Here is a 139063-nt window from a genome sequence, read left to right as displayed (position 1 = left end):
TCTCCTAGGGAAAGGACAGCATGATGTGCCTCAGTCAGAGCTTGGAATTCCTCCATTTTCTGAATAAATAAAGCCCTCATTTTCACCCTGCAGGAGAATGCGAGCTGCCAGACGTTCTGCCTTTCCCATATCTCTGATTCAGTGTGACAACAGTTTCATTTAATAGATGATATTCCAAATTTAGGTGGGAGGGGAGAATGAAACGTGTTTCATAATAAGACAAAAGAGTAAAGTTTCTACTCCACAACAGTAAATTGTTCAAAAGGAAACACCTCCCTTCTTTTGCTAGTCAATTTGTTAATGCTGATAAAGTCCCTGTGTCTCACTGATAGCCAACAGATACGTGGCTTACTAAACCCACTCCCCTTTAAAATCTTGGTTAACTGGTAACAATTAGTTTGTGCTAAAAGCATCCTCCTGTACCTGAAATGCACAGGGAATTTAATGGACATAATGGAGAAGATACTGAAATTCTGGTCACAGCATGAAGTCAAGAGGGGATTAATGAGGCTAATTTTCCTTCATATGTAAATGTAACTTTCCTTCTGATTCTGGAAGTGCAACATCACTGAGGCTTGTGACATTGCACCCACCTTGCACAGCCCTGAGGAGGGAACTGCCAGGGATGGAGATAAACCAGGTGCCCCCGTGAGCTCTGTCATTACTGTAGCTGTGCTGAAACTGGAAGGTTTGGAAAATGTTGATGAACAACAGCTCTGCAGATACTTCAGGATCCAGTGTCAAATGCTTCTTTTCCTGTCTTCCTTTATATCAGCATGATGCCAGTGGCCAGTGTACTTGCTCTTGATTTATGTTGGCTTGAAAGGAGGAAGATCTGTCTCCTGGTTCTCGGCTTACTTCTGCTTGTCCTCTACTGCATGACTTTCAGCAAATCAGTCTTTGACTTCTCTAAAACCACAACAATTACAATCAGTCAGGCCTATCACCTGGCCTCACAAGGCCTAACAAGTGTAGACAATGTGCAGGGGGAAAGGGAGATGGAGAGGGAGAGACATAGAGCTGAAGAGAGGACAGGGGCAGCCCGGCTGCGCAGGCTTTAAGAAATAGGCGAGCAAACACATTCCCTGATTTGAAAATAATGTAGGACTTTTCTACTCAGCAGTAGTTGGGTGTTCACATGTTCGTACTAGCCATGTAGTACGAGCCTAATGGTCTTAGGCTGATCTTCTCTTACTGCCTGTTATGTGACATTGATTTTTAATTTAAGACTCCTGTTCATGTGTCTTGAGGCTGAAATCACATAGATTGGAGCCCATTACGTCTACCAGACATTCACAAAAATGCTTCAAGATTCATTAGATGAAAGATTATTTTAAGAGGCTGAGGAAGAAAAAGCTTTTTCAGTCTTCCCAGCATATACAATTAAAGAGAAAGGAACATTTCAGATGCAATCAGTGAATACATTTTACTATAATCAGATAACTACACAGTGCCCTGCCAGAGTAACTAGGGCTGGGCTCCAGGAGTCTCTGCAGAGAATAAAAGGATTCACTCAGGCGCCAGCCTCCCTCCTCCCCCAGTTCTGAAGTCTCTCCAGACATTTCTTCAAGCTACTGCATGCTGCAAAGTCTTGCACGATCCTAATGAGTTGTTATCTCCTGGAGAAACCAGGAGACAGTACCAGCCTGTCAGCTCTTTTTTTTTTTTTTTTTTTTTGTAGCAAAGCCCTTGCCTCTTGTTTTGCTAGGTAAACATGACCACAGCCTCCCTTTGCCTTTTGCAGCATGGGGAGAGTTTAATTAAGGAGAGCAAAACAAATCTCAGAGGTTCATAAACGTTTTAAGTCTGTTAAAGCCCAGGAAATCTTGGTCTGGGTTATAATTCTGCATATAAAAAAGTTATTTTTGTAGTTCTGTGCAAAAACAGGTCAGACTTCTGTCCATTTTTCAAGGAGGAATTCTTCATGGCAAAATTAAAAGGAAAAGCTGAGATGAAGTAAAAAGAAGCAGTTGTTCCTTGAGATATCTCTGCTATGAAGCTGCACTGAATCATAGAGGTCCACTAAAATGCAACGTTGGAATCAGTCACTCCTCCCAGGTGCCTGATAACGTCATCATTCCCCCTTGCTCAGAGCTGTTGGAAAATCTCTCTGACTCAAAGCACTCACTTGCAGCCGTGGCTGCTCTCTGGTACCCAGCTGGCACAGCACAAAGAGGCTCAGGGCCATCACAGGTTGTGCTTGCATCAGTGCATCACAGTATCCCTGACCCTTCTGGCACATCCCGTCATATCCAGCACTGCTGCCAATTTATAATCTGGGTCTGGTTTCAAGCTGTATCAAAAGCAGCTCCTCCCTCCATGAGACACATAGGATTCACTCCCCCCTCATGCCCCATTTTTCTGAGCTCAGTTGCCCATGGGGTGTTTGTAACAGCATATTTGTGAAGGAAGTAGAAGCTGCTCTGAGGGAAGGACATAAATGTGGATTCTGGCTTCTTCTTGTAGTGGTGTGCATTTTGCACCCAGCTAGGGCCATCCCTGCTACTCACTGAAATGCTTACTCAATAATGTGGGATTCTGTATGTAGCTCAAAATATTTTTGGATTAAATGAAATGGAGAGGAGACTTCTACTGACTGTTTTATTTCTGTTGCAGCTTTAAGTGATGGATACTGTGATTCTGTGATACTGGACAGTATGAAAACATCTGTTTTAGTGGTTTGTGGTACCTAGGAGAGTGGTATAGGTCTATGTTTTGTTAGGAGTACCTCCATAATGCACGGTCCCTGATTACCACAGCAGGCTCACTTGGATTAAGTGATGCCTGGAGGAGTCTGATGTCAAAACCGAAAGTAGTGCAAAGCCTTATCCCATTCGCATCACAGAACATAAACCACACACACACACACAAAACAACTTGCACACAAGTCTCTGCCTTGTATCACAATGTTTCTGCTTTGTAATATCAGCTGTGACACCTGGCTCCCTGTGAATTTTTGTGATGTTATGGGTTCCCTCCTCACAATAAACCTACCATGTCCTTTTTATGGTTCCTCTGACCTTTGTTCTCTCCTTGGTCAGCTTCCCTTAGTGTAACTTAGTGCCCACCTTGCCCCAGGTTTCCTGCCGTGACCACCTCTCCAAGGTGGTGAGAGGCAGCCTACTCTGTGTTTTCCCCTAGGGCCAGAAATTCAGTAGTGGGCTCAAAACTTATGGGGAATGAACTGACCAGCAGCAAAGCAGGACTTGCAATAATAAATCTTGACTTGTTGAAATCAAACACAAGGCTAAAGCCCAGAGTTTGGGGCTATTTCAGATTATGACTCTCAGAGTTATGCATTAACTTCAGTTTTAACTTGGGTGAAGCTGCATTCAGACATCTCTCAGAACTGGGCCAAGGAGAGTATCTCATTATTATCAGACTTAGGTGAGTCCCAGCAGCTTGTGACAGGGAGCAGAGAGCTGTCTGCTGCACAGGGAGCCAAGTGTGAGCACAAGGCCCTCAGAGGCAGTGCCTTCTGCAACAAGGAGCCAGGACCTGGAGGGGCAAGCCAGGGTCAGGACTGGGCCCCAGGTTCAGGCACAGTCACTGATCACCTAGCACAGTGACGAGCAAGGCCTGAGGCCAAGCCAGGTCAAAATTAGAGGAATGAGCCCAGGGGCAGTCCTGGCTGCTGCCCTGCTGTGATGTAGCCCAGCTGGGACCAGAGGTAAAGCCTCAGCTGAAAAGCAGCTTCCAGGGGAGAGGAAGGGCAGGCCCCTGCTTTTAGCTTTCTTCTTGCTTTTATCAGCAAATAGCTGGCCTAGGAGTCATGCAGCTGAGCTCCTCGGCTTAGCCAGCAAAATGCCTGGAGGGCAGGACAGCTTGATTTGCTAAAGAGAAAGGGACAAACTTTAATATGCTCTTCAAGTTTAGGCAATGAATAGAAAAGCTAAAATCAACTATCTTCAGAGCTACCTCCACACAGATGCTGAAACTCAATCACATTTTCCAGAGGAAATTGGCTTCTGTTATGCCAGAGTAGATTCCAAGATATAGAGGAAGGTTAAAGTGACTGTTTAATCCAATTGTGTGATAATAAGACAAAGTGATTAATTACACCTCCATAATGAAAAAGAGATTGTGTGCAGGCCTGAATCAGCTTTAACGTATCACCTTGTAAGCTGACTGCGTGTTCACGTATAGCTTCTGGCATTTCTGCACTCTAATTACTAGTGTTCCCATGTTAGACCAAAGGGTAAAGCCTGTAATTAGGAAGGAGAAAGACCATTCTTGTCTTGACTTGGGCTTCTCCTTGGCCAAGGAGAGCCTGGCTGAGATTAACTAAAACTAGATGGGAGTAAAAAGAACATTCTCCTTTCAGTCGTCCTTCACACAGAGGATATTAGGATCAGTAAAAAGCAGCATAGTGAGCTGTATTAAACACCTTCCCAACCAGAGATGTGCAGTAACTCTATATCATACACAAGCAGCACCATTCTGAGAATGCTTCAACAGCCACTAGCATTCACTAAATGGCAGCCCACAGAAGGCCTTGTCTGCAAGGAGAATTTTTTCTAGTCACATCTGGTTAAAGCTTCTTTCTATCAAACAGATTCAGGATGTATCTAGCATTTACTAGAACTGATGGAAGTTTGCGTGTGACTTCCATCAGCACAACACCAAAGAAGTAGTAGAATTGCCATACCAGAAGTGTGAATACCTGTCCTAATGCAGCTGAAGATACTCAAGCTCTGTTCAGTTGGGGCTTATTTTTAGTGTCCTTCCTGCCATTCTGAGCTGTTTCCTGTCTTCTCACCAGCAATATTGCTTGTTTACAGCAGCTGGAAAATGTATATGAGAGAAAAAAAATGACATTGAAAACACTTTGGAGGACAAGATGCTGATGTCGTGGAGGAGAATAATGAAAGAAATGTAGAAGTTTCTGCAGTAACAAGAGCCAGCCAGGAAGTCAACTGCAGCTGAACCAAAATAAGAAGCCATTAAAATGTATGGAAATATGAAGCAACTTTAAAATGATCACGGGTTTGGAAACAATTATGCAAAGAATGAGGAATATCAGCAAATCCAAGCAGTCCATTACTGCATATTGCACTATGATGTTCCTTAATGACAGCTCCCTGAAACCATTCACCTGGTCTTCTATGGGATTGTAATAACTGGTACAACTTTGTAATTCATCAAGCACTGTACAACAGCTGGAGACAGTGCTGTCTCTGCCTGTTTATATTAACTGAGTTTGAAACCCCTCCTGACCAACATCCTGGATTTCCAAGACAGCTCATTGTATGAAGTATAGAATCATAGAATATCCTGATTTGGAAGGGGCCCTCAAGGATCATCACATCTAATTCCTGTCTCAGCACAGAACCACCCAAAATTCAAATGAGGGGTAGAGAATCTTGTCTCCTGGGTGTTACATTCACACCCTTTGAGACAAGGATTACAAGGAGTACAGAACTATATTACTGCTATAGGGACAATCCCTGCTTTCTTGTACAGCATTGGCATTTAAAAATTAACAATACTAAAAAGTAGGAAATGCAGAGAGGCTCCTGGAAGGTGAGTTATCCTCATTGCAGCAATTCTTGAAAAAAGCAGTAGAAAACTTGTCTGAAAATTAGAGACACTTTCAGTCATGTCCCCCCCCCTGGTAAACCAAGAACTGTCCCAAATACTTTCACCAGAAAAGCATATTTTTAAATAATCCAATGAATCTGTGTTAGTATGCTCTCTCTGAAGCTTTTCTACCACATTTTAATTGAGTCTTTGTAACAGTACGGTGAAGCTTCCATAGATAAAGGGCAATAATTTTATTTATTTTTTTTTTTTTTCTTTTCTTTCTCTTTTATTACTGTCACCAATTTTACTGGAATTTTGAAATTCAACTTTTGCTAGTTTGAATGAACTCATGAGGTCTGTCACCAGAAAATCATTGATCAATCACATTTGTGATTTCTGTTTGAGGAGTTTGATTTCTGTTTATGCTTGCTCTCAATACATTGAGTTACAGTATGAGTCAAATATCTATGTATATCTGTATGTGTTACAGTGGAGGTCATTTTTAAGCTCTCTATTTAATAGGTTCACTGTTCAGCCTTACCACAATCACTTCCTATTTTATGAGCCTTTTTCTTAACAGTATGATTTTGGTTTGCTGTAAAGGGACGGATTTTTCAGTGAATATCCTGTTGTGTAATGATGCAATTCCAAGAGATTTTAGGGATGAGTGAGTCACTCATATGGGACATCCATCACACCATATGCAGAGGAAAAAAAAATCCCACTTGAGACCTGGATTAAATCTCACTTAAGAGACACCAGTATATGTATTATGACATAATACAAGATAATTTGTTACACATAGCGCAAAGCTATAAAATGAGCTTCCTCTGACCTTTGCTTTTGGAGGCCTTCAATTCTGTGAGGCTATCACTCATATCACTGAGGGCATTCAAGTATCTGTGAGTGCTTAAGTCACTTAGTTGCATCAGGAGTCAATACAGCTCCTCTAAGAAGTGAGTTTAAAAGGATTTGACTTTGTACTTCTGAAGAAAAAGTAGAATGAAAGAGGAAAAAAGGAGTGATTTCTATAAACAGATTCAGAACAATGGATCTATCTGAAAATGCTGAGAAAATTAATGCCTAAGAAAAATATCTTGGTAACGTACCAGTTAAGCCAAGGTTTCTCATTTCAAGATTTTTGTAATGCCTGCAGCAAGGTTTTATGACAATGTATTTTTTTCACTTCCTTTATCACAGTGAAATTCTGTCCTATCAGTGGTTTGTTTCTAGAGCCAAGTATAACTCGAGGTATCTATATGTTCATACCCTCTGAATATAACTATCAGAATGCACATCTGGAATAGGAGCCATACACACAGAAAATATTTCAGTTGATATGAAACGAAGCAGCATATCTGCTTAACAACAAATTGCTGTGAACATATTGCTGCCATGCCCAAAGCCTTATCTGCTGCGGCCAGGGAAAATCACATTACTATCCATACTGAAAACATTGTACTAAAGAACTGAGAAAAGTGCTAAATTGACTTTCTAGCTAAAACAGACAGGCAAATTCCACTGCTTTATAAAACTACTATTTGACTACACAGGGGTTGATATTTCATAAGAAGAAGAGTAATATGTGGAGTTAGAAATGGTATGGTCTCCAGCAGCACAGCTAGTAGTGTTCCCATCATCCATTCAGCACTATCCTGTCACAGCTCTTAGTGCACATCCAGTTGGTTCAGATTCCAAATACTTCCTACAGACAAGACATTAAAAAAGGTTTGTTTTCAATATAAGATACAACAAAGAGTCCAGCCTCCATAATGGGAATCTCAGCAGACAGACAAGGCGAGCTACCTTCAGTCAAGAATTACTAACTTATTCAAGTTCTGCAAAGCTTTCTCCATATGAATATCTTGCTGATTTGTAACTAAATACTAAATTGCAAGGCTGAACACAGAACCTTTCTTGCTCAATTTCAGCCATCCACTCAGTTTTGTATCACCAAAAAAAAAAAAATTCTCACCAGGTGACGTCTGTTTGACGTTAGCCTTCAATATCAAAATCTGTCATGTTGCACTCTAGGCCCAAACATGCTTATGACTCAAATTTCCTTTAAACAAAATGTTTTTTTTTTACATGTGTTTGTGAGGTGCAGTCCCATGTGAAAGCTGTGTAGAAGGACCCCTCAAAAAGTCACTGCATTGGCCTGGGCTTCTAGAAATTGTCACCATTGCCCCATGCAGCATCTGCTCCCTGAAACACAGCACTGCTGCTATTAGCTCAGCTGCAAGAATGAAACAGGCCTCTGGGTCCAGCCAAACTGCTGGTGCCTGCCCTTAATTTCCCCCCATTATAGTTATACATATCTCTTCAGGCTTTCGTCTATGATGCGCCGCATCACATGAATACTGGACATTTATTTTACTGGATGGTGTGAACTCTGCTGCTGCTTTGTGAAAGGCTAACAACTACTAATCTGATTCAGTCTTTGGTATCAGAAGCTGTCAAAGATACTGCTGTCCCAAGGATAGTGCCAGTCTCTGCCATGCAAGACCCCAGCATTACAGAGCGAGTGAGCAATCCTGGCTTGCTATCCAGAAGCTATATCTATGCATGATAAAAGCACAGTCTTTTTTCCAGTATCTGGGAGATCAGCTTAAATAACATAGATGACACTGTCTTGGCATTTTGTTCAGATTTCCTTACATTTATTTTGGTTCTACAAAAATAGTAGTTTTCCAAGCAGTCACAAATTGTCTGAGAGTGGGAATATCTCAACAGCAGCGGAACACAGGCAATCATTTCTCTTTGTTCTATCGGTTTCCATCTTAGAAAGAAATATGCTATTCCTCATGTTTTCTGTACTATTTAAAAATCCCTTTTTATGTTTTTACAAAGTTTTAGCTTTCGGGAATTTCAAATGAGCAAATTCCTTAATAGCTGTTGACATTTTTTTCCAAAAAGCTTCAGCCTCCACGTGGCAGGCTAAATAGTGTCAGCGTGGGGAACATCATGCTTAAAAACTGCAGTTCCTGTAGCATCGTTCCATGAATATGCCTAGCTGACATCTGCTGAACCTGTAAATCACTGCTGGAAGCAAAACCATCCACTCAGTTATTTGCACAGAAAGAACTGGTGGTGTGAGTGAGAAAATGAAAATCTTACAAAGAGGACATAAAAAATCCAACTTTTCCTCCTCTGTTAGACGACGAGTTAAAAGGAATGAATAAAACATAGTGAACAGTGAATGAATGCTATTAATGTATGTTAGAATATAAACAAACATTTATAACACAGATGCTGGTGGTTTGGGAACTTTGGTATTTCCTGCTTTTGGTCACTTATCAGTAGCGTATAAATCCGTCACCCAATATTGGATTTTATTAAATCTGTACTAACTAAATCTGTGCTGGTTGGACAAACTGTCCTTTCCTGGGCAGTATCATATGCTCTTCACAAAAATAAACACACAACTCTGGCCCCCTTTAGTTAACTGCATTTACTGCTTGTATAAGTCATCCTGGGACCTTGTACAGACACATGTCTAAAAACACATTTCCTGACCTGAAAGTGTAATTCACGTTACCATGTACTCAGAGGATTACCAATGATATTCTACAGTTAAAAAGATTGTGCTAGCATGGACGTGCTCAATTCCAATCACTAGACCAGCTGTAAATTATCACAGAAAGTGCTTATAGGGCAGCGAGTGATTTAATATAGCAAGAAGCAATAAGTCAAAATAATAAAAAAGCAGGCACATAACTCTACCTTCTTTGAATCTGATTGAAACTTTGCTTTTAGAGGACAGATTTGGATTGCAAGTATGACCCCACCACTGCAAAAATATCCCCAATTCAACCAGCCTGGATTTGATGAGCATAAAACCTGACCATTCACTGAAGTTCCTAAGAGTTCCCAGTCCATGTGAACACATGCACTGAGGACACTTCAGAAAGACCACAATAATTATAAATCTACCAGTAGGTTGTTGGAAAAAAAATCAGTTTATTCTAATCTGTTTTTCAATCATAACAGTACTGCCAGAATAGTGTTGTCTGGATGGCGTAAATGCATGTTTCTGTAGCATGAGACATTTTTATTTTTACAAACTTAACTCTGTTTGATTAAATTTACGGGACTTAGAAAGACTACTTGGGTGATAATGACGACATGTTTTGAAAGGTATTTTGCTTTAAAGTGTAAATTATTCTCTTACCCTTTCTCGTGATACATTAATTTTACCTAAGCATACACAAATGTTTGTTTTCTTAATTACATACAGAGCTAACCATAAAGCTCTTCTAGGATGGAGCGGGATGTCACAGCCCACCAAAGAAGAGAACCATAGCTAGGGTGTGAATTAGTGGTACAGACAGGGCACATAAATCTGGAGTCAAAGCACAAATGCTTTTGGAATATCAAGTGGTTACTGAGGAGTATAAATCCTACTTTCCAGAATCCCTTATTTTTTGCCCTTTGGTCAAGGTACATCTTAAGACCACTAAATGTAAGACAAAAGGCAGCTGTGTCACCATGCTGCAAACACCATTTGAGCTCTTAGCTGAGTGTAGGGCTCACTGCTTCTGATATTCTTCAGACAAATGACCTTCACCAAAATGTGATGTCCAAGAGAAAAAAAAAAAAAAATTAAACCTTCTACTGTATTTAAAACAAACAAACACAATTTCAGTCTAACATGATCTTGCAGAAGAGGGGACTTGTTTTTGATTGTGAAATGAATACAATCAAACACCACTTCTGGGTAGATTTACAGTTATCTGTGTGATCTGTCTGCATATTCTTGTATCTTAACTCACCTCAGTTTCTTTTAAAACACAACTTTCAGCCTTTAGTTTGAGCACAACTATGACATCCTCATAATGAATTTTAGCCTCAAAGGCACATTTCAATAATTTCAACTCATGCTTTGTAGGTTTTTCCCTTCCCTTGAGAATATATGTGAGCTCAGTTACTCCTGAACATAAAGTATTTGTCTTTCTGTGAATGTCTAGCCTATGTTATGTTAGCAATTGAACTTTCCATCAGCAACAAAACCATAAATGTCCAGCTTCCAATGAACAAAAGAAAAGTCAGAGAAGAGTCTGCTTAGCTTCCTTTGCCTATGAACTAATGAACAGAGACCATAAATGACTGTCCATGAGATCTAGTTATCTATCTCTGTGAAAGGAACATACACTGCAGGAGAAAATGAGATTGCAAGCAAGTGGGAAGCTGGAGGATTAATGATTGCAGGAAAGAAAACTCATTTAGAAGCCTAACATGATCATTATACAACTAAGCTTTGTTCATGACCATTCAGATAATAAATTGAGTCTCAACTAATGAACTGCTTGGAGTGCTTTAGAAAGTAACATTTATTTATATGAACTCTGACCAAACCCAAATCAAGATGACTGTTATTATTTATATATTATTTTTAAATGTGTTCTATAGACACTTTCCAGGAAATCCAGGTCCTAGCATTAAAAAGACTAATAGATGTGAATTTTTCCCCAGAGAGGCACCTGCAGTAAGAGGGAACCTGTAGGAGTACTGGCTCATCTAATTCAGATCAAGGATGTACAAATGCATTCACTCTCCCTCATCTCACTGTACCTACATCTCACTATACCTCAAAAGACTACAGAGAAGAATCCTTAGGTAACACAAGTGATTGGCCAGGGCCATCAGTTGCCAAACCTCCACAGTGCAGCTGTGTCATGGCTACTCATGAGGACCATAACAGGAGTGAGAATGCTGTGTGGTGGGAAGAAGAGCTGGGGCTCTTTCTTGCTTAGAGATTTTGTCTTTAAAGGGTGTATTTGAATTATTTTCTGTCTCTTATCCGTTTCCATGCATTTCTTCCAACATAACTGGACTGTCATGGCAGCAGCAGCTTGACTCAAGTTTTAAGCAGTGTGAATGATTGTCAGCTTGAAGAAGTCTTTGCATGTTAAGGAAAGTAATCACAAGCAGCCTACTGACCGCTCTCCCAAAATCAAGCATCTTTTAACACCTAGCAAAACTCAGAGGCCACGTTATTCCCCACCTACTTAGGGAATCTGCTAGCTCCTCTGACCCTATGAGTGGGTGCTTGTTAGACTGTCTGTCTTCTGCTAGATGGCAGCAAAACCAAAAGACCTGTCTCTTCAGAGTTGGTCTTGCAACCAACAAATGATTTTCCTTGTTTTTCTTTCCAGTAATTCATCCTGGTGAAGGCAAGTAGCCACATCCAGTTCTTAGCCCATTTCATGCCATGCCAGAAACCTAGCAGTTCATTCTGGAAATTCTCATCCAACTTCTTAAGTATACAAAACAAACAAAACAGAAGACTGTAGTGAAATGAAGGCACAGACAAATTAAAATAGGGAAACTGTACATCAAGATATAAATTAAAGCAATGTTGAACAACTCCAAGATTTAGGACAACTCCTGCCTATTTCCATGGCTTTGCAGTTCCTTTTGCCAGAAAAACAAACAAACAAACAAAAAAAACCCAACCAACAAAACGAACAAGCAGAAGTTACCAGTCAGCTTGGGACAAAGTCTGATTTTATTTCCCTAGGTGGAAATCTGAGATTCAACAGTATGTAGGATTTCCATGAGCATTTACGCTTTTTCCACGACTCAAGATTTCTGTTGCTTCACTGTGCTTAAGAGATCTCCTCTAGGATACAACATACATAAGAAACAGAAGTACATCAGTACATCAGTGGGGTATATTAGTCTGCAAGCACAGAATAAAAACCAAACCAACAGTAGCTTTCAATGTCTTCTGGAGCTTAGATGTAAAATAAACTCATGTAATTCTTTTTTATGCCATTTTAATGGTGCTCCCAGGTCTGAACAGGATTCTGCTGTTTGTCTGAGAAATGATGAATTTCCAATTATATGAATCAATCATAACTGAAAAAATTACCCTGTAGCTGCTTGGAGTGACAAATACTAGTCCATGCAAAAATTGTTTATCTCCACTGTAAAATTTTTGTAAAAAAAAGGAATGTAAATTATTTCTTAATTGCCATAAAAAATTAGGCAATCACAGCCAGCAAACAGCCAGCACACGTAGATTTATGAAGAAATTTAGAAGTGAATAGCAGCTTGTATAAAGATTGATGTGAATGATGCATTTATTTGTGAAATGGCTACTGCCGTCCCTGATGGGTGAGTAGGATGTGAAGGATACGATGCCCTCTTAACATCATGAAGTTCAGAGTCATTAAAGTAATAGCAGTATTTATGACTTCAAAACACTTCATAAACATTGGCTAGTGCATCCTCAGGACATCTCTATGAGGAAGACACTATAAATGGGGATCTTACAAAGAGATGCAGTAATCTAAACAAGGTCACAAGTACAGTCAATATTAATAGAAATTAGTACACAGTGTTCATTAGTTTCTTAAATATTTAATTAAAAGTGTATTGCACACCACTCTCACCCAAACAGTTCTGCAGCTGTGACAAACGCTTTGTCCAGAAACAAAATGACCTTGTGCAGAATCATCAGCTCTACCTCTTGTCAAGTATGGCAGTCTGCTTGGTTTGATTTCCATAGCATATAAATCTGCAGAGAAATTATAGTATAGTACTATTACCTACACTGTCTTCCACAACTTGACTGATTATTAATAAGTACTTTATATGGTAAATAACAGAATTACTTGAGAAAACCTGCTCTCAAATATCTGTCTGCTTATTCATGTGACATAGCTAACTGTCCTAATGCAGTTCTAACTGAACAAGTTGGTAAAATCATTAAAGTTATATGCATGCTCTTCAAATTCATGATTGGAACCAGCTCCACTGTAACAGGGTGATAAATTCACTGGGCCAAATTCACGGGAGGACCTGATACTGAGGACAAGTAGAATGTGCCAGTCAAAGAGATTACTGCTGTCAGCTTGCTGCCAATCACTTGTCACCACTCTCCCCTGCTTATTTCCTCAGTCACTTCTGTTCCTTCAAACAATCCCAGTTGTAGGTATTAACTCATCTCACTTGGACTGATACAAGGAAAAAATGATCTTGAGTAGCCCAACTAACAGATCTGAGCAAAAAGAAACTTATGGTGGCCCAACAGGAATTAAAAAAAAAAAGAGAGAGAGAGATTGCAGGCATGATCTCTGAATACTCTCTTCCATTACTGTGCAGTCCTGGATGTACATAGATTAAGAGACAAGTGGCTGGAGAGCATTCTTGCGGAAAGAGGTCTGAGTGCTTTGACTGATGGTCAACTCCATATGAAGTCCCTAGCAGCCAAGCAGTCCAATGGTATCATGCAGTTGTTACTTGCATGCTGAGGCAACACATTTTTACACCTTCAGCCATCAGGTACAGAGGATGCTTCACAGAATCACAGAATGGCCAGGGTTGGAAGGAACCTCAAGGATCATGAAGCTCCAACCCCCCCCTGCCACATGCAGGGCCACCAACCTCCCCATTTAATACTAGACCAGGCTGCCCGGGGCCCCATCCAATCTGGCTTTGAACACCTCCAGGGACGGGGCATCCACAACCTCTTTGGGCAGCCTGTTCCAGCACCTCACCCCTCTCACAGTAAAGAACTTCCCCCTGACATCCAACCTAAATCTTCCCTCCCCCAACTTAAAACCATTTCCCCTTGTCCTGCTGTTATCTACCCTTTCAAAGAGTTGATTCCCCTCCTGTTTATAGGTTCCCTTTAGGTACTGAAATGCTGCAATGAGGTCACCCTGCAGCCTTCTTTTCTCCAGGCTGAACAAGCCCAGCTCCCCCAGCCTGTCTTTGTAGGGGAGGTGCTCCAGTCCCCTGATCATCCTCATGGCTCTCCTCTGGGCCCTATCCAACAGCTCTCTGTCTTTCTTGTACTGGGGGCTCCAGTCGTGGACACTGTACTCCAGATGGGGCCTCACAGGAGCAGAGTAGAGAGGGCGCTCAGTCCCACTACTACTTCAGCTCCATTATAGCATCAATCCCATTATTCCTATAATCCCACATCTGCTGTGCAAAAGGGAAAGCAAGAAATGCTACACAGGTTGGCATGTCAGAACACTGCAGTCACAACCATCACTCCCGTCTTTCAATTATTTCATTTTAAATCTAAATCCATCTCCTTGGAACTTTTTACTCCAGTTTCAATCCCTTGACAATTACAGATTAGGAAGTAGACAACAGCAATCTAGAGCTGACGTGGGTGTTTAACCCACACCTCTTCTCTGATCTGCAGACTCACAGCACTGCTCGTCTTTTATTTCCATCATTCAGTGTTTCCATCTGATTACTGACATTATTTGGTTCTCTTATCTCACTTTTGCTGCATACTAAGCTGTAACCTGTTTTCCTCCAACTGTAGTTTAGGTATATACATTCTCAAAGGGAGAAATAAGTTTGAGCATTGGTAAAATAGTACAGAGCTGTCTCTGAAAGAGAGCCATTTACATACCCACTGGAAACATCTGTAAATCATTAATATAGTTATAATAATTCTTTTCTCTTTTATCCTCCCAAGCTACGTTCCAACCTGTTCATTTTTTTGTGTGTGTGTTCATCTAATCATAACAGAAGTAAAACTGGCAATTTGATGCCTTTTCTTAGTAAAGCAACATGAGCTCATTTCTTACTAGACCAGACATCCTTTCCTTCCATTAACTTCTGCATGTTCTGCCTCAGGTGTATGATTAATAAAGGGCCAAGGTTGGATCCGTTTATTTATCCAAATAATCCTATTAAGAACAGTGGGAAGACCAGCTGCTGGTAAGAAAAATAATCCACCTGTTGAAATGTTTGGACCAAGTAAGAGAAAATGAGTCCCATCTGGTTTTTCCATCTTCTTAAGTCAAAATGACTGGCTATGCAGGAAAATACATTTCTGGTGTGTTTTAATATTGTTATAGTACAGTTAGAGACCATTTTCAGACAGAGAGAAAAAAATCTGGAAATGAGTACTATTCCAGCTGCTGAGATTGTAACAGCAGGGCATGGAGGTTTGGTTTGAGAGAACCAGCACTGAGCCACCACCGCTATCCTACATTTGGAAAAATGGAGTTCTGTTTTTTCGTGCCATTTTTAAGCACTTCCATTATTATAGATACCAGCAGCACGGCAGATTGCATCTCCTAAATGTGATTAATTATATTTAATAGTGTTTAATCTCAAACATTACACTCTGGAAATGAAGAAACTGCCAACATGTAAGAGAATTGCCAGACCTGGGGAAGGGAAAGCAAGATGAAACCAAGAAATATTTGTAATTCTGGAATTACTGCAGGATAGGGTCAGTCCCTAACTGATTAGGGGATTTTTGTCCAGTTTCTAATCAGTTCCATAAAATAGAATATTTTCTCCAATATATGCATTTCTACTAAAAATAAATAAATAAGTAAAGGGAGGGGGAAATGCCAGAGCAAGAAAAATACACAATTGCCAAACCATGCATCTGAACAACTGAAGCATAACAGATCCTATTACACTTTTCAGCAACTGGGATTAGAAAGGCCACTGAATACCTCCTGCTGTCCTTTTACTGACAACACTCTGCAAAGCAGAGGCTCCAGATTAGGCCCATAGCTCTAATTTCAAGGAGGCTTCTTTTAAGACCCAATCTTGACAGGTAAGTTTCAAAGTCCTTATCATCTTGGATGGGCCCTTTGGCACTGTAAATATTTTGGATCAACATCATTGTCTAATGGATAAGGAGGAGAAGAGAATCTGTTTCTTTTTAAATTCTGGTTTATTGCAGCCTAAGGTCCCATAAGTTTCCAAACCACATTTCGGAAACAGCTTGAACAGCTGGCATCATAACAGTGGTTTTGTGTTACATCTTTCTGGATTCTTTCTATTTTTCAAGCTGATAGCCTCTGAGCTATTCACCTGCTCCACCTTTCCAACAGCTATAAAGTGACTATATACCTTCCCCCACAGAATATTGCCTGCTAAAGCTGTTAACAGATAATGACAAGGAGGAATTGATCCTCCACTATCCCACAGATGCCCTAGTTATGCCAACATCTGGAAGATCAAAGAGGCTGGGAATGCACAGAGGTCCTGGACCCACCTTCATGCTATGTGGTGTGATAGTGTCTCACAATCTCACAATATGGGTCACAAAGAGTATCACACACAATGTGGGTGCCACTCAGATGAAGTGTTGATGCCTTCCAGGTGCCGCCACATCCCCTGGGACAGATCTGATTTCCAGACAGGCTGCAGGCCACCATTCAGGCTCAGTGCAGATGCAGCAATCACCCCTCCAATTAATGGGATCTGGCAGCTCATGTCCAGAAAGCAACAAGGAAAACAAGTGTAAGACCCCTGTCTTGAAATACTGCTGAGTGCCAGGATGTGAGCACACTGCTTACTTTCAATAAAACACTCAAGTGGCCTGCAGTAAGCTTCCACAAAGCAGTGAGGAACAAAAGCTCCCAGCCACTCCTGCTCACCTCCACAGATGTTTCCTTCCTTCCACATGGATGTTCTTGGGAAGAGAATCCATGCTCTGTTCTTCTTCAGGGAAACAAGATAGCTATCTATTTATAAAAATGGATAAATACACTTCAAAGTCATGCAGAAACTCTCGACTCTACAATCCATTGTTGCTGTAACCCTATGAAGCAGGATCCCCTATGCTTGCAAGGTCTGGCTCAGCCCTACACTAGCTGCTGGGAGCAGAACTACTCAGGTCTTCTTGTGTTGTATGGTTGAAAGGTGGGATGCTGCTGCAGGGAGCCCTACCTGGGGAAATACTGCCTTTCTGAGCACCCCTCAACCTGGCTAGCTACCCCAGCATATTGAGAGTCCATGCTCTGCAGAACAGCTCTTTTGAGTGCTGGAACACTTACCTACTTATGCACAAATTGTTTCTGTTTACATAAATTAAAAATTGCTCTGTTTTTGTTTGTATGCCTGTTTAACAATGTCCATCTCAAAGATAATTTCCTGGGAGCTGGAACCCACCTCCCTCTGTGGCTAGGCTTACATAGCACTAGCAGGCATCACTGATCAGTGTGATGCCTAGAGGCCCTCAGGGAGCTTGGGTACCTCAGAGACACAAAGAAAGTTTGGGAGCATTGCCCTTTGCAAAATAAAATCAACACAAACTCCAGAAAGGTAAAAAATGAGTTAATCCAGTGAAGCACTTGTTTTTCTCTACTTCTATAACATGAAGTTTGTGTTTACACAAATGGACTGCATGTCCAATTGGCGGACAATGAGAGGAAGAAGGCTTTCCTACACTTAAAGATACTTCTATACAGGAATGCAGCATACAGTCTGAAAAGAAGGAAACTAACACTCAGCATGTGCTTTCAACTTCAAACAAGTGGGTAACTGTGTGAAACAAAAGCTGAATGTGTATTTTGATATCTGAACAGGAAAGCCAACATCTTTTCTGGCTACAAACACCTTTATTTTGTAGGAACAACTCTTGAGGCTTGGGATGTGTCTTCCAGGCTCACAGCAGGAAAGAGGACTTCCAGCATGCAGACAATCTTTAGCACCTCAGGAATCACAGCATGGTCCACTCCTGGCCAAGGGAAGATGGACAGCAGAGAAAGATGGGCACTTTCTGGAGGTATGTGAAGCAAGCTGAAAAACAGCTGCAACCTAGAAGCAGGTTAGGCTCTTTAGTACCTTGTTTAAGTGTCTGACATGAAGAGGCAGGAATCCAGGCCACAGCTCTGAAAAACCTGTCATGATGTCACAGCTGAAACTTGTCTTTGTGGTGCCCCTTTCTATTTCCATCCATAAGCTGGCAATAGACATTTGCTTAAAGCACAGAACTAGCGTGTCCAGAAAAAGAAGAAATAATTTCTAAGAAATAACTGCTGAGAAATAACATGATTGAACCAGACTTTCTCAAACACTACAGCTGGATCCCAGATAGGTGCCTACTATGGAAATATATAACAGGAGGTGATCCAAAAATGACATGGAAAGGCTAAATACTCCCCACAACACAGCTATCTAACTTACAGTGGCATTTATATACGAAGTGATGCACTGAAGGATACCATACCTCTTCTCCAAGAACTCAGTTAATGGCAGCTTTAGACTCAGGGAACTCAGGGAATCAGTGAACCATCAGCTAACGCTTACCTCCCTCTCTAGTGGGATGGGATCTTCCAGGAAGAATGGAAGCAGGCATAGGTAAAAAAGAGAGGTGGGAAGACAGGAACACCAATGAATTGTTTTCAGACCTCAGTGGACAGGTCTCTTCCACCTAGTTTTACATTCCCAATTCTCAACTTGCAACAGAGTCAGAGTTATATATTCTGTTCTGTACCTGTACAAGGAAGCTCACAGAAATCTTGGATGTATATTTGCTATGAATGTACTGACCAACATGACAAATCGTATTATCCTCATTGCAATCCTGATGCCTCCAGAAAAAAAGAGAACCCATTTTGTCAGTATCTAGCTGCTGTGACGGCTCACTTGCCAAAAAAAAAAAAAAAAGGTCTTTGTGAAACAGCTTTTCAAGTTTAAACTTTACTCTTATCTTACTTCTCTTCTGTCTACAGTGGAGTCACTTAGGTTAATGGCTCTTTTGTTTTGTCTGTAGTGTCCTCTAGACTGTTTGGGCACTGTGTGTCAGCAGTGTGTCAGGCCAGAGCTGACGCACTCCAGTGAAGCAGCCAGCCAGCAGAATTAATCACAGCTTGTAAGCTCTACATAGCAAAAATAAATAAATAAATAAAATAAAAAATCCTGACTTCTGCACTAATAAACAAACAAACCAAAACAAAAATGCTCCAAGTGCCTACATTTGTCACCTGGAGCTTCCTTGAAGTCCAGAGATAGACAGGCACCCAGAGAAAGTAATTTAGATCATAGAAGGACTAAATTGCATTCTGGAGTTCCTTGTCTACAAGAATCAGAGAGCTTAAGACAATGAAACCCTTAATTTATGTGCCTCACTAACTGCCTAAAATGAGATGGGATGAATTTGGGCAAAACTGTTCATGGCACTGTAACATCAGAATTGAGTGAGGGCTGTTGCTGTGTTTCTACTTGGAGAAAAGCTAACTCATCATTTTCCCACGAGCCTTTGATCTCATCCCAGTGGCTCTGCTGAAGTCACTAATCCCCAAAAGCCCAGAGCATTCCATTTTCTTTTCAGTTTAGAAGGAGAGTGGGTGTATAGAATGTACCAAAAGAGTATGGGGAAACCAGAGGAAGATGGAGAATATAATTTCAAAACCTTCAGCAAGGGATGTACTTCTTTCTTCTCTTACGTGTTTCAGTCTTTCTGTTATTGCTCTAAAGGCTGAGTGTTTAAACAGACATACTGTCCTCTTGCCTGAGGACAGCTGCAATGCACAAAGCACATTTTAAGAAATCATCACTTTTATTAACAGCAATTATACAGAGCAGTAATGAAAACAAGAAAGGATTATTACCCAGTCCTTCCCACCTATCAAGATTCATAACAATAAGCATCACTTTATTGAGGTATAAAGCAAATAGTTTAAGACAGCCAGAAATAGCTAGTGTAGGATTACAACTGACACAACTCCCAGCTTTCACACACCACATTTCTGACCAGAATTCTGCCCACCCGATGATTTCATGGTAAGTGTTCTTGTCTGGGGAGGAAGGTGACTGCACAAGAATGTGAAGGATTGTCTCACTTTTACTCTTTTACCTTTCATCCACATATTCTGGGATAAATGAAACAAAACACAACAGTAACAAAAAAATATGAAGTTATTCAGAGACTAAGCTGCTATTGAGATTGAAGCTATAAGAACACAAAAATCTAGGTCGAAAGCCATAAGTTAATGGAAATGTAGATCAGAAGCCATAAGAAAATGGAAACATAGGTTGGAAGACAATGGAACATGGAGGTACAGGTAATCTACTCCCACTTTCCACTCAAAGCAGGACTGCTGCTATCCCAAGGATGGAGATTTGACAATGCTTCTTAGCACCCTGCTCCAGCACTGCACTACTCTCCTTGTGAAGAAGTTCTTGATGTCCAGCTCCAGGAATCTCCTGGACCTATTTGTACTGGTTCTGCAGTGCTTCCAGTCTGCCAAGTTGCAGTCACCCAAAAGGACAAGGGTGGCTGATTGAGGGGTGTATCTTAGTTCTTCAGTCCTGCTGCAATGTTCCTTGTAATACAGCCCAGTATGTTGGTTGCCTTCTTTGCAAGGAAGGTGTCCTGCCAGCATCATCCACCACAGAAATCCAGAGCTTTTTTAGCATGTCTGCTACTGCCAGGTACAAAACTTTGCATTTCTCCTTCTTAAACTTTTAAAGCTGTTTAAGTTGCCCTAGTCCTCATGAGTAGCAAAAATCCTTTGGATTGAAGCTTTACCTCTCATTTCATCAGCCACATATACTAATTAAATATTTTTAACAAATTTGCTGATGGTTTATTTCATTAGCAAGCAGGTTGTTAATGAAGGCATTAAACAATTCGTCTCATAAACGGCTGCCAACCAGATGGGAACCACACTTTGAACCCAGGGGTCCAGCTGCTTTTCAGTCCACCTAGCTATTCTTTTCTCCAGCCTTATTTCTTCAGCTTCCACATGGCAGTGCTGTGAGTGATGGCATCAAAGTCATTAACAAAGTCAAGGAGTATTACATTAGCAGGTCTCACCTTTCCCACACAGAGAATCACAATGTTGTGGAGGGCAAATCATGTTGAGTGTTTCTCATAACCTTCTTACCTGTTGTGTCTGCGAACAGATCTATCTCTGCTTCTATCTACACAAATGGTAACTTGTTCAGTAAGAATAAACTCTTTTTCTCCTGTTTATATCCTGCATCTCAGGTCAGGAAAATCAGAATCCTGTTACTCTGAGAAGCAGGGTCTCCTGCAGCCTTATCTTTTTTTAGGATCCTCTTCCCATTTCTTCAATCACACTGTGTGACTTAAACAGAACTGTGTTTGTTGGCCTCCTTTCTTATCTTACACATACACAAAGTTTATGTACTTCCTTTCAAACGGACTTTTGAGGTTTTCTCCAGCACTTTGGGTATCAAGTTATCCATTAACACAGTCTCTGCTGTCTGAGGTCCAAGTACCCGGTGGTTACACTTCACACTGATTTTCCAGTCTCTCTCACTAACCAGGATGTTTATTTTCTGTAAGACTCTTAGGAGTTTAATCTCCTCAACGGAATTTGTATTTGTCTCGTGAACATAAATTCCCTCCCCCTGGCACCTGGTGGCCTCTGACAAAGTAAGCTGTTGTTACAATGTTCCCAAGCAAAGCCAAAGTCTCATCTTCCTTGAGACCCCCTTGGCTTTTACACTGTGCTGGCCCCGGGAAGGTGTCAGCTCGGTGTATTTTGCAGTGCCTTGAGGGTGCTCAGCTTGAAGAAACTGTCAGTACCATTTAGACCTGTCTGCCTGAGCCAGCTGGTCATGAATTTTGCCAAGTGGCGTTTTAGTGAGATTTTCTGCTCTTAGCGGGATTTTTATAAGGACTTATCAATAATGGGGATTAGCCCTGATTTGAGCACTCGGAGACCAAGCTCTAGTTCAGACATACTGGTGCACACATGGAGCCAGCTCCTTGCGCACCCAAAGCTGATCCTCATTTGAAAGTGCAGTGTGCTCCACCAGTGAAAGCTGCCGATTTCTGCAGCTGCTCAGAATTCAGCTTCCTCTGGCAGGTGTGTTACACCTAGCCCAGGGCCACAGAGCAGCCGCTGAGCCTTCTGCTCCTCAGCTTGCACAGGAACAGCAGATGCTTCTCACAAAGATGCCAAGAGCTGGAAAGGGATTCTCTGTTGCAGTTGTACTTCGTGTGTGCTGTGCTGGCAGAGCACTTTATGTTAGCACAACTGCATCTCCGCTCTGGCTTCTGCTGGCACAGATGTTCCATGCTAAAACACATGCCTGTCCAGCAGCCAACATTCTTGTTGCTGCCAGCACTTTCGGAGCGAGCCTGGCTGGAGCTCGGCGGGCCACTGCTGCACACAGCCGGCTGCATGCTGCTGGGTGAATCCTCTCCTGGAGCACAGTGTTCAGAGTGGTGTCCTCAGCAACGCTTACCCAGGCATGGAAGTGTTTCTGAATGCATTTTGTCTTTCAGTCTAAATTAACTATATTTCAGAGGAGTGGCAGATTTACATTCATTCCATGATCCCCATTCCCATGATTCTTGCCTCACCAGTAATTGTTTTGGAACCTCGCATAGAACAGAAAATTTGGAAGACAGCTGTTTTTAAAGCAAAGGCACTCCAGAATACCCATCTTCAGCCAAACAATAGAGGCTTGGCAGCATCCATCGCAGTCTAGCCAGCTTCCAGCTCCCTGTGAGCATGCTCACCAGAAAGTCACGCTGACATGGCTGCTGTCACACCCAGAGAGGAAAATGAAACACAGGGAGAAGCCCTGCCTCCCACCCCCTGCTGCTTCCCCCACAATAAATTCTGCTAGAAGATTATTTAAGGTTCTTTGTGTCTCAAATCCTATATTTGGCAATAATTCTTCATGCTTACATTTTTTTAAGTGCCGCAGGGAAGAAAAATGTTATTAATTGTTACAGTTTTTGTTGAGGGAAAGCTTTCTTCCCGAGGCAAAAAATAAATAAATAGGCACACTTGAACTTGATCAGCTTATAGCCCAGGGCTTGCCTTAACAGAAAGCCATCCTGAACAGAAAGAAGCAGAATCAGTAAGGGGCAGAAACCTGAGCTAGCCAAAAGAAAATGCTTCCAGGAAACGTGTGGTGTAACCTCAGCCTGCTCCTCGGGGTGCTCCAGTTTGTGCAGGGTGCTGGTCCCCCCAGGTACCACACACTGCTCACCCCGCCCTGGGCTGTGGCCTGCCTATGGCCAGACAGCTCACCTGCTTGCTCTGGCTGCCCCTGCAGCGTGCTCCCCTGCCCTGTAGCTTTTATTCCATTGGTTTTTAAGGCTCCCACCTCAGTTTGGGTTGCACTAGCTTGCCTGCTACACAGTTGAAGAGAACTTTATTATGGAACTTTATACTGGCTCTATGTCCAGGTGGAGGCTGGTAACGAGCAGCCTGGTCTAGTATTAAAAGGGGACATTGGTGGCCCTGAATGTAGCAGGGGGGTTGGAGCTTCATGATCCTTGAGGTCCCTTCCAACCCTGGCCATTCTGTGATTCTGTGCAATTTTCTTCCTTTTATCTTTGTTTGCTAAAGCATCTCTCGGCTCATCAGCATAGGCAACTGCTGAGTGAGTACAGGTAAACAGTAATGTTTCAGGCTCAGCTTTTCTTCTGTTCCATATCAGAGAGGCACCTTGCATTTTCCCTGTGTCAATCCTGCATTTTGCAGGTATTTCTTTCATACCTACTGCACACAGTTCATCCTGCCCTCCCTGGCAGCACTGCCAGGCCCTAGGTCCAGACATCTGGGTCTTGCGTCTTGCCCAGCTGCCACCAGCATCTTGACCTTCCTTGTCCAGGAAACTGGTTTCAATGTGCCATAGTCCCAACAGGTTTGTACTCCCTTTTTTTTTCTTTCCGGTCAAGGGAGAATATTTTCCCCATCTGCAAAAAAATAAATGAACCTCGTTACTTGCACATTTAAATGAAATTAATTCCAGAAAAAAAAAAAAACCTCAGCTCAGAGGCTGAAAGTTTCAGCAGGTAATTATCACCTGAAAATAGAACTGCCAAACAGGAATGGTGTGGCTGTGATGGTCCGGCTTGGGTCTCCATGAACAACCAGGGAAAGGAGCACTCAGCTGACCCTGCTGGCTGGTCACCGCTGCTCTTGCCTGGCTGTAGACTCACACCCCACACAAAATCTGGCATTTGCCCCTCAAACCGCCCACTTTGTCCCCATGAACCCACAGAACTGTGGAAAGAACTGCACTACAGAGAAGGATTTCTTCTTCCCTCAGACTTTTACAATGATATGAATGTCTGAAGCTATCACCTAATGGTGTCCTAGTGGCAGCAGATTTGCAGAGACTTAGTTCAGGTGTATTGGAGCTGAGCCCTTCACAAATCTTCTTGAAACTCCACAGACTTACTGCTAATGGTGGCTGCTGAGAATCAAACCTTCCACCTCCAAAGCACAAAAATGTCTTTTTTGTTAGAGGATTTAGCTACTACTTAGATTCATTAGCAAAGGTAATTTTGGCCTAATTAGTCTTCTAATTTCTATGTTATCCCTTCTAGAAATATGCCCACAGAAATTAGTAAAATGGTTTATAATATATGCTAATCACCATAATCTGATTTGTCTTTAATTATAGATGTAACAGGGAAACTAATTGAAAGATGGAGGCTATTCTGAAGGGCCAAAATGTATAAATCAGGAAAAGAACAGAGTATTATCATTAAACAATGAAAAAATATGGAAGAATACTAGTTACCTACAGCGGGAATATCAGATGGCAGTATTTTTTTTTTTTTGGAGCTCTTTATTATAGAAAAACTGCTTCTTAAATGTAATGACAACTGATGCCTTGGTCTTACAACACCTGCTGGGGCGGAAACAGAATATTTAATATTGGGAAAAAATTATGGATAGGGTATGTGCAGAATAGAAGGCAAAGTATAAATAACGGTGGGAATTATAACAGTGGTTTCCAAATGAAATTTCCAAATGAAATTTTCTGCTTGAAGGAATCACGTCACCATCCAAAAAGCCATTTGGCCATTAAGCAACTTTTCAGTGTGTTTGTTCCCTTCCACAGATTTAATTGGCAGTGGCAGAAAAAAACAGTAATTTCCTGAGCATTTATTATTTCAGCTCTTGAGAAGTACACTTCATATTAAGCACTGTCGAGTTTTAGCCACGCTTGATCACATTGTTAGGAAAGCTCTTTCTGAGAAAATGACATCGGTACCTGACTATATTCAGCATTTCGGATCGGAGTGCATTTAAATTATGACAAAGAGATTCAAACACTCAAAATTTCCCCTTTGTACCTTCAGTCTGTGGCAATGGTGGCCACAACAGTGGCCACACAGGGCTGTGAGGCAGAGGATACATTCAAGAGCACAGAAGAGAAATCTTAACTGAGTTGTTAGCAAGTACAACTGAGGTGCAAAGACTTTCATTTGAGTTGTCCTGCAGTACTTAAGCACAAAGAGATAATGCCCTTGTTTGCTTTTGTGTTGACACAAGAAATCTTATAGTGAAGGCTTTTCCAGGTTGCCAGTTAGTTTTGTTTATACCATTTCTTTCGGAGGGTTTACATCAGCAGAGGGTTCAGCCTAATGAACATCATGCACTGACATCTCCTCATTTAGGCAACATAAAATACCAACACTTATACTTTCTAATGCCTTGTGCGTACATGAGGGAAGATCTCAGCCCAGCAGCTGAGATCCCAGCACAGCGGGGCAGCGATGCCATCGCATCCGCTCATCTTCTTAGGAGAACAAGTGGAGCACTGGGATGTGCCTTCAAGCTTGTTCTTAATTTTTTAATATATTTTATTAAATAGGGGATTTGGGAATCGGAGAACATTCATAAATTTGCTGTTTCCTCTGTCAATAGGACAAAACCAGGCCAGATACGCAGGATAAATTAAACATGAGACGGTTGAAATATTAATTTAAAAAAATACTCTTTATAGACCTAGACCTTTCATGATGACAAAACATTCAAAAGATTTTCTAATTGTCTGTGAATTTGCAATATTTGCTGAATAATTTGGACAAATAACTTTCCCATGAGGTACTACAAATTGTTTGTTTCAACTATCTGCCAAGTCTTCTTGTTTGGCTGCTAACTTGAGTCATCTGGTATTGATTACAGCTGTTGGAACATGAAGAAGCAGCAAATTTAAGCAAAAACAACCTGCCCCTTTTACAAGCACTCATGATAATTAAATGCCTTTGTTACAGTGGGGGAGCCTTCAGAACACCGTTGCCTTTCTGAACATTTACAGTTATTAAAACACACGAGCAGCCGAGCCAAGCACACAATGGTGATTTTTTTTCAATAAGCAAAGCATGTTGTTTAACATACTCATAAAGAATATAACTCAGACATCTCAGGAGTCACTTCCAGTGGGATTGATGAGGCTCTGCAATCCTCCCTGCCTGCCTGCAGTCCACAAGGCTGGGGCTCAGCCCTGGTCCTGCCATGCCCAGCACCCATTGAGGAAGCCGTGCACGCACACAGTGCTGCAGATGCTGCCACGAACCACCATCATGAGGTTCATGGTGTGATCCAAACTCTGTCACTGCTGGTGACCTTCTCCTTTCAAGGAAATACTTGCTGTGTGCATTTAAACCTTCCCATGTAAGGGGTTTTGTGAGATGCAGTCTGTCTGCAAATGAAGCTACAAGCTGAAAGGTAACTCTAAGGAAAAGCCAAATGGGGAAGGTAATCACCCCTCTCTGGTGGGCTTCGTTTGAACTTCATTGCATTTTTTCCCCCACACGTATTGCTGAGCGAGCCCACGTGTGGCCTCACACCATCCATTATGAACACACACACGCACAGAAGATGCAGCACAGTGAAGAACGGTTTGAACAAATCTGGATGACATTTAACATAGCAGTTAATGGTCATATTGTTCTTGGGTCTTATTGAAAATTGCCAGGCGGGCTCTGGAAAATATGTGTTGTTGGGAATCTGTTCAGAGTTTTTATCAAAGCTTCTTTGCAATTAGTGGCAAATTACCGTTCATTCCTTTGGAATTCTTTGAAATAAGATCACCCTGATTTCAGCCCGATGCTATTCACGGCCCCGCAACGCGTGGCTCTGTGGGAAACGAGCTTTAATAACAGACGTAATAGCAAGCATTAGCAAGCGGCAGCGATAAAATGCTAGTGCCCATCTTGGCGTTCTCCCCCTCAGGAGACTTGGCGCACCTTAATCCACACAGCTCCCTGTGCAGTGAGCTGTGAGCAGCTTATCTCTCTGGTAAGCGCCCACAGCACAGCTAATCCGGGGTGGGCAGGCCAGGCCCGATAAGCTCCGGCACAGCAGCAGGAGGCGCAGGCTGGGCAGGCCCACGATAGAAGAGGGAGCACAGACACCCAGTTGGCTCTCTTTAGATGTCCACAGGCTGCATCACTTGTCTTCACACTGCGGTGTGGTAGGAAATGAGAATTAAATGTTCCTCTGTTGGGCAGCCACAAAAAATCTTAATGCAGCAATGTCTACACTGTTTACAAATGCAGTGCTGGTGGGCCACCGGGCACAGAAAAATAGATGATTATTAGGTAGGGCACTGAGAAAAAAAAGAGCATTATAAGTATTACTGGTAGCTGGTTCAGTGCTATGGGGCAAAGAAGATTAACCACGATGGAAAGAGCTGGAGTGCTGTCAGTATGTTCATGGCTGTTCCTTGCACTATAATAATTGCCAGTAGCATGAACAATGGGAAAGCATTGTTAATTTAAACTGCAAAATATTTGCAAGTAATTTATGCAGCAAAAAAGCCCCTGACTTTTCCAACAGCCTGAGTGAAGGCATGTAATGATTTTAAAGGGAAAGATAATACTAAGAGCTCCTTTGAATTGATGAGACGCATAGTTTCTTTTCCTCAAATAACAAAAAATGTTACTAATTTGATTAATGGTGAATCTTCAGAGATTAAAAATGAAGCATGGAAATCTTGATTAGCAATCACTGCTACCCAAAGTTAATGATTGTTAATGATTAATTAACAATTGCTCAAATGAGTTCCTGCAGCAATTGGATGAAATTATATCGGAAATTACTGTGCCATGGTATGCTAGACAAATGATTCCCCTGGTGTATATTTATAGAAGTAAATTGCACAAAGAAAGCAGCAGAGCAATTATCCAAATGAATTACTTCTAGAACTTGGGATCTTGTTTACCTTTTATCTGGGGCTGTCAAATGGACAGCAAATACCCATGAAAAGCAGTATCATCAGTGGCAGAACAGCATCTGGTAATGGATACCGACCCAGACTACCAGACTTTCAGCAGCAACATATGCTTTTCATGCTCCCTCTTAACCTTCTAGTTTTAAAGGAAACATACAAAATTGCAAGGAGTCTGCATTTTTCAGTGATCAGAGTCAGGGATTGTAATGACAACTGCATTTCTCTTTTGGGGCCTTACTCAGCAGAGAAATGCCAACTGGCAGCTTTACGGGTCGATGTGTGACCGCTGGTTTGAAGGAAGCAATGCAGATCTATTTGCATTCATCTCACTGCAGGATCAGTTCTTGGTCATTTATTTTACTTCAGTGTGCTCGCAGCAAAGCGAAGGTGGAAACTGCTTGATATTATCTTGGAAAGGAAATGAGGGGAATAAGGAAAAATTATGCAGTCATCAGAAAATGATTTGAAACAGCAATAAATTTTTAATAGTCTAATGAAAAAGTGGAACACGGAACTGCAAAATTTGTCACATGGCTGCATTTTTTTAATAAAGGAATTTATTTTTTAAGTGAATGGGTGAGTCACATGGAAAAATATGTCCTCGGTGTTCATCATCTGTGGGAGAGTATTGTTACAACACTCATAATGTGGTTTCAGAGTTTGGCTGTGTGTTAAATATGTGGGCTTTAGCAGTAAGGGAAGTCTACATTACTTTAAAAATCAGTCAACGTTCTACAAATAAAACTTTATTTAATGGAAAAATATAGCATCGTTATTCCCAGCCAGCTATTATGGCTTGGTGTCATCATGCAGAGAAAACTACAGTTGGTTAACCATGCTACTGAACCATTTGATAGTCTCCTTGAAAGACACCATCCTATCCGCATTATAGCTTGGTGGTAACACAACCACGGTGTAATTATCTCTCCTTTCCCAATAAATGAGGGTCATAATGCTGCAGTGGGCAGAAATATCCATCTCCTTTCATTCTGGGCTATAAACCCCTCAGTTGTTATGCATACTTTCCCTTTCTTCTTGCATTAATTTATGCAACATAGAAATCTACCGTCAAGTGAGCTTCTTATTTAAGTTTTTGAAGCCAAAAGCTTGTTTAATGGATGGAAAGGAAAGCACAGGTTCTTTGGTTCCTCCATACCCAGTCCTGCCAGTGATTGCATCTGATGGGAACAGCTGGACTGGCGTTTGGTGACCACAGGGTGCTCATACACAGTGTGTGGGGAAGGTACACTTGCTCCTGGGCACAGGACAAGAGAAAATAACTAGTTTAATTCATTAAGAAACAAAGCAAAGATTAAGCATAATTTCTGCTCTTTGATCACGGTTTCCAGAGGCGTAATGTTTGTATCCAGCACACACAAAAAAGAAAATTTTCCGTATGCCTCTCATTCAATCTGAAAAAACATGCAGCACTTTTCATCCCCTCACAAAAATAAGATGGTAGAAAATTTTCCAGCAGGAGACTGCATCCATCAACGGGTACTACAGGGCAGTAGCTACATCCCGTCATCATTGCTTTCCTGCTACAATGCATAAAGGAAGTAGACTTGTACTTTGGCATGACTTTCACCCAGGTTCTATCTTTCTTCCATAAACATCACTGACCACACCAAATATATGTATGTAAAGCCATAAAGGCAATCCATTTAATGTGTATTTTTAAAGTAACATTTAGGGATGAAATAGGAAAGTAAAGAATTCCAGACCACTTGCAGCCACACTAAAGGAGAAAAATGAACCTTTGAATAATATTTATATTAGTAACTTGTATCAGCATCAGCAATCCTGATACAGACTGAAGTAACACTTCTGCAGCCAGCTCTCATACATGCTGCACACAGTCTGGAAAGATCAATATTTTGACACCTTTCTTTTGGTTAAACTTAAATTAAGACCCAAGTTGTATGTGTTACTGAATGCCCCCATGTGGGACACCGCTTGCCCCCTGCTCCCAGTAACTCAAAGCCATCTTTGTGCAGAAGTCTGTGAAGATCTATTCAAGATAAAAGGAACACAGGTTCCAGTTTCCTGGGAGTCTCCCTAAAGGCTGGGATGGCTTCACCAGATTTGTTGTGTCACCGGAGCACACAACAGAACCTTGTCCCTAATGATGAAGCTGAAGGAAATGGCCTTAATTGGTCTCTTTGGAAATGACAAAGAATTAAACAAAATTGGTGAGTCACCAGTGAACAAGGAAACAAGCCAGTACAGCTATGGAGCCAACAAACAAGCAAACAAATGAGCTGCCCAAAACTCTGAACTAAGAAGCAGCCGTGTCTTTCAGCCTCCTTGTACCCGCAATGCTCTTGTGTCAGAACCAACTCTAGCTACAGGGCAGGAGGGCTGCTTCCTGCCCACCCCTCGTATCCCTTTGGCCTTCAGATTGCTTTTTAAAGCATATTCTTTTGTAAAACTCTAGTATTCCCTTCTCCACCACAGGGCATCTGATGCTGCTGCTCTTACTCTGAGCATGCCTCCGCTTGATACAGACAGCCTCTCTGATGTTAACAGCCTATTTGAGCAAATAATAGAGTGAGCATTTCAAGATGTAGCCAGGAATAGTGTGCACATGTGCTTTTCAGACCCTCATGGGTATGCTGCTCGCCAGCCCACCCACACAAGCTGACTGCTGTGCTCTTTGTATGACCACTCTTATTCCCACATTGAGTGGAATGTACCAGCACTCCTTGTATTGCCACTTTCCCTGAACTATAAATAAACCAAAAGACATCTCAGAAATTCCAAAGTCTCGATCTCAGAATCAAGGAGCTATGTATAAGGAGGGCGGAGTGTGTTCTCCTTCTCAGATCCCCCAAAGGAGTGATGTGGGCCAGCAGCCCATGCCTATAGAGAACAGGCACCTGTAGGCAGCTGTGCTGCAGTTCTATCTGCTTCAGCTCGTTTAGCTGACTGGTCAGGAGGCTCAGGTGCCCAAACCCCAAGTAACAGCTGAATAAGGGCTACATAGCACAGTTCTACATCTTAAACAACTCTGCAAGCTGATATTCAGCTATCTCACTCCAAACAGACTGCCAGATGTTACCTTTTGCTGAAACATCATTGCTTTCACAGGGAATGTGGAGCTCTGTCTCTCACCCCTCTAGAAATCAATTAAATACTTGTTACCAGAGCACCTGCTGCACAGAGCTTTCCAACACCCGCTGACTGCTTACCTGCAGGCTGAGGAATGTCCCTGTGCTGCTGAGGTGACACTTCCCAACAAACACGCTCGGGCTGTTGTCAGGATTTTCAGCATCAGTTGTCTGCGTTCAGACTCTTCAAACACATGTTAATCCAGGAGGGATTGTACACAGTGTAGCTCTCCTGGGCCTTAAGGTAAATCTCTGCGTTTGTGTTTGCTGAGCTGGGCCTTTTGCAGCATAACGTGGTACTCAAGATGAATAAGAAACCATCTCCTGGGAAACCAGATTCCTGGAGGCATTTTCATTGGTCAGTGTTTAAAATACACACTTTGAGAAAATATGGAAGTGCTTTGGTTCCAAAGGATGAGGACTGCAGAGTACTTTATAAGCCTTAGGTGCATGAATACTGCAATTCTGCCACCCCTGCTGAGCTGCCCGGAACACATGGCAGGGCAGGCACCCAGAAAGGGAGCACATTGCAGTTTCTGCACTATACATCCACACCAGGGATCATTTTCCCCACAGAGAACCAAAGCCTAAGCCCCTCGTTTGACTCCAAGGCCTGACCACACTGTGGTGGCACCAGCCTCTTCCTCCCACTGACTCCTGTGCCTGAACAGAGAGCAAAGTCAGGTCCTGCAGTCACTGTCTGCTGCTGCAAAGCAACTGAGAGATACTCAGTGACCAACTCAAGCATCATTCAGGATCATAGAATCATAGAATCATCAATATCCCAAACAGAATGGGACCCATACAGATCCAACTTCTGGTTCCACACAGGACTACTCAAAAATCAGACCATAAGTCTTAGAACATCATCCAGCTCAGTGCCATGACCACTTCCCTAGGGAGCCCCTGGATGAAGGGACTTATGGTATGTCCTAACAAGTGTGTTTTGCCAGGGACCTTACTTCAGACTTCATTGGCTGAAAAATACCCACTGTATAAAGAGCTGCAACAGCCCGGGCATGAGGAAAAGCAGGGCAGGCAGCACCTTTTGCAGGACAGGTGGTTCTCCCCACTTGCTGCCCCCTCAGCCCCAGGCTGGCAGCCTGGCGAGGACAGCACGCTCATCCCATCCTCCTGGGAAGAGAATGAAATCTGGGTTTCCCAGACTTGTCCACTGCCCTAATTGCAAGGTTATCCTGCACAGAGCTGCCCCCAGGGCAGCTGGCAATAGCATTTCTATGAGAACAATCCTGCCTGTGTACAAAGCCCAGCAATGGAGGTGGGGCAGGAACATTTTGCACAGGATCCCAGCTGGCCTGGGGCATCCTCCACGCCCCAAGCTGGCATCTGTGCCAGGAACAGGGCAGCTCTGGGCCCCCTATTCCTGCAGCAAGGGCCAACCTTAAAACCAGGAACTTGAGGAGCTTTGCAGCCAGGTATAAACATACTTCTCTAACTGTCCAAGTCCTCTGTTGGATTTAACTTCAAGTTTATAATCTATAGACTGTACACAGTGTGCTAACACACTGAGGAAAAAAAAAAAAAAACACAAAACAAACACAAAGCACTCCAGGTGCTATGGTGTTATATAAATATCTTATCTGGCATCTAGTGAATAACAGCAGCAGTGAGAGCTGCTGGTCTTAGACAAAGCCATGAATGCTGACACCACAATGCACAAGTACAGTGTTGTACATTATCTGCAAGAGTCCCCCTCCCGCTCACCCCAAATTAAACCTTCTGGGAAGACATCCAAGAAAGAGTACACCTAATACTCAGGCCCAGGTCCCCCGTGACAAAACTCTATAGAATGGAGCAGAATTGAGAGCAACCGAAAACCCAAAGCAAAACAAAGAAACCCATTTTTAAGAGCTACACCAAGTGCCAGAAGGCTAAAGAAGACTTTATCTACTCCCAAAATAACAAATTGGTCCAGTGCCATGAGGAGTCTAGCAGCTCTGGAAAGCATGTGCCAACAATAATAGACACCTTCAGTCGAATGCGACCCCTTTACAGAGATTTACCATATATGACTAGTTCAGACAGACTGTAGTACATTAAATGTCTGTTCCTTATTTATGTATTGAATAATTTATAGCACAATGAAATTCTAACATTAATACATTGCCTAACAGTTTTATTTCATATTTATATTCCAAAATTTCTTCCCTGAAGTATAGTTGAGCAAGGAAAAAGAATCAAACCATAAAATACCTCATAAATTCAATAGTAAACATGCTGCTTAGACAAACTAAGATAATTTGATAGGAGCTATTTGCAAGGGCCAAGACAATAGATTTGTGCTCTCTAGTGAAAAAGAAGCTGTGGAAATGATGGAAAGATGTGCTGCCAGTGGAATGGAGTGTGCGCCTACTGCAAGGGCATGAACTAAAGGCAAAGAGCAACTCCAGCATGAGAATAAACTTCTTATGTGCAGAATATATTGACACATTGCTGAAAGAAAGGGAAGTGGTGGAGTCATCATCCTTGGAGGTGTTCAAGAAATGTGGAAAAGTGGCACTGCGGGACATGGTTAGTGGGCAAGGCAGTTGATGGTTGGGCAAGGTGATTTTAGAGGTCTTTTCCAGCCTTACTGATTCTGTCATTCCCAATGATTCAGTGTGCCGGCAGGGTTAACAAGCATGGTTTAGAAAATGCAGATGGGCATGCAGGCTTTGGGGTGGAGGCAGCAAAAAGACTGCCAGGCAAAGGGGAGAATGAAGAATAGAGCAACATGATGTGTCCTGCATTTTCCATGCAGAGAGAGCAAGAACAGGTGAGGCAATGACAACAGAATGAATAGCAGGAAGTGTTTGCATAAGCAAACGGGTAACCCCTAGAAACTACCTCCATACGCATTATGGAGGCAATTAGCTTAGAAAAAATCAGGAAAGGATTATGTTTATACAGGTCTGAACATCACATGAAGTCACGGTAGCTAAAATAAACACTTCCCAGGAGCACTGACTTTCCTCATTGGAGAAGGATTCTGCTTGGCAGTGCAGGCTGCAGCGGGAAGAGCAGTGCATGGTGTTACTGACCATGACCAACATGTCTCATTGCCAGGCTGGTGGAGAGCCCTGAGACCTCCACACCCAGGTGCTTGCAGCTAATTGGATGCAGTGCTGCATCTGATTTCACATCTAGTTGGTCTGCCTGCCACCTCTTGGAATGAGAGCTGCACTCCTCAATCACAGAAACACTCAAAAACCTCTTCTTGAGACATGAAATGGGTGAGAGCAGCCTGAGCACACTGAGAGAGCTGATGTGTGTGTGAGGTCTCCTGCTGCATGCCCTGAATTTGTCAAGCTCCCTGTGAACACTAAAACAGCACAGACTGATGGAAACCCGCAGTATTTGTTACCATGAATGTGTAATTACCAGCAGCTGTGTCACCACTGGTTAAACCATTGTCTTTCTGCTGATCTCCCTCTTGGTTTTGGTACCACAGTCTAAATATGCAGCAGAAAGTGGAGTTGTTCCATCTCCTTCTCTTCATTTTAGACCACAGAACGGACCATCAATCAGCAAAAATCGCACAAACCTGAAAAATAATCTTATTTTGCCTTGTTCCCTTTGCAATTAAAAAAAAATAAATAAATCTCCTCGTATGTTTTGCATAAGATGACTGCTTTTTGGAAGACCTGATTGCCATTGGTTTCTGTTAACCTTTCTGCTAGGAACACAATGCTACACTGAAAACAGGATCTGCTCGGATGAAAACGATTACACGGAAATAAAAGTTGTAGTTGTGAATTTCAGCCCCGTGTAATTATCCGTGGGACATTACAAGCTGGTTTCGGAAAAACATGAGCAGTGCCAAGAAGCATTCTTGAGGTCTGATTCCCACCAAACAACCACAGGCTGCAAACAAAGCTCTTTCAAGTAAGCAAACAGAAAGGTTAGATTTTGGAATGCAAAATTAATATGAAGGCTCTTTAATACTGCAGCATCTCACATGTTGGAAGCACACGGTTCTTGCTGCTCCTTTGTCCTGCTGTTGTTCCTGCGGGGAGCTGAGCATTATCTGTGAAACACAGGTGCTGCAGCAGCTGCAGGCACCAGGCTGGAAGCCCACACGGTGCAGGCAGAAGGCTGCTAGCTACATGACCGCTGCCATAGCAGGATCGGGTGCTACTTTATAAAAAAATTAAGGGCTGAAAGCCTGTTCAAGCCTCACTGAACTTCACAAGCCTCTTTTAGGCATTATTAGCAGGTTCTTGACTCAGCCCTGGCTGGACTGAGGGCAGCTCAGCAGCACCACTGGAGACCCACCAGATCCACACCTCAGCCACGGCTGTCCCAGGGTTCCGTGAGCCATACAGCAGCCACAAGACCCTTCTGAAAAGGGCTCTGCCTCCCACTGTTAGCCCCAGGACATGGCATTCACCACCTCTCCTCTCTGGGCAGCCTGCTCCAGTGCCTCACTACTCTTATGATAAAAAGACTTTTTCCTTATATCCAACCTAAATCTCTCCTCTTTTAGTTTGAAACCATTTCCCCTTGTCCTATCACCACAAACCCTGCTAAAGAGGTTGCTCCCCTTCAGATATTTATGTATACCTACATATATGTGACTATATACATTTCAAACTTGAAATCTGTTATCTTAAAAAAAAAAAAGGCACAAATTATTTTTGTGGTAAGGAAAAAAGAAAACCACCATTAGCTCATAAAATGTCAGCTACTTGTTTATTAAAGCTTTCAAACATCAGAAAAGGAGCACTTGTGGTCTTCTACTGTGAAGAAAAAGTCTTTGGACAGATACCACAAGTGCCATGACTTGCAAGAAATACAGAAAATAAACATATTTCTACTTCTAGAAGCCAGGCCAGAGTTAACACACTTCTGAACTGAGGGACAGGAGCATGACCTCTGTCCACAAACCTTGTTCAGCATTCATGTCTCAAACAACATTAGATGTTGGCTCTTTGTCCTCATCCAGAACACCTTATCCAATGGGGACGCTGCATGTTATCTACCCTGTTACCCCTGCTCCAGTTTCCCTTTTTCCTACTCATCTTTCTTCCCCATTTGCACGTTTCCCTTCTTTGCCCTCTTTTTCACCCCAGGCTTGGCGCTTCCTGTGCTGCTCATCATGCTTTCCCCAACCATGCCTATGAGCAATCTCCAGAAACCTTTCTTCAAGATTCCTTTTTAGTTCCTAACTTTCAGGCCTCTTCAGTTTCTGTTCGTATGTCTTTTCCCACTTTAACTTTTATGTTCAGCAAGTTCTCTTTCTGACATGCATACATGCATGCTATCTCTTGTTGGGTGCGATGCATCTTTTAATTAATGGAAGAATCTACATCCCAAGAAGGCTGGAAATAACCTTGTGATACACAATGACATTTTGCAGCTTTGAAGTTAGTGCTGATAGCCATCTCATCTGGGCTAGAAAATACAACAACAACAACAACAAGAGTTAATTGTTGACCAAAATCTAGAAAGATAAACTGGCTTTGAACACAAAGTGGAATCAATAAGAAACGTAACAGCCTTGTTTTATTGTGTTGCTCAGTGAAGGGTGAAAAACAAACTGACACTGAAAAACAAACTGAGCACAAGGAGAAAAGAATAATTGATTTTTAAGTGTGTTCCAAAAGTGACATTTGTAATCCACTTAAGGAAAATATTGTAACTTATTTGGGCTTTGACCTGATCACAGAATTTCCCTTTTGTTAAAGCTGGTCTTCTTTTCCAAGTGATAAAAGATCTGTAGAAATCTGCTAGGTTTTTTCATTGCCTTTTTATAACAGCAATGTGATCTGTATTTTCATGGTGCCCCTCTAGGTTAAAAGAATCATTTGTGCACTGTTACAGGATGAGCATTATGTGACCATAGCCTTTATAAAGTGAATGCTGTGTAAAAGATAATTAATAAGCCAAGTGTTGAAAGTTGACCATCAGCACCATCCAGAAGAGGCTCTGACACCCTGTAGCTTCCTAGTGCTTGTGTTTGTGCCAAGAAAAATGGACAGTTGCCAAGACTGCGTGATGTGCAAGAGCTAGCCAACGTGATCTCTTTAAGCACAGCTTGTTTTCACTCACTCTTTGTGGAAGGAGGTCATAAATTGTTATCCAAAGAAACCACAGAAGAGCACAGTGCCTTGCAATGATTTGTTGCTGAGGATGTAACTGTACGACTGGCCGGAGCCAGCCCTGCCATTATATGTGATTTCTGCACAGTCGGCAAGAGCTGGGATCCATTGGACACCTTGATCAGTGCTCCAGCCAGTGAGAGGGAGAGAGCATGGCCAGGGATGGGCACAGGGAGTAGCAGCAGTACCAAGGGACCCAGCAGCACCCAAATGTCTGTACAACCACACTGCATCTCCAAGTATTTGCTCTTGGCATCCTGCTGGAGCTCCTGTGCATGGAAAGGCACCAGCTGGAGGCAAGGCTGGGGCAGATGCTGGGTGTGGGATACCTGTCCTCTACTGTCCTACCACTGGACAAAGGACATCTCACATCACACTCATGCACCCTGTGGTGACATCTGTTTGTCATTCAGACATCACAGTCAGCCACAAAGCAGGCGTCTGGTGCTGATCTCTGTTTAAATGAGAAGTGGAAAAATACACAATCCCACGGAGCCCCTCCACAGGCAGGCGGTGCCATTAAACCTCTCAGTAATGTGAAGAGACCTGCTAGAAGCTGCACACCAACTACACACAATAGCTCATTCCCCTCGAGGCTGGGCAGGTTTCCTGCCAACATTTCTTTCCCTCCCTCCCCCCAGACCCAACATCCCCAGCCTGGAAAACATGAGGCATCTTCCAGGTCGTGCTCCAGAGGAGGAACACTAAAGATCTATTTTGTAGCACCAATGGGATCATCCTGGTTTCCAGCAGGCACCAGCATACTGCTCAGTCTGTACGCTGACCAACCTCTGGCTGCTTCTGGGGAGTCCGAAGTGCTTACCGTTTGGTTTGAGGATGCAGGAATCTCCACAGTGAGAGCGGGATGCTTGGAGAAGTGCCTGCTCACCCCCTTCCTCCTTGCAGCAGCTGGCAGGGCTGGGGATGGGCATGGCAGAGCCGTCCCACCTGCAGACTTGCCTGCGTAGGTGCCCATGTTAGGACACGACACGACACGCAGCAGCACTGGGCAGCTGGAGAAGGGTGTTGGGCCTCAACCTGCCCACAGGAAGGGGATGATGGGGAACATTGCCTGGTTTCTCGTCCCAGCCCAACCACTGCCTGTTTTTTGTTATGGACTGTGTGGCTGCCATCCGCTATTCAGGTAATAACATCAACCCAGCAAATCCCTCAGCAGCCCAATGGGGCTGAGGAGCTTTGCAACAGCAGCAAACCAGACTGTCTCACCTTGTTATCCCCTCTGTGTCTGCTGTCTAACACCGACCACATTTCTTTGCCCTTGTGGCATTATTGGAACGAGTCACATGGGTCCTCTTGTTCTGTCCTGCACTAATGAAACTGTCAGTCAGCAGCAGAGCTTGTACATCCCGGGGATTACCAAAACCCTCATCTGCAGGTTTTCTCCTGGCAAGATGTGAGAGTTAATCCAGCTGTGTGAGCGTACTGTGAATAAATCAAGCTTTATTAAAGAAATTGATACTTTCAACCTAGATTATGCCTCTTGCCAGGAAGGTGACATCATTACTGGTGCAGGTATTAGCGTTCTGCTGAGCTGCAACTGGAACGGAGCCTGTGCTTTGCTAGGCTTTTCAGGAGCCTCCATGCAAAACCTCAGCACCCAAACTTGGTAACTATAGTTCATAAAACAATGCTAGGTTGGATTGTGTTGTTTACTGGATGACCAAACTGCTGTTTCTTAAAACTTCTAGGCAAACAAGGCCAATAATAAGGAAAGCAGTGAGCTTTGATGGCACAGCCTTCTCATTCTGAATGTCTCTGAGGTCTCTATTTGGGATTTAAGCAGCTGATTTAAAAAGTCTCGGCTGCAGCAAACTCTAGAATTGTCTGCTGCATTTTCATTACTTCGTGCAAACTTCATCAAATTATCATTGTTGAACTTACAACAGAAAAAAAAAACAGTGTAGCACTACTGAGATACATGAATATTTAAACACAGAAATTAATTACATAGGTATGTCCTTCTAGAACAGGGCTATGGGCAACTGAGCAGGAATTTGCTTTTCACTAGCTGATGTTGCACAGAGCTCATTTCAAAATCCCTTTTAACTAAGGGTGCGTGTGGATGAGAAATTAGCCAAGGTAAAGCTCTGTCTGTAGTATGAACATTTTGTTAAAATGATGTCTGGAAAAAAAATGTAACAGAATATGACCAAACCCCCTGCAAAGTAAAATCAGAACCATCTCAAAGAAATGCATGTCACATAACAGCAAGGGTTAGCAGAGGAGCACCGGGGGGAGCAAGCAGATCACCTGAGCTGTAAACAGACTTGCGGGACCACACCAACAAGATCAAACAGGGATAAGATAATCCCAGGTGAGTGGAAAGTATTTAGTGGATGCAAAGGCCTGGGGCCAGTAATGTGTGACAGTGCAGTAAATAGGTCAGACAGTCTGCTCATCCACTCAGTGCCCAAAATATGGAGAACAACTTTCACATAAGATTACAGAACAGAGGACTAAAACAGAGGGCTTTGTTTCGAGGTGATAGCAGTGGGTAAACACACTTTGGGTCACCTGCACGAAGGAAGGGAGAACAGGTTTTCATACAGCAGCAGGCTGGCACATGGCCACCAAATCAAACAGAAACAAGCAGAAGCACGGCTCCCTGCTCACAGGCCCCATGTGCCAGAGCTGTCCAACCGATAGAAGAAGCGAGCGGGAGTTGTTGATAAACCTCAGTGCCCCAACCGATAGAAGAAGCGAGCGGGAGTTGTTGATAAACCTCAGTGCCGCTTCTCAGAACAAACTGACCTGATTACAGCCGTACTCAAAACAGCACAAATCAGGAAGAAGCTGGCAGGCACCAGGAGCCCAGCTGTGTGTGCACACCAGTGTGGGGCTGGGGGTAGAGGAGGGTTAGGGGGCAGCGGGGCTGGCCAGGGAGGAGGAGGAAGCTTGGGGTAACAGGGCCAAGGGGAGGAATGTGGAAGGGTTGGATGCATGTGTTATCTTTAAGTGGTTCTGAACAACGGCCTCGGGAAGAACAGAGACTGAAAAGAGATCTGCTGAGAGGATAAAGTATGTGTGTATACACAGATAGATCTTGGCGTATTTGGAGAATATAGACAAATAAATAAGCATGCATTCAGACATAATATTTATGCGTATTCATATATAAAGTGCATTGACAGAAACAGTCATTTTCAATAGAAATAAAACACGTGGTGGAAGTTTCCCCTCTCGTTTTTGGTTTTCTGCATGCCAAGGCGGGATCCCTGAGCGCTGCACCAAGGGGTTCCTTAACTCTGTGCTCACAGCAGTGGGCATAACAGTGTCTTTGTGTCCCTCCAAGCTGCTCTGACAGGCCGACTACTGGACACAAGAAAAGTAATCGTTGGATGTGGAGTGCCGAAGAGAGTTTCCTGATGTAGCAGCACTGTCCTTCAGTCACAGGGAGAATTTCCTTCTCATACACCCCATTTTCCTGAATTTGAGAGATCCTCTCCCGTAGCGTTACCTCCAGGCCACGACACAGCAGTCAGTATCGCTCCTGCTGCTCTCTGCACGCCCTCAAAACCTGCAGCAGAACGTTGGCTGACACGAGAGGTCGGTCAGCCTCTCGGCCTCGCTCACAGCCAGCACCATCTTACCCCACGGGAACCCACGCTGAGCGCTGAGCTCAAGCTGGGCACAAGTCCGTCGTTCACAGTCCACTGCAAATGGAAAAAAAAAAAAAAACATAATAATAAATGGGAAGGAGACGGCTGGGGCGGGGGCTGGGCCCGCGGAGGCTCCGCCCCGGTGCTTTAAGCGGCTGCGGGACCGCACCGTGCCGAGAGGTGCGGAGTGCAGCCCGTGGTAAGTAACCGTGTGGGGTCCGGTCCTGTCCGCCGCCCGCCCCAGCCTGGGGTGCTTGTACAGGGACACGAGAGAGGTCGGGGAGGGAGCCCTCATCTTTTCCTTCGCCCCCTCCTGCCGCTGACGGCCCCCGGCAGCACGCAGTCCGGCTTTCCAGCCTCGGTCTGATGCTTATTGCGGAGGGTGAGGCTGACCCGGGTGCCTGGGGAGCTAGCGGGGCGAAGCCGGGGGCACCGTGCTCTGCCGGGCAGCACTTGGCATGTCCTGCTGAATGAACGCAGCTTTGGGGCGTTCGGCTCCGGGACGGGTCGCTGGAAGTGCAATTTTGTTTGCTTTAAAGATAATCTTGCGGCTATTCTTGTGTGTAAGCTCTCTGCTAACAAACGCACTGGAAAGGACGGTGCAGCTGAAGTAAGTGGCTGCGTGCGGAGCACCGGCTGGGTACCGTGGCCTCCTCTTGGCTGGGCACGAGCACCGCAGAAGCCAGGGGCTTCTTATCTCAGGAAAGCGGCTGCCAACACGCCTGCACTCTTAAGTCAGAGCTGCTTGTGTTGGCAATGAGATCACCTGGCTGCTTAATTAGAGCTGCTGAGCTCCCTGGAGGCCTGCCTGGACTAGCCAAGAAGCCTTTGGCGAGCGGAGCTGCCTTTGGGCAGGGCGTGAGGCTGGGACCTGCTCCTTGTGGAGCCTGCTGTGCCCCATTAGCAGCAGCTGGTGGGCAGCCACGTGTGCGTGTGTGCTGTCCTACACCCGTAGTTCCCAGGCATCGCTGCCCCGGGGCAGTCCTTGCTGCTGGCTAACTGAAAAGGTACTGCTGTCCTTCCCATGTGAGCTGGCCTGGGAACGGCATGGGGAGGATAAGTGGTAGTCACTTCTGTGGAAGAGCGCAAGGTCATGGTGAAGTACTGACTTCAGTTCCTTTTCATTGTTTGTCTAACGAATTTGTAGCACCCTTATCAGGGTATTGGAGCCAGCTTCTGGGTGCCGGATCCTTCAATGCTCCGTCTTCCTGGGGAGGGGTAGAAGGGCTGCACCCCACATTGCCAGATATTGCAAGGGAAGTGTGGGGCGAAGCTGGAAACCCGAGCCAGGTCTTCAGATGTAGTGTGTGTGGAAACCAGATAATGGTTTGTTAGCGGAGTGATTAAAATAGTTTAAGCTGAAGTAAAAGCAGAAAGGGACGTGAGTGTGGGGATGGTGAGAGGAAAAGGCAGAAGTAGTTCTTGAGCCAAATTCCTACCACTTCTATTTTGGAGAGTGTACAAAGTGGAAAGGAGTCTCCTCTCTGCTTTTTTCCAGTTAACGGGCTCCTTTTGCGAAGCTTTGCGCAGCCCATATTCCCTCTAAGTGAGGACGCCGTCTGCCATGATTGATGTCAGCTGCTGTGCGGTAGCACGGCCAAACACTTGAATAAAAGAAATGGAATCTTAATTTTTAGACTGTACGATTGTGCCAAGAATGACAGAGGCAAAGTGGTAAACGTCATAAAACTAATTTTATGAGCTCGGTCAGAGTATTAGTGCTAAACCACAAGCGGTAATGGTGTTAATCCTGTGGAAGCATTGAACAAAGGAATATCTCAGTAATTAGTGTCAGTGCTGTAAAAGGCACTGCTCAGCCATTGATGAAGTTTCCTAAGCCTCTGGTTAGGAATGTACCATAGATGCCCCAATTCACTTTAATAAACTAATCTTATTTTCCCACATGCCATAAATGGCTGCTTGCATATCTGGGACAAAGCTCTTTTATCAGACACTTGGCACTGAGTCATGCCTGGGAACCGTGCGGCTCTCACTCATACCCAAAACTGCTGACCCGGTCAGGGTGCTTGGCTGGAGCATGGGTGAGGTGGGTCCCTTTGTTGTGGCTTAGCAGAGTTTGTATTGGAATTTATGAGTCCTAAGGAGGTGGGTGCCCACGAGAGCCAGGCTGTGCACCAGGAGGTAGCAGTGCCACCAGGGGAGTGTGGCAAATAACTCATAGCTTTGGTGGTGGCAGGGGGAGGAAGCCCTATAAAAGCTAAGGATACTCTGTGTTGGTGCTTCAGTCCAGGGCAGCTCACGAGACTTGCAGAAGAGGAGGGGGAGATCCCAGTTAAGCTAGGTGGAGAGAAAGCATGAGGACTGGGGAGTGTGGCAAGTTGGGATGGCACACTGTTGCTTCTGGCTTTGTGTGGGAGACTGCTGCTAGGGCTGCAGCTGGATGTGTCAGGGTGTCTGTCCCTCTTCACCAGCCTCCTGGGCCTGCTGCAGATCATGTGGGAGAGAGAACTCTGCTGCTGCTTACAGCAGCTGCAGGCCCTGGGACACTTGCTTTTGGCTCCTGTACCTGTTTGTTAAAGCCGGTTGATGTAACAGTGATGGCTCTGTGGGAATCAGTCCCCCTACACCCCCTTTGAAGCCCAGGCATGATCTCAGAGGAGTTCAGAATGCCCCTGCAGCCCCAGCGAGTGGTGCTCCAGTGTGCTGAGCTTTGGCTTGTGCTCCATCCCAAGTGATGGGCCCCGTAGTAAAACAAAATGCCGTTGTTGGCACAATTGGTTTGCTTCCACCAGTGACGAGCCTGGAGCTAATGAAGCATAGAAACTGAAATTACATCCATCTGGGGGGATGTTAGCTCAAAGTACGGTAAAGCCCTTGTGCATGAAAGTGTAATTTGTGCGTATGCAGTTTATGTAGCTTTGAAAGCCTTGAGCATGCACTGGGAATCATCTCATGGGCTCAGTGTCTGCTTTCCTCACTGCTGGGCCTGTCAGGTCCAGCTGAGAAGCTGCTCTGAGGAAGCACAGGTTTTTAAACACTTGGTGAAATCCTAGGCTCGTTCCTGACAGCTGGGTGCAGCAGGTTGTGTTTGAGGGAGCACCAAATCCCAGCATAGAGGCAGGGCCATGAAGGACGCTGTGTCAGCGTAACTAATGAAGCTCTCCTCCCCACAGCACCGCCATGCCGAACTGGGGAGGTGGCAACAAATGTGGTGCCTGTGGCCGGACGGTCTACCATGCTGAGGAGGTGCAGTGTGACGGACGGAGCTTCCACCGCTGCTGCTTCCTCTGCAGTAAGTACTGCCTTTGTGGCCCACCAGAACCACCCCAGCAGGGCTTAGGCCTGCAGCAGTGAGGTGGTGGGCTGTGGCGGCCATCTCGTGCTGGGCTGGACACCTGCAGGTGCAGAGTGCCCAAGGGGAGCCTGTGCCATGTGCCTGGAGGAGTGCTGTCCTACCTGCTCAGCACAGCATTGGTGAGACGTGCCAGGGCATTGCTGTACTGTCAAAGTTTTGGCATGGCTGAAAGCCAAGGCTCTCTTGGCACAGAGGCCTGTGGCTTATTTCAGATGAAAGGAGTCCAAAGCACTGTTCTCCAATCCAGCCAACGAGTCCACTGAGGCATTGAAAACAGCTTTCTCTGCTGAAAAGACTTCTGATTAGATGAAAGAAACAAAGGGTCACTTCATGGTTTTGAATGCTTTGCAAAGCAGCAGCCTGTTTGACCGAGTCAGAGAACTTTACCTTATTACAAACATGAAGTATTGTTTTGTCTTGTTTGCTGGTGCTCAGTGCCTGCAGACAGAACTTGGGTTTAGCCTTCTCTATGAGCTGCTGCTGCAGCTGGGCCTCTTGGTCTGATTTGCAATTAATCTGTATAAGGTCAGCATACTGGACTGGCATGGGAGCCTGGGCACACCTACGCTCCTTTTCCTTTGCTCTATAGCAGCCACAAAAAAAATCAGATGTCTCAGCTGCCTCATATTCAGCCTTTTATGGGAATTTCTATTAAAAGAAACCTGGAACTTACAGTCAGACAATGGCTCTAGTGTGTCTGACTCCGTGTTTGCTTTTGCCTAGTGGATAATTCTGCTGGGGTTAAAGTCTGCATACTCTAACAAATGTGCATGAGTTGATTTACTTATTGGATATTTGTGTCTTATAAAAAGAGCCTTGGAGCTAATGATCACTGTAAGCAAAGACCGCCATGTATTTTGAAGATCTTAAATTCTTTTTGAAGACAAAAATAATAAGGTTTTCTTTCTTTTACTCTTCCCCAGTCCACATTCTTCATTGCAGCAAACTGTTGTTGCAGACTGAGAGCGCATCAGTTGGGTTACAAAAGAAGGCTTAAGAAGAGCAGGAAATAGTTCAGCCTTTGACTGTAAGCTTGAGCAGGGTGCTTACATTGTGCTGAAGGCTGATTTATGACTGCCAGAAAAGACAGGCCCCTCTGGTGACAGCTGTGAAACAGTACCAACTGTGCCCCAACCCAGCACTGGGCAGGGAAACCCCACCCTAGGCAAGAGGGTGGGACGGGGACTCTCCTGCACAGATTTGCTCTGTACTATATGGCATCTGTCTGGGGAAACTGCTGACTGCTCTGCTGGTTTCTGAGGACGGCTATGGGAAGGTAGGAGGGAACAGAGCTCTTTATGAGGCTACGCATAATTCACTAATTCAAAAGACGACCCATGTCTAATCTCCAGTGGTCTCACAGCCTAATCAAAACATGGTGGACAAGGAAACCTCTGTCAGCACTTCTTGCTTGACTTCAGGCTTGCTGCATGTGCTGGTGGAAATGGGCGCTTAATGGCATTTAACTTTTTTCTCTCCAGTGGTCTGCCGGAAGAATTTGGACAGCACGACTGTCGCGATTCACGATGCTGAAGTTTACTGCAAATCTTGCTATGGAAAGAAGTATGGCCCAAAAGGTTACGGCTATGGGCAAGGGGCAGGCACCCTGAACATGGACAGGGGAGAGAGACTAGGCATCAAGCCTGAGAGGTGAGTTAACCAAGCCACAACGTGCATGAGCTGTGTTCTCCAGCAGCACTCACAGGAGTCTTTCAGGCTGGATTTTGTCTAATTCATGCTGCCTGGAACAGAAATACTGCAAAATTCCCCAGTGTAACCAAGTGCAGGGAAGTTAGCCAACAATGCACAAACCTTCTATCGCAGGGCCCTGGGTAGGCCCTGTAAGGGCAGGTGTTGGCACAGGTGAGGATGTGAGAAGTGAGCTGTGTGCAACGGGATGGGATTGCTGACCCACTGAATGTTCTGCAGGAGCCCTTGGCTGGTCGGCACCCTCATGGGTTTGGGGATGCTCTCTTAAATAAGCTGCAAATGCAGCTGCTCGGCAGGTTTGTCAGGGATGGAGTCAAGGAGTTGCAAATCTGGGGCTGTAATAACGAGTTTTTAATTGGTAAATGGAGAACTGTTTGGGCTTAATTATAGCCAAACCGAATGGCTTATTAAACAGTAAACATTCCTAATCTGATTAAGTTCTTGCTGTAAAGCAAAGCATGTGAAAAGCACCTGAGCTATGCCTCACAGATGATTTTATGCAAGCTCCCAAATTGTTGCTTGACTTTGTATAATGTCCTGCCAGAGCAAATCCAGAGATGCTAAGTAGCTCTGTACTTAGGGTCACTGATCAGTTCCAGATATGATCAGATGACAGGAATTTAACATAATTGTTTCTAGCTTGCTAAAGCTAAAATAAATCCATGTCCTAATAAAGGCCTGGGTATCAGCATGCTTCTAGCAGTGAAAAGGGGAGGGGCCGTTGGAAAACTAGCTTTTCCAGTAGCTCCTTAGGGTCTTTTAAAGCCTGGTAGGAAAAAAAGAGAAAGTCTTGCTTGGTAAGCATCTCTTCAGTTTTGAAAAAGTATGGTATTCTGTTCTGTGTGTTGCATGCTGCATGGTTAGTATTTTCAGGAAGAGCCAGAACCCTTGAACTACAAAAACAAAATGTCCTTTTTCAGCACACCCTCTCCTCACCGACCCACCACAAACCCAAATACTTCAAAATTTGCTCAGAAGTTTGGAGGTGCAGAGAAATGTTCTCGGTGTGGGGATTCTGTTTATGCGGCGGAGAAAGTCATAGGTGCCGGAAAGGTAAGGGAATGTGACTTTGGTATCTATCTGCTAAATGGGCTCCAAAGTGAGCGAAGTATGCTATGAAGGCTTCCTGGAGCGTACTGTCCAGAACTGACCGTGGCACATTCCTTAACACTGCATTTCTCAGAATTGGAAATTATCAGTCTAGTCTTCCATTTTTTTGAACTTGAAATGGAAATTCTGGGTAATGAGCTCTCACCTTGTTTTTCAGAAGTAAAGCTTCAGTACTTCCTTAAAGTACAGGAGCCCACCAGATGAGGGAATGGTGTTGTTTTTTTTTCTCATAGAGCTCACGAAGGGCTGAATGTTTCAGCAGAATGGGCATGTTCTCTGCAAGCACCACATAGCACTGTGTGATGCATTCTGCCAGCTGTCTGGCTTGCTACCCGATAGCTAAGATCAGAATTGATTAGGACAAGCTCAGACCTTTCAAAACACTTCTCTAAGCAGGAAGCAGTGTGGAATTCAGGCCTTTGTGCCATCCAAAAATACAGACACTCCTAACTGGTTACTGGTGCATGCACTCCGACTGGTTTTCATTGCACCAGTATAAGTAAACAGTTCTGATGCAGTCATCTTTAGTTAACGCTTTTTTAAAAACAAACAGGCATTCTGTGTATTTAAACTGTCTTTTCAATTTCCCCCTCAGCCATGGCACAAGAACTGCTTCCGATGTGCCAAGTGTGGGAAAAGTCTAGAATCTACAACCCTAACTGAAAAAGAGGGAGAAATCTACTGTAAAGGTGAGAAGAGAAACAAAGATGATTGATCAATCATAGAATGGTTTGGGTTAGAGGGGATCTTTATGATCACCTAGTTCCATCCCCCTGCTATAGGCAGGAACATCTCCCTCTAGACCAGGTTGCTCACAGCCCCATCCTTGAATGCTTCCAGGGAGGGGCATCCACAGCTTCACTGGGCAACTTGTTCCACTGTCTCACCACCCTCACTATAAAGAATTTCTTTCTGATATCTAGTCTATATCTACTCTCTTCCAGTGTAAAGCCATTTCCCTTCATCCTGTCCCTACCTGCCCTTATAAAAAGTCCCTCCCCAGCCTTCCTGTAGGCCCTCTTCAGGTATTTGGAAGGTCACTATAAGGCTTCCTTGGAGCCTTCTCCAGTCTGAAGAGCCTCAGGTCTCTCAGCTTGTCCTTGCAAGGGAGGTGCTCCAGCCCTCTGATCATGTTTGTGCCTCTCCTCTGGAACCACTCCAACAGCTTGACCTCCTTCTTGTGTTGGGGCCCCCAGAACTGGATGCTGTACTCCAAGTAGGGTCTCATGAGAGCTGAGTAGAGGGGCAGAATCATCTGCCTCGACTTGCTGCTCACACTTCTGGTAATGTAATGCAAGGACAGAGACAGAATTTATTCCTGTTTCAAGAAAGTTCTGGGCTTCTGTCAAGATGATAGAAATGGTCTCTGTGTCACAGCAGCAGAGCTGAGCACTGTGCTAGTTCTGAGTCTGCTGATGTTGCATACATATGGAAAACCTTGCTGGATCTGGACATACTGAGCTGTGTAGTAGCAGCCCATGCCCCTAGTCAGGTCAAGGAGCAAACCAGAGGGTGGGCACTGGTAACAGTCACCATGCCATACCTTTTGTGGTACCATGGGTGACCCACACCATGGCTGGGTGACATTGTGCTTTGATGGGTACACAGTCACAGAGCTGGTAGGTGGAAATCTTTGACTGAGCATCACCCAAATCAGGAGCTACCCTGATAGAAGAGATGTGGGTGTTTAGCCATGGCATTTACCCAGAAGAGGTTGTTAAGGGTTGGTTTGTATTCCAGTGTTCTGATGAAGAAAGTGGCCAAGTGGCTTAACCTTGAAAATGCTGCTCTTCATGAACAGCTCAGATGCCTCAGCTCTTACCAGCACCTCTCTCTTGCAGGCTGTTACGCAAAGAACTTTGGTCCTAAAGGATTTGGCTATGGTCAGGGAGCAGGAGCCCTCGTTCACGCCCAGTGAGAGAGCACAGCGCAACCTGCACAGCTCTGCACAGATTCAGCTGAAGGAAAGTTTCCAAAATGTTACTAACTACTGTGAGACAGATGCTAGTTGGCTGTAGTGTTTGGGCCATACTTTTAGATGATTTTTTTTGAAGCACTGCTTTCTTCCTTGCTTTATGTACCACACTTTTCATACTGCATATCAATTCAATAAAGCTTTGCTTGTTGACATATCTTAAAGTCAAATGTTATCTTGCTGTCAGCTGTGAAAAGGTTATTACAGATACTGTTACTGGACTGCCTTGGGGGGAAGCTGGGTAGAGAGACAATGGCTTCACTGACAGCCTAGCAGGACTGGAAGCTGCAGAGGTGAGTAACCACCTCACTACCACAGAGATGCAACAGCAGGACAGCACATTCATGTGCTGCTATGAGCAGTGGTGCGGAGGTGGGTGTGCTGGATTTAAGTGGCTATACATGTAAGTGAGCAGCTGTTTCCTGCCCTGGATTCCCTAGGGGGTGAAAAGCAATCCTTGCTCACTAGAACTTTCTGTGGGATTACACCTGCCTTGGTATTGAGGTTTTATTATTCACAGGGTTTGCATGGTTGCAGTGCCCTTAATAGAGGTGCAGATGAGTACCATCCCTACTCACAGCTGATGAAATGCTGGAGAAACATGTGAAACATAACATTAAGAGAAGCTTTTGACCTTTTTCCAGTAGGGTTACAGTCCTCAGTTCCCTCAAGCCAGGGGAGGATTGTTTGGGGTTTGCACCTGCAGTGCCAGAACAGAACAGTTCTGCCTTCAGGCATTGGGATAGATAGTGGGACATGGGGTCAAGCTGACTGGGCAAGGACCACAGGCAAATAAACTTGTCAAATGCAGCCTCGATTTAGTGTGATCACACCAGTTGTGTGAAGGCCCTCACAGTCAAATAGCATTTGCTGAAGGTTTACTGAAATTACTTTGTGCTGGTATCACATCTTCAGTGGAGAGCTCCCAGGAGAGATGGGCTTCTTCTAGGGACTGGAGCATCTCCCACTGACACTGCTAGGCTTGAGTCAACAGGACCTCAACTTTCACTTCTTGTAAAGCAAGTAGGGGTCACTTCCTCAACAGAAGTTCTGGGTCCAGCCCAACACATCAGCCTTATATGAGAATGAGGTACTAAAACTGAGGCAGAAGTCATTCAGGGTGAGGGAAGCTGCCTCCTTAGTAGAAATAGCTTTGCTGTTTTCTGTTTTTAAAAACATCTGAGTTCCTTGAGCACCAGAAACACATTCACTGGTGTGCTCAGGCTCCTCATCCAGGCTGCTACCATTACATCCTTTCACAAACTTTCTCCTATTGTAAAGAAGCACTGGGGATCTGGGAATCAGCTCCTTATCCCACACACTGTACCTCAGGAGCACACCTGAGCTGCGTCAGGTAACAGGTTGCAGGAGGAGCTTCTTCCCATCCCTTCCAGGGCAGGATAGACTCCTGCACAACAAGGAGGTCAGTCAGGCCAAGCTCCTAGAGCACGGCCACATTGCTGAGGCAGTGCAGACTCGGGTTACAGCACTTACTTACAGCCCTAGCAGTGGTTGGGGTGAAGGTGGGAGGTTGTTTCTCTTCTCATCCTGCCCAACAGAAGTTGTTACAGAAAAGATGAGAGCTGAAACCGTCTGGTTCTGGGAGCAGGCTGATACCTTTGGGGGAAAAAAAAGCCTTTACAGAGTGAGTTCATGCAGACATAAGCAAGACTAGGAATGCTGCAATAAAATGGTAATCGTGTGTGAGCGTGGGCTCAGGCAGAGGTTCAAGCAGCATCTACCGCCACAGTCTGAGGTAGTGCAGCAGCACCAGCCAACTGCCTGATTAGAAAAATATGTCCTAGTCAAAGTAATCCACAAAGAGAAATTTGTACGAGTTAGGGGAGAACAACGTGGATACGAGGAAGAGCAGACAGGCAGATCAAAATGTGAGCCAAGAGCTCGCACGGCTCACACACAGGGAAAGATTACAACTGAAAATGACATCAGTAGCATAGAGGCAGCACATGCTGAGATAGCAGTGAGACCACAAGCACCAGTGCAACCCTTTGGTCCTTCATAGTGAAGAATTTAATACTCTTCTGCTACAAAATGATTTCTTTCCTTTGCTGACTTGACACTTGTGCAGGAAGGCTCCTGCACCTCCAGCCCTCCCAACCACACCAAAGGCTCACACCTCCACCACCACCACCAGCCTACAGGGAGTCTGCCCTTGTGCTAAACACAGAGCTGAAAAGCTGGCCTCTGGGAAAAGGGAAAGAAGGCCATTACACAACAGAAAAAAAAGTTGAAATACATTTTCAGAGCGACTCAAAATGAATTCCTGTAGTTAAATAGTAACTTATCAAGAAGTTTTTAATATAAGCTCATATCAGACTTTTGCATTACTATATACAGTAGTCACAAGAAACTGCATTCAGTGCACAAACTGAGGGTCATTTAGGAAAGACATTCTTAAGCGTGTTAAATTCTTGCAAATGACAACCATTTGATAGCATAATATATGTATATGCTTATATAGAATATAAGCCATTGTTCCTAAATGAAATTCTACTTACTTCGGGTTTTGTCATTGTAACCATCATGATCAGATGCCACCATCTCAAACATGTAGTGTGTCTCACAACTGAGGACAGAGCTACTCTTCACATGCGAATTTAAGAGCTAACAACAAAATGAAAAGAAAAAAAGCATTTAATCAAACTTCCTAAATACATTTATGCACACACTTATACTGAAAAAAAAACCACCAATGTTTGGTCACCATGTGCACGCCAGAAATACAGCACAAAATCTGCTTATTTCAGAAATCTCTGCAAGCACTTCCAACTTAGCTCAATAAAGGGAATGCTGTGTGTTCTTTCTAAAATCATGCAGTACTGCTAAGAATTTTATTGTCTTTGTTCTCTTTATTTCTAACCAAGTGCAGGGAGGTATGCAGCAGCATCACTGCTTCAGCTGAAGTCTGTGTGCACATCCTGCTCTCCTGCTTTAGTGAGATGAGTTTGAAAAGGCCTCTCCTCCTCACCAGGCCCCAGTTTCAAAAGGTCATTTCACAGCTGAGGTTTTTTCAGAGTGACCAAACAGAACATCAAAATTATTTCAGAAAATACAGTGCACAAAGTACAGCAACTAAGATCAGACATATAATTGAAAAACACAGACAATATGCTGTCTGGCTTATTGATACTTAGGAAGAAAAGGCACTGAAGGGGAAATAATGAACTGAAGCTCTCTGCTTCAGTTCTAGACAGCAGCTCTGCCTGTCACTGACCAGCAACAAGCAGTCCATCCAGACACCTCTGATAGACGTGGCTCCCTTGCACACAGTTGCAAGAAGGAAGACTCATTCCAGATGCAGACTGCATCTCCCTCCTGCACCATGCGGAGGCTGAGGGAAAGGCAGAGCAGTGCTCAGTGCAGCCTTTGCAACCGAAAAAGCCTCTGCCAGGCACAAGGCTTCCTCCCACTGCAGAGTAACCTGGACAGGGCCAGCTCAAACTCAGGAGCTGAATCCTGGCCTGAACAGCTGAGGACACAAAGACAATGACAGTAACACTTTTCTGTAGCCTTGTTATATGATGGAAGTGCTTTCTCTTAGTGATATCTGTTTCCAGAAAGACTTTTGAGAATGGACAAAACCAGTGCTGTGCATAACCACATCAGAAGTCAAGACAAACACTGCATCTAAGAGTCAATATTTATTTGATTAATAACTTACAAAATTTAACAGATTTAATTTATGTAAGGAGAGCTAATTTATTAAACATTTTACAGATTTTATTGTTCACAATGTAATACATCAAGATCTTGACAGTATTAAAATAATACTTGGCACAGTTATAAATAAAGAATATACAAAAAAATCCATAGCTTAAAATGTAGTGATGCTGTTTTACACATTAATTAAAAAAAATAATCTGGTGGACATCAAAGAATACAGAAACCTGCAAAGGAACAGCACATGTTTAGGGCCAAGACAAAATTCCCATTTATTCTACCCAGATCAGATCAAGCTGGTCTGATCTGTTGTTGGTCTGGATGAGCTTCATTGAGTTTCAGAAGCAATGCAGTTTTGGTTCAACAAATGAGTTGCAAGTTTGATAACTTGACAGAAAAATGCTGCATAGTTGGCTCCCCCCGCTGCGCCATTTTATGACTTCTGATCCAAAAATTCAGTGTTACTCAAGACAAGTCACAGTCTGCACTGGAAACTTCACATCCCAAATCCACACACAGGTTAATATTAATAACAATCAATATTGCTCCAATTCTACAGGCCTTCACAAAACCGTCACCAGAGAGTTCTTACCAAGTGAAAAGTGCAGAATTCACCATATATTACCAAAGATCACCTTCTTTGCAAACTTTTTCTTAAAAGGACTGCATGACAATCCATGGCAGTTAATGCTACTGGACAATGAAAACCAAAACCTGTATCACGTGCTGAAGCGCCCTCCTGGTGCTGGGCGGCTTTTAATAAAGCAGACTTCAGTTCTTCAAGTCAACCAACCCCCAACAGAAATGTGAGAAGTGAACAAATATGCAGAACATTACCGAGAAATAAATAAATGACATTGCAAAGTCTTCATGCTTTGCTTTGAGATTACAAAAAAAAATGAGTAACTGATAGCAACTGTTTTCACTGAAATGGAATTGGGATTACAATTTTGTCTGACAAGAACAGCAAAGGCTTCTTGCCTCCCCTATACCCACACCTCTCCATCAAAACTGCGTCCAACATGATGTTGTTTTTTCCAGTATTAAACATTCAAGTACTTTAATGCTGCACTTCTGTAAATCCTGATATCTGGTACTTGCAAACTAAGCGTGTGTCTCGAGATCCACAAACAACTACAGAAAAAAAAAGGTTTACTTGCAAATACTGAACATCAACTATTTACAGTTTCACTGCTCCTCTCACTAAGGCAAGGGGCGGGAATACCACTAGATTGCTTTATTACCTGTAATCTGCATATTACAGAAAACGCTAATTTTGCCAAGCATCAAACATGCAGTGAATTTGCAGGGCGTAACGCCTATTAACAGCAATATTTAACATCACTAAAAGCTCATTAGATATCTTCCTATACTTTTTGGTTGAATAAAATGAAAATGAGCAGCTTTAAATATACTAAACACACACTCACAGAGAGAAAACTATTTGATAAATTATTTATGTACAGATACACATTCTTTACACTGGTCTCAGACATCGGCTTTCAGGTCCCCTCCCCAGACTCCCCTCACAGGATTCTCGAACCACTAGGTTGCTACAGCACTTAGAAAAGAACTAACCTGATTCTCAGTCTCTCTGTAAACAATAGTTAAGGAAGCAGTGAACAATTCACTATGAGTATATGAAAACACCATAACAAAAATCAGTGCATCACATTCAAGAAAAGCCCCCTTGGAATGCCATTTCAGTTGATTCCTTACCTTCCAAACATTTCTGTAGCATGAGAACTTAAAAACATTAAGGGTGATTCCCACTTGCCAATACACCACCTTCTTCAGAATGTTGCAATACATTTTCTATGTGCGTGTGCTATTTTGGAGATATGCTTTTTTCTTGGTTTTTTTTTTCTTTTTAAAGTTTGGTTTCCATTATTTTACGCCCGTACAAAATAAGCATTTCAGATGACTGTGGCTTCTTCTGCATTTGCAGCTGATTTAAAACTATTTTACTTTATATTTTTATAATTGAGATTTTCGTTTTCACATCTTTGGTTTCCCCCATGCAACTACTCTTTGAACACATTTGCAGCCACATTACACTGTGCTGTCTGGGGACCAAAGCCAGTACTGAAGCACTGCTAGTTTGTGAAATGTTTATACATTTACTTCAAAGATGATGATTTCTTTTCTACTTCTTTTTTTCCTGAACATTATATACTGTAACCTACTTCTGCAGGTGCATCGTGCGTTTAAGCACAGCTTCAACTTTGACAGAAGAGCTTTCCTTATTCGTGCAATCTTTTATTTCAGACTATACAATCTCAGAACAGGGCTTCCACAAGTATTTAGTTGTACCAGTAAGCGGTGACAATAACAATCACCAGAAAATGTGGGCAATGTGTTTTTTTCTTAGCATTACCAGATGTGCATTACTGCTATAACTGAACATTACAGGGGATCCCCGCCACGTGATGTTTATCACAGTATTGAAAAGCACATTTTTCAATGTACATAATACTACAGAAAATCTGTAATTTAAAAAAAAAAATCACATTACAGGAACTACACCAAAGCAATCAGTGAACTTTGCGTCATGAAATTTAACTTTATATTCTAGATTCTCATTTCAGTGGAATTATTCATATTGGGAAACGAATTTTTCTGCTCAGCACAACATAACTACTTATGTCAGTACTTCAATAATGTCATGCTCCATTGTGAAAGATCTTAAATAAAAAAACAGCAACAAATACTGTGAATATGCTGTTGCGAGTAATTCTCATGTTAAGAACTGTTAAAATCCCTTTTTGATCTTCCTCCTCTTCCTTATCAGGTTTGGCAGTTTATTCTGTCCATTTTAACTTTTGTTAATAAAATTCTGATGAAGAGAAGGTACCTTAAGATTCATCACCAGCCCTACACATAGCATGCTACTCTTCAAGGGATGTGGTTTCGAGAGAGAGAGAAAAAAAATTTCAGGCACCACTCAGATATGATATGCTCACAGGATGAAGGTGGTGCTACACCAGCTGGTAGCCTGATCCTGACGTTTGGTCGTATTCAATCGTATACTGCCTCGTCCAGTCCACGATAACAGGCCGAAAAAGACCACAGCATCTGAATTCAAAGAAGTCTATAATGTTCCTTATACAACCATGGCTAAAAACAGAACAGAAATACAGTTAGTAAGTAATAACAAAGCTCTTTTAACAAAATACTTTTTTTTTTTTTCTTTTACAGATTCAGTTTCTCAGTCTTTAAGTTCCCAGCTGCACAGAACCAATTCAGATAAGAATTGGCTTAGCACTTGCTGATGGAACAAGTTCTAAAATAAGTCATTATACTGATGAATTTTTGTCCTTGGACACAATCATGACACTAAATGTCCTTTGCTATCTGCTCTCTTATTCCTTCAGCTATCCAGTGTTCTTACCCAGAATCACTTCTATCTTTCCTAATACTTATTTCTGTCACACCTAGTGGTTCACAGCTGTAGGTCTAAGATCAATTAAGTTCCTAGACAACACAAAATTAAGGAAGCATTAAGTAGATGACATGTTCACAGGCTTTCTGCTGCTGAATTAGTTCACCATCATATGTTTAAGATGCTTGCATCAGAACTCCAAAGCTTTTTTTTTTTCTTAATAATTACACACAGGCTGAATACGTTCATGATTTTCTGGAAGACAAGCTTATGTAATAACACACCAGAAAAGGTCCAAGCAATAAGATGACTACTCCTTCTTTGACAGGTGATGCCAATCAGTTATTTTAGATACATGGTGTTAATTTTTCGAGTCCTTTTTATAATAGCAGCTGTTCCACCAAATATGGTTTGGATGAATTGGATATCAATATAGGGATAAAACCTGTAGTTTTTTTTCATATCCTGCCCACCACTCTGTGTTCTTTTTTCAGAAAATGTAATTACTGATTTTGCTACAACTTTTTTCTATAGGAAGATGTCAACCATAGAGAGATGCTTGTCTTTTTCTCAATAAAGGTTTTGTATGTAAAGATATTAAAAAAATCATACAAACTTTTATTCCAGCACAAAAATCAAACTACATACAACTAGGAATTCTATCTGCCCTTCCTTTGGGTACTCTCTGAAAGAGCAGCAGCTCCCACAGAAGTGACAGCATACACTGCAGGATGAGATGTGCTTCTGTCCTTTCTCTGCTCCTTCATAATATGCCCTCAATCCACCAATATTCCAGCCTCACGCCTTCGTTTATTTCCTGCTTTGACTCTACAAGCTTTTCCATTCTGCCTTATTCCCCTCCTACAAGTACTAACATCCCAGTGCTACACCATCCTGGAGCTCTCCTCTTTTAGCTTGCACTCTTCTCACTACAGAAACTAGAACCTCACCATATCCTACTCTTCATGATAACGAAAAGCCTGTATCTTACCTACACAACATCCACTTCAGCTCCTGGGACGTCCTGCACCCCCTCCCCATCATAGTATTTAGCTATGTTCAGATTCAAAAAGCTGCACAATTCAAACATGAGGAGCAACAAGTGAGAAATGCATGTTTACGCTTTAAGACTTACTTGAATGGGCTTTCAATAGATGTGGTTGTAACTTTAAAGTGCTTGTATCGTCTTGCATTCATTCTTTCATTTGTAGTGATTCCTAAGCAAGATATCTGAAGACAAAAAAATAAAGCAAGCCACTTAGCCAACATAAAAACAGGCAAACAAGCCCTACGTAAGACAGGCAGAAAAAGAATTTTTTTTTAATATTTGTTCTTTTGAAGAACAAATTTTGTCCTGCTGAACCTGTTGGCATAAAGTGCCATACAACTGCTGTACCAGATGGTACGAAATATTTAAGAGTGATCAGAAATAAATCATGATCACTGAACAAACTGTGCCTTGCTAGTTCATAGGGTAGAGGTGCCACTATTAATTACCAACTGAAGTGCACTGTAAATAACAGATTCAGGACTTTCTTTACACAGCATTTGAATCACTTTCTTTTTCTCCAGACATTCTAATAGCAGTATGGTTTTATGACAGTGCTATATTTCCCTCATTCAAAACTTTGTAGCACAACTTTTCTGTCAGACAAAAAGTTGACTAGAAAAAGGGTTTTTTTGTTTGTTTGTTTCAAACCACAGTCGTTTGGCTAAAAAGAATACAATTTTATGTAATAACTTTCCAACTACTTCAGCCTAACAGGGCACATATAAAACTGTAGTTTATTGCAATGTGATGTAATTGGAAACAGAACTGTGAGAAATCCCTTAATAGTCTACAGCAAGATAAAATCTTATAATTCCCAGTGGAATATCAAATCAACTCTGCTACATGTTACAAAAACATGAACACTGAGAAAATTAAACTTGGGCTTGCTTGCCTCATTTGGATTTACTTGTCTCAAGCATTTTCTCTCCCTCCATGAAACCCAGTGGAGTTTCATTTCTATGTATATAAATGAGGTGTTAATGGCCAACTTTTGAAGTTGGAAGTACAGTTTTTTAATTACTTTTCTTTCATACGCAGTACTTTGGCAAGAGTCTCAGCCAGTTCAATATAAAGGGCAAGTCAAAACTTGATGATGGAGGGAAAAAACAAGGAGCAATAGGAGACTGTGTAGCTGCACAGCCAAAGAAACAATCTGGAGAATAAGTTCATCAATTCCTATGTCAGACTGCACAGAAAGATTTATCAAACAAGATCTTAAGTTTTCTAAGTGCAACACTGCATTAATATAACTATGTTTTTTATTTTATTTTCCCAGGATTAATAAAAAAGTGCTAAGACTATGTTGCCTAATTATACTAATGATATAAAATACAATGCAGTTTGTTTTTCCAAGCATTGCATAATTCAAAAGATTCATCTGCACACAGATCATATTTACAGGGATTCTCAAAGTGGAGCCCAGTGGGTCATGACAAATATGACGTAAGGCTCTCTGCAAAGTTACACACATTTGCTAGAGAAGTCTCATGGTTCAAACTGGCTTGAAAGCCACATGAAATACACATGGTTACCTTTGCTCATCTGTTTTTCTAAAGGTCTTTGCTGGTCAAGACAAATGTCACATACGCAAGATTCTGAAATTGGCATATATTGTTAATAAACATTCTACAGAAAGGAGGAGAAAACTCCAATTTCCTAAGAAGTTGTACCTAAGTCTTAGAGCATGATTTTTATTTCCAGGATCTGTAGACAGATTAAATCAGTGTCTGGCTGCTCATTAATGATAAGTAATATTGAAAGGCTTCCAGCATGAATTGTCTTTCATTAAAAAGGATACAGAAAAAAATGGGTTTGGTCAGATTACAGTAAAGTCATGTGATGACAAATCACCCTGAAGCAGTTTAAGAAATTGTGTCCCATTTGAAGTTACCACCCAGCTAATGATATACTGCATTATTCCTACTTCTACCCACAGATTTTATCCTCTAGGCTTCTATTAGCCTTTATTGCCTTTCTCTGGTCTATTTTGCCTTTTTGTCATTCTGTCAAAATGGGAGGTAAGTATTTTAATCTCTTGCACAAAATAAAAGAAGTGCAAATGAATGAGAAGCGAATGATGCCTTCTATTATGCAGAGACAACAGATGCCTACCTCCTTCAGCTGTGGCTGGGACTGAACACTTGGTCTTGCATAATGAACATGAACATTTAAACAACAACTGTCCAATATTCCTATGCACTCCCAAATGAAGTGCTCTTCCATACCTGATACATCTGACACATGAGTAACACAGCCACCCACATGAAGTGAAAAACACTGTTTAGAAACATCCAAAACATCCAAGGAGAACAGGTAGCAATCTGTGTAATATAGGTCCAAAATCCATCCTTTGCATAACTTGTCTCACAGTGGAAACCCCAGTCTAAGGAAAAAAGAAAGCAAGAAACACCATACGGAAGATTTAAGATGTGTTTACTACACATCAACATAAACCTCACATCAGAACATGTTACATGAAATATGAAAACAGCAGTGTACCAAAAGAATTTTACTTGTTCTGGCTTCCCTTTCCAAGTCACTGAATATATGACATAGGCACACACATGGTCATGAGGAAGACAAAAAAACAGGACCAGAAAAACATTTAAGTTAAATAACCATGGGAAATGATTAATATGCAGTTCAACTCCAGAATAAAGAATATCAAAAATTCTAATAAGGCAAAACACTGTAAAAATCCATACCAGGAGATGAAGTATTTATAAGTAATTAAAAACAAAACAAACAAACAAACAAACCCCACACATCTACTCACAAGAGATACATCCATAAATCATCCAGCAGATCATAAATAGCAGGAAGAACAAGTATCCCATAAAATAGCGATGATTCCCCGCTCCTAAAGTTGCACAAGAACAACAGAGATCAAATTACTCCACTTTCAAAAGACAAAACACATCAGGAAGCTTGACTTCCTATTATAGGTAGCCTCTCTCATGAGTTAATACAATTATTAATATACAATATTTAGAACAATGTTGTTAACAGCTTTAAAGAACCCAGAACCATGAGGAATTACACATCAATATGTAATTTTTTTTTTAGAATGACAAAAAAAATCATCAGATTGCAGAATTCTTAAAATGAACAGGAATATGAAAAAATATACGATCTCTGATGAGAACAAATTAACTCAAAGCTTAGCTTCATTCAAGTGTGTTTAAGCCCAACCAAAACATGTAGCAGAAGTCAGATAAAAACTGCAGGCAAGGCCTAATTAACTGGCTCACATAATGAATGGCACAAAAACAAGTACAACATTTTAACTGGAGTTAAAAACAAGAAAAATCAGTTTTACAGAGAATGCTCTATTTTAAACATGAGTATAGCTAAGATGATGTCTCTTACACAAGCAGGCCCTAATTTTGAAGGACTCAACCTTCCATCTATAAAATATGTCCACTGTTTTAACCTTCTAACAGCACTAGGCTATAAGCTAAACCCACAGAGACTGTAATGGGCTACAAAGATTTGGCTGTCATCATCTACAAGCACAATATTTACTTCTTCATTATATCAGATGTTTTGCCTGCTAAACAAGAACATCCTCTGGAGGCAGAAAATAATCAAGTGCTTTTTGCAAGCAAACTGAATGACTACATAAAAAAGATGAGGAAAAACACCCATAAACACAAGCTAGACTGAGTACAAGACACTGCCTTGAAAATCAAACAAGTTCCTTTGGATGTAAAATATGCTGCAATGTTGCCTTCAATCAGCTAAGAGAATATAAGGAGGAGTGTTGGGAATGCCCCTAAGGTATTACTTCCCCTTCTGGAACTGTTTGGTTTCATAAAAACAAATTCAAAAACAGGAAGTTAAATAGTCAGACCATGAGGTTCAACTGATCGGTATTCAATGAAATGTTCCTTTCAGTAGCATCTCCAGCGATACCAAATCAAATTCTAGGAGGAATTCTGAGGAAGTTTTTACACAGAGGGTGGTGAGGCACTGGAACAGGTTGCCCAAGGAGGTTGTGGATGCCCCATCCCTGCAGGCATTCAAGGCCAGGCTGGATGTGGCTCTGGGCAGCCTGGTCTGGTGGTTGGTGACCCTGCACGTGGCAGGGGGTTGAAACTGGATGATCATTGTGGTCCTTTTCAACCCAGGCCATTCTATGATTCTACTTAACTGGAGAACCCATTATTTAGTGAAAATACGTCTAGACATGCACAGCCCTGGTCACTATTAAAAGACTTTGGAAAAGTGGAGAATCCACCTTTCTTTTGCATCTTAAATAAGACTGAGTAAAACACATCCTTATATTATACAGGTTCACCCTAAGGAAAGTAGTAAGTGACTTCATGGTTAAGACAATGCCCTAAGAACAACTGCTAATTTTTTTTTATATAGTTTTTTTGGTATTATACATAAGTAATAACACAGTAAAGACAACTGATTGTTATTTTATCCGATAGAGTTATATATTGAATGATTTGGACAGATAGCTCATTCCTTCACTTCCTCCTACTTTTGGAGAATCTTTTTTTGGAGTTGGGAAGAGATCATTATTCCAAACCATAAGTAATTTGTGAAATACACAAGACCCCTCTTCTTAGTCACTGCTCTGAGAACAATTCAGTTCTATGGCAGCACAACTCATGTCATAAAAGTAAATAAAAAAGTTTGGCTATCGCTTCCTTCTGTGCTGTTCTTTGAAAACTAGATTTCTGTTACAAGTCCACAGTTTACATTTGAAATGGCATTTGCTTAACTATAAGTTTAAAAGTGAGAAATACTTTTTTTTTTAGTAAATAACCACCTGTGAAATACGTAATACACTGTCATTCTGATATTCCATTAGAAAGACAGGTACAATCAATCACCTTCAGAGACCCGCTCACTGCAACATTAATGACATTTCTGCAGATATGATGAAGATAATTTGTCCTTATTGCCGAACTATTTTTAAGAAGCCTGTCCTTCTTTTAATCTGTTTGCATAGCAAATAATCCCAGAAGAATTTATTTTTAGAGTGTCTGTACACACTCTTTCCTCAATCTTATCTTTAGTAAAATTCTTGTTCTTTTAACACATTTCAAGACTATATGAAACATTTCCAAATTTAACCTTTCCATCATAATTCATGTTTCCCTATTTGGGAAACATGCCATGAATGCAGTTTTAAGAATGGGTTCTGTTTTGTAATCCTGTGCTCATAGTCACCATCTATGAACTGGAGGCAGAAAAGCCATATAAGGCCATTAGACCATCATTCCCTCCTAACATACTTTCAAGTTTCCTAATGTTTACTTTTATCAATGGTTATCCTGATTTGTTCAAGACCAAGAAGGTTCTGTTTTTTCATCTACTGTTTCTGGGGAAAAAAAAAAAAAACAAATCACCACCACCACTCTAAAAAGAACCCCTAAACAAACAAACAACAACAAAAAAACCAAGAAAAAGTCCACTATATTACCTATCCCTATCCCTAATCCTGCTACACATGTACTCTCTTACACAAACTAAGAGGTCTCTTTTTTCCTTTCCCACCCAATCTTTCTGCTTTCCAAATCACTGGTTAAAACTCTGGGTCTTTCTGTCCCATTGACAGGTTCTCAGCACCCTCACAAAACAAATACCAAACTGTCACTCAGCAGTGTCTCCAAAATCTGAGTTTGTGCCCACTCAGCCTTTTTTGCTGTTGTTCATTAAGGATTTCTTAGTTCTTCACTGTAAAACATCTAAAATATAAATCAAAAGTAACTCATATAGTGACAGTAGTAGGAAATGAAAAAGAGAATGGAACAACTCAAGTCCATCTTCATGAGATTTCAATGATGCTTTGTTAACAATTCAAATGTCAGCACTGTCCTGTTCCCTAAGAAGAATCAAACTACAGTGACTAAATATTATTATTAATACTTGAAAGGACTACAATGAAGCTTCTGTCACTGTATCCAGGTCCTAATTCCTCCCCAGGACTGAAGTTACCTTTACTCATGTCTTTAAAAAAAAAAAAATAATAATGAAGAATTGTATTCATTTTCTAGCTGTGACACCCCTGCATGATAATTCAAGTAAGTTTTTCACGAAGAAAAACAGGGGAATTGCAGCATTTAGAGACTTGATTCCTGTTCAGTATCAGTTCTCTATATCACCACTAAGGAGAAAAAATGAATTTATTCTGGGAATTACAGGGTGGAAGGTGTGAGGGGGTCAAAAAGAAAAGAATATCTCAGTAGTAAGCCATTCTATATCTCACTACTGTAATTGCATTTTTGAATATGTACACTTTCCCACTAGAAAATTATTAGGAAAGATGAAAAAATTTATATTAGGCAAATGGATAAGCAGTCAGTTGTGGAATCAGTAGATGTTCTTAGCGTAGAAAGGATTAAAAGCTTAACTAACTTCTAAAATTATTAGAATTTAAGTTAGTATAAATATACATACAAGAAACTGAATTGGACAGAAAACAATTCTGAGTCTGGGTATATAACAGACACTAGAGGTAAAGCTAACACAGAGAATCACATGTAGAAAGAAAAATTAGGACCAATATTAAAAATTACCTTCCTTCTACCTCTACAGTTTTTCTGCCTACTCAATTTCACCATGAAAGAAGAACAGGCAAAATCCCATACAACACACAGGATCATTTCCAGGAGGTTTTGCCTTCTTTATCTTTTACAGATTTCAGCAGATTACTTACCCACACAATTACCCACCCACGGGCAGTGGTGATCAAACTTTGCTATACATCGATTGCATACACCACAGTGTTTAGACCTCACTGGCTTCCGTATCTGTAATGTTTATTAACATTTGTTAAGAACACCAAAAGAGCAGTTTAATGCACAATAACTTATTTTGTTAACTCCCTAGATAGCTTCAATTTTTAACATGATCTTAGCTATTAATCTTAACCTATACGTTATATTTAACACAAACACACACAGACTGCAACCTTAATTTTCTTACATAAAGGACTTTTTTTTTCCCCAAAGTTCTTCTATCCCCTCCAGCTCTTGAGCTTTGTATAGCAACCAGTTTCATTTCAGCTTTTCAGCAATGAATGTACAGAACAAGTTCCAGTTCCATGATTCTGTCAGCAGTATTCATAATGAAGCCTTAAACTGTTCTGCTTATTTTCTAAAGACAGGAATGCTATTCAGCAACTGCAACTCAAAACTCTTGATTACTCTCAACAATTTTTTTCAAGTTCGTGTTTTGAAAAAAATAAAAAATAGCAACAAAAAAAAGATCTGATATTAACTATTTGGAGATATACATAGATACACACAGAATTTTAAGTTGCCGTATTTGTCCATCATATTCTAGATTTGACTTTAAGAATATAACATCATTCATACATTTTATACATCTCAGAGCAGTAAGGTGCAATACTGACTGCCCTGATAATTAAAAAGTTATCTTTTTTAAAAAAAGAAACATTTATTTATCATGAATACTTTTCTTCCTTATTGTTGCATAATGCTTTTTGTGTAAATTATTTTATTTCTTGAAAATACAGCATGAATTAAAGACTGCAAATCAATTCTGCCCTTTTTATGAAATTAATAAAGACAAGAGTGTGTTCAGTATAGGATCATCTGATTTTGGCACAGAAAAAAAGAAAAAAATATATATACACTACCAAGCAGGTACTGCAGAATATACTAAGGTCCAGACTTCCTGTCTCTGCAAGTTCTACTATTGTCTGCAGGAAAAAAAAAAAAAAAAAAAAAAGAGGATGAAATAGGATTTAGCATACAAACAAATGTTGACATGAACTGTAATGTGTTTGACTCAAAGGCTGTGAACTCTAGGAATTTCAGTAGTCTTTACATATAGGAGCAAGTCAAACTCAGTTGAAACCGATTTTAAACATACTCTGTTAATCCAGTATTAATTCAAGCCTGATTTCTAAATTTCTAAAGGGGAACACAATGAAGACCTTTCAGGAAGGTAGCAGGATCAGCTAGTCTAAAAAAAAAAAGACCATTTCTAGAGGTATCCCATCAAATACTTTAAATCTGCCTTTACCTCTTTCCTGAAATATTGAAGTTTCTAGAAAGCAAAGAATGCAAACCTTCTCCTACAGACATTATACTCGTGGCTCAACTGAAGAACATATACAGGTATTAGGTAAAGCATCCTTATTCCTTCACACTAAATGATAACTTTTTATTTAGTGCAGTCCCCCAGTATTTATGTTATTGATGGAACAGAAGAAACATACAACTCCGTTATATGTTGTCCAAAAAATTCCAAAATTCAGCAGCTGAAATCTGTCTCACGAGACTTTTAAATGATGCTTGCCACATGTGGAAAATATCCTGAAAGCATCTTCTGCCAAAATAGCCTTCCTTGATCCAGAAGGAATTCACTCAGCATAAATTGCCTAACAGTAAACAGATCTATTGCTCCCTTTCAAACCACATATAGCTTAAGCATCAACATGGCTTCTCACTGGAGAAGGAGTAATATGGTTCTTACAAGTATTATTTCATCATAGCAATAAAATTGTCACTTCCCTAATGAGATGACAAGCAGCAACTTGACCAAAGGTGCATAAGTTCTCCCCACACTACTATACTTAATTATCAGGAAACATTTATGGGATTCTTTGCCTCAAAGTAGATGGGAAAAGCTACAGTCAACAGTCCGGGGATAATCAGTGTCTTAGCGCTTCTGCTGATCACAGATGAATGAGGAACAGTCTTTTACAATTTTCTAACATTCCTTAACTAAGCTCTGAAAGTTGGACTTCTCTTTTGCTTTGCTGCTTGTACTTCTGATTGCTTTTGGCACAGAATTCATCTCCATCAAAGCAACCTTCCAGACTCTCACTCCACGCAACCACAAGTAGTTCCTCTGACTTCAGTGGAAGTTTGCACTATACTACTACACACCAGTGAGAAGAGACAAAGGAATTTACATGCGATGCTCAACACTGGAGTTCAATATAGCCACAAGCAACATCCTAAAACTCGCTGAAAAGGTGTATATACAGCGCTTTCAAATCAAGCTTTCCTTAGAACTTACAACACAGAGAGATCCAGGAGGACATGTTACATGTTACAAACATACTTTTGTGCTTCGTGAGCCCTGGGGATCTACCTTCTGTGCTTTCAAATTATTAACATTTGATTGTGAAAAGTGACTTACTTTAAGAAAACCTCAGGTTATTTTGCAATATAGAAATGCTAGATAAAAAAAAATGACATGACATATCATCCAAAGAATAAACATCTGAAAAAGTTGCTTACTGCAACATTTCCTAACATTCATAACTTGGTCATCTGGAATTAAAAGAATTTTTTGGTTACTTATTCAAAAGCTAAAGGCAAACTTTGTGTAAACACACTTGGAGACAAATTATGGAAACATGAGAAAATACTACAGTGCACCCAGTTAAGACATATCCTACAGAGGTTTATGCTCCCAATAATAAATCAGTTTACACTTGGGTTAGTTGCATTAGAACATTAACAATGATATGCATCTAAATGAGGAGGTTATCTTTCACAATTCCTATACAGTTCAACAAGGCTTTCATATCCATGTGCAACTGCCGATGCACGTGGATAAAACGAACTGCATGTTTGTGCAATTTGCTGAATCTGAACCAATAGGCAACTGTGGACTTAATTTAGCCCTGCTGAAGAAAGAGAATTTAGCCTGGATTTTCCTTTGGCAAACTTGCAGTAACAGGGAATTTGCACAGAAAATTTGTACACTGATCAACAGAACTCAGTAATAATCTATCAGAAAAAAATCATTCAAGCCATCGCAACCATCTTTTAAAGTCGCTGATATCTTTATCACTTCCTAAGGCCATTACTCCAAGTGGCTTTATGGTAATCCACATAGCTGTAGTCACAAGAAATAGAAACACAGAGCTCAGCTTTTGGTGATATGTGAGCTTCTGGAAAATTTAGAATGAAACAAAACAAAAAACACATTCCTGGTGCTTTTATTTATTTGGCATGGTCAATGTTCAGTTTGGGCTGCTGAGAATGCACAGAAATAAGAGGTAATGTCATTAGTGCTAAAAAGCATTAGATTTTATAAGATCATCAATAATTTCTCTAATATTTACATTTTTAAAAAAGCAAGACTGCCAGTGGTTTGGGCTGTTTTATACTTGAAATCTTCAACAACTTAACACTTTTAATTACAAATGTAAGAAGAACTAGAGGTGCTTTAAAGTCTATATAAAGTTTTTATAGCATCAAACTAGCAACACTTAACCCATAATGACTCATTTCTTACACTAAGAAAAAATCCTAAACCTTTACATTTTCATCCAAAGTTTTTTTAAACTTTTTCCTATTGAAAATTAAAATTGAAAATTTTTATTTTTATTTTTTTCTTACTGAGAACCTAAATGCAGCTTCGGACCAGTTAGACTTGAATGCTTATTTTATTGAAAAGTCATGGATTATTACCACATACTCCAACCAACTGGCAGAAGGCACCTGAAGAACAAGTCTGACATGCTCACAGCTTTACCTTTTTCTTTTGTTCTTCTGTGGCTTTGATGATTCCTGGATCAGATTTCCAGGATTTTCCAAAATTGTAGAAAAGTGCAACGCTATTAGCAAGGAATGGAAGATGGATAAAGAAAAAATTGAGATGTGTTTGAAGTCAAGGAATTTAAAGTTTAAAACTGAACTTCCTCTTGAAAACACCCACTGAAATGGGTGAACCACACATTCTGAAATGAAATTAAGATGAAATAACAATACACAATGTTGATCTTTTTTTTGTATTCAGCATTTTCTACTCCTCAAAATCCCAAACTCATATTTATAAAATGTTCTCTATGAGATACTTCTAAAGTACTTAGTTCTCTAGAAATGAATAATGATAGTTCAGTTTTTGTAATTATTTTCCTCTTTAAATAAATTCCATTAAATGTATCTTCTCAAAAGTATTTCCTGTTTTCACAACAAACATTTCAAAGTTCTATTTATAAAATCATCATTTGACTAATAAGTCTTCATTGGCTTGAAATTCCAGTCAGATGACAAAAACGCTGGTTTTCAGCCTTTTAAGGGACTGAATGGAACAATGCTGGACTGTGATCATGAATCATGTCACAACCATCAGTTATCTCCAAGAAAGGTACTATTTGAAACCTGGTCCTATCATAAGGCAATACCCACATTTCACACCAGTGAAAGTTATTTTTAACATACTAACATATCTAATGCTTAAAAAAACTCACAAGACTCAGAGGTCTCTGGAAGTGTTTATAAAGTCAATTTACCATATTAAGACAGAAAGTAACCATTAGGTTTAAAATATATTTCCTGTGTTGAATGATTCTCCATAACATGCATAGTCTTGCAACATTTGACATTTCTTCACAGAATGAGCACATTTCTTAGCAATGACGTTGGAAAAGCAAATCCTTCAGATATGCCTCTGCCCCTAAAACTGAGTATTTACTCTGTTCAATGACCCTATAAAGGACTTCACCAGCACTAAAGATACCTGCCAACTGTTATTCACAAATGCAATGAGATGCCATACCTGACAAAGCTCTGGGTAAAAAGGACACCTATTACTCTGTCACAAAGCACTACACAAATTATTTTGTTACTGAGTTACCTGGATGAATATTACTCTCTACTCTGGTAGTCATGGAGACTTCCATAATTAAAGCTTAATACGGAAGTGTTTGTGTTAAAAAAAAAACTCTGCATACAAGCATAAAGCAATATAAAGCTGAAAATATCATGTGGCAACTTCCATGGAACTAATATAAAAGGCTTTAAAAGCAACGTAATAAAAGCATTTTTGCAAGCTTTGACAAAAATTGGATTTTGAAGCTAGAATAGATGTTCAAATATATTCCACTATATAAATATACTGTATTCTGTTTGTACTCTTGGAAAAACAGATTAAGAAAGGCATTAAAAAGTATTAGAAAAAATATTACAAAAACCATTTGTAAATAAATCTATGTGGCACAGATATAAGCAAATATTAACTGAAAAAAATGTGAGTTCTGAAGAATAACAGTAAGCCTCTCAAATCCTTCTGCAACACTCTGGTGGCATGGAAGAACCCTGAAACATCAATAAATGCAATTAAGACCTCTTTTGTACTTACGAAATCATAGAATCAAATAATGGTTTGTGTTGGAATGGACTTTGAAGATCCTCCAGTTCCAACTCCCCTGCTATGGGCAGAGACATCTCCCACTAGATCAGGCAGCCCAAAACCCCATCCAACCTGGTCCTAGAGCCTTATTAAAGACTCACCTTTCCTCTAACAGCTGTTTCCAGGGAAAAAAGCAACCAAAGTTCTAATTTGATACATTACAGATGAAAAACTCTGACTTTAGTATATGTACAATCTACTTTCTTCCTTTTTTTTTTCTAAATTTACCTGCTGCCAAAACTAAGCTGGTTCAACTTTTTTTTTTTTATAGCTTTAGAGAAATTAAATTTTCTATATAATACTCATATTGTCATTGAGCTTTATCTGCTGCAACAGTGAAAACTTCACATTAAAAATACCTTAACCAGACAGCTGTTACAAACAATAAAGGTACAACTAAAAAAAGTTATGGACGATTCCTAATTACTATACGTCATGTCTAGACTTCTAAAAAAGACAGGAGAAAAGAATTTATTTTCTATCTAGTAAAATGCTTTTATAACATTAAGGTTTTTGAATTTTTTTTAACTGATCAAAATTTGTACAACATGGCATGTCTGTGGATTCAAGCCACAGGAAATTCAGTATGCAGAATTTTTCTACATCTGCCCTTTCTACATCTTACCCCATAAAATGCATGGGAAAATCTAAGAAACATTCTAAATTTTGCCTTTTACCATGGTGGTATGAGATGAATGTAATGCTGACAGATCTAAATTGTGGCAGATAAATACCACAGACAGGAGATGCTGGGAGGTCACATGAGAAAGGTGATTTATATACAGGCAAGCTATAACTACATAAATTGTGAAGACTGAAAGAAAACCAGTATCTTCAAATAAACCCAAGATATTTCTCAAATTTTAAATAAAACTGGGGAGAAGGGATATAAACTACTCACAGCCTGAAGGAGAAAGAAAATTAAGAATTGTACTTTCCAGGACATTTCTAGAATCTCATGTAGACAACTCAGATCGTGAGACTCACTTCACCTACCTTCCATCACTCGGCAGCACATAGAAGCACAGGGGTTTAGAAGGGACTGTTCAATAGAAAGTGAAGCCACATCCAATTGTCAGCATTTAGGCCCTTAAGTCAGACAAGCAGTGCCATACAATGTCTTTTTTTTTTTTTCTATTATGAATTCTCCTCTGACATTTACTTCCAAAGAGATCTTAGAAACTTGTATCACAAGTATCTCTCAAAATTCTCCATATACAACAAAATCCTTGTAACTTTGCATTAGCTACCCAGTAGAGAATTGGCTCTCCAGAGACAGTGCCTCATTTTGTCCTAACATCCTCATTTGCAACTGTACAAAGAAAATAACATCATATTAATGGCTGAAAAAGCATGATACAACATTTACCTCTGGTACCATACTAACCCTCTGCCTTTTATAAGGTTTCCCCACTTTTCACTGTGAGAGATGAAGCAGAAAAAAAACACAAAATGCTTCCTACCTTCAGTCACAGTCAATAAGGTTGCTTAAGAACAAGAACAGGCTGAAAATCATTCCAGGAAACCACTTGGAACCTAAAGACTGCCTCATTAGAAAGAAACAAAACCAAACAAGCAACCCCCATCCCATTCCAAACCCCATGAGTGACGCAAATATGCAATCAGCTAATTTTTTTTATCCTGACTTGCAGCCTATTTAGAATGGCCCAAACAAATGCCAATTCCTGTATCACAGTTACACATCGTATGATAGACTGAAACCAAGCCAGAGTGCACATTATATATCAAGATGCTCCCTTCTACTAACTACAAAGCAAATAATAAATTCTTTTCTCCTAAAGATCTGCAGCTAGGATCAGATGGCAGATCAACATAAGCTAATGAATCTGCCAATTCCTAACAGCTGTACATTCAGATCCACACCTACAGGTATACAAGAGGTCTCACATGGCTAGATATTTATCAGATGATATCCATGTTTACCAGCTAAAGATCGGCAAGGCCTCTACATCTGACCTCCATCCTCTATTTATAAACAAAAATCCCTTAGCTTCCAAAAAGTAATTGACTCATTACCATCCCACAATTTTTTTCTTTTTAAATGGAAGTTATGGATAGTTGAAACTGGAGATCGTATTTTTTCCCTATTTAGATTCTTTCAGATACTCTATTTTTATGCTTTCTTGATGGAAACCTTTAAGTTTCGATTCTATGGGGTTTCTGTTTTTTTTTTTATTATTTTTATTTTTATTATTATTATTATTTTTTTTTACTGTTTAACTGTACCAATTAACTTGTACTAATTTTAAAATATCAAAGAACAGCTTGGGTTGGAAGGGACCTTAGGGTCCATCCAGTTACAGTTCTGCACAGTGGGCAGGGCTGCCACACACCAGCTCAGGCTGCCCAGGATCCCATCCAACCAGGCTCTGAATATCTCCAGGGATGGAGTATCCACAGCTTCCCCAGGCAGCCTGCACCAGTGCCTCAGGGCCTGCAGAGTATGCTATTGTAACAGCTTCGTGAAAGCATGTAAATAATCATGCATTCTCTTAGAACAAATTTTATCAACGATTTAAATCATGTTTTCCTTCACTTAAAAAACATCAATACATGAAGCACACATTAGTCATAACGATAACATATGGTCAGTGACAATTCTTTAACAATTTTGAATTTGCCTTGCATCTCATTACCTCAGCATTGCAAGTGGTACACCATACCAAAAGAGCATAATGAGAGAAAATTACATGCTAAAAATTGCATCAAGTGGAAGCATTAGAACAAAAAAATTATCCTGTGATTATTTGGGGTTATAGCAACCCCTGAAATCTTAAAAAACCAGAGCAGCAAAAGAACCTCTAACATAACAAACTCAATTTGTTCAGCTGTAACTGGAAGATGGCATAAACAACTGACAAAGGAATTCAATACGTGTGCCCTGAATTTCTATAGGACACAAGAGAGCGTTCTACCTACAAAATGCTAAAGGAAAGGAATGTAATACTTTACAGATTTATTATTCTTAAGTATAATTTCAATGCATTTTTCCCCTTTAAAAATAAAAGTAAATTAAAATAATCCCATACACGGAATCACTGTGTTATTATTATTATTTAATTCTGCTCCGCAAACAGTAGAAGATAAACTATGAGACCTTCACTACAGGCAAAACAGCAGAAGGGAAGTGTAAATGCATGGTTCAGGAATTTCTTCTCTCCTATAAAGAATAGTACTCTATTTTAACAAATAAATCAGTCTCAGAAAACACAAAGAAAATTCAATCAAATGGAAACATGCACAAAATTAAGCACATTAGATTCATATAAATTGTTCAAATTTACTTTCAAGACTGGTCTTTAAATGACACATCACTAAGTCTTGTAATTTATAGAAGACCTTATTTTCCATGCGACAATCCTTAAATTCAAGAAATTATACTGATCAACTTTGGTTTTGTATGTTCCTTATGATACACTGCTTCTACTGCCCTTTCCTGCCTCATGAGGATTAAAACCAGCAAACTAGATGCTGTTTCAGACACCTTCAACAAATCTAGTAGAAAAGAGAACTATTAACAAATACTTGAATATTAAAGTAATGCTTGCAGCAATAAAGATTTTTATATTACTTGTAATATTACATCTAAAGTTCCAGGAAGGCATTATTTGACAGTTTAAAGTTCAAAACATTTTTCCTGAGCAAAATATTGTGACAATTCATGAAATGACCAGGACAGGTTTCATCTTCAGATGAACATTACAGAGTATAAAGCAGTGCTCTGAGTCTGCTGTAAGTAATTATATAAAGCTGTAAAAATACAAGAATCTTTTCCCCAACCACAGCATTGTGCCTCATTCTATAAAAATAGAACAGGCACGCAATTTCTTTTTTTTTTTTCCCCTTCAATAAAGCTGCAGGGCAATTTTCCAGAAGAAGAATGGATCTGGAATCTTATTACAAAGGCTTCCAATTTAAAATCATCAATTAAAGGAAGATGGCCCTAAGTACTGTCTCCAAAGCTGCTTGTCACACAGAATTGTGTCAGCTCTAATGAATGCAATCAGTAGAAACTGAATCTTTCAGACTACTTTTGTGCCTAAAAAAGCTTTTGCAAAGGTTTTGAGACAAACTTAAATTACAGAAGAATACAGTATTTTATCGATGTTCTCAAGTCACACTTTCAGATTAGTTAACTATCTATGCTTACTACTTCCAGTGAACATTACCCAGTGACAAACTCCAAGTTACATTAACCAGGATGGCTATCAGAAATAAAAATCTAAGCAAGCTGGCACACATTAAAGACATCAATTTTCATTTGAATATGAACAAACTATACACTCCAGGAAAAATCTCATAATTTGCTAGCCTTAAGACACAGCTTTTCACATCAAGATGGAGGCCATCACCATGCCATGTCAGCTGTAGAAGCTATTCTAACCCAGTGAAGAACTCCAACTTAAAACTGAGCACATACTTACATACGGTTCAAGATGTTATATTAGCACAAGAAAGCTTTTCAAGGTATCTCAACATTTGCTACTCAACCATGAGTTCCTAAACAAACTCTACAAGGTATAGAGAGATCAGAAATGAGATGCTGCAGTTATTAAACCTGCCTGAGAAAGATTCATTTCACTACTTGCCAGAAGTAAGGCATATTTTCTCACCAAAAAGTAATAGAAAAGCAACTTCACTCTAAAGGCATGGTGTATTTAGACTATCCACTCCGTTCTGTCAGACATGGAAGATTACACTTCCATCTTCAATCAAAACCATGAGCTAAGATTGAAGAACATATTGAGAATAATATGACTGCATTGCTACTACCTTGTTTCATGGTATAATTTCTCTGAAACAGAAAAACCCTTTCCAGGAAATCACAGAATGACAGAACATCCCAAGTTAGAAGGGATCCACCAGGATCACCACAACTTCTAATTCCACAAAGGACCACACAAAATCAGACCCTATGTCTGAGAGCACTGTCCTAACACTCCTTGAACTTCACCAGCTTGGGGCCATGCCCACTGCCCTGGGCAGTTTGTTCCAGGGCCTGACCAGCCTCCGGTGAAGAACCTTCTCCTAACCTCCAGTCTGATCCTCCCCTGACACAGCTCCACGCCATTCTCTTGTCGCTATCACAGAGAGCAGAGCTCAGTCTGCCTCTCTGCTCCCTTCTTGAGGAGTTGTATGCCACCATGAGGTCTCCCCTCAGCTCCTCTGCCCTGGGATGAGCAAGCCAAGGGACCTCAGCTCCTCACACATTTTGCCTTCAAACCTCTTCCCATCTTTGTAGCCCTCCTTTGGATGCTCTCCAGTCCTTATATTATGGTGTCTGAAACTGCACAGCTTATGACTAATATCCATCATAAATATAAAATTCACTTCAACTACTTGCAAACATTAAACATTTAAAAAAGAACATGAAATGTCTATTCAGTTTTTAAGTTATTGTAATTAAAATACAAAAGAAAGTTGTTTAAGAATTTCAATGTTTCCTCAGAAGGCTAAGGGCATTTTTCATTGAACTCCAAAACAATTTCTACCCCAGTGAATACGTAAGTTCATATCTAGGCAGTCAGTCAAAAACATAAAAAGATGGGTGTATTCTGTAACCTAGTATTGCTAATGCATCCATCTTCAAAGACTGAAAATAGTTTAAACCAAATTTATCTACAGTTTGCATGAGACAAAATTTGTGAAACCTTTAAGAAGTACTTACAAAGGTAACTCCACTAGAATGCAGATCAAACTGCCTACTGTTTTTTGTGAAGTTAAAATTCATCAGCTCACAGCCATAGCATATCTTATGGACTTGCTTACATTTCCCCACTTAAACTGGCAAAGCATAGGAGATTTTGTAGACTGCTGTAAGGCAGTTTTGAGGAAAATCATCTACTTTCTGAAGCATAGCAATAATATCATATTTTTAAAGTAAAAAAAATAATTACCATCAAGACACAAAACAATTTTTAATGGAGACAATCTTTCAAAACTTTAAGTAGTATACTTACTCTTTCATGAAGAATAACCCTGGTTATTACCTCATACTACTAACATGAAGAAAATATTACTGTACACAGAAAAGGATATCATTCCAAAACCAGAAGAACCACGTCACATACATCCAGAATTTTGTTGCCAAGTATATTCCAAGAGGCAATGCACTGTGCATGGAGTGATCAAAGAATGACCTGTAGAGCAGAAGAAATGTCATAAGTAAGTTTGTTGTGCTTTTTTTTTTTTTTTTTTTAAGTAAACCTTCATACCAGATAGATGAGGTAAACGTAATCTGAACATCCTGGGCAAGATAACAGCCATAACAGAAATATGTATTTTACAGAAAATAAGATGTTAATAGTTGATTTAAGAAACATCCATCAATAAGTCTTAGCTCATAAGGACTCATCCTCACTTTAATATAATCTCATATTATTTCCTTATCTGATTTAAAAATAATACCTTTGTTACATACATTAAATCAAAATGCTCAGTCTCCTCAACAGGAAAAAAAAAGCCTTCAGTTTGTTTTGAAATTGTTCACAATATTGGAAAACCCATGGTTTTTTCTGTTGCTATTTTGGAAGGTACCATGGTTCACTGAGCATAATGCTTTATAAGCAAACAGCACTGCAGCAATCAAGAACTACATAAGAAACGTGAAATGCTTAGATACTTATCTAAAACTACACTGATAGCAGTTACACATCTGTGAGATTCCTAACCTACAGCACGGATGGTGCTTGCAAGCTGCATTTACACACAAGATTCCAATGCCAAAAATACTTACGAAACCCATACAATGGAAAATAGATGTTAAAATTACTTCAAGAAGGAAAAGGTTTAAGAGACTTTGGTGTTATCAGCCTACATACTTGAAATATTTCTGATTCTTGAATCTTCCACTTCTGTAAGAGTTTCCAATAGAAAATCAGAGGAAAATTAGGTATTTCCCATAACAATAGATTTGCCAATTTCCAAGCCTGAGTGCTACCACATTAATGAAAACAAAAATAAAGCCATCAGAATTCTTTTTACCTTCTTATTCTCTGCATTTTAAAGAATATTCTGCACAGAATTTGAATTTAGTTGGGACAAACTCTGTTAGTGACTTGGTAACTCCATATTCAAGGAAGAGTTGCTAAACATATGAAAAGTCATCTTCTAAACTGCTTATCTCCTTGAAATAAAACTACTTCTGCTTAAACATCCTTACACCGCAGCTTTTGGCTTTCTGTCCTGACAGTGCCTCTGAGCTGCCATGGTTATCTGCACACTGAATAGCCTCCATTTTACTCCTTTAGTCCCTCGTAGCAACTCTCCTCTAACAGGCACTTAATAGTTTTCGTTTTACTCCTGTATTCCTTTGTAGTAGCTCTCACTCCTTTAATGTAAGCTTTTAAAATCTTTTGGGAAAATCCTGTAATGCTAAGGTGATGAGTTAAGGTGGTAAATAAAATGTGAATATAAATTTGGATACACAGCATTAATTATTCCTTCAGTGATCCCTATACGCTTTTTTTTTTTGGTGAATGAAGTAGGGAAGAAAACAGAGCTAAGCAAATAAGCTAAAATTCAAAAGGCAAAGGAAATATTACTAAAATAATAGCAAAAGTTTCATTCAAATCTCTGCTTTATGAAAAACACTTTGAAAATCACGCATAACTGAACATTAAGCAAAAGATAAGAGAAATAATGTTAATCCTGAGCAGGTATCGAGTTGATCAGAAATAGAACAGAAATGATGCCAACACACATCTTGAGAAACTGAAATGTCATCCCTGCCTGCAGGAAGTGTGGTTGAGGATTTGCATTACCAAGGGATCTAGCAGTAGAAAGAGGTCAGTAGATTGAACAGTTTCAAATAACAAGACGACTGAACAGATTTTCTCAAAGATCTTTCAGAGGCATCAGTCTGATGACCACCCTTCCCATACATATTAACAATATTTAGATTCCATGAACTTGTTTTATGGAGCAGAAATATTTTCTTTCCCTCTAAATAGAAAGGAAGGAGGAGCAAGTGGATCTAAAAAAACCATGATATTCAATGCCAGAAAAGGAGATGGCTTCTAAGTACAATTATATAGCAGGTTCTTCTATAGACACCATACATGACAAAGAAAAGCAAAGCACAAATTAAGAAGTCTAAAGATCCTGAAAATCTGCACACCTGTGAACGTACACATCTATGTACATCTACAGTCATTTAAGTAATCACAAACATTTAAAGCTCTCTAAGATCAGTTAACAAATCAACACTATTAAAAAGCAGCTGTTTTCTTTAGTCACCTCTTTGCACAAAAACAGGGTTTTGATAGTATACTTGCACAGGTCTTTTTTCTGTCCCTGTAACTTTTCCATTGACTGCTTTCTTTACAATTTACACTGATAACTCCTTGTCAGACAGACATTCAGCACCCTCCTCTGGAGAATGACTGAATTTCTGCTTTGCTGTTAGCTTCTATAAGATCAGTGTAATCTAACCAAGGCAATTCCATATGTATCTGCAAGACAATGGAGCAAAGCTTCACGAGTCCTTTCCAAGGAATAATGATACAAATAAGTAAATAAAGTAGTATGTCTAAAAACCACATGAAAAACAAATTTAAGATTATCTATCCAACAAATGAGATGCCAAAAAACACTTCTTGTATGCAGGCTAAACACTTACTTTGAAAGAAACTGTACCATAGCCCAAACACCACCGTACATCAGCCCTTTAATGAGCCAAGAATCAATGTCTAGGTCTGCTATGAACCCAACAAGCCAAATAACTAGGAAAGGAGTCCCCAGCATCACCTTCTGACGGAATTCCTACAAAGAAACAAATATCTGTAAGTAATTCTGCTTTTAGGAACAAGTTGTATAATAATATTCTATAATAAAAAAGACATTCACAATAACTTGTATCAAGTTTTTTTTATCAACATATACTTATGTATCTGCAGCATATATGCAAAAAAAATTTCCTAAAATCTGTAACAGATTAGCTATTTGTTTTATAAGAATCACCTTTTGGAGATTTTATTAATCCAGAATAAAGGCACTTTTTAAAAGCACTGGAATGCAGTGAGATATTATAGATTATAGTGCTGATGATCTCAGGTCACGTTAAACTGCCTAGACAAAAGTGTTGTAAGAAACAGACTGCCAAACTGAAGACTATATGAAGAGAGATAGGTCATATTATGTAGTTACAGTTCCTGTTTAAGGAACTTTCAAATATTTCTGGATACTGAAAGTGCACACTTGCAGATAATGCAATGCACAGATCACATAAAGGCCATACTTGCTGCATTACTGTATGGCCATACCATTACAGCAGAAGCTTTAGCTAGTGCCTTAATCATCAAGATGCAATGTCTATTTAAATCAAGAAACAATTACAAACTACAGCAACACTTAATACCCAGCACAGTATTTTCACCAATAAGAAAACAGTAACAGTACACAAGTCCTCAGACTATGGGCAAACAGACAGTTTCTCATGCTAGACTAACCCTATATACCCTCATTTCTTGTATCCTCCTCTCCACAGCATAAGATACTAACCTGAGCAGAAAAAGGCCTCCACATTAAAGATTCTCATGCCACTGTAAGACTGTTAACGCCAACTGTTTTAGTCACTGAACACAAAATACTACATAATAGTGAGGAGATCCGTGTTCTGGGTATCTAAAGCATTGTTTTCTCTTACATACTTGAGAATCAGCTTTGTAACAATCTTGGTTTTCCTCCAACAGTACAACTGCTCGGCACTTTCTTAATGTTTAAGCAGCACAAAAGCTAAAGGTTACTGTGGAGGCTTATGGTGGGTTGCAGTTTTGTTGCTGCTGTTTGCTCTGCTGTTTTATTTTTCTTTTATAATTTTTTTAGTGTAAAAAGACAGCATTTCCTAGAACTAAAACATGGGGAATATACATTACTGAATTGCTTACACTGAACAAACATGACTCCCCCCTCTCACCAAAGTCAGCAGTAACACTGACTTACGCAAGTGCTGTACTACTCACCTTATCGGCTTTTAGTTTCCTCAGAAAGGATGGACTGTCATATCCCTTAGCCTGTCTTGCTTCCTGTAGGTGATTGATCATCCAAACGTTTTTCCTCTGTTTTGCTAGATCAAGTGGTGATTCTCCCTGCGAAGAGCATAAAAGTGGGAAAAAATCTGATTTAAAAATAAAATGCATTCAGAGCACTTTTGAAACAGAATTATGGCATTGGTTTTTATTATTTATTTTTTACTTTACAGCATACTTGACACCAATCATCATTCATTCATCATTCTTTTTGATCTTTTTCACACTCTCATAACTATACAAGTGGTCAAACAGAATATTAAGTAATTCTGACAATACATGTCTTGACATAGTAGTAATTGTTGCCTTTGGTATAACATATCTGTTTTCCTTGCTCCATACACAGCCCACCAGTCTAAAAGAAAGACTGTGCTTCTTCCTTAGCTATTGACAGGCAGCAGAAATCCAGTAAAGAAATAGAACTCATAACCCACTGGATCATGAAAACTCTCCCAGTCTAAAGCCTGACTTAATTCTCTGCTTTCTTTGCAGAGTGAAGTTACTAATATCATAGAATTTATTAAATAAGGATTTTTTTTTCCAAAAGTTTAATGTTCTAAGTTTGTCTAGTTAATGAAGATCAAGGAAGAAAATGGGAAAGAATTAACTGCTCATGTACAACTTATCCCATAAGTCTGAGCTTTGATGCTTGGCTCGTGCTTCACATACTTTGGGTGCAAAGCCAGCAACAGTCCATGCTTTCATGTTCCCTACTTTAAGAGAACTGACAGACAAAGCAAAAAGAGAGAGAGATACAGGGGCCAAAGGTGCCTAACAGAATGATTTGATATCACTGCTTTTAAACTTTAAGGAAGAGAGCTAAACGAAACCTACTGACTGGGTCTAAAATTATAGAGGAGGCAAGAGACAACCAACTGCAGGTACCTCCAGCTTCAGTTTTGCATTTGACTCCTCCTCTCTTCTACTGGAGTTAAATCCCCTCCTAAACAAAGCACTCATGGAGGCTTGAAAAATGGCTGAATCCTCCATCGCTTGGCCCCCTCCTAAAAAAAAAGTGAGACAGGTACCAGAAACTGAAATTACCCACAAAGGGCAATCATTACTATAACCAGAAGAGGTGTCAAAAACAAAAAAGACAGTTAGCTATCTATATGGCACAGAAAGACTTAGCTGTCATCTTTGCCTTTGAAATCTTGCTCCAGATCTCTAGAAGAAGGGCAAACAGCACAAGCTACAGATTATGAGGTGAAGCGTTTTGCTGACTAACAGGATCTTGCAGGCTGCCTGTCCAAAAAAATTCAACTACCAGAATCAGTAAGAAAAGAATATCCTTTTGATAGATGATTAAGAAACAGACTGAGGCCTCTTGATTCTCAGCAGAAATGCCTGAAATCAAACTATGGTGCCTGCTTCATGACAAAATTTAATGGCATCTCATTTTGAATTGCTAGTATCTGGAAAACTCCAGACATCACACGATTTTCTTTTTTTTTCTTAATATCACTTTATATTTCCAGACCATAAAGATTACCTGTGGACAAGCAATTCTCTCTGGGAGCTCATCTCCCAAGTAAATCCTGAAGTTGTCTTGGGGTCCAGCTGAGCATCCCTTCCACTAGAGGGCCATGAGACACCTAGGAACTGCCTAGACAAAAAGATTGAGGGAGCTTTAAAGAAATCTTTTGACTATGTGTCTAATCATCTGGGTATTTTAATATTTTCCTTGTATTCACAGGGACAGATAGCTGACTTGCTTCAAAAGCAATTAAAAAAATCAGGGATCATGGTCCAGTAAACAACTTGGACTGACAGAAAGCAATAAGGTTTCAAGAGTATATATTTTGAGTGATTAGACAGAAAGAATAATCTGAAGCATCGTTACCATAGGGAACTTTACATGTAGACTGCCACAGACAAACCTATGGATACACTGCATAATCAACAAACTACACCTACTATCTATTCAGCAATTTATTAACAGATTTTAATTATATAATTCCAATTATAAGCTGAGTTCTTGTGCAATCCTGTCCTTATCTGCCCAGTCTGTCTGCTACTAAGGCAAGACGCTTAAAAACCCACAACTCTCCCCTGACTACTAAAAAGCTTCCAATTCCAATTGTAATCTGGGTCTCAAAAGAAAAAAAAAAAATACAAACAACCCCACCTTTCTCACTACCAAAAGAAAATTGTTATTTTCTTGCACAGCATAATACAAATAGGATTAATAACAAGAACAGGACAAATCCACTCTGATTAACTTGAAACAACTGTACCAAAGATATATACACATTTAGGTATTAATAATCCACATTGCTTCTTTATATGATTTTACTTCCAGGATGGACATTTTCTTTCTCCTTTTTTATTTTTTTATCCTCCAAATTATCAAGATTTATTCTGGAATAATAGTGTGATTGTATTTTCCTTTAAGGTCTTCTCCACTATAGCATTCAAATTCTCATGCAACACAGAAGTAGGACATTATTGAGATAACTAATTCCAACCTGCTCCAAAACTTGAAAGCCAGCAACATGCAGTTTTCTAACATAGGCTGCCTAGAGCTGATAACAATTTCATATTTATTATGTGCTTGTGATGAACATACAATAAATCACCCAAATCAACATCCTTTATAAATACTGACAGGATGGTGAAACTATCCCTACTAGAAGGATTTTGACATCTGAAGATCCCAGAAACCAACAGGAAGGCATACAAGTAATCCTGACTCCACTGCAGATAATGAAACCAGGCACGTGTCTCTTCTGGCATGACTGGAAAGACATCATGATCCAGCAGGTTCAAAAGCCTATTTTTCCTACTGACTGCTGCTGTCTGTCAATAACGTAACTGCTGCAGGCTAGCTGGTATCATTTCAGTTGGCCAAACATATCAATTTGTATTACAGATTTCACAGGAGTCCAGAAGTGTAGATAAGGTGAGGACTTCAGGTGCACTAATCAGTTTGTCAAGGGAAGCAAGTTATGACACACTGATCTTTTTCCACAAAAAAAAAACTCCTTATTAATTTTTACCATTAGGTGGCACAGAGAAGAGCTTGAGCTTCTTAACAGTTTGCAAGAAGTTGGCTAAATTACGATTTATCTCACAAGTGACCTTACAAACTAGGAAACATATTTGCATGAATACATAACTATTGCATGTAGAATGTAGAAAGCTATAAGTAAACTGAAATGCATCCCTAAAAACACTGTTACATGCTGTTCAAGAAAATGGATGATTAGCTTTGTCTGTTTTAAGCATATTTCTATCACTTGTTCCAACTGAAGTAAGGCCTGGCCATCTTAACTGGCAGGAAAAATGGTGAAAGGTCAAATTAATTAGATATTTAATGTTTTATAAATGCAGGGGTGGACCTGTATTTTTGCAGTCTACCTACAACATTTATAACATTCAATATTATGTGAGAAATACAAATATTTGAAGAGAAAGGGAGTAGTGGAAAATTCTTTTTCTAAACTTGAATTCTGACACCACAAAAGAAACAACTCAGGCGATAAAGTACATCTGATTTGCTGTACATAACAGTAATAGACAGGCACTGGACAAAAACACTGCAGAGCAAGGATTGAATAGGCGCACCCTCCATCAGAGAAGTTGCTTTTACAGACTCCATGCCTACTACATAAATTCTAACAGCTTTGTGGCTGGTCTAACACATGCTAAGGATGGGCTAAGTTAGTGCAGAATCAATCTTCATTAAGCAGTTCTGGCAAAATAATCAGGCAAGTTGAAGTTCTGATACGAGAAAGAGCCCATTTTTTGTAATCTACTCTTGTTGGTATTTTTCAGTCTTCAATTTCCTTGCCACTGGGAGATGAACTTTCCCACATCTCAATATATTCAAAAAGACAACCACCCCAAAACTTCACTAGAATATGTACAGCCAGATTTTTTTTTCATCCAAATAAATGGCACATCATGCATGCCATCTAAAGGTGCACCCCACCCCTAATATATTTATACTTAACCATAACCTGTTTACATGGGTACTTTTGAAAGTTCAGATTTAGTAGTTACACATCACTGTTAATAAACACTGACACTTGGATAAAAGTTAATGGCATGATTTTTGCTCCATCTTCTCGATCCCACCATACCCACAAGAATAATTTATTTTTCAGATTTCTATCTCAAACCACTTACAATAAAAACAGACTGTTTACCTTTATATTCTGAGCATCAACATTAGCTCCAGCTTCTAACAGAAGACTAATAACTGTAGTATTTCCTGCTAGAACAGCCCAATGCAATGCTGTGTTTTTGTGATACTTGTCTCCAAGATTAACAGAAACATTAAACGTAAGTAGTAATCGGGTTGGATCCACACTAGAAAAGAAAAGTCTTATTAGATCTACAAAAGAATTCGATACATTCCAACTTCTTGTTAGTGAGTTCAACTTCTGTACAGATGTTCATCACTTACATTATGTAGGTGACATTTGTTAATGATTATCAATGGCTCAAATTCTACTCCCACCAAAGAACAACTGCAATTTTGTTGAATTTAAAAGGAGTTTCTTCTGAAATGTCATGCAACACATTTAGTACGTAATTCTGTTATCATGCGTCTCAACAACAGTAATAACACAGATTTGTAAAAGAAAACAAACGATTATACAGGCAGTATATCAAAGTTCTAAATATTTCAGACTTCCACTTCACATTCCAAAAGATGCAAATAAAAAATGCTGGTGGCGAATGGCAGGTATTTGCAAAAACTCACTTATCCTTCACTCAACAAACAAAGGAGACAAATTGTTTAATTCAAACTAACTTGCTCTTTGGAGAATCGCCTTTTTACACCAATTTGTTTCAGCAGTCTTCATAAGAAGATCTACTCAATTAAAAAAAAAAATCATAATACTGAGTATATCTGGATTGTATCTTCTGTCTGGAATAGGTCACAAATTAAGAAAGATAAAGTGGCAACCGACTAATTAAACCAAAGCACTCTCAAAAACTCAAAATCAGTCATTATTCCAAGTGACGTACGTAGTTAACACCAAGATTAAGTAAAAACGGCAGTGAGGATATGTATTACCTATGTGTTCTGTAAGCTGCCCACATTAGAGGTGTCATCCCATTTTGATCCATCATATCTACATCCTAAAAAAAAAAAAGAAATGTGCTGAGATAAGTGTTTTTGTTCAAGTAGATAAAACAGCAGAATGCAGAACATCTGAAATAAAATGATTATTTACCTTCTATCAGAAAGGAAAGCATCTACTACCTACAGTGCTTTGTCCTGTTATAGATCTCTGCCTGTAGTGAGGCAAGGAAGTTGGTGGCTCCTATATAGATTAAGAGCCAGATCAGACCCTCAAGCACACGTGAGCAAGTTCCACAGCCTGGCAGCGCAAAATTATTCTAAACTAAATTCAAGACCAGAACAATTATACTTAGCGGTGGCAGAGCTCTATCAGTATCTCCTATGCTACTTCCCTCAGCCCTTACTAAGAAAATTTTTTGAAAGTGTTTTAATAAAACCATTTACTTCAGAAACTCCTGAGAAAAACTCAAAATGTAGATGATGTAGCTTTCTTGCCACTTCCCTGCTTTGCTATCTGCCAAACACCCAGAAGTATGGCACTCTCACCCACTGTGCTACTAGCCTGACACAGACAAAAGTTCTCCAGAAAATCCAATTTAGTTCTATTAAATAACTAAATAACTGCTTTTAAAAGATCCCCAGACTGCAGATACCTGTTCATTTTAAAATTTTTCTCAATTGCTAAACTAAAAAAATAAAATTAAAAATCAGAAATAAAAAGCAACTGATAAGAGGATGGAGAACCACTACTTTAATGCCCAGCATATTGAGAAACAAGTTGCACTTACTGAGACCAATATTTAAGTCTATTTCCTCTATGTATGCACATAGACTATATCCTTTAGAATTTCCTAAAGCCACACAACTGTTGGCATTCACTCCCTTCAAGCCCCTGTCACCAAGATTGTGAAGGAAATTAGAACCACAGCCGAACCTCAAGGTCATTTATCCTTAAGAAGCATGACTTCGATTCACAGGTTGCACTGTGGAACTACATGCTTTTAAACATGCATGTACTAATGAGACAAACAATCACTCTTAATTTTTAGATTACATGCAGAAATGCAATGCTTTGTGATCAACAGACACCTGATTGCTTGGAAGGAGGTAAAATGGACTCCTTCAGTGATACCATCAGACAAACTGAAATTACGTTTTGCATATTTGGTGACAGTGAAAAGAGGAAGAAAAAAGATGAGCTCCATATTATTATACTAGATGAGCAGGCTACATCTATTACTCATACCAAGCTCCAACATGGCTGAGGCAGATCCCTCTTCAAAGGAACCATAGCAAGTGACAAAGCAACTAAGACACATGCAGTTTTATGTGCATGATAAAATGATGCACAACATGAACAGAAGAGATGCTGTCTACCAAAGCTCCTGTCAAAAATTCTTTGTCATTCTGCCAGATGAACACTACATTCACACAACAAAAGAGCACATTTCAGAAAGAAAGTTCTGTTCTTCTGCTAGAGTGCTGAGGTAAAAAAGTAAACCTTCAACAATGTATAATGCATCAGAAGACTGTTCTTTTCTCATGTGAGCCAACAGGCATCTCAGCATTAACTTGTTAACGCCTGGTGACGGGTCAATCTGATAATGCTCTTGGACAGCTGTCTATGCTGCTAAGGCAGGAATTTGAGTATTACAAGAGCCAGATTTCAATACCAAATACAGTCATGCAATGATAAAAAGTATACTTATATCCTGTGTATGTAATTCAAACGAGAGAACAGACCAACATCAGTTATTATTTAAAACATATCTGAAATAGGATAACTCCGGCTCTGAAAGAGAACGACTTTAAAGATTAGCCAGATTTTAGTTCTGCAGCATTAATACAGGATTCCACAAGAAGCTTCCAGAGGTAAAAAACACAGGGGAGGAAACAGCTTCCTACATGAAAAGGAGCTGTGTCAACTAATTCTGCTGCTTGACACCACTTTTTGAAGTAACACAGCTGATGAGTTCGAATTCTGAACAATCACTAGAGATCACAGCAACACTTGGGCTTACCAGGGCTTTTCAATAGCAGTGCTCAAGCCAGTCCTGTGTTATAATACAGCCTTCTCAAAAGCACAAAAAACATAAAGGGATTCCAGCCAAAAATACACTGCATTGCACAGAAACAGACTGGGAATTTGATAATCTTCAGAAACATTACTGGTTATTTCACGTATCACAGGCTTTATAAAAAGATCCATCACATGCTTATGAAGAATAGGAATCTGAACAAGGAAAACATCTCTTTTCCTTGTTCAGACACAGACTGTCAGCCAGAGAAAACGAAACAGACTCTCAAAGAAATAGCACACAAGAAAGCAAATAGTAAAGAAAATTTATTAGGAAGGTGGATGTACAACTGAAAACATTTTCTAATTTGGAAAAGATGTACCAGCTATTCTCCAAAAGAAAAGACTTTATAGGATTCTAGTGAAACAAATCTAGTGCAGACTGACAGGCAACTTACCAAGCCAGGTATGGCAAGCAAAAGAAGCTAACTTGCCCTTTTGAACAAGAGGTCTGCTCTGAATAATCTAGTCCATCAGAGATTGTTTCAACAGCCGTAAAGAAGAATCATGATAGGCCTCACAATTCCGTAACTAATGCACTCTTGTGTAGGTTTAGGGAGTAAATGCTTGGTTTAGCAGCTTCCCCTGGTCTTATTGCTGCTGCAAGAATGATGCTCAGTGTTGACAGGCGAAAGAGAGCTGGCACAGGTTGTTGCCCAGAGAGGTTGTGAAATCATCCCCCTTGTGGATTCAAAAGCTGCATGGGCTGGGTGCCTGGCAACCTGTTCTAGGTGTCTGTATTTGATTAGGAGGTTGGACCAGACGGTCCTTCCAACTTCCATGATTCTGTTTAAACCTACATGCCTTTCATCACCCAGATACTACAATTAGGTTCGGAACAAACACAAGCCTATTCTCAGAATGTAAGAGAGCCTCATTTCTGTCAAGGAAAAAGGAAAAAAGCTTACAAGACTAATAGGGTAAGTCTACATGAACAAAAGTAGTTTAAGTTTCCAAATCCAAATCATTATATTATAAAGAAAGTAAATATTCATGTCAACAAAGAGCAGGGACTGGTGTGATAGAACGAGAATATGGTTTCAAATCAAAAAAGGGGAGATTCAGACTGCATATAAGGAAAACGTTGCGTTTTTTTGTTTGTTTTTTAACAAAAGTGTGGTGAAGCAGTGTAACAGGTTGCCCAGAGAGGTGGCTGACACCCCACCCCTGAAGATATTCAACATCAGGCTAGACAGGACTCTGAGCAACCTGATCTACCTGTAGCTGTCCCTGTTCATTACAGGGGAGTTGGACTAGAGGACCTTTAATGATCCTTTACAACTCAAATGATTCCATTACTCCATGATTAACAAACTTGTATGCACTTTTAAAGAAGAATAAAAAGTAGAATCATGTATTTCCCATAGCCTCTACAGAACATGAATAGTTACCGTAGTATAGCTAGAAAACTTTGAGTTCAGGGATTGCTATTACAGTGTTATTTATAATTACATTATTTATTATATTTTAAGTATACAAATCAATATATAACTTTAATTCATCTTTTCTGAAGTGCTTGAAATAAGTGTTAATTCAAACTTGAAAAGGCATGCAAAGGACACTGAAATCATGCTTGATTACACTGGGGGATTTACTAAGACTTACTCTTTTAAAGAGAGAGCTATTGTAAAGAGACCTGTTACCAAGATAATAGGACTCAAATTTTAAAGTAAGATTTTTGCATCCATGTACACAACACACACAGCTTCTCTCAGAGTGAAGCATTATATGCTCAAATAAATAAATAGGCCAAGTCCGTATAAAAACATCAGGGCAAGTAAACATTCACAGTGAGATTTCATAATAATGACAAAACATTATAAAGGATATTTATACTTCATTGATGCTATGCTTTAAACAAGTTTGCAAATACAGAACATTTGCAAGATTTTTCTGGTGTAAGAATATGGGCTTTTCATTTTAGATAATTTGTGAACAAAACATAAAACTTGTTCCTGACCAAAGAGCTTTTCTTGTCTTGCAAAGATAATATAAGAGCATTATTTAAGCTTGCAAAATAGTGACTATGTAAGACTGGCCTTCTCTTGTGTCTACCTTACTCTCAACCATACCCTACACACTGTTTCACCAAACAATTTTAAGATAAAAAAATGATTGTTGCAAAACGCAGTTTTTTAGAATTGTATACACACGGATTATTTTCTGTAGCAAATCTAGTGTTTGTTTTACAATACAATAGCACTTGGCAGCTGAAAACAGAACTAATCAATTAATTTCATACTCATACCCCATCAGACTCATTGGATCATACCTCACTTGATATTCGAAAGAACAAGTGCAATACAGAACTGGAACAGTATTAGCAAGACTGTAAAAAGAGTGGGGGGTTCTGACTTCTCTGTATGGCTTACAAAATAAATAAAATTTGTGCTTCAGGCACATGCCTGTGGTTGAGTAAATCTATGAAGAATAATGTAAAGCAAGTACCAAAAGTGAACAATGTTTTGAGCACAGAGAATGAAAGATGACACTACTTAAAATTTACCTGTCCCTTTGCTATCAGGTAAGCAACAATTGAAGTATGTCCAAACTGGGCAGCCAAATGAATACAGCTACATCCTTCTCCATCTATTAGCGACGGATCTGCCCCATATTTCATCAGCTGTACAACCATGGATAAGTGACCCTGCCTAAATGCAACAGAAGAAAGAAAACAAACAACTGAATAACTATAAACAGGTAAGCTATGCAATTTTAAAATATTTTAAAACAACAAATATGACCTTTAATATATACTTTGACAAAAGTGATCACCATGATCTGAGTCTGCAACCAACTTTTTAAATCCTTTCACGTGAGCAAATTCTATGCAGCCAATACACAGATCAATGCAATTGGCTTAGGTGTGTTGTGAAGTAGAAGGTCAGTCAGCAACAACAAAGTTATCAGCTCAGATATTTAGCCTACTGTGACTTCTTCCCATCCACATCTGTTGTTTTAAAAGATGTCAAACTGATTACATATATATATATTTTTTTGCAGTGTGTATCATTTTTCTACTTTAAAAATAGAAAAGGAAAAAAAAAAGGCAGCCTACTTTTTCTCCATACATTTGAATCTCAGCTATTTGGCAGAATTAATAAAGACATATCCTTCCAGCATATAAAGTGTACAATTATCAGCACACTTACCAACATGAGCTAAAGAACAATTCATGTGTGTCAGAAGCAGCTTTGCACAATGCTTCACAGAACAGATTATAGTTATGAACACCAGGAAGTGTAATCAAATATTTGTGCTATTAACATATAGAAAGTAGAACGTGATCTGTACCAGCAAGAAATACACAAGCTAAGATTTTTAAAGGGCTCTAATAAAAAAGTTCTCATCTTTAGTAAAGAAATTATCTTGATACAAACCGATTTTCTAAGTCTTTTGCAGTCTGCTGTCAAAAATATTAATACGTTACTTTCCTTCCTATTTGCTATCAGTTGTCTGCCACTACTGAAGGCTGACTTCATTCTTCCAGCCAGTCATCATCCTCAGGCCACCTTCTACACCATAAGAGTGATTTAAAGCGCCTCTTAAAGTATCTACACACGTACTAGAAAATTGCAAGGACAAAGTCACACAAAATCAACCCAAGCCCCAGATAGACATACACTGATCTCCAGAACACTGATAAAGCAAAGATCTTCAAAATAAGAATAAAGCAAGGTGATTACAAATTCTATTTTCTCCTGTCACAGAAATCTTCCTCTGCATCAGAAGGAGATAAGACAAAAATCAAACCACGTGCTGAGAGCTCTTGTAGCTCAAACATATCACATTCACAGCATCATCAGTGACTGAGTTCATCCCTGCCAAGTATTCCCATAAAATACAGCAACTGTATAAATCAATCACTAGCAGATACCAAGTTAAGAAAAACACAGAGGAAAATCCCAAGATTTTTCCTTACCTTGTTGCCCAGTGAAGTGGGGTAGAGTTTAAATCTCCTCCAAGCTGATCAACAATTGCACCTTTTGATATATAGTATCTGTATGACAAAAAAAAAAAAAAAAAAAAAACAGTAAATGTTAATGTTCATCTTGTTTCAAAAGAAAGGACACACAGTAAGCATGTTGTTCAACATTATGGAAAACACCATGTCTTCATTCAAATTTCCTTTTCAGAGGTCAATTTTTTGCCCTTTTGATATGGGTGAGGAGTGTATTAAGCATGCTGCTATTTCCTAGCTTGGTTCTAAAGCAAAACATAGTAATTGCTATGTATATTAAAAAAACCACGCCACCATATAAGTACCTTAAAAAAAAAGTTTCTTCTAAATTTGTTGGGGTGCTCACTAGGATAAAAAATAATTCTGAATTAATAGTAAAAGAAATGCTGCTAGATGACTAGCACAGAGAAATTTGGCGAAGATGACAAAGCTTTATGTAATTCATCTCACAGCATGCATCATCACCACTGGAACACTCCTGCTAATGTCACCGTTCCAAGATTTTATGCTTAAGCTACATTTTAAACAAAGTCTTAAGATTTTACACTTTTCTCTGTTGAAGTACAATATTAAATAAAGAACAGAAATATTTGAGTACTTTAAAAATACTTTTAAATGACAGCCTAAAAATTATTTCTTCTTCCAGAACATTTTAAAACAGACAAGCTACCTGTAAGAACACAGCAAGTAATCCGTTATTTAACTGTAGCAACTCATATTCATACTCATTTGTAATGTTTCTGCAAACTGCTTTCCTTGCTGTTTTACTTGGCACACAAAAAGCAGCAGTATTATTTTTCCTTTGTGAAAGAAAATGCACCTATTACAAAAACTCATGTTTTTAAAAAAACAGTTTTCTGGAAAGGCTGAGAACACTGATTCTTCATTCAATACCATAAGTGCCAATGGCAAAGAGTTACAAGTAATAGATTTTTTGAAAAGTGCTACCTAGCTGCAGATATCTAAGTGCTTGCACATTTCAAGTACCTGTGCCTGTAGACTTTTGCTTGCATAATACCTTCAAGGTCTATGTGAATCCTACTCTTCTACCCATACAAACTGTCCTTCAAAATCCTCAGCATAGAGCTCCTCGCACCTCAATTTCCTGTATGTCTTCAAGGCAGATGGCAAGGAGGACAACAAACATAACAGTCTGAAAATCATTACTCAAAGCAACTACCTTCTTTTGCTCAAGTGCTTATCAATTCTCAGACTGAAGCTACAAAGAAAGTCCAGAGGTTACCTACAGAAACAGTAACTGAATGCATTAACTAACAACATTCATGCTAAAAAGCAGAGTCCTTTACACAGCAGGTTTAAAGCTATCAGATATGAAGACTTTCCAGTGTCAGACAAACTGGTTATCTAAGCCTGATCAGGGCAATACAGTCCACTTCACTGCTTTCTGACACCAAAGGAACAAAACTGCAGCATCTCCCTGCTGAAGCTTTTGGACAACTAAAGAGAACAAGCAGGATTTTTTTTAAAGACCTGGTCCTGTGTTAAGCGAATAGACAAAGCTTACATAAGCTAACGGGACTTCATTTCATTGTGAAGCAAGATTCAGACCAAAATATAAATTTCAGAAAGACACCAAGAAGCAGATTTAGTCCACTTGGGGAAGAAGTTTTCTGGCAATCTTGTCTAGAGAAGAAGACAACAGAAATTCACAGGCAAAGCCTGGATCCATCTCACTGATGTGACAGCCACTCATACGGAGGTGAACATTAAACAGATTGTCTCCATTCAAACAGTAGTCCCTGCAGAAATGCAGAATATGTTCAGATTTTACTGAGTAGCAGCATTGCTTGTTGGCTAGTACATTTTATTTAGAATGACAATCTTCCAGTTTGACAACTGGGAAAAGACAAGGCAACTATCTCCTGCCAGATGGTGCACTGAAATAACTTATGTTTATTTAAGGGTGTTCTAGACTAAGTTAAGATTTATCACTCTACTTCAGTACATATAGATGGTGAGTTTTTTGCAAAACTAATCTAAAAACTTGATCTTGCCCAGGTAAATCTCTCTAAATTTTGTGCTTGGTGAGAATGCTATTGAAAGGAGAAGCTAAACGACTCTCCGTGAGTCATCAGAAATCCATGCCAGGTGTGTAAGTCTTATTTAAGCAAACTACTTGCATTCAAAGCAAGCAGATCTTATAATAGGTTGGCTTAGGAAGAAAATACTTCCAGTGATTTCCGCATTAGAATCGCTAAGTCTTGGCCAAGCACTTGAAAACTGCCCATGCTTGGATTCAGTAGCTGTGGAATTAAAGTGCATGCAGTTGCTGTTGGTAGAAAGAGGAAAAGCAGAAGACAGATCCTTGTCTGGAGAATATTAAAGGCAGCATCTGGTGAAATGCAGTCACTAGGTAACTGTAGAGGTACATGGCTAATTTTGCTTTTTCATAAAATTGAGTCAAAAACAAACAAAAAAATAGTGCAATCATTTAAACAGAATTTTTACATTAGAGACGTCTGACACTTATGGAACACTTTTCCCTGATCCTGTAGAAATAAAAAAGGGTTCCGTAGTTTTCATTACGAAGCATCCATGGACTTCAAACCTATCTAGGCTGAATCCCAAGTTTCACAACAGAAGAACGTCAAAAAGCAAGGGAAGTCTAATTCCAAGTTCGCACTCTCCACACACAAACTGCTAAACTCCTTCATCGGGATGACCTAAAATAGTCCACAGCTGGTAAGACAGGCACTGAGATCTGCTACTGCAAGAGAAGATCACTTAGACCTGAACATCACCTACGTGATACCAAGCTCACTAGAGAACATATTTAATGGAAGTAGCCAATGCAGCTAATGGTCTTTAAAAAAAATAAAATCAACATTTTAAAGAATGTAATTAGTTTATATAAATCTTTATAAATAGTACATACTTCACCAGATCTATCCTGTTGTTGATTGCAGCCCAATGGAGAAGTGTCACATTTTCTTTGTCTGGTTGTCGCACATCATAACCTGCTTCCACCAACTCTCTACATCTTTCATATATTCCGTACCTTGAAGAAGAAAATAATATTTTCAAAGCTGTTATCTTGGGAAAAAGAAGAATTAGACCAACACCATAATGATTATGATACTCTATCTCCAACAAAACATAAATGAAGCAGAAACACTCAGTTTCTAAGTGAACGCAGATCTGTTGCAACAATAGCTTTCCACTTGTAGAAGTTACACGAACCAACTCAAGACTTTATGAAGGACTTCTCTCCACAGGAAACGATAGAGCAGAACAAGGTGAAATACACATCAGTAAGAAGGGTAAAATAAAACTCCTCCCAGGAACTCTGTATTTGTTTCTCACATGCCCATTTTTCTTCCTTTCCATCTCTTGAAGGCCTCAACAATTGGACCAACCAATATGAAAATATCTTCCAAAAAACCAGTACAGCAGATAACAAGATCATCAGCTCAGTTACAAACATAACAAGCACTTTTCAGACATTTCCCATTTTTCCTTCTTAGAAAACAAAGAGCACCTAACTCTAATATTAAATATTTGTCCTGTTCTTAGTGGTAATAAAGCAATGTAGGAAGGCTTGCAAAGATTACACTTGAATGTTTGCACAACCCACAGGGATTTCCCAAGTCAAAAGCAAAACCTGGAATCAAGTCTAAACCTTCCTCTCCATGCAATATCTGACTTCTGCTGTAGCAGAAGTTTAACATCCTCTCAAAGCTAGAATTTAAATATACTTTCCTTATGCTGCTTCTACATCTTCCTTTTTAGAGATGACACAGACTTAGACAACAGAAGGTCTCTTTGCTCCACTTCAGTCAGCCAGTTTAATTATCGTTTAGACTTTTTTTCTTAGGGTAGTTACCATTCTTACTTTTTCTTTAATATAGTTGAATGGATCTTCAACCCAGACGGTTAATGCCACAGTAAAATCTCAACTGACTCAAGTCAAAGTCAGTAACACTTTCCAAGCCCACAGCTGGACAGTATTAAAAAAGAAGTATTAAAAAGAAGTACTAGACAGAAACTACTAAAGTATACTGTTCTCAATTTCTCAGGAAAGTTACACTGGAAATTATAAGAAACAAGATATTACTGCCATTTCTCTAATCTTTCGAAAGCTTTGCCAAGGAACAGGACATACTAATGCCGCACGTACTAATTGCAACCAAACAGATACAGCTTGATTCCTCAGACCTAGCAGAAAAGCAGCTATGTCACAAATAATTTGGACAATAAAGCTTTGCTTTCAATCAGGTGGGGGGAGAAGGAGGTGCATGGAAGGACAGCGTGGTTTATAAAGACTCAAAAATATGCAACCAGTTAGACAGAACACATGCTCAGACACGTGAAACTGCCCAGAAAATCAAGAAGGTTCTTAGTCTGGCCAATCTTGGAAGTTCAGGTCTAGATCAAAAATGTGACCTGACAAGTGATTGCTCAAATGGGTTAAGATACAGTTCTTGGATGTTCATGCAGTCAAAAGCGCCAATGAAAAAGGTTTAGGGTAACCACAGGCAAATCAGCCAAAAATGAAGAGTAGTGAAAAAACACTGCAAGAGGGGTGATAGCAGGGCTTCTGAAAGCAAGATAGCAAATTCTGGTCTTAATGGGCAGTACATAGAATTGAATAGGGCAGTTGGAAGGGAACATTTCCAGTCAATGGGAACCTCCCCAGCCTACAAAGACCCCCAGTAAATCATTGAGAGGGACCCAGCTATAAAACATCTGCTAACTCCTTTAATACTATGGGGTGAATCTCACCAGATCCCATGAACATTCAACTGATGGTCCCTTGCAACTGAAAAGCTGTTTCTCTCCCAAGGTCCTCCAGCACAGAGGACCAGGCAGCCCAAGTCATTAATTTTAAACACCGAAGTTAAAAAAAAAAAAAGGCATTAAATGCCTCTGCCTTTTACTCATCCCTTACTTCCTAGGTGACCATCAAGTATCAGTCCAATGTTTTCCTCAGACCTTGCCTTTTTTCACTGTCTGACATTATACTGACAAGTCAAGCTCTGGCTTTTTTTGCTTTCTCCCAAGAGATATAAACTGCAGCACTGTACTGCCCCTGTGAAGCAAGACCTTGCTTCCAGATGTATATTTTCTTCTGCTTGTCATGGTTCTGCCCTTGTTCCAAGAGTTCCCCATTCAGTCAAGCCAGTCTTCTACCCCACTTGCTTCATTTGTGGTAGAGCGGGATTGCAAACCGCTGGGCTTTTAAAAGGTGGTCCTCAAAAAAAAAATCCTCTAAGAGATCTGCAAACCCATTGGGTGTGACTCCCAAGGCACACAGACAGCTAACTCCCCAACTAGTTTCAAGCTTGCTCTCTTAAAATCCAGGGTGGCAATTCTGCTGACTTCTTTTCTCATTACATCAAATATTTGGAGCTCAACTATTTCATGATCACTGTGGCCAAAACAGCCAACTACCATCATATCTCCATAAGGCCTTCTCTATTCTCAAACAACAGATGTAGGAATGCACCTTTCCTGGTTAGCTCACTAAGTACTTGTAACAGGAAATAGTCTTCAACATGCTTCAGGAATTTCCCAGACTTGCTTATCTCACACTGACATTTTACAACATCCAGAGGTTATAACTGATTATAAAAAATTTAATGTGAGGTATAATTTAGTAACTCTCTAATTTATTGTCACAAGAGGCCATAAGGTTCTAAACATACAAAAATCACCAGGCAGAAAAGATCAGGAATTTACAGCAATTCATTCCTGTTCCAGGAAAAAGCAAGCTCTCCGCAAGAAAACAGTGAATTTGATGCAGTTCCAGTTTCTTGAGCTCTGCCCTAGAAACACAGCACCCTTCTCTTACATAATAGCAAGAGTCTTCTTTCATCAGTTTGCTGCAGTTGACTTGGCACTATCTTGTACAAAAGTTCATGACACACTGTTAGATTACAAAACGTACATTACACTCACTATACTCATAATGTAGCTATAAAGGAGTATCATAGAATGGCTCAAGTTGGAAAGGACCTCAAGGATCATAAAGTTTCAACCTCCCTTCCACAGGTGGGGTTGCCAGCCATTAGATCAATGACTAGATCAGGTCACCCAGGGCCCTACCCAACCTGGCCTTAAACACCCCCAGAGATGGGGCATCCACAATCTCTCTGAACAACCTGTTCTGGTAATTCCCTTCAAGAAAGAGGAAGGAGGAAAAAATCTCACAAGAGGTTTGTACATTAATATAACAAATTCTGCACTTGAGTGAATTCTAGAGGATGATATTTGTAAATATGAATGGAGTATAATTGTGAAGGTATATTACTAAGCTTGTCTTGTTCTTGGGAAAAATTTGACTAGTTCTTCTAGAGAAAGAATAACATTGTGTAAGCTCATTTCATTATTACAGTCTAATGTCAGCAGTAACTAATGTAGTACCTTATTTTCATCATAAGTCAAAGATATCTAAATTTAATTAGAAACTAATTTCAAAAATAGTATTGTAGAATCCCCTTCCATTTTAAATATGGAATCCATTTTTGTCGGTAAGCACAGAGTTTTAGAAAGACACTGGCAGCTTTGCCATAAGATCAACACAAAATACACAATACTAGGAAGGAATCTCTTTTTAGAGAACACATCACTAGGCCAAGCCAAGAGTTTACTCCCTCATCTTGCTATCACTGCAAATTCAATCAAAGTTATTTTAGCTGGAAATGCAATTAGTAACAAAATGATCATTTTTTCCCCTTAATTTTTTCAAGCCTCATTCCATGAACGATGGCAGTTATTAACACACAAACAATATAGGAATACGTGAAACAGAAAGGCAGCATTGTTTTCAACAGCAAAGCTGCTCCTCAGCAGACTCAAGAGCTGGTAATGAACCATGAACAATGATGTTGAGAAATGAGAAATTCAGTTGTTGCACGCATTCCAAAGTCTGAGTTGGTAGGTAGTTGTGGTTATATTGATAATGTGATTTACAGAAAAGGAAACTCACACCCTTCCATTCAAACTTTGATTATATTGCTGAAAATGGTAGGTGTATGTGCACATAAAAAAATCCGCAGACTAAAAACCAAGCAGGTAAAGAGTATGCATACCTCTGTCAAAGTCTGCCCATTCTCTCCTCTGAATGGCTGAAAATAACAGCAGTATTTGCAACGTTGGCCAGCCCTCACCAATTTCCACTATTCTGCAGGATTTTTCTTCTTTGTTAAGTATACTATGAATATTCTCAAGTAACTCCAACTTCCTTTTTTCCTGAGCAAGCTTCAGCACAGATTCTGCAAGCATTGCACTATTTCACAATGCACAAAAATCTCATTTTGAATGACCTCAGTGCTAAAACTAATAGAAAGTTAATCTTGCAATAGGAAAATCATACTTGGGGCACAAGGAATCAATCTTGCAGAACCCAGGAAAGTAGTTCTTAAATATCATTAATGTTTACCACTGATGTTCAGAATATTATTTAAACTTCCAGCATAGCTGGATTAAATTGTCTTAGAGGTGGTTCTAGTCATACCCCACCATATACTTCTCCATCCGTGAACAATAACTACCTTTCCATATTTCATGGCTTGACCAATTTTAAACAGTCAACAATCAACTTTAAGTCACTACATTAACACGGTACCTCTTGTAAGTCATATTCAAAGTTAACTCCAGCCTTGAATGATGCAGGTGCTTAACATAAAAGATGGAAAAAGTAGTAGTATCTTGTCTATTAACTCTAACTAGATGTCTTTGGACATGCTGTAACATTGCCAGTGGAAAATGCCCCTTCTTATTGATGTGTGTAAAGACCAAATACTATCATTTTTACTTCAGCAGAAGTTTCTGCAAAACAAGGGAAGTATTCTGTTGGTAAATCAATAGATCCATTTCTAGGCAAGATTTTAGGAGGAACATAACAGGAGAAACACACAATCCTCTTTGCAATGAGAACATTGACTGAACTGTTCTTTCCTATACAAAACTTTGATTTGATCATAAGAGGTTATCAGATTTTGTAGTTCAATGCATAAGCAAGTTAACTGAGTAAGTGTCCAAACTACAAAGTAAGATAAAGCACATGAATGTTCCAGCAAGAGATGAGTGGCAAAGAATAAAAATTCTTCTGGAAAAGCATGTAGAGTTTGCAAGCTTTTATTTTCACCTGCTGAATGCATCATTTTACTAACACTTTTATTTCTCCGTAATTATGTGTCAAGAAAGTGAACATTTTAAAGTCAAATTTTACAAACAGCATATATAGAATACAGAGAAACTAAAACATTCATTCATTTTTTTAATCAACTTTGTAGTTTAAGGAGCTGTTTCTCATTTCAATTTTGTACAACAATAACAAACAGCTGATTTCACAGCAGAAACTTTTAATAGTGCAGTACATGAAAAACAGCATGAACAACAACAACTGACAATAAGTTAAATGACTGACTAGTTGCTCAAAAGTGTTTCTCCGTAGATTATCACAAACTTGAGAGTCAACAGTTTTACTCTACACTGAAATGCACCTTCCATCTGTCAAGAAGCCTACAGTTTCAGTGGTCTTACTTCAAATGTCAAAGATTTTGGATGACATATTTGTCTTTTGAAGCATTGCGCGTTTTTATTTTGTTTTAAAAGGAAAAAGCAAGATATGCAGCTGTATTATAATTAGCTATCCAATCAGTCCTGAGACCAGTTGAATTTCTTCCACTAACAGTAAGCATCCCAGCTATCATCTAATGTTATCATGCTATGAAAACCATAACATTCTTCTATGGAAGGCTGAAAATATTCTGAAAGGGAAAAAAAAAAAAATTGTGCTGCCAACTTACATTGAATGATATGCATTCAATGTAAAACACTGAATTGAAAACAAAGAAAAAAAAACACAAAAAAGCCAACAAACCACCACCAGAACTTGGAAAATGAAAATAATTCCTATTCTGTTTTGCTACCCTTTTCTTGAACTTACTGATTTAGTTAGAGAAGTTCTAGAAGACATAAGCATTCTTTTGTATTTTCACTTTTTAGCAAAGCTTTTTGTGGCATCTAACTTACATTAGCAATGAACTGAAAAGTAAACTAAATCAATTATTTTAATCAAAATGAACAATGAGTTTTGAGGACAAGTGCTAGAAGATAAGGTCATCTATTTTCATTCAAGTAAGAGAAGTTATATTTCTACAAAAGTCACTACACTATTCATTTTAATAGGAGCTGTGTATCAGTGGTGCACCTCTTCCCAATAGCAGCTCATCAAGTGAAACTTCACTTTTGATACTAATGTGGACACCATCTTTCTGAAGACTTTGCTGTTGCTGATAAGTTATCACTGAGTTAATGTAGTAGCAGCTTTATTTTATTCCAAGCCTTACAATACTTGGTAGGCTTATTTTCTACCTTAAACTTCAGAGTTTCCCACATTTTACCTCACAGTGCTTTCAAACTGCTGTAAAAACTTAACCCAGTGAAAACTTAAAGTGGATGTGAGGTTTCCCTCTAGTCTGATTGTTTCCACGGAATACTACTAACATAACTTGATTGTATACCCATGCTGACAGCCACCTATCCCTGAGCTATGATGGCAAACAGAGTCCTCTCTTGCAGATAAGAGAACATAGAATCATAGAATACACTGAATTGGAGATGACCCATAAGGATCATCAAGGTCCAACTCCTGGTTCTACACAAGACCACCTGAAAAAATCAGACTATGTCTGAAATCATTGTTCAGATGCTCTTGAACTCTGGCAAGCTCAGCACCATGACCACCACCCTGGGCAGCCTGTTCTAGTACCTGACTACCTTCTAGTGAGAACCTTTTAGTAACACCCAACCTGACCCTACCCAGATGCAGCTCCATGCCACTCCCTTGTGGTCCTGTCACCGCCACCAGAGAGAATACATCAGCGCTGCCCTTCTGCTCCCTTCCTGAAAAGCTACAGGCTACAATGAGTTCCTCCTTCAGTCTCCTCTTCTCTGGGCTATACAAACCAAGGAACTTCAGCTGCTCTTGATACATCTTCCCCTCTAGACTCTTCATCTTTGCATTCCTCTTTTGGGAGACTATGAGAGAGCCTCCAAAACTGCACACAAGTACTCAAGGTGAGGCCACACCAGTGCAGTGAAGAACAGGGTTTGCTGGTGATGCTGTGCTTGATGCATCCCAGGTCATGGCTGGCCTTCCTGGCTGCCTGGACACACTGCTGACTCGTGTTCAACTTGATGAGAGTGGCTCACCAGTGCTTCATCCCCCAGTCTGCATGTATAGACATTGCACCAATCTCATCACAACAATACTGTGAAGGAGCATAACAATTAAGAGGCCCATCAGTTATATGTTAGAAGAGACCAGAAAGAATTAAAACCCATCAGCTATAAGCACAGATCAATCTAAATTTGATGGATAACAACAAATGTATTTTAGGTTTTCAAGCATATAATGAGCACAGAAAAATGGAAGAAAGTAACTTGCAAAATCATCACTTCTGCTGCCATAGTCCCATGTCTTTAAGAGGCACCTAGTTTCATGTTATACCAATGGTTTCATTTCAAGGAATCCCCTGCTTAGAGGATTATAGGTCAGTATTACTATTTAAATCTTTAGAGTTACAATCATAGGTTCAGACAACATCTATATCAGGAAGTTAAACATTCCCTTCATTCAGAAAGTGAAGGAAAGCACATATCTCTGACACCTAAATGTGGCATAAGTCAGGAAATGAGCTGCAAAGGTACTTTCAATTAAAGAAAATTTTTAGGAAATAAATGGAAATGTATATAAAAATATACATAAGAGGCAAATAGCTTGGCAATATACATAATCATGTAGGCATTCAAAATAGTGTAAGACTTTTTGTAAAACTATGTTTTGAGCTTACTGAAGAAGATAGATGAAAGTGACGTCAATAGTTTCTGAACAGTAAATAATGGAAAGTTGAAAGGTAGCTCAATGACAATTTTTCAGAGTCTTGCAAATTAGGATGTATTACAGGACTTTACAGAAGACAGATCTGTATAATTAATCTGCATTAAGAAAATAATTGTAAGTTAGATTTTCTCTCCATTTATTCATACAGTCCTTTCTTAACAATAACTCAGTTTCATAGCAGTGCTGAAACCGTAGAATAAGAAACAGAATTCATCTGTACATAGCATATTCTAACCTATAAATGATGCCAAGAAATCAAGGAAACCCTCATGTCTGCTTATCAACATGTTGCCCACCTACCTTTTAATTGTCAGTTAGAGAAAATAAATTCCAGCACAAACATGAAAAAATTGGTTTATTTTCCAACAATCCTCCCTGCAACCACCTGTATTTACAGTTAAACGCCAATGCTTCACACAACGCTCATCGATCTTAAACAATACAGTTCATTTACAAGAACTTGCATTACTGTATACACAAATACAGTCAGCCTTGAGCTGCCTTCATGTTAAAAAAGATACTATTCAACTAATACAGAAAGACAAATATAAAGCTCAAAAATAAACTTACTGTGTGGCTTTGACAATGTCCCAAGTGCTGTAATCATCAATGTGGCTTTTTCGTCCAAGAGATTCACTATATCCATGGTTGTAATGGCTTTGAGGCTTTATTTCCTAAAAAAGAAATTTGTTGTTAGGACACCAAAATCATCACAGCTAAAAGATCATTTAAAAAAAAATGAAATATAAATGAGTAGTACCCTATACATGCTGTAAATCTATCCGAATCTGGTAGATGACTGCTCAAACTGCTTCATTTTCTAATTGACACCTTACAGAAGATGCCATTTGTAGGCAGTGGAGTTCTGGCAAAACCTTTCCTTGGGTAATTTTAAGAAAGCTAACAAAAAGAAACAGGTTGGCTGTTGTTTTTTTCTAATAAAGCAAATGCAGTTTGCACAGTAACACGCCTAAAAAGCTACGTGCCACAAACTGAGGAAGGCTCAACGCTACTACAAACATTCCAAATACTCCAAATTGCAATCTTCTATAAGCTAAATACTTGGGAATGGTTAATGATAGTGCCTAGAATCTACTGATACTGCACTGATTCTTCAGCTCAAGTCCCAACTTCAGAGGTCATCTATGTATGTTTTACCAACAGGTTCCTTTTTGAGGCAAAACATAAATAATGGAATTTAATACTTTGCCAGGGCTCCTCAGCACAGAAATAGATGGCATCAGTATGAAGTTCTCTGTCAGATAGCGTTCCCTATTTGCTTAATTATTTTGATGAATGGAAACACTTCAATCCTTAACGTTTCCCTTGGTGGAATTTACATTAAAATACTGCACTGACAAATCACTCAGGTAGCAACATTACACTCTTCTTTTAAAGCTGAATGCATTTAGAAATTCAGATAAATCAGTTCAACAAGCTGAAATAGAATGGGTTTTATACAGTTTACAGTTTTCTGTATCTTACAAGTAACACACATAAATTGATAGTCTTGGGTAACAATTGTTCAATTCAGCATAGCTGCATAAAATAGGAGAACTAGAACAGTAAAGCACACAGATAAAGTAGTAAGCTCCCTGGAAGTTAAAAAAAGATGTATGTGAACTGTTTTTAATCAAATGTTATTTCCTTCTTATACCTGTACTTTTATTCCATTTCCCTTCACAAGTACTTACATGAGCAGAAATTATTTAGTATATTTACACGGAAACACTTTGAAATGCCTTTTGAAAGGTTAATTATTAAAGTTGGTAATTGACTTTTTCTTTATATGAGACAGATTTCTATTTATAAATAAAGCTATCCTGAGCCAAGACAATCGTGCTACTTACACACCTAACCTTAGCAGAAAGACTTGCAGTCTCAAATCTCCACAACTCCTTGAAAACAAACATTCCCCAGCTAACCTAAGTGACTGAACATGCATTAGCCCTGAGGACATGCTGCTATCAAGATGAGCAGGTCTCCTACTTCATACACTCTCTCATCCCTGCACTTACTTCTGGAAAATGAAGCATCAGCATCTTCTTACTTCACCCACTGACTGCATCGTGAGTATCATTTTAAGAACAAATGACCACTACACGCAATTACCAAAACAGATTTATTCCTGTTCATAGGCTTTTGTTAAAAAGAATTATTTTCTTCAGTTTCCCTCAGTACTCAGACAACCAGAGTACATCTATACATGACTGCAATGTTTTCCGTGGTGCTCAATCTTCTCATTGTTTTTCTAAGCCTGAAAACTAACTAGATTAACCACTTAAGCATTGCCAGCCCAGCAGGAAGGCTGCTCTGTTGCCATCTCTACAGGATAAAACCTAAAACTGTAACAGGGCATCTGCTGCCATCCAAATTGCAGGTCACAACCAACTCTCGAACTACCCAAAAACACTGCTTCATTTCTGCATTTTAAGGCAGCAACAGCTTAACCAAACCCACTCCACCCCAGCTACCAGATAAGCCAGCGTGCTTTCAGGAATAAAGCTGCAAAAGGCACCAAACAGATGATATTACAGTGAAAACAATGCAAAACATAATAGCATACTAAATTCATTATTTTGTGCCATTCAATTTTCTCTTTCTCCTCATATTAGAAAAAACAGGATTTGTACCAACTCTGTTCTCCTATTACACTATAAAATCACACCAGTATTTTTCAAACAATAACACTCAGACCTTTAAAATCTAAAGGAAAAATCTAACAGGCAGAGGCCAAAACAAAGGAAATCTGCTGTCCTGGAATACCCTGATGAGGAGATATATTTCATAGAATCACAGAATTACAGGGGCTGGAAGGGACCTCTAGAGACTATTGAGTCCAGCCCCCCCTGCAAAGCGGGCCCCCTACAACAGGTGGACATTTCTTAGCCTTCCACAGATACTGAAAAGGGGAAAAAAAAAATAAGTCTGCCATCTTGTTAACCAGCAAGTATTAAATGCAAACTGAAAAACTTATGTTCAGGCAATTGTGAATTTATTAGGAAACACCATTTCTCTTCAGCTGCATTTTCCTGAGCACTTTCAGCACACAAATCAGGCTTCCCATCCCCTGAGCCCACACCAGTCAAGAGAGCCGCTCATTTAAAAGTGATGATTATGTCAGCCCCAAGTGACCATGAAACCACAGCCTTATGATACTAATGCTTTCACAAAAAGGTTTATAAGCATATAGCAAAAGCCTGAATATTAATTATTAATAACGTCATAACAAAAATAAAGTGAGAAATTATATCTATTAGCCCCTACTCCCACTCACCTACTACGTCTACTAGGCACTTAAAATGTTAAGGACACTGTTGTTACCACTGAAAATTTATCCTGTGATATCCCCTTCTGTACTGTTTTCAACAGGTGAGCCCCAAACCAATGAACACAGACTGTCTCAGTCCATTGAACACAGCTTCCCTTGGACTTCCATCTTTTCCTTTGGCACCCACTACCAGCCTCAGCCATTTCAGCAGACAGTTTGGTTTCTGTATCTCTCTGCTTACTCATTAGAATCACACAATCATTGAATAGTCTGGGATGAAAAGGACCACAATGCTCATCTAGTTTCAACCCCCTGCTATGTGCAGGGTCGCCAACCACCAGACCAGGCTGCCCAGAGCCACATCCAGCCTGGCCTTGAATGCCTCCAGGGATGGGGCATCCACAACCTCCTTGGGCAACCTGTTCCAGTGCGTCATTAGACTGAACACTAACTTCTCAGGAAACTATAAGCTGATTTCCTGGCTTGTGATATTCCAACCTACGGCCAACAGAACTCAACCACACTGCCTCTGCTTTTATAAAGGCAATATATAAATGGATCAGGGAGGGAAAAAAATAAAACCCGATTTCAAATAAAGATGTGCTATGTCCTGCTCGTCCCTGGTAAGACTGATTACAGTGGTGGTGTACCAGAGATGAGTTTCCCAACACCCGTCATTCAGCAGCTAGAATAGAAGAAATCATAAGTCCTGGTATTCAGACATCTATTTTTGAAGGTCGAAAGAAGATTAGAACATACAAAAATACAGATTATTTCCTTTGACTTGTTGGAAGAGAAAGCTCTGATTAGAAATCCCCCTCTGATATAGTTACGCTATTTTTAAAAGGAATGGGAAAAAGCATTAAAACAAGTGAAAAATGATGCCCTGTTTACATTATGCATGTCATAGAGGATTTTGTCTTGTCACTTTCACCGTCATTTCCCTTCCCAAACAAAAACAGTTAAAATCCTTGCAATCACTACAGCTGTTTGTTTGTTTTGCAGTGGAGATGTTTTTTAATTATTTCTAAATGTATGACAGACTGAGAGTAAAGTAACAATATAACAGTTATTTCAAGAAACATTAATTGTATGATGATGATCCACTTAAAAACCACTATCAGCTAACTAACAGATGAAAACATGACTGAAATTTTATATTTGTTTTGCTATCTACTGTCAATACATTTCCCATCTCCTACTGTACACAGCCTGAATGCCAGGAAAGCTAAATGTGAGGTATTAGAGACGAGGCCTGACTTTACTGCCTCCAGATAAGCAGGCTGCAAATGCTACATCTCTATTGCACCCTGTTTTAAGCAGCCAATTCCAAAGGTGACTGGAGCCGAAGGAGCAGCACAGCACTTCTAGAAGAGAAAGGTCAGTGCTCCATCCAACTGCTCCCTGCTGCTCTTGGCCACGCACTCCCTGAGAGCAACTCAGCCAGCCTGGGTCCATCACGTCACCACCACAATCAGCCACTGCCATTATGAGAGGAAAACAGACTCGATTCTGCTGTTCCTTGTTTGATTCTTTCCCTAGGGCAGCACGCTGGATCCATTTTTGTTGTAGATACAGAAGTTCCACAGCCACTGGTAAGGGAGAAACAAGAAAAGCGAAGGCTCCAAGAACAGAGTGGCAGCTGCCAATTGTGCATCTGACAAAGCAATCAGAGAACTGTACACAAGTGTTGAAATACTGAAGGACACCGGGCTGACAGGATGAACAGAACGATGCTGCTTTTAAGAACGAATTGGTCAGCTGGGAAGGATGCAAGAGAAACAGATTTCTGTCTATTTTATAATTGAACTTGGTTCCCTCATTACTTCTAAGGGGCACTTATTTGAGACAAGCTTCCCACTTCAATGAGTGTCCTCTGACAGCACCCTAATCACTCGCATGCATCTGTGGTTAGCTTGTCATTACTCATTAGTCACAAATTGTGCAGACTGCTTGCACAGATGCATAAGCAACGAAGGGTAAGGAAAGAATAAGGCAGAAAAAAATGGTGTGAGAGAAAAGGGAATCTCCTCTGGAAAACAGGAGCAATAAGCTGGGGAAACAAAATAGAGTGAAATATGGAAAATATGGCTAGAAGTGAACGAGGAGGAGGTGGGGGAGGATGACTCCCAAATACAAGCAGAACCAGCAATCCTGCTCACTTTTCATCACAAAATGCTCCAGCTATGCCAATTTTCCCTCAGTACTTGAGTCTTAATCTCTTCCAATTAAAAAAGCCAAACATGACATAAGTTTAAAGATAATTCCAAAAACAGTAATCACAGGAAAAAAAAAGAATAAGATGACAAAGATGGAATTGTTCCAATTTGTTCCCTAATTCTCAATTATATTTAGCAGGAGGATATGAATAGGTCAGTATGACTGTTTGGACATAAGGAAGGGAGGAAAACACTGCTGCTTATAGCTGCTGCATATGGCTCTGGTAGGCATCAGCAGATGGCTAGGGCTGCTTTTCCTTTAACATTATGCAATATTGCTGCAAGGAAGAGATATCATGATCAAAGTCAGCCAGTCAAATTCTGAATGGGAACCAAGTTAATTAACAGACACTTGGAAAAAAAATACTAACAAGGTCTGAAATAAAAACATAGAAATGGAAGCACTACCAGCAAGAAAATACTGTGTGCTATTTCCTGTGTTTTTTAATTGAAAAGAGGAAAAAACATTTAGGCAGTCAGATATATTTTGTATATACATGTCATACACGGCTACAATTGAAAAAATCTTGATAAAATCATAGAGAGCAACTAGGCACACTACATCAGGGTAGCTAAATAATAAACCAACTCTTGTATGTGTTTGCTGTATTTAATACAGAATATCGGGGGTTACTACTAATGAATTCCTTCACCCACATTATATATTCAACTTCTGTGTTCTTCATTTGTTAGAATGCATTGGGAAAGCTTCTTAGAAGCAATGCTCCTCCCACTTTTAAGTGCAAGAATCTGTGAAGACCAATGGATTGATACTGACTGCATGTAACACACAGACTCAACACATGCCCCTTAGCCAGCCACTCACACACTAACAGAAAAATACAAAATAATCAAAGCAAATCAATTAATAACAGTCCTAAAAAAGATCATGTTGCTGATATAACATTTTTACTGCAAGTCTCTTTTCTAAAGACCAGACACCTTCCTTTCCCTGCCCCTTCAGCTAATGCTGCAAGTCACAGAAACAGGGACTGAAGTCATTGCACCTTGATTTCAGGCAGAATCACATCAGCACAGTTTCTTCTTCTCCAGAAACAGTACTAGCACTGCAGGTGTACAGCTAACCTAACTGCTGACTGCCACCAAATGGGAACCTCATCTTTATTACATCCATTCACATGAAGACCCAAACAGAAGAATAGCCTGCAGGGCTGTATGGGTTCATCTGCTGCAGGACACAACTACGAGCTGTTTGATTGCTGAGCTTGGGTGATGTGTGCACATACCTTCCATTTAGATAATACGTGCCAGAAAACCCTCATCCAAACTAGCCTGCATTGCCCATGAGAGGATGTTCAATGCCACTTTCATTTGAATCTTAATTAGCCACGTAACACCTTAGAAAAAAGCCATCTTTTACTCAGATACACACTTCACACCAGGATTCTCGCTGCCCTTCAGAACAGCATTAAATTACACAAAATCCATGTGATTTGACAAAAATATTCTACTCAATGCCAATTCCATCACCGTTTCCCATTTGACAGCATCTTGTTAAGTCTGTTTCATGGTTTCTTAAATTTGCCCTATTTGCATGGATCCTTGGCATGGCCACAGAAAGCGAGATAACTTATGGAAATCCCCAGAGAAGCTAATTACAGAATTAACACACAATGGAAAAACATTCTGTAGCTGAAACAACATTCTGATTTTATTTTGAAAGCAAGTTACAGTTGAAGATGGCGCTTTCTTTAAAAAAATAAGTGGAGTAAACTGAGCAAAGCCTCATCTCAAACACAAGGAAGAAGTTCTGTTATAGGTGTTCCACCTATAACAACAGCCAGCCATCGTGTGCAGTGAATAACCCCACACACTCCAATGCAAACCTCTGCTTTTACGTAACAAGGAGCCAGAGCTGCTCAGCCAGAGCCTTTAATCCAACCACTGCACAGAGGTCAGAGATCTGGGGATTTAAGGCACAGCTGGCAACAACTCAGTCATGTTTGCTCAAAGCAAGTGTCCATCACCAGCCAGCCGCTTCCTCCTCATTTACTTACAGGTGCTTCTGAATTGGAGATGATGACCTTTTTGTTCACATCAGCTTCACACAGAGGCTAATCAGAACGCCTCCCATTTGCACAGGTTGTGTCGCCAGCAAGCATGAAGACAGACATGTTTACTAGCATTTGAAATGGTTAAAACAATTTAAAGCTTACAATAATATGATTTAAGATATACTTAATCACATTTATATCCATTCAAAAGCCTTTAAGTTCTCAAAAACAGTAAACATGGGCGTTACAGTTAGAATATTGTGGAGAAACGGAAAGAAACAGAGAAGGAATGCTAACCCATATTCAAAGATTCAGGCTCACAAAGGAGGGATCTCCAGAAACAAATCCTTCCCCAGAGGTAGTCAGCCCTTCAATGGGGTCTAGGACTTGCCTTCACCTGTGCTCCCACAGCTGACCCAGTCCTTGCCTCAGGTGATCAATCAGTGCTTCAGGCCATGACTCAACAGTTCCCATACAACAAGTTTATTGACAATACAGAACTACTTAGGTACCCCATACCAATAAGTAGCTCCAATTGCAGGTACGTACACAAATTATTACTTATTAAGAGAACTGTGAGTTAAAGTGCTTTGTTACATTACTTACAGATCTAAGGAAGTATTTGAGTAGCACAAATATCCCACATTCTGTGGTATTTTCTAGTTGTATGCTTTTCTATTTCCTCAATCCTTTTACAGGTGAGCGTATTTCAAATAAATGAATTTTCTGTCATTTTAAGTTATTAAAACAAAATGTCTTTGCCATTCAACAGCAGAAGTTTCTCTAATGAAGTATTCAGCATGAAACCATACCATCACCAGTTAAAGCCAGCAACAGAAGTATGCTGGAGAGAAGGCTGTTCAATGTAGAATTAAAAAAAATCCAGTTTATATCCTAGGATAGAGAATAAAAACAGCCAAAATATAATGCTGAGTGCTAGAAAATATTAAATTGACTACATACTCTACTCTAAATGATATTTTTTTTAAGCACTGGTAAATAGCAAAGCCTTTCAGTAGCAATAACCACTAAAAGCAGTGGTGCCGCAGGAGGTTGGCCAGGTTGGGCCACAGACAGATGCATGCTGATATCTTCATCTCTAACTTGACTCTTTGAAGCTCCTTTCCAGACCCCTGCTATATTTGTGCATTTACAGGACTTCAATAACCAGAGAGTCTCATAAATACACGGCAATAAGATGCTGAAAAGAATAAGGATTTCCTGAGCTATTAATTTCTTCATACTGTACATCAAACCACATAATTGCCATAAAGACTGAAGTTCATTGGCATTATTACTAGTTCTAACTCCTTTCCTCCTCCTAGCAAGGTAAGTCTATACAGCTTCTGCCTTATTTAGCAATTTCTACTAACACATGCCTCCATCTTCCTTGGCTTTCTTTTCAAAAAGTTTTGCTTTGTATTCTCATTCACAACCAGAACATTTTAACAGAAATGAAATTATATTTTTCCAAGTAATTTAAACATACCCAGGTCTCAAGAGCATGAGAGCTCGCAGACCTCACAACGTACATCAAACACACCCCAGAGACCCAGCATTAGTATTTTAGCTATTGTGAGAGTAACTTAAAACCAACAAAAAATTTTCCTTTTTTTACCCTCCAAGTCCAAATTTCATAAATGCAGTTAAGCAAATATGCAGCTGAATCCTAACACTCAACTACTCAGAGAAAAACAACTCCTTAAAATTTCCTGAAAGGAGCAATCAGAAGATTCTTTAGACTCTTCTGGCCTAGATATCAGGAAGAAATTCTTTTCTGTGAGGGTGGTGAGACAGTGGAACAGGTTGCCCAGTGAGGCTGTGGATGCCCCCTCCCTGGAAGCATTCAAGGCCAGGCTGGATGGGGCTGTGAGCAACCAGGTCTAGAGGGAGGTGTCCCTGCCTATAGCAGGGGGTTGGAACTTGGTGACCTTAAAGGTCCCTTCCAACCCAAACCATTCTATGATTCTGATTCTTTATTAAACTCTCCTACTACTACATCATCAAAAATAATTACAAAAAAACATACTGAATGCTCTGTCTTATTCAACAAGCTGCTAAGGCACAGACATCAAATGTAAGCGATGCCACTTAGTGAGTCTGTAACTAACTCATCTATGAGAAACAGGGAAAAATAAATCAAGGATTACCAAACTGGCAAGAGAGCATTACAGAACCAGCCATCTGTCCAGCTGTGAACCTTCTCTTTTCTCCTTAGCACATATCAGAAAACAACAGCAACATGAAAACCATTAGTACAACATGCAGTAGGCTCTCATGGAAAACTTCAATTGGCCAATCCTCACTCAGCAAAAAGACCTTCAGACCAATGGCTGTATAACTTCTCATTCCCACTTACAACAAGCACAGGCCAGTTCACCTGCTTGAAGCAAGAAGCACAGGAAAGGTACCTGCAGTCCAGCAGGCGGACAGTGGTCAGGAATGTAACAGTTCAGCAAATCTGTGGTGTGCTGCTGTGCGTGAGCAGTCTCACTAACTCCTCACCTTCCAAACTGGTCACAATACTCTCTCTTCCTCTGTACTTCCATCAGTAATGAAGCACATCTCACCCTTCCAGTACTTGAAGGGAGCGTATAAACAGAAAGGGGAGTGGCTGTTTACGAGGGTGGATGGTAATAGGACAAGAGGAAATAGTTTTAAACTGAGACAAGGGAGGTTTAGGTTAGATATTAGGAGGAAGTTTTTCACTCAGAGGGTGGTGATGCACTGGAATGGTTGCCCAAGGAGGCTGTGGATGCCCCATCCCTGGAGGCGTTCAAGGCCAGGCTGGATGTGGCTCTGGGCAGCCTGGTCTGGAGGTTGGCAATCCTGCACATAGCAGGGGGTTGGTGATCATTGTGGTCCTTTTCAACCCAAGCCATTCTATGATTCTACAATAACCAGGAATAACTAGTGAACTCATGTTGTTTTTCATGATTTTTGTTTTAAACTGTATGGGGTTAAACCTCTCTCAATTTACTTCCCAAAACTAGTTCATTCTATGATAAGTCAAAGACACAGAGGAATGCAGCCAGAAGTGTTTAAAGGCAAGCTTGACTTAAGGCCAGCTAAAATTGCCCTGCCACCAGATGGGGTTCTCTCACCCATTCTCCATCACCCCTCCTTCTCCCTACCAGCTGTCCCAACAGCACAGTCAGACCAGACCAAAGACCCATAAAGCAATCCGTGTCCCAGCTCACCTACTGATGCAACACTGCAAGAGGAAAACTGAGGGGCTGCATTTGGATTGCTTTCCACTTTAGATCAGCTTAAGCACAGTACAGCAATACAGGGGCTTTCGAGGTACAGTTTGCTGTCCTCTCTCCCTTTACAGTGCTGTCCCCCCTTAAGTCATCTTCCCACAGATGTGACCCGAACAGCCCTCTGAGCCAACCACAGCCTCTTACCACTGTCCCGTTTTGGTACCGCCCTCCTGAACAGAGACATCTGTTCAGGCATCTTAGAAGCATAGGAAGGAATCACTAGATCTCAAGATTGCATGAGACAATTGTTATCTAATGTTACACCACACAGCAGGCCTGGGGGTTTGGTTCAGACGGACTAATTCTCTGACATGAGAAGTTCTTCAGCTTTTTTGAGCAGTCTCCTTTCTAACAGACTCCAGAGTCTTGCTCAACTACAGGGATGCTATAGAAGTTGAATTCTTATTTCATATAATCTTTGAAAAGCAGCATGGGACAGAGCAAACACTGACATCTAAACATGGCAGCATCAATGACTGCGTTAGCTAGTTTTTAAGCAACCAACAAACCTTTTAAACATTTTCCTCCTTATTCCCTTAAGCTAAACTTCTCAGAAGTCAGTGTTACTCTTCTTCATAATTTTTATGCCCCACTGATTTCCTGAGCAGAAGGGTACACAGCCACAGTGAGATACATGCTGTTGAAAGATAAGAATTCCATGTAATCAGAAAGATTAAGAGCTTGTGCAACACACAAAGACAAATGGAGTCAGCACAAAAACGTTTCATATATATTAAAAGCTACATCAATGAGCTTTTTTTGCTCATTTTGTGAGTACTATTCAGACTGTCCTTAACTGTGTGGGCCAAAAGAAGGCTGTTCAACAGCTCATACATATTTTTAAAGCTTCCATGGAACACAAATATGAAAACACTTACATGACACTAAGCATTTTACAGAGTTTGTGTTTTGATCCCACTCTTCTTCATGTTTCTCTACAACCTTGGAACAAACAACTTACAGGCAAGTTTTGATGGTGAGCAAAAGTAGTGATAACAAACTAGTCAGAAACCATCTGCACAAGCTTCCAACAAGGCTGCTACAATGGCCTATACATACCAAGCAAGAACATGACGATGCTTTACAGCTGCACCTGGCCTCATGCAAATACCAGAAAAGTGCTCTGTTCTCAAACCCACTGCTGCTCCAGAGTCCACTAGCAGACTGTTCTAAGAACAACACTACGAAAACTGTTAAAGAAGAAGGAAAAAACACCCATATCTTAACAAGATACTCAGAAGATTCAGTGTGACTGCAGACCATAATTGCAATGTAGGGATCTGATAATCAGAGTAGTAACTACATACAGATAGATCCGTGTTTGAATAGATATCTCTCAAGACCAAATGATCTGAAACAGATTTAATTCATTCTAAAGGCAGGTCTAAGTATTTAACAGAATAATTAAATTTAGGGCAACTTGCCCAGCTATACAGGAATAACTGTTACTGTAAAATTATGTTTATTTCCTTCTTCACAGTAGAAGCAGTATTCTGGTTATAAAAAGAATTATTTCCTTAAAGAAAACCTTTCAGTGGCTGTGTTAGAAGGTCAGATTAGATTTTCAGTCCCCTCTGGCCTCATACCCTATGAGCCAACTATGATACATTAAATAAGACAAGACTACTTTCAATATTAAGCATGCTAACTTGCCTGAGACTTCATGGTTTCATTTTCTTTCTAAAAATAACACAAATAATAACTGGTCTGAATAAGATCACAAATAGATGTTTAGCTCCCGGAGAGTCCCTGACTAAATTAAGGAATAATTTCCACTCATTTACAGGACAAGAAAGAAAGATGTGCACCCCAGCACAGCCTCAATGACATCAACCGAATCTCACTGTGAATAGACTCGGACTGTGAAAATCATTTATTTCCTAAGATGGAAAAAAGGAAAGCCAAAATTAGCTGCAGTAGGTTTACCCACCTCCATGCTTCTGACTTCCTACATTGTTATGTACCACAGGGAGAGAAACAAAACAAAAACTAAACTAAACAGACATTATCCCAGTTGGAAGCCTGTTATATCGGAACACACAACTCTTACAATTTTCTTTCAACTTCGCAGGAAGATTTGTCTCCGACTTCAAATTAAACAATAAATAATCTAAATTCACAGCCAATACTTTCCCAGTGCCAAAGGAATTTGGGAACACTTGACAGCTTCCACCTCTCTCACACACATCCAGCACTACCTAACAAAGCTGGAGAGCACACGGCATAACAGTAACAAAGCAGAGCTTCCTCTCCATCAGCTGAGAACAGGTACAGCCCTGAACAGCTGATATACCTTTGGTATATCAGGTATACTGCTGCCAGTTCAGGCAGCATCAGCTCACACAGTAAGAATATTTTGCAAATAAAGAGAAGGAATGGTAAAAACAAAAGCCAGTTCCTAAATATTCCCTCACAGTTCCTTTATTTTAAGTCTGTCATTACCTACATCAGGGTTCCAAGAACCATCAGAAGTTCCAATGATTTTAAGGTCAACATCAGAAGTTCCAATGATTTTAAGGTCAAAAGGACTACTAAAATCATTCTGTACAAACAGTGCAACCACTCCCATACTACAGCTACAGGCACAGCTGGAAGCTGAGCTGCTTGCCACTGTTACTGCCATACATAATGAGAACACTGAAAGGTGGAGGCAAACCAGCAGGGCCTGCTTCGACCATGTATGCGCTGTCCAGGGTGCTCTGCACACATATCACATCTCTTAAAGAGCTCTCACAGCCCAGGACAGCTGATGGCCTCTGCACCCCATCAGCACCACGCTGAAGGATGCGCTGAAGGATGCGTGGGTATGAAAGCAGTGACACTTCACTCACAGAACCAGAGCCAGCCCATCGTGGTACAGCTCTTCTATAGCCGCAGATCTGAAACACCAGTTATTCATGTGCCAAATTCAAAGACCGCATTTGGTCTCCAGAAAGGCATGCAAACTTGAGCTGAAAGCACCAAGACATGGATAATCCACCGTTTCCTTTCTTGCTTTGTCACTCAACGTGACTGTTTACCACTTGTGCCTTTCAATTTGATCCCATCTGTTTTCACTTTCCAGCCACTTGATCTTATTAAGTGTATACTAAACACTACATCTCACTAAGTGTGCTGCATAGAAGTCACTTCTCATTATTTCTAATAGCATGAACAGAGTTTTTCTAACTCTCCCACAGTAATGCAATACTAAAACCATTTTTAAACTTCTCCACAGTCCTGTTCATCTGCAATTTGCATTAGTGATAATTTTGTAATTCCTCCCAAATTATTCATAAAAATGTCCTAAGTCTAGTAGATTTGCACCCATAAAACTTTCAGGAACAGTTCCCTCTATTCAACCACTTCTGAGAAGCTACAGTTAGCCAGCCAACTCCATCCATTTATTATTGCTAATAGGATCATGTAATGCTCATACAATGCAAAGTGGATGTTAATTACTGTACTTTGTGAAAAAAATGATGTTTATATGCTTTACTGCATTATTAGTCTTATAACTATGTTAGCAGAAGAGTAGGATCTAGCAGGGTCTGTGAAAATAAGACAAGAGGAACTTGGCAGTTTTAGGTTAGATGCAAGGAAAAAGTCTTTTATAGTGAGGGTGGTGGGGCACTGGAACAGGTTGCCCAGAGAGCTGGTGAAAGCCCCATCCCTGGAGACACTCAAGGTCAGACTGGATAGGGCTCTGAGCAACCTGATCTAGATGTAGGGATCCCTCTTCACTGCAAGGGAGTTGGACTAGATGGTCTTTAAAGGTCCCTTCCACATCAAACGCTTCTGTGATTCTACACTGCAACACTGATCTGAACTTTGATTATTAAAAGAGTTGAAACAAGTTTTCCTGATAAAAATCAGGCTGCCTTTCAAGTGAAGGAGGAAGACCCACAATGATAGTGTATAATCAACAAACATACAGTGGTGTGGTTAGGCTGGTATCTACAGATCGTATAGCTAGAAAGACTATCACTAGGTGGAAAGGGATAATTGAAAATAAATGAAAATGCTCACCCGTGTCCTGGGCTCGCAGGAAAACTCCAAAGGGAGCGATTTCCAGAAAGAGATCCTTCCTCCGTGGCAGTCAGCCCTTAAATGCGGTGTAGGAGAGGTGCAGCCAGGCTCCACCCCTTCCAGTCACACAGCTGAATTGCCTTCACCTGCACTCCTGCTCCTGACTCACCTCAGGTGATCAACCAGAGGTTCAGGCCATGATTCAACAGTTCCTATACACACAGTCAACAAGATACCGTCCCCATTCCAACACCCACATCACCTCCCCTAAAAAAACCCCACATCTACATAAAAAGCTATCCCATCACCAGCAGTCACACTTTCAGAGTGGTTTATACTCCTTCTTAACAAAAAATCATTGGAGTCACTTCCTGCTGTTGAGCCCTTCACAAATAAATAAATCTTTCAGCACTTGAGTATTTAAGTCATTTTTATTTCTAAGACCATCTTTCCTACATCATCGGCAGACAGTGTCCAAAAACACCTCACAGAAAAATGCAAAACTATTTGCATAAAAACACTTTCCTCTTCAGAAAAGCCCCTTAAACATAGAAAGTAATATCAATTAATCAAAACAAAACAGAACAACAACAAAAAAAGAAATTTAGAAGATATCCGAAAATGATGCATGACACTGAGATTAACACCAGCATGAAACATGAGAAACTGGGAAAGGTTATGACAGTCCTATAAAAAGCATCACTTTCTGTGTATACAAATGTAAGAACAGATTATGTGCTCCAACGTCACCACTTACATAAGGATATGGTGCTGTTTTCTTAAAAAGTGGAAGTCATTGAATGCAAGGGCATCTAAACTTCAGAGGGAAAAAAAATAACACAGATGGCACTACGTTGTTCACTGAGCAGGTCTGCAACAATACAGCCCTGTGATGGTACAGAATCCTCAAGTTTTTAATAAAACACTCCAGAAACACACTTTAAACAGCCATCACCACCAACATTAAAAGCATCCTCCTCTTTGAGAGCTTATCTGCATAAAGGAATTTTAAGGACTAAGGGAACACCCACTGAAATCTATGTAAACACTTCCCTTCAATGCTGTCAGATACTCAGTCAGTCAGATATTGCAGTCAGTATAGTCAGATGCTCAGCATTTCCAGACAGATCCATCTATAAAAACTCAAGACTAGTGGTATTTACTGCACATTAACAAATTGGGGCTCGCGTTGTGGAATACAATATGTTAGATTAACTTCCTTCCTCATCTATCGTAAACATATTCCTTCAGGTATGAAGTCAAATATCACGTTCTACCAGATCACCTCACCCTGGATTTTCCATCAGTTTACATTAAGACACTTCTTCAGTATGCAGCCCTTACTCAAAGTTAATTTACTGAATACTAATTTCCAGTCTTAAAAACAATGAGGTTTTCTCTCAGCCTGTACATGCTTGTTACTCCATTTTATAGCTTTCATCCTCCCCTCTAAGCTTTCAACAAGTTCAGAACATCTTCTTCCAAATAAAGACATCAGTTTGGATGGTTACTGTCAACTTCTGTCACTTCTGAAAAACATGAGAAGAGAGTATTTCTCCTGCTACTCTACAGAAACACACAGCACCAGTCTTTGCACATCACTTAAAATAAGTTTTAGGAAACCATCAAGCCATGTTAGGGGTGCATGCATCAACGTTCACACAGACTGCTGTATTTCAAAGTCTTAAGTACGTACAGTTTGGAGAGGCAGAGAAGAGCGGGTAGGATGTACAACCATATACAGATGCCTATAGAGCCCCTTCAGTCATCAAGAAAAACAGAAGTGCCTTTAAGATGTTGTTTACGAAAAAAAGAGTGCCATCTGTTTAGCAGAAAGTGGAGGCAAGCATACGCACCCGTCTTTTTTGTAGGCTGAAAAATCAGGCTGAGGATGGTAGGGACTATCAGGTAAGAAGCTCACATATCAGGCTTTACAAACTGTTTGAAATCCCCTTCAGAACAATCACAGCAGTCCTCAAGAGAGCACAGGTGCCGCTGACAAAGGCGAGTGGCACAAAGGAGAAGAAAAACACGAGACGAAACGACCTCTGCACGTTACCTGTCAGCACTCCTCCCACCGCCCGGCCGACACACCGGGCACAGTACGGGGCCGGCTCCTAAATACACCCGCGCACGGGCGGCTGGATGGGAGCAGGCCGGCCCGCACGCAGCGCCACGGAGCCGGAGGAAGCGTCCGTTCCGCCCCCGAAGCGTTTCCCTGGGGCCGGGCGGGCTGCGCGGGGCGGCGCTGCCGGGGAGAGGCGGCTCGGTCGCAGGGGGCCGGGGGCGGCCGGGCCTCGCCCCCCTCCTCGGCCCGGTTCGGCGCAGGACCCGCCGCGCGCCCCGCTCTCCGCCACACGCGCAGCGGCATCCGCGCCCTCCTCCGCCCGGCCCGCCCCATCCCGCCCCGCCGCGCACACCCAGGCCGGGAGCGGGGGGCGGCGGCGGCGCACCTCGCGCGCCTCCCGCGCCCCGCTCGGCCCGCCCGCCTCGCCTACCCGCAGCGCCGAGCGCCGCGCCCGCCGCGCCCCGAGCCCGCGCCCCGCCGCCGCGTCCGGCGGGCCCGGCCTCACCTCGGGGTGCAGGATGGGGACGCAGCCCGCTTCTTTCTCATACTCGTCCAGCGGCGCCGCCATCTTGGTGCGAGCCGCCCGCCCGCTGCATGCCGGGTACTGCGCGCGCGCGACCCCTCGCGCCCCCGGCGGCGGCTGAGGGGAGGAGGCGGGGCCGCGCGGAGGCGGGAGGCGCTGCGCTGCGCTGCGGGGCAGAGAGCGCGGCCTGAGCCCGCGGGCCTCGGCTGTCCCCAGTGGGCTTCGAGTGTCGGGGCCGGCCTGTGGCGTTTTCTTTATCTGTTTTTTTTTTCTTTTTTTTTTTTTTTCATATTTTGGAATAAATTTATCTTCTGCTGTTTTAATGGCCATAGTATGAGCGTGTGGTGCTGGTGACAGCCATTCCCTGCGGTGCTTCTCACACCTCACTCCCACCAGGCCCCTGTTTGCCCCACAGCCTGCCCGGACGTGGCAGCGCTCACTGCCTGCTCTGCCGTGCTCTGCAGAGCTTGGACACATGTGCAGGTGCCCACCGGGCGCCAAAAGGCCCTCCAACGCAATTCTTAAAATCACTCAGTGACCAAGCAGACTCAAAGCAGCCACTCCGTGGACCGAACCTGCCAGCGGGTTCAAAGCCTGCTTGGCGGTGAAGAACTCCAGTGTGCTGTCCTTTAGGCTGCCTGCCTTAAGGCCTCTCCCAGTGGCTGCCAGCGCACACTGACAGCCGGCTGCCCTTCGTGCCTGAGGGAAGGTGAACGTCCTCTTGGCATCTGGGGAGGCCAGTGCCGGTTCTTCTGAAAGGAATGTTTAGTGTAATTTAGGTTTGGGGAGAAATTTCAACTTAATTAAGTTCATTCTAATTTGCAATGAAAGCGAAATGAGGACTCCTCTGTGGTTTATGTTAATTTGTTTCCAAACAAAGTAAAGCTTGTCCGGTTCTTTTTGGAGGTTGTGTTCACGTCTACAGGTAGCTAAGAGAGCACAGAAAGAAATCAAGAGTGATTTCTAAGGTTACTGAAAACCCCTTGCCTTTCTAAGAAAGTCTCCACAGGATTCTTTCCGATCGCTGGTACCGAGATGAACTGAAGGTTTCTTACATCCTGTCACATACATTATCCAGATGGACAAGCTGTTTGCTGCAAATTTGAAGACCAAATTAGATCTTGTGAGGCAATAGGTTTTGTTTTATTTGTATTCGCTGCTCTTACTACCTATGTAATATGCGTACAGCCACTGTTGGCAATCTGAAAGCTCTTTATTTAAAAATTATCTGCCTTTATATGTTATGTTTTATAAAAAATGTTTTTCCAATTACAGAATGTTATTGCTGGTTTGATTGCTGCTTTATGTTGTCATATCTACGGTGCTCTCATTTGCCTTCCTGAGAAAGGGACTTTATATAATACATTTTGTTATATCATAATGCATTAAGCTTGTAAGCCTAAAAACCCACAATGATATGTTCTTCATTACTCTCCTGTCTCATATAAAATGTAACAGAGAATCACTAATAAAATTTGACTACAGCGTTATTAAAATGTTAAGCCGTAAATATCTTTTTGCTGCATAAATAAATGTAAATTTGCAATTGTCAAGAAGAAGAATGACATGAGATTTAGAAACCAGGACTATGAAACGAGTATGAAAGCATAGACTTGAAACCTTGAGGTACTGAAGAGCTGAAAGAGCAGAACACAATGCAAAATATACAGATGATGATTTTTTAAAACTGTGTATATTATTAAATGTATGAGAGTTAGATATAATTTGCAATCTGATTTGTGTAAAGAAGAGGGTTTTCAACCTTCTGCAAACCTCAGAAACAGAAATCCTGTAAATCGCTAATGTTCTTTTCTTATGCATAATATAGGAAAGGATCATAAAACAACCAAAAATCTTTATAGCTTTTTTACTATATGTGTTATATTTCTCCAGAAGTCTAAAGAAGCTATGCTTCATTCCATGACACATTCAATTTCTGCTCTGAACTGGATTGTAAAGGCAAGCCCTGACGTTTCCTTATTTATACTCTGTTCTTCACAGGTCCACACGTTTCGTAACTGATTCTGTTCTCAAAGACATCTGCACAAAGAATGTTTGCCATTGCACTTAAAGCTCTGTGTATATAGTTCATGTGTGGCCCATTATATCCTTCTTCAGAAATGAATCTCTTTTTTATTCCCAGTCATTTCCTTAGTCTGTAATACAGTTGCTCAGAAACATGGTTCTTTACTGTCTTATGTTGTCACTACAGATACACTTAACAACTACACAGAGTAACTGAGCAGCAGTACAAACCTAATTACCTGCTTTGGTAACAAAACTTGCACCTCTTTTGCACAAATGTAGAGGGCTAGAAGGTTACTGCAGAGCAATACAAGATTCTCACATTAAAAATGTATTGTAAATGCCAGGAATTACTGCTGACCAATAGCAGAAAATGCTATTCTGTTTGGTTTCATAGAATGATCAATTGCTGATGTGTGAGATGTTTTCCATATTGACCAAAGATTTTATCCAATGCCACTTTCTAGTAGGACGGACAAGTCTATAATATTGACCAAGCACGGTGTGCACTGAAAAATGCTTCTAGATTTTAGTCTGAAAAAAAAGGAAAACACAATTCATCTATACCACAGACCCTCAACTTTTCTTCCATTTTCCTTTTCCTTCCCCGCTTCCCAGCTTAACTGCGAATTAGCACAAATTCTTATGATTCTCTATTACACAGCATGAATTTCAATTTTCTGAATTAACTATTAGAAAAAAAAGACAAAAAAATCTTTTGCAGTGACAAGTCATAGGATATTTGTAGAATACGCATCCAGATACAGGTCCCTTCACTATAGATGATTGTACAGCTATTTTGTATTGTATCTTCTACTAAACTTTGAAACATGAAATAAAAGACGTATGTCTTAGTAGTATTTTTGTATTATGGTGTTTCCACATAAAATGACTAAAATTGCAACTGAACAGTGTTTATATTTGCATTTAAATACCACAGCTCAAGGCAAATGTTTGCACACCTGGCAGGCAAAAACTTGTAGTGAAAATATTGGAAATGTATCAGTGCAAAAATAAGTACTAAGTCAAGAATACCCTTCCTAACTCGACAAGAATGAACATCTTTAAAAGAACTGCATTTGTCCTTCACTTTCATCTGTAATTTTCACTAATCCTACTCTAATTAAAACATCATGTATTGGATTTACCACAATATTGAGGCCTCTCTGAAATTTTCCTTTCCTCAGTTATCCAAAAAAATGCCTTCACTGACAATGGCTAAAATATCTGTGTAAGCCATATCGCATTCCTGTTCTCTGGGTCTGTTTGCAGAGCAGCTATGATCAGAATGAGTAATGTAATTAAACACAGGAAAAATGAAATATTGCTGGAGTGACATCCTCAGCACTCCAGTGACTCCTGTGTTTTACATCTTTGTTATTAGCTCTCTGCAGTGCGTTTTCTAATCATGTTAGTTTGTGTGTTCTGTGTTTTCTCAATTGATAATTACATCCACCCATCTAAATGTGGATGAACACGTGAAACATGAAATTCTGCTCAGGTTTCTCCAAGTCTGTACTTACTCTCTGCATTCACTTCCAGGTGGAAAGCACCTAGTTCTCAAGCAGCGCTGACCAGCTGGGTCACCAATAATCCACGAGTACAGCCACTCCCAGGTGCCCTCCTTTTTTTCAGATGTTCAAGGCTCTAGTTCTCTGAAATCTTTGTATAACATACTTCTACAGGCCAAGCTACTGCAACATAATATCATGGAATCATAGTATCATAGAATAGCTCAGGTTGGAAGGGACCTTGAAGACCATCAGGCTCCAACACTCACACGTGGGCAGGATGGTGGATCTTCACAGGAGAGATGCTCCAGCCCTCCCATCATCTTTTTGGCTTTCCCCTGGCCCTGCTCCAATGGCTCCACATCCTTCTTTTTCTGCTTCTGGGAAGCAGGGGTCTCACGAGGGCAGAGTAAAGGGAGACAATCCCTCCCCTTGCTGCCACCCCTCTTTTGATGCAGCCCAAGTTACAGTTGGCCTTTTGGGCTGCAAGCATACACTGCTGGTTCATGTCCAGCTTTTTGTCCACCTGAACCCCCAAGTTCTTCTCAGTAGATCTGCTGTCATGCTTTAGATGTTAAAGAACCCCCATCCCAAGACAGAATCCTGGCAGTCACCACTCATCACTGGCCTCCATCTGGACACAGAGCCATTGACAACAACTCTCTGACTCCAACCATCCAAGCAATTCTTTATCCACCTTTATCCAGCACTACCATGTTACTGAGTGGTTAGTACACACTGGACTCAAAAGCACACCATTCTTTAAAGACTGTATGACTTTTCCTTCTCTGTGAGGATCAGCATCTTTTCTTTTTCTAACATCAGCCTCACTCCCTTGGCTATGACAAAACCTGACATACTTACTTTCATGAATGTCTCCCATCTCAGTTTTTGCTACTGAAAAGCCCGCCTAGCGGGCAGTAACTGCATTTTGAATCCCATGCTGTAGGCCTTTCACATTTTTAGAAACTCTTAAGTCACTAGATCTTACTTCAGTGTAACGGGAGATAACTGCAGGGAAATTTCAGATGAAATTAGTGAGCCCCTTTCAATAAAAGAGAGAGCAACAAAAAAGCTCCATTCGTCTCTTCTCAGTGACCTCTTTCTGACCAACGTGGATGAAACTGGAGAAACTACTACATTTGGTATGACCATTTTTCTTTTTTAGGAGAAATGTCTTTAGTGTTCAGTAGAAGCCATTTATATATGAATGTCACAGACAGGATCATGCTGGTATTACTGAATTTCCTTTCATACCTTCCTGAAGTTAAGACAGGCTGTGATATCGCAAAAAAACACAATTTAATAAATCAGAAAAAAATATATAGACTGACAACAAACAGTTCTTCCCCTGTACTGGGCAGGGAGTTATATCTGAATTCAAATTAGAACCAGTCAATATAAGAACAATCCAAGTGAAAGCCACAGTTGGTGGGAAAATTAAGATCATTATGCTTCCTTCTGCCTAACAGCTCCATGGAACTTGTCTTCAGAATTACAACCCAGATGAAGATGCTCTCAAAGCAAGCACATTAGGGAGGATATTAAGTATCCAGAACTCACTCACATCAGAAATCAAAGAGTTGGTGAGGATTACTGGAGCCAGTAGCAACTCAGCCGTGTGGCTGCAATGTGCCACTGATCGTCAGTCAAAGTTCTGAGTGGGAGAGATCAGAGAATGTTGTGCTTTGCCTTACTGCCATGCACTGTCAGGCTCCTCTTCTCTGCACAGCCAGCAAAGAGAAATAGTCACAGTGTCTGCAGTAGGCAGTTGTGGCAGACTGTTCGTTTCTGCAGATCACGTCAGAGAGCCTGACAGTTCTCTTACACCTGTTTTCTAGTGATGGGTTTCTGAATTTCAGTGCTGTTTGTCTTGATTTACAATGTTGCGAAGAAAGGAAAGTCAGACACAATGTCTACACTATCTTTAGTATTTCTCATACACTACCACATTTCATTCAGGGCAGTTTTAGATACCATGCAGTATCAGTGATCTTCCCAGAACAGAGGGAAAATAGTAGAAAAATCTCAGCTAAACTATTATCTGATGTCTCTGCTCTGTATACCACTGAAAATAGTAATACACAACATGGACACCAGCACTAACAGAGATGGCTGCCTTCTTTTTCACTGCTCCTGTGCAAATCTGTTGGGGGCAAACTTGTTTTGATGGGAAAGCAAGCCATGATTTGGGCATTGGTCTGCAGTTAACAGATATTCTGCTGGACTGTTGGTAAGAAACAGGGTAAGTCTGCCCAAGGAAGTCTGCTTGTTCCCTGGCTGGCCGCTTTTCTCCTGTGGAAACGCTTGAGGAGAATGCAGTCTTAAAAGAAGCTAGAAATCCCATTTCAATGTGTAATGATGTTACATGTTTCATTTGAAGGGAGCCTTTGCTGGTAGTACTCCACATGCTGACAAATTTGTCAGTGATTCATAGTGATTTAGAAGTATAGAAAAATGGGTGGCTTCATCTTATTTAACATTCTCATGCCCACTTTTTTTCCCTCTAAGACAATGTTCATATCTTTCCCACTCATCTTAATTTGAACATTTGATCTTGATATCATATCATATTAATGGATGGCTTTGCTGCTATCAAAGCATAATCTATTTTTTCTTTATTCACTGTAGCCAAAGTTACTGTTAATATTCTCAACTGCTTAGACTTCCTAATGCTTAAATATGTCTGAAAGGGATACTAAAATATTTTTTATGTACTTATTAGTCTCCTCTGAGCTTTACCCTGCAGCTCTTTTATTAACACATCCAGGAACATGCTGCAGATATCAGTTTGTTCTGCAAATGTGTCTGCCTGTGCTCATTCTCTGGGGCAAACCTACACCAGCCCTGTGCAACAGCTGATACTAGATTATGTTTAATATTTGTAGGGCAAGATGAACACATTTGGGGCTGAAGGCTGACTTACTCTTCATGCATGTCCACGGCTATTTTTCACTGCCCATTTCTTATTCCAGACCTCTTTTTGCACATGTTGGGCAACTGCCTTTGAAGAAGATAGAGAACGTATCCAAACAGTGTATTATTGAAACATGTGTAACTGCTGAGGAAGGAGCTCTCTGCCAAACTGAAAAACAAGAATAGACCAAGAAAATGAAATCAGTAGCCATGCTACTGTTTCAGAGCAGTATTAATGAGAACAAAGCAATAAATACTCAGTTACAGAGTATTTCATGGGCTTCCTTCCTAGGAACTGAATTTGAAGCAGGATGAATATTAAAATAAAACACAGTTAGAAGTTTAATTAACATCTTTGGATGCAAGCCAATAAATTAATTCTTTTTTTGTAATTTATATCAAATGAAATAAATATTTTCTCCACTCAGTCCAAAGACCAGAGGAGCATGATAAATTAACACTGTTCCCATTTACAAACTAAAATTTGTTAGCTTGATTGAAATAATTTTCCATGATTAAGATGATGCCCAAACATACAATAATAAGGCAATTTTATAAGAAGCATGATCATGGAATATTTTCTGTAATACATGTAATCAGGAACTGCAGTCATGAGCATCGTGACAGTCATCTAGACAGACATCTAAAGACCACTGTGAGAGGCAGCATATTGCCAGAGATGAACCTGCCCATTGATTGAACGTTTGTTTGCATTGACAGGTTGTTTGCATTCATGTAAAAGAAACAAAGGAATAGCATCAAAGTATTAAGAAAATGAAAAATTAAAACCAGAAACCTCCTGCTATTCCTATTGTCCACTTGCTTTTCATGAGAGATACTTTATTTCTCCATGTTTTAAATTCTGTAGCAGACAATTAGTTGGCTGTTTGAATTATTTAAATCATGCCATGAAAGCATTTTACATTTATTATATCACTGGAATTAAGGACAGTAAATAAGAAGCCAACACCACTCATGAAAAGCTTCAAAATTGTGATGTAAAGTGTTGCATGAGTTACCATTTTATTTAGATTTGTGATGAATAAATATTTATTAATGTCATTAATTATTATACATTAATTATTAATAATTATTATACATTAATTATTATACAAGCAGGCAAGTACTCTGTTCAGAGGTACCAATGTGATCTAGGCTGTGCTTCAGTCAGAAAGAGGGGTAGAACCAGTGGCTGTACTTGACTAAGCAAGGATATGTAGGGAGCAGCAATCTCTACTGTCTCATTGATAGAGCAGGAGGAAGAATGGACAAGGTTTTAGGGTTGAATTTCCTGTATTATATTCTTATAATAACTACCAGACTACTGAAGCTACTAAATGAAGAATAAATCCCCATAGTTAGGCTTTAAAATAAAACGCAGAGCAAACATTGGATGAAAATGGCCAATCTGAACTAAAAACTCAAGCTTTCATATGTATGATTACCAAGAGAGTGGTGAGGTGCTGGAACAGGCTGCCCAGGGAGGTTGTGGATGCCCCATCCCTGGTGTTCAAGGCCAGGTTGGATGGGGCCCTGGGCAGCCTGGTCTAGTATCAAATGGGGAGGTTGGTGGCCCTGCGTGTGGCAGGGAGGTTGGAGATTCATGATCCTTGAGGTCCCTTCCAACCCTGGCCATTGCGTAATTCTATGATTCTATGATTCTACGATTGATATTCAGTATTAACGGTATATTATATTAGTATATTAAACTACTGCATGAAATTTCATTCTTAAAAAATGCAGATTACTGAGTAGTACATTTAGACAGCATGCTTGGGAATCACTAGAGACATGTATAGGTGGTGTATAGCCAATATGATCAAGCTTAGAAGCTGTAAGAAATGAACCATTTTTAGAATAAATGCAAGAGAACGAAGCTGTCATACAAAGGCTGAAGTGCTGTTGCACAGCTCTAATCTGCTGTACAAATATTGAGATTAGGAGAGGATGATAACCTATAGGTGCACTATTCCAAGGCTGCCTTTCTGAAAGTGCAGATGAAAATAAAAAATCATACATGGTCAGAAACATTACAAAATGTTGGGAATACAGACAATTCCAAAGAGAGGTGGATTATTTAATCCTCTTCCCCATTTTTTTCTGGGGGGAAAAAAAAAAAAGTCTCTAGATGCTAAGACATTTTAAATGAAGTGAGTGTGTTATCTTCCTTTATATGCTGAGGTAACACAGACAAAATAGCATAGATGACTCCTGCAATGCATTAAGACAGAGTTCCCTTGAATTGCTGCAAAGTTTAAGACCCTTTCAAGCCCTATTCTCAAAAGTGCCAAAATGTCTCTTGAAAGAGAGACTTCCCAGCACTCTAACTGTACAGCTTGATGTTAATGGGAAGTGCAGTGCTCAGGAACTAGCAGGATCAAGACCTTGGTCATTTTGAACTTAATTTACTGCTGACTTTTTTATCAGTGTACAAAAAAAAAAAAAAAAAAAAAAAAAGACTAACATTTAATACAGCAGAACTAAAAGGTTTGGCAGGCAGAATGGTATTTAATAGATGGGTGTATAGCTGGGCTTTAAAACTGTTACAAATGGTCACACGTTATACGGCAACAAAAACATAAGCAGTTTATTGTATTGTAGCCTGCCACTGCTAATTCATAAGCCTTTTAATTTAGGTTCCAGCATTTGCTAGAAGCACATACATCCTTCCAGCACGCCTGGGAAAAAATGACAGAACACCTCTATCAGGAATGCTACACCATAACACTGAATTTTAATAGGGAAGGAGGGGGCTAACAGCAAAAATAATCAATTTCAGTTATAGAACTGCAGATCAGCATTTGTATGTGAGCTCATTCCATGCTGTATGAATGTCAGCTCCCCTGTATAAGACTAGTGGTTTCAGAGAGAAATGCAGCATTGTTCTCTAATGATGAAATGAGAAATAACACAGAACACAGCACCGTATGCTTAATTTCTTAGAAATGTCTTCCTTCTTCCTGACTGCTCATGTCTGCTGTTCTTAGTTTTCAACTAAGTAATGCTTCTTAGCACCACGCTTCAGAGCTTCTGCATGCTGAGGCAAAGCAGCAGAGCTGCTGCTTTCTGGGCAGGGCTGTGGGGAGCCCTACTGTGGCCTTGTGGCTGACACATAGGCCTGGGGATTGCCCTCTGGTACTTCTGCAGGCATTGGCTAAGTAGCATCCTAAGGCTATGGGGTGAGCAGAGTCAATGCACACAATCTGTGCATCCAGCCCCCCTCCCACCTGGGGATGGTAACATGCAGAGCTGGCTGCCAGTGGTCAGAGATGTATGTTAGAGCCAAGCTCTGAAGATTTTTTACTATTTTTGCTGGTTTTACACAATTACTGTAGATAGAGACAACAAAACAGGTCTTTGATATAAAGGAGAAAATGAAGAGACTTCGCAGACAGAACTCCAGAGTTGCCTCACACAGTAATGACCATGGAGTGACCTGTATTGTATAAGCAAAGTGCTGTTTAATTGGAATGGCACTCCATGCTCATTGCTTGCCCTTTGCAAACGTTCATTTCCTGTCCTAAACTGTGGGTAAATCCACACAAAAGGCCAAGCAGAAGTGGAAAATACAGTGAGAGGACCCAGATGCATCTGCTTTATTCTGGAAAGGTAGCAGTGCTGGAAGAAGCACAACACACCTGTAATCATCTAAAGCTGAAGGCTGCCTCTCTGTGGGTTTTGTGCTTGTAAGAAATTTTTGTGGACATTATCTTTGATCTAGCCTAGAATTCACTTTCCAAGGCATCTGAATTGCTTGGAGATCTGAGATCCATTTTTTTTAAGTTGTCTTGGTTCCAAAATAATACAGGATCTTCGGAAGTACTACATTTATACAAAAGGATGCTGGCTTGAATTCATGTGCATTTATTTAGTGGTGGTATTTCAAGTGCTTGTCAAATGCATGGGGAAGAAGGCATTCAGAATGGCTGAATCAACAAATAAATAAATTGGTAGCAATTGATTCAGACTGTGAGAATTCTGTAGATCTCAGAATAATTTTTGCCAAAATAAGAGAAGTCATTGCAGTGATTAGCATTTAGTGAAAAAACTAACTCTATTCTCTTATGTGCACGAGTCTGCTAAATTCAGGAACCACTGGAATTACACTGAGCAGTTCTGTTTTCAGCCTTGCAGCTGAACTGCTCATTCTTTTCCCAAAACTCCTTCTCCTTTGAGACCAAAGCACACCAGCAGCCTGTAGTTTCAGTGAGTTGGTTACCCAAAGCTGCCAGCTGGCAAAATATCTCCCATAATACTGAGACCATTGAGTCTAGACTTATTCCTTCAATTGCTGCCTTTTAATTCATTAATGCATGTATACCTTAAAATATCTGAGAATGTCCATTACATGCACGGAATGTCTCATGCAATATTCCTGAAAACTCATGCACTTCTTTACACTGCTATGTTACTATGGAGTAAAGAAAATTTCTCCTACCAATTTTTTGGCATCCTCATTTTCAAGGCCCAAAGAAAAATTGAAAGCAAGGGCTGGAATTGAAGATTAATTAGAAAGCTAATAAACATACATAACGGCCATATTTGTAAGGCTGAGAAATTGTTTGTATGTTTCTTTGCACCTAAGTGCAAAGCAGATGAATTTTTTCCAGATACTAAGAGGATGAATTAATAGAGATAGGGGCAGAAAGAACGAAGTATGAAGACATGCAAAACTCTTTGCCATCCTGTAGCTTGTTATTCTGTAGTAAAGAGACTGGTAAGAGATTGCCCTCTGTGATGCATCACAACAGCAGAAAAACGAGAGAAGCATTCCGTTATCTGTCATGAGTTAACAAGACGAAGGTCAGCAGGAACATGAAATGAATTTTTATGAGAATATTAGACATCTAAAACCACTCTATCTCTTGCCTGGATTATCATTCTGGCTCTCCTTTCTGTATTTATGTTTTTGACTTCTAGTGGGAAAAATTAAGAAGAAACAATAAGCCTCTGCTGTCCTGACATAAAATCTGCAATAAAATTCAGCCTCTGGAAGAAAAGCTTAGAATACATCAGGGGAGAAAATACATCCCCTTGGTAATTGCTTAGCAATGGCAGAACACTGAGGACACTCTAAGGATATGAGGCATGAGATTATAGATCTAATAAAAACGTCTGTATAGTAGAAAGTAATTGAGATGTTTTAGAATACATTCAGCAATCATGAACTGACACAATAGGACGAAAATCTATCAGTCTGCTTGAAAGAACAGAACCAACAACCTTCCAGTGTTCCCTTCAAGGACAATAGGGGGGGTTATTATTTTTTCTGTTATACCTTGGAGGAGTTTCCAGTTTTTAAAGCACAACAATGCTGGAGCAAGTTCTGTCAAACATGAATAATTGAATTTGAGTGGAAATGCATCTCAAAACACAATGGAAGACTTTCGAAGGCACTCAGAAGGAAATATATAGGCTAGGTTTACTACTCCTGATCTCATTTATATTGCTAAGCTTGGCCTGTTTCCAGTGAAATCAGCGAAGTTACGCCGGTGCAAAATTTCAGCAAAAATAGCTGTGAAACAGGTTCAGTATTTGCAGGGATCATCTCTTAAGAGAAAGGAGCAGTGAGTATTGTTGGTACCTCCGCAAGTGCTGAAGTAGACAGTGTGAGTCCATTAATAGCAATTATTGAAAATTTCCATCACTCCGTACCCTGTGAACAGTATTTTCTCCCATCTTCCTCCAGTGGTGTTATCACTCCATATTTGTGCTTATTGCATTAGACACTAAGGAATTTCAACACTGTCTACAAGGACATAGTGCAGATTTCTGAAGCCTACTGACTTCCCCAACCGTCCATTCTTTCAAGTGTTCATCTGTGGAGCCCAGTCCTGCCCTTTGCTGATAGCCTTGTCTTAAGCTGGCAGCAACCTTGATATAGAGGTAGAAATGTAGAAATAGGAACAGGGTAAGCCAAGGTTCAAAATGAAGGAGTAGGTGACTGGGAACACATGGAAAAAAAAAAAAAAAACAAAACCAGAAAAAGAGCTCTGAGTAGAAAGGAAAGAACATGAGTCAGTAAAGATTTAGAGAACCGAGAGAGAATGGCAGGTAGGGGGACAATTTACTGTCTAAAGCAGGCAGTAAAGATAAAGAAAGGAGGTTATTAAAGAAGCAAAAGGTAAGTGGACAAAAAAAAAAAAAAGGGCATTTCTTACTCACTATCCCTTGAAAAATGTTTAATTTCATCAAGTGTTGGTTAATCGTAAAGTTGCTGCTATTTAATCTAATTTTTGAGTTGTGCTCTATCTTCTCCCATGTGATGCACAGAGCCTATAGGCTGGGGCAAGAGAGCAAGGAAGCATCGGGGTCTCATTCTTTCTGTGACTAAGCAGTATTTGAGCTTTTCTGACTTTGGAATGTCAAAAATGGCATCGAGGTTTTGATCTTTTTCTAGGATTCACAAATCCCAGGCACTCAAAAAATAGAAAAGAATTGCCTTTCTTCCCCAGAGCTCTTTGCAGAAATAATGTTTCCAAAAACAATGCAGACAGAATTAGAAAAATCAAACAACAGATCCTCCTTTTTACCCACGCTTGATGCTATCAAAACTGAAGACTGTGTGCACAGTGTGCGGTTTGTACCATCACCTGGCAAGTGAGTGATTAAGAAGAGCTTTACACTCCACATGTGAGCCTTTCAGAAGAAGGCCTCATGCAGACAGTTCCTTTCATACATCTATGTCTGCATTTTTTACTCACTCGCACTAGGAGAACAAAAAATATTCTCTTAAAATTCTATTTACTCCTGTGGGGTAGATTTATTCACATGGATAATGTCAGGCAAATGGTTTGAAGGTACATGAGATGCAGAAAACATCCTGCCCCAACCAGAAAAAGGCCTGAAAGTTTTCCTAATTTGAAAAGTCATTGATTATTGATTTGGGATCACTAGGAATGGAAACCAATGCTCCATGCCACAAGAAGGCTAATCATCCATCCCTCCAGAGATGTATGGCATTTTGTTTTCTAGACCAAGTGCTTCATGAGATTTTGAAAATAAAAATCACATTACTTTTGTTAATATCCTCTCTGCTCACATTGATTCACTTCAATTTGGATAAATTTTTCATGGCTACTGCCTATAAACAGATTTATGATTGAAACAATGAAATTTTTCGTCTGAAAACCTTTAATCACAACTTCCAAGGTGCACAAGAGTTTTCAAACCCAACTCCATGTGTTTGTGGAAATACTGCCTCCAAAGCTAATGCAGGAATTGAAAGATATGTGTAAGAATTATCAGAATAGTAACACTTCAAAGGATGGTGTCATTTACTGTGATCAATTATTTCAGAAATGCTTTGTTTATATTATTAGGTTGTCTCATAAGCAGATAGAAGAAGATATATCCACATAAGAGAAAACTAAAGAGTAGCAGAGAGACAGGAGAATAAGATTGAAAAGGGTGACAAATCGTCTGTCTGAGCTGACCTGGTGTGAGGCAGAGTGTAGGGCTGGAGGGAAGCTCCAGGGTCCCTGAATGCAGCTCACTGCAGTTATGCTGTGATGGTGTTGACATTTGGCTCAGGTGGATCCTCTGAGTATCTGCTGCTCCACCTGTATCACCTACCACAGAGTAGTCTCTGATAGAATGTAAAAACTGCAACGCCATTAGTACAGCAGGCAAAAAGCCTCAAAAATTCACTATCGCACAGAAAGTGAACAGAAGACATGCACAGCACTGCCATTAGCTGAAATATCCCTGGAGAATTTCGAGCAGATGGATCCTGCATCATGCCCCAAAGGAAAGGAAAAGCTGTTCAGTCTCTGCCAATCTGACACCAAGGAAAAGATTAATCTTCACATTAACCCCAAATCTGTCAATTTGCTTAGCCCAAGGAATATGAAAAAGATATCGCAACTGGCAACCTGAGAAGTCTGTCAGATTGTTGCCCTGACCTAGTTCTAATTGTGGCCAGTCTATGACATGTCAAAGAAGGCAGATCCACAGACTTTTCTCTCTGCCCATACCTGGCATCACAACTGCCTAATATGCGTTATAATAGGGGATATTAGCAATACGGAGCTCAAATTCTGTGACATATACAAGATACAGTTTTCCCTGGTTTGTCTCCTTCTCTCCTGTTCAAGATCTGACCTGTGAGCTGCAGCACTCTCGCAAGGCTGGCAGGGGAGTGGGAGATTTGTGCCTTGGCCCAAAAATCTTGTCCTGGTGAAATGATCGATGCAGTGACTGCTGCAACAGCACTACATCTGAGACAGTCTGTACCCCTTCCCCATCACCTAATTGGTCATCTGGGAGCAGGAAAGCTTCCTATCAGAGTTCTCTTGAGACTAAATTATGGCAACACTTATCCAGGAGTCTTCTAATTCAGATATCAAAATCTACCTTGCACACCAACCCCAGCCAACCCAAGCAACCCAATAAAATAAAACCAGCCCATACTTCTTTTATGAACAGTCACGGCCTTTGGTCCTCAACTTGCAAAACAGAAACCATAAACTCAACATCTGTCTTCACCTTAGGTCATCATTCCCTGCCCATCACATCTGTCCAAGTAACATATTCCAGTGCTCACCCTTTAATCCAGTCTGAAAACTGTCCAGCTCAAGGCTGCTCTCCTCTCTTACTGGCAACATTCTCCCTCCAGCAGCTCCAGCTCCAAAGGCAAACACGTTCTTGATACATAATTTCTAAGAGTAGAGAAAAAGACCAGAGTCCTTTCCAGATTCCCAATTTGAAAATATGAAAGTTTGAGAATCAGACAGACCAGCCTGACACAAGCCTACATTTTTCTTCCCTAACTTGTGGTATTCAAACAAGGACAAGAAAGATGAGTTGTTGGTTACAAGTACAGATGAATAGAAATAGAATCAGCACGCAAACAATCAATTTTCTGACGGAAGTTAAAAACCAACTCTCTTCAGTGGAGTCAAGATTTCACTTGTAGAGAATAGCTCAAGCAAGTCTATCTTAGATTTAAGCTATGATCAGAACCCAAGGTGAGGTATCACTTCAGTAACTGGAACACAGACAAGGATGATGCTGTAAAAGAGGTTGGTTTTATTATAAGATCTTGAGAAATCCTTTTTTTTTTAATCTCAAAAATGTGAAAGAATGCCAAGATATGATGTAATTTCATAGCACTCTTTACCATCACCATCCTATTTCCAAGCAGCTTGCTTGCCATTAAACACATTTATGTGGTCTCTCTAGATTGTTTTCTTCAGCAAATTCACTGCTCAAATTTACCGGGCACACCAAGCAAAGCAGTAGGGGAGTTGGGCTTCCAATGGGGAGCAGTTTATAACACTAACAGAATTAATGTCAGTTTGAGTCTGATGAGTCCTGTAGGCCTACTTGGAGGTAGCCCATTTCTACCAGTTCTGTATTTTAAGAAGATATATATGTTTACTTAAAGGAAGGGGACTAAGAGGAAATTGATGGGGTAGATGAAGAAACCAGTGTTACACTTCCTGAAGGACTTTTGTTATTTGCTTTCCCAGGCAATGACCTTTTCTATTCAGCACAGGAATAAATCTCCATTGGAAAGCCTGCTAGATGCATTGCCCTGTCACTGAATGGAGAAGAAAATCTCAGAAATTAAAAAGCATAAGAGTGGAGCTGGAAATGAAAGGAGGAATTGTAGACTGAAAGTGAAACTCTTTATTTTAATACACTCTGGAGAAGTAGAATAAGTGCTTCCTAATTAACTTGTATTTCAATTGGCGTATTTATGGCTGTCACTGCACAAGTAGACCAATATATGAAGCATTTTACTAAAGGGTCTCCAGAGAAAAGCATCCAAACCTGCCAGTAACCATGTTTCGGATGTTTAACCTCTCCAGCCTTAATGGTTCAGTTAATGTTCTCTCTCCATGCATGCAGATTACATCATCCTACTGAGCAAAATGCATGCTTGACTTAGGTAAATACCTTCCCTATTTAATATGCAATGTTTTTTATTTGTGGTCATGGTTTATTTGGTTTGCTCATAAAAGTTAAGTTAAATACCTTAAATAAAGGTGTGGTAACAGAAATGCTTAATGTAGCTGTTGAGTCAGGGAAATTAGATGCATCCAGCTACAGTGCTCCTGACCAGAAGATCACTGCATACCAAGGAGCTGGTGGTCCATGTAAGAGTTTGCCTGAACAGGCAGAGGCGTGTGCCACACTGCAATCATCTCTTGGCTGCAGGACAAGCTGAAGACAGATGACTTTATCAGAGGAACTTGCAGGCAGTTCCTCCACTGTACCCACAATTACACCACCTGCATGTCCTTCCCTTTATCTAAAACTGCAGCAACACGTTCTGATGTGCATGACAATATAGAAATGATGAATAGAGTTGTTTTCTTTTAAGAATATCATGTAAGGGATTGACTGGCTGAAAACGGCGTAACTCGTCTGTGGTTGGGGTCTGTATGGCAGATCAGAATCCTGTTTGACGCTGCACAATTTGGAGCTCCCAGCAACTGAAGGGACATGTGGTTAGCTATACTACCTTCTCTTTCTTTATATTGTTAACACTAATAGAGAGTGTTGAAAACAATGCAAAGTTGGAGAGCCTTTCTTACTGGATTCATAAGAAACCATCATCTTCTGGTGCAAAACAGCAACTAAGAAAGTAACATCCATGTCTCTGTTCTTAACTATGTACAGGACTGATGTCCTTGTGCCTGCACTTTTCCTATCAAAGGATAAATAATCAGACTGGGAGAGTTATATCTTGCTTGAAATACCTCTCCCTCACCAGGAAGAGCATATACTGGAAGCACCACCCGGTATGACTTCCACACTGAATTTTTGGTAGGTTTTGGTTGCCTTATTTCCCCCAGTTTAGGGAAATTAAGACACAATACAGCCCTAACAATCTCTCCTCTCCTCTCCCTCTCAGGTGTATTATTGTTTGTAATGACAAATTTTTGGATCCTCCATCATCTTGTTGCTCTCCTTGCCAAAAAGCATGGTGCTTTCCTAATGGCCCCTCTATTCTCCGTGGGTATTCTTGGTTACACAAGAGCCTTTTCAGCACTGATAGGATGCTCAGCAGATGAAACAACTGCCTGTTTTAGTCTGAGAGTGAACATTTTTCAGCCTGTTTCTCCTCTTATTCTCTACTGAACTGGAATATAGAGACATTAGATGTTTGTATCTGGCCCCAATTAGCAAGTACCACCCATCAGAGTTGCTAAACATAACCTTGTTTCCAAAACCCTGTGGAGGGTTGCTGTATCACTCCATATAAGCTCTGTGTTTTCCTTCCAGATTATTCCTGCATTTTCTCCTTTGGTGGAGCATCATCTCTTTTAGCACTTGCTTTCAGCCAGAGATCCCCTCAGGGAGTCCCTCAGATGCTCCTTCAGATGTCTCTTGGTGCTGAGCAGCCCAGTGGTGCATGGTGTGCTGCTGTGGACTCAGATCCAGCTGCACAGAGCACATCCTGAGTTCTCACTGGCTAATTAGCTCTGCTGAGAAACCAGATACATTAAATCCCAGCAAACAACACCATACCACAGATACAGTGCTTCTAACACCTAAGCATAGTGCAATTTTCCCCTAGGCAATAAAAGCTCCCATCCTTTGCTTGCATGTGCAGTTTGAGCAACTACTTGTGAAAACATGTTCTGAATGTTGTCTCTGTGCTACTTATTCCCAAACCCACCAATATGCATTGGACCTCTCCTTCTCCAGACCGAAATGTTGCTTTTTGGGGGAGTTGATTTGTTTTTTGTTCTTTGTTTTTTTTTTTCACTATCTCCTCATGAAGTACCTATAGCAAAAATGTGATCGAAATAGACTATGCTTTTTCTCTCTCTCTTGCTGCTTGCCACTATGAACATCCCAAGTAATCTGACAAGAAAACTAAAAGATACCATTAACTTTGTTGCATTAGTTCAAGAAAAGGGGAAAAGAAAATACTTACAAAGCGTTATTAAGCAATAAACTGAAAAGATAGCTTGGTTAAGAAGTGACCCAATGTAGCAGAAATGCTGTCATGGCTTGAAGTAGTGATTGAGTACCTGGTGGGAAGGCAGGGCCAACCCATGGGAGCTCAGGTGCATGCAGTGCACCTCAGTGACCAGAAGGGGTGGAGCCAGGATCCACCCCTTCCCAGGCCTTGTTTAAGAGTTGGCAGTGGAGGTGAGGTTATCTTGTTGGAGATCCCTGTGTAGCTGAGGTATTTTTAGGGTAAGAAGAGGTTTTTCTTTGTTTCTGTGTCCATAGCTGTTGTATTTAAGCAAGTCTTCACTTGCTGTAGCTTAAAACTTTGCTACTTTGCTGTTATTGCTGCACTGGCCATTATAGTGTTACAGTCAACAGAGAAGGTGTTAAAGATTTGAAGTGTAAATAATAATAATAATTAAAACTAAACAGCACTTTTAAGCTGCAGAGAAATTAATGGAATCAAAATGAGCAAACTTCTTGGCACCATATGTAATTAATTTACCATTATTTGTACATGGTAAATATTTTTCATGCAAGAAGAAATGATAGCATTTCACTGCAAGGATTGGGAAACATCCAAACTGCTTATGACAAGCTGTAGTGACTGTGTACAAACAAGAGATGAAAGATTTCAGCTTGTCATTCTGAAAACATACCATGAATCATCCTCAAGTAAGCCCTGTGCTGACTAAAGCAAAAAGGGGAATGTAGCTGGAATCTCCAGCAAAGAACATGAAAAATGTGCTTAGAGCTTCTACCTCTGGGTTTGGCTTACTGCTTATACTGGTTTTAAGGATCTCAGATCAAGGATTGCTTCCTTGGAACAGGGCGAAACTAGGGGTGCATGAAGATTTATTTTTGCTGAAAGGATGGGAAATATCATTTATTTCGTAAACTGAAATAAGCCATGGAAATGTTGAGTAAATTTTAGATCTCAGCATCTAAAATGAAATGTGACCGCATGCAGTTTGAGAAATCACCTGACAATTAAAATTTAATCACATGGGTGGCTCTCATAAAATTGGATGAGTGAGGTGAATCTGTGCTGTGCATATACAGAGAAAGCAGAGCCTGGATGAGCAGAGGGCAACCCCCAGCCATCACAAAGCTAGCAGTCCCTTACAGTGATACCAAAGCACCTTTGTTAACAACTTTAACAGCTAATTTACTTTTTTTCTTGTATTTTAATAAAAATGTACTTAGTGGAAATTGGGGAAAAAATAATAATAGAGCACTATTCCAATAAAGTCATTATCTCAAATCTCAGAGTAACTTTTTTTGTTATAACTCAGAAGCAATCATCTACTCAAGTTATGGTTATTATGTTAAATGTCATTAACCATGGTACAAAATTGTGTTTATTAATGAAGCGCAATTCTATAAACAATGCAGACATTGCTCTTGAATACTGCGTACTTAATTGGGGTCTTGGTTTGAGAAGTTCCCCAGCTGATAGTGAAATAGCTCCAGCATTAGCCTAGATAGAACCCCACTGCATTTTAACTGCTGTTAAAATGCCAAGGATTTTCTTCAGAATCTCATCTGCTGCTTTATTTACTGTATTGGGTAGGCTGGAACATAAGCACAAGCCTTGGTAATGGAGAAAACTGGAAGAGCCAGCACCACCTTACAGAGGATCTGCAGTACAGGGGTGAAATTAAACAATCTATTCTGATGCTGTATTTAGACAATTCTATAAGCGGGCCTAGATAAAATTCATCTGTTATTGAGAGTTACAAGAAACCAAGGATACTTCCAACAAATAAGGCAATAAAGGCATCGTTTTTTACCTATTTACCTGTAATTTAAATCTGTGTGCACCTTCAAGGGGATTCAGCAGTGAGGGACTTTCTGACAGGATGGTAAAATGGAAGTACATCTCAAGTTACAAGGGACCTCTGGAGGTCTGCTGTTGCTGGTT

General features: G+C 40.3%; 2 protein-coding genes across 4 annotated transcripts; one reads left to right on the top strand and one right to left on the bottom strand.

The window, feature by feature from the left end:
- Window positions 1-41118: 41118 nt before the first annotated feature.
- Window positions 41119-49318, top strand: CSRP2 (cysteine and glycine rich protein 2). Of its 3 annotated transcripts, none has more exons than XM_031589675.2 (6): window positions 41150-41242; window positions 44178-44296; window positions 45841-46009; window positions 46990-47122; window positions 47775-47868; window positions 49021-49318. In XM_031589675.2, exons 2-6 carry the CDS (start codon window positions 44185-44187, stop codon window positions 49095-49097), a joined length of 585 nt encoding a protein of 194 aa, XP_031445535.1. In that variant the 5' UTR covers window positions 41150-41242; window positions 44178-44184; the 3' UTR covers window positions 49098-49318. The 3 variants fall into 3 exon arrangements, with proteins under 3 accessions (XP_089995212.1, XP_031445535.1, XP_089995204.1); XM_090139078.1 differs by lacking the exon at window positions 41150-41242 and adding an exon at window positions 41407-41425; XM_090139086.1 differs by lacking the exon at window positions 44178-44296 and having other exon boundaries at window positions 41119-41242.
- Window positions 49319-51472: 2154 nt separating this feature from the next.
- ZDHHC17 (zDHHC palmitoyltransferase 17) lies at window positions 51473-118878 on the bottom strand. Its single transcript, XM_090139071.1, has 17 exons — window positions 118757-118878; window positions 101978-102081; window positions 93431-93553; window positions 90496-90573; window positions 89080-89224; window positions 84488-84552; window positions 83610-83772; window positions 79393-79518; window positions 78051-78193; window positions 75470-75570; window positions 67751-67875; window positions 64890-64952; window positions 63945-64038; window positions 60045-60128; window positions 59494-59651; window positions 57353-57447; window positions 51473-55952 (listed from the first exon to the last, which is right to left on the bottom strand). The coding sequence occupies exons 1-17, from the start codon at window positions 118817-118819 to the stop codon at window positions 55814-55816; spliced, it is 1869 nt and encodes a 622-aa protein (XP_089995197.1). The 5' UTR covers window positions 118820-118878; the 3' UTR covers window positions 51473-55813.
- Window positions 118879-139063: the final 20185 nt, after the last annotated feature.

The sequence above is a fragment of the Phasianus colchicus genome, chromosome 1 (genome assembly GCF_987193195.1).
Source record: "Phasianus colchicus chromosome 1, bPhaCol1.hap1.1, whole genome shotgun sequence".
NCBI lineage: Eukaryota > Metazoa > Chordata > Aves > Galliformes > Phasianidae > Phasianus > Phasianus colchicus.
This window is presented reverse-complemented; position numbering and strand designations above follow the sequence as displayed.

Excerpts from the sequence above, each read along its gene's own strand:
- CSRP2 (XM_031589675.2), top strand. The coding sequence starts at position 44,185 with ATGCCGAACTGGGGAGGTGGCAACAAATGTGGTGCCTGTGGCCGGACG. Across the intron at positions 46,010-46,989 it reads CTAGGCATCAAGCCTGAGAG|CACACCCTCTCCTCACCGAC; the intron begins GTGAGTTAACCA and ends GTCCTTTTTCAG. Across the intron at positions 47,123-47,774 it reads AAGTCATAGGTGCCGGAAAG|CCATGGCACAAGAACTGCTT; the intron begins GTAAGGGAATGT and ends TTTCCCCCTCAG.
- ZDHHC17 (XM_090139071.1), bottom strand. The coding sequence starts at position 118,819 with ATGGCGGCGCCGCTGGACGAGTATGAGAAAGAAGCGGGCTGCGTCCCC. Across the intron at positions 102,082-118,756 it reads TCCCCATCCTGCACCCCGAG|GAAATAAAGCCTCAAAGCCA; the intron begins GTGAGGCCGGGC and ends TTTCTTTTTTAG. Across the intron at positions 83,773-84,487 it reads GCAGCTTACAGAACACATAG|TGTGGATCCAACCCGATTAC; the intron begins GTAATACATATC and ends TTTCTTTTCTAG.